Source organism: Bufo gargarizans, chromosome 5 (genome assembly GCF_014858855.1).
Source record: "Bufo gargarizans isolate SCDJY-AF-19 chromosome 5, ASM1485885v1, whole genome shotgun sequence".
Taxonomy (NCBI): Eukaryota; Metazoa; Chordata; class Amphibia; order Anura; family Bufonidae; genus Bufo; species Bufo gargarizans.
In genome coordinates this window covers 472,672,670-472,816,848 of record NC_058084.1, presented here as the reverse complement: position 1 = coordinate 472,816,848, position 144,179 = coordinate 472,672,670, and the positions used below count along the sequence as shown (strand labels likewise).

Genomic DNA, 144,179 nt, shown 5'->3' with positions numbered 1-144,179 from the left:
TAATACTTCTCATGCTGAGGGAACAGAAAATGACAGAGGCAGGTTGAGGACAGTTGGGGGCACAGGGCCTGCTCCCGAGCCATGCCAACTAAGCGTTGTGTCAGAAGAACCCACAAACTCTTGGTTGGGGGTGTCTTATGTCACTTGTGACAAAGTCGAAGACAGAGTCAACCATTTAAGCACTGCTGGGTTGCTGGTCAAGACACGACCGCTAAGGCCACTACCCATTCCCTTTGAAGGGCGTGTCATCTGCCTGTCTGACATACTGTATAATAAAATAATTAAATTAAAATAATACCGCCCCAAAAGTCTGTAGTACAATGTAACTTAACCGCAGAACGGCAATTAAGACATATATTTTTTCTGATTAATAAACTCTTCCCCCCAAAAAAAATAACAATAACAATTCATAGCAGAACGGATAATAGGAAGTAGGTTTATTTCCCTTCAATACACCCCGTAAATGGCTGTAGCACAATGTAACTTCTCAGCAGAATGGCAATTAAGATGTATTCTTTTTCCTATTAATACACTCCAAAAAAAGAAATATAACAATCACAATTCACTGCAGAATGGCTAATGGGACATATGTATATTTCCTTTAAATACACCACATAAATGGCTGTAGTACAATGTAATTTCACAGCTGAACAGCAATTAAGACATATATTTTTCTGATTAATGAACTCCCCTCCCCCCAAAAAAAAAAAACGATCACAATTCACCGCAGAACGGATAATAGGAAGTAGGTTTATTTTCCTTCAATACACCCCATAAATGGCTGTAGTACAAAATAACTTCACCGCAGAACAGCAATTAAGATGTATTCTTTTTCCTATCAATACTCCCCCAAAAAAGAAATATAACAATCCCAATTTACCACAGAACGGCTAATGGGATGTACATATCTTTCCTATTAATACACCCCTTAAATGGCTGTAGTACAATGTAACTTCACAGCTGAACTGCAATTATGACATACTGTTTCCTTTTAGTATCCTATTAATATACCCCAAAAAGAGAAATATAACAATCACAATTCACCGCAGAACGGCTAATGGGACGTACGTATCTTTATTATTATTACACCCCGTAAACAGAGATGTCGCGAACATAAAATTTTCCGTTCGCGAATGGCGAACGTGAATTTTCGCGAACGGGCGAACCGCCATTGACTTCAATGCGCAGGCGAATTTTAAAACCCACAGGGAGTCTTTCTGGCCACAATAGTGATGGAAAAGTTGTTTCAAGGGGACTAACACCTGGACTGTGGCATGCCGGAGGGGGATCCATGGCAAAACTCCCATGGAAAATTGCGTAGTTGACGCAGAGTCGGGTTTTAATCCATAAAGGGCATAAATCACCTAACATTCCTAAATTGTTTGGAATAACGTGCTTTAAAACATCAGGTATGATGTTGTATCGATCAGGTAGTGTAATGGTTACGCCCGCTTCACAGTGACAGACCAAACTCCCTGTTTAACACACCGCAAACAGTCCATTTGCACAACCGCAAACTCCCCATTTGCACAAGTTGGATACCAAGCTAGCCATGTCCCGTTCCTTGTCCTCACTGATGTCATTGAAGGTCTCTTCCTCCCCCAGCCACGTACAACACCAAGGGTCCCCGAAAGGTGACAACAAGCCCCTTGGGATGCCTGCTGTGTTTGGTCTTCCACCTCCTCAAAGCCACCTTCCTCCTCTGACTCCTCTTCTTCAGACTCCTCTCTCTGCGTTGCCTCTCTCTATGTTATTATAAGGTGTGCTAAGTAGTACTATTCCTATCAGTTTAATCCCTGTTACGTCCCCAATCAGGGGACGTGTATATGGCATCGATTGTAGGAACCGGGAGATGGAAAAAGATGCTTGGTCGGTCCTCCTACTTCAAATTTGGGGCACTGTGCATGCAATCGAATGTGTCACCAGATATGAGCGGCATGTTAAGTAGTACTATTCTTATCGGTTTAATCCCTGTTGCGTCCCCTATCAGGGGATGTGTATATGGCATCGATTTTAGGAACCGGGAGATGAAAAAAGATGTCTGGTCGGTCCTCTTAATGCCAATTTGGGACACTGCGCGTGTGCTGTGTAATGTACTGTGCAATCTCAATATGTGTGGAGTGTTAAGTAGTACTATTCCTATTAGTTTAATTCCTGTTACGTCCCCTATCAGGGGACGTGTATGTAATAGATTTTAGACAACCACAAAGAGTTGTCAATAGTTGACACACTCATGACATAAATTGTATTCCTTTATGCGTCAATCTTGGTGTAGTGATGACTGTGCTCGTGCGCACGTTTGGGAGATTGCAGGCGATGGGGGTTTTCAAAGCCTATGGTCGTGCTGAGGTAGTTCAGTGACAGTTAAGTGACCCAGAAAACAATGATTCTGCCGAGTGGGCCCATTGTTGGCCTAGTAGGCTTTAATGATCACCTTAGATGATCACAAAGAAAATTAATGTTTTTTCTATGCAAAATTATCCAGCCGATCGCTTTTGGTCTGTTCACAATGAAGCAACGACGTTATCATCTGGGGTGTGCCAACATTGCCATTGCCAACACACTCATAGAGATGGTCGCTTCATTGTGATACTCAAGCCCCTTCACCCCAACAAGGTAACGATCACGAAGGGGAATTGACACATGTATGTGCCTTTTTTTGTTGTTTGGTTTTTGAAGCCACAGTGCAGCACCAGAGGCCAGAAAAATTAGGCATGTACACATGCCTGAAAAACTAGGTATTGTTGCAGCCGCTGCTGTAGCAGTGGCCAGAAAAATTTATGTTTCCCAGGCAGGGAAACAGGGTTCCCTCACAGGTTTTTTTTTTTTGCCTTCCTCTGGATCACCTTGCAGGATAACAGGCCGAACTGGATGGACAAATGTCTTTTTTCTGCCTTATGTACTATGTTACTATGTTACTAGAAAGTGCCCCAAAACATTGCAGCTTGAACCCTAGTTGGTGGCGGATAAGCCACGCAAGTCATCCGGCATTCAGAGATAAAATACAGCAGCGTGTGGACCATTTTTAGCCCAAGGCAGCTCATCTCAGTCATCAGGCCTTTTTTAGTCGAATGTATCGCCCACTGTCAGTCCCTTTGGGATCCATCCCTCATTCATCTTAATAAAGGTGAGGTAATCTAGACTTTTTGACCTAGGCGACTTCTCTTCTCAGTGACAATACCTCCTGCTGCACTGAAGGTCCTTTCTGACAGGACACTTGAAGCGGGGCAGGCCAGAAGTTCTATCGCAAATTGGGATAGCTCAGGCCACAGGTCAATCCTGCACACCCAGTAGTCAAGGGGTTCATCGCTCCTCAGAGTGTCGATATCTGCAGTTAAGGCGAGGTAGTCTGCTACCTGTCGGTCAAGTCGTTCTCTGAGGGTGGACCCCGAAGGGCTGTGGCGATGCGTAGGACTTAAAAAGCTCTGCATGTCCTCTATCAACAACACGTCTGTAAAGCGTCCTGTCCTTGCCGGCGTGGTCGTCTTCCCCTGTTAGATTCCCGTTGTGCTGTGACATCACCCTTATATGCTGTGTAAAGCATACTTTTTAATTTATTTTGGAACTGCTGCATCCTTTCCGACTTCCGGTAATTCGGTAACATTTCAGGCACTTTCTGCTTATACCGGGGGTCTAGTAGCGCGGACACCCAGTACAGGTCGTTCTCCTTCAGCCTTTTTACACAAGGGTCCCTTAACAGGCATGACAGCATGAAATACCCCATTTGCACAAGGTTGGATGCTGAGCTCCTCATGTCCCGTTCCTCATCCTCACTGATCTCACTGAAGGTCTGTTCTTCCCCCCAGCCACGTACAACACCATGGGTACCAGGTAGGTGACAACGAGCACCCTGGGATGCCTGCTGTGGTTGGTCTTCCTCCTCCTCAAAGCCACATTCCTCCTCTGTCTCCTCTTCCTCAGACTCCTCTTCCAGCGTTGCCGCAGGTCCAGCAAGCGATGCTGATAAGGCTGTTTCTGGTGGTGATGATGGTGACCACAACTCTTCCTGTTCCTCTTCACGCTTATCTACGGTCTGATTCAGCACTCTTCGCAGGGCACGCTCCAGGAAGAAAACAAATGGGATGAGGTCGCTGATGGTGCCTTCGGTGCGACTGACTAGGTTTGTCACCTCCTCAAAAGGACGCATGAGCCTACAGGCATTGCGCATGAGCGTCCAGTAACATGGCAAAAAAATTCCCAGCTCCGCAGAGGCTGTCCTAGCACCGCGGTCATACAAATATTCGTTGACAGCTTTTTCTTGTTGGAGGAGGCGGTTGAACATTAGGAGTGTTGAATTCCAACGCGTCGGACTGTCGCAAATCAAGCACCTCACTGGCATGTTGTTTCGGCGCTGAATGTCTAAAAAGTGCCCCATGGCCATGTAGGAACGTCTGAAATGGCCACACACCTTCCGGGCCTGCTTGAGGACGTCCTGTAAGCTGGGTACTTATGCACAAAGCGTTGTATGATCAAATTACACACATGTGCCATGCACGGCACATGTCAACTTGCCCAAATTCAATGCCGCCAAGAAATTGCTTCTGTTGTTACACACCACTTTGCCGATCTCCAGTTGGTGCGGAGTCAGCCACTGATCCACCTGTGCGTTCAGGGCGGACAGGAGTGCTGGTCTGGTGTGACTTTCTGCTTTCAGGCAAGTCAACCCCAAGACGGCATGACGGCGTATCCGGGATGTGGAATAGCCCCTGGGGAGCTGGGGGGGTGCCGTTGATGTGGAGCAAGACGCAGCAGCAGAAGAGGACTCAGCCGAGGAGGTTATGGAAGAGGATGGAGTAGGAGGAGTAGAGGAGGTGGCAGTAGGCCTGCCTGCAAGTTGTGGCGGTGTCACCAACTCCTCTGCAGAGCCACGCATTCCATGCTTGGCAGCCATGAGCAGGTTTACCCAATGCGCAGTGTAGGTGATATACCTGCCCTGACCGTACTTTGCAGACCAGGTATCAGTGGTCAGATGGATCTTTGCCCCAACACTGTGTGCCAGACATGCAATGACTTCCTTTTGCAAGATCGAGTACAGGTTGGGGATTGCCTTTTGTTCAAAGAAATTTCGGCCGGGTACCTTCCACTGTGGTGTCCCAATAGCTACACATATTTTGAAGGCCTCAGACTCCATCAGCTTGTATGGTAAAAGCTGGCGAGCTAAGAGTTCCGTCAAGCCAGCTGTCAAGGGGGTGACTCTGTGACATTGGCTTCTTACGCTCAAACATTTCCTTTACAGACACCTGACTGTGGGCAGATAAGATGGAACTGCTCAAGGTGAGAAGCGGAGTGGCGGGTGGTTGAGAGGGGGCAAGGAGGACAGCAGTGGTTGACGTGGCTGAAGATGCTGGACCAGGAGGAGGATGGTGGCTTTGAGTTTGTGTGCTGCTTTTACTCTTGTGTTGATCCCATAGGCGTTTGTGATGTGAGATCATGTGCCTTCGCAAAGCAGTTGTACCTAGGTGGGTGTTGGACTTCCCACGACTCAGTTTCTTTTGGCACAGATTGCAAATGGCATCGCTGTTATCAGAGGCAGACACACAAAAAAAATGCCACACTGCTGAGCTTTGCAATGACGGCATTCTGGTGGTTGCAACAGCATGCATTGATTGGCGTGCTGTCTGGCTGACCACGGGTGCCGATACATGATGTCTGACTGTGCCACTAGCTCCTTGCGACGACCTCCCCCTGCTTCCAACTCGTCTCTTCCTCCTCTCTGTCTCCCCATCTGAACTTTCCCCCTGTTCTTCTTATCTTCGAGCGGGCACTCACGTGACATCCAGGGACACATCGTCATCATCAACCGCTTCACTTGTATCTGACAACTCAGCAAAGGAAGCAGCAGCGGGTACAACATGCCTGACAGACATATCCCTGTTATCTACATCCTCTGGCAATAATGGTTTCTCATCACTCATTTCTTCCAACTGATGTGTAAATAACTCCTCTGACAGATCAAGTGAAGCAGTTGTGGTGCTAGTGTTGGTGGTGGCGGCAGGCGGGCGAATGGTAACTTGAGAGGTGCCCGAAGCTGAGCTGAGGGAGGATGGTGCGTCAAGGTTCCGAGCGGAAGCTGTAGAAGATTGGGTGTCCTGTGTTAGCCAGTCAACTATGTCCTCAAAACTTCGAGTTCAGGGTACGTGGCCTCTGAACACTGGGCATTATTCTAGGGCCACGACCACGTCGGCCCCTGCGGGGTGGCCTGCTTCTGCCTGTCATTTTTTTTCGATTAGTTGTATTATGCGTGCAAGCTACTGTGACACCAGATATGAGTGGTGGCACTGGGCACTGGCAGTAGTGGGCACAGTACACACTGTAGGCCTGACACACACGCTTGCAGGCAACTGCAATTACATTACAGTGAAACAAACACAAAATAAAGCAGACTGATGTACTAGCCCTAAAAAGGGCTTTTTGTGGTGCTGTCAGGACGCTGTCAGCAGATCAGATGAGTCTTTCAGGACTGGAGTGGACACTGAATACACTGGCCTAGCTATCGATTTCCCTATTAAATCATCAGCAGCAGCACTCTCCCTGCTCTCACTAACACTGCAGCTTCCGAATGAATCTAAGATGGATGCGCTCCTTGCTTTTTGCTAGGAGGTGGGAGGGTCTGGGAGGGAGGGTATGCTGCTGATTGGCTGGAATGTGTCTGCTGACTGTGAGGTACAGGGTAAAAGTTTACTCAATGATGACAAATAGGGGGAGGACCTAACATCGCATATGTTCGCCCGCCGCGGTGAACGCGAACAAGCGATGTTCGCCGGGAACTGTTCATTACTTCCTCCAAACCTCAAACAATTTATTCCTGCCATTCTTCCAAATTTGACGTCCTCTTGCCATTTTTCAGGACTGGTTGGAATTTCTAGTTTTGATTCATCGATCATTTTGATGCAATTTTATTTAGAATAATGTAGAGATGGAGGGATTATTTCATAATGCATCATGAGAAGAACCTATATCAAGCCAGCAACCCCAGCAGCAGATTCAGTGTGACCAATATTTCCTTTAACGGATCCAATCTTCAGGGGCTTTATTCCATTACGTTTTTTTCACATTGATATTTCCTAAGCTGGCAATTGTACCAGCTGGTAATTGGTAAATGTACCAGTACCATGAGCCTCAATGTATTGCACAGAACAATGGATCTATCTTGCTATAGATGTGCTGCAATAAATATTCCTGCTGATTTTGAGATGGCCTTGTGATGGGTTATACTGAGTGTCCATCTTGGTTTATTGCACTTGCACTTATAAGTCCCCAAACATTGCAGTATTCTTCTTTAGCCTGTGAAAAGTTACAATGTTAAGTGTTAAACAAGATATGCATTATAAAATAGAAATGTGGACAAGAATAATAGCATATATCCTAATGTATCCCCTCCCTTCCCTTCCCCCTCCTCCCTTCTTTCTCCATAGATGTCTTTTTAATATGATCTTCCAGTGAGCAGGCAGCCTTTCTTCACTGAAGATAGATTTGTGCAGTGATTTGAGTCTTAGTAGAGAGGAGGGGAAGCAGGCTAGGACCTGTTAATAGAAGGAAGCATCTTTCTCTGATCTATTACAAAATTTCTTATATTCGCCTGTACTATTCATCAGTGAAAAAATGAAGTGAAAATTACTTAATTTAAAGAGACCCTTTGATGAAACGTAGGCAGGTATCAAGTGGTATAGTTCAATAAAAGTGTGGCATAAAAAGCAACAAGTGATCTTCCTGAAGACTAAGTAGTAAAAAATATTGAGTTAGTCAGCATTTCATACCTTTTTGAAAGGTTTTAGTAGAACAATGCCGCATCCTTCTCCTCTTCCGTATCCATCTGCTCTATTAGAGAAAGGTTTACTGGTTCCATCAGCGGATAGCATCTTTGCCTTACAAAGGGAAACGAAGATGCGAGGTTCGATGATACAGCTGACACCACCACATATCGCCATCTCACAATCACCTTGAACAGAAATAAATACATATATGAATTAAATCCTGTTGAAAAAGAAATGTACCGTACATATGTACTGTACAATACTGTTCCTTATTAGTCACACTGAAGGGTTTCTGATCTTTATATAAACACTGACTTTAGGTGAGGCTAGAATGAATGTTTTATGACATCCTGAATGAGTTGTTAAAGGGTCACGTGAGGTAGTTAAGTACGTCACTAATGCAGCCAAGATGCATTAAAGCATGGTTACTCCAGGTTACTGCAGTAACCATGCTTCAAGAGCTACTGTGGACCCTTGGCGCAATTGCGGACAAGAATAGGACATGTTCTATAGGCTCTACAAAAAACGCAGTGTTCGCCCGATCAGGCCTGATCTTGTGCGCACACTTGTGTTCAGTCCGCCCCACCGCAGTGACAGAATTTATTTATTTTCTGATCACTGCAAAAACACTGTAAAATCGCTGCAGCGCTATAAAAAGATCACTTTTGAGGGGCATGGCGAGTTCATAGAAGATTTTTTTTTTGGGCACAAGTTAGCGGAAATTGATTTTTTGTTGTTTTTTTTCTTACTTCTTACAAAGTCTCATTTTCCACTAACTTGTGACAAAAAATAAAATCTCACATGAACTCACCATACCCCTCAGGGAATCCAAATGCGTAAACATTTTTAGACATTTATATTCCAGACTTCTTCTCACGCTTTAGGGCCCCTAAAATGGGCAGTACAAACACCCCACAAATGACCCCATTTCGGAAAGTAGATACCCCAAGGTATTCGATGAGGGGCATATTGAGTCCATGAAAGATTGAACTTTTTGTCACAAGTTAGCGGAAAGGGAGACTTTGTGAGAAAAAAAAAAATAATCAATTTCCGCTAACTTGTGCAAAAATAAATAAAACTTCTATGAACTCGCCATGCCCCTCACGGAATACCTTGGGGTGTCTTCTTTCCAAAATGGGGTCACATGTGGGGTATTTATACTGCCCTGGAATTTTAGGGGCCCTAAAGCACGAGAAAAAGTCTGGAATACAAATGTCTAAAAATGCCCTCCGAAAAGGAATTTGGGCCCCTTTGCGCACCTAGGCTGCAAAAAAAGTGTCACACATGTGGTATCGCCGTACTCAGGAGAAGTTGGGCAATGTGTTTTAGGGTGTCATTTTACATATACCCATGCTGGGTGAGAAATATCTGTCAAATGACAACTTTGTATAAAAAAAATGGGAAAAGTTGTCTTTTAGAGAGATATTTCTCTCACCCAGCATGGGTATATGTAAAAAAAACACCCCATAACACATTGCCCTACTTCTTCTGAGTATGGCGATTTCACATGTGTGACACTTTTTTGCAGCCTAGGTGGGCAAAGGGGCCCAAATTCTAATGAGCACCTTTAGGATTTCACAGGGCATTTTTTACACATTTGGATTCCAGACTTCTTCTCACGCATTAGGGCCCCTAAAATGCCAGTGCAGTATAACTACCCCACAAGTGACCCCATTTTGGAAAGAAGACACCCCAAGGTATTTTGTGATGGGCATAGTGAGTTCATGGAAGTTTTATTTTTTGTCACAAGTTAGTGGAATATGAGACTTTGTAAGGGTGAAAGAAAAAAAATCATCATTTTCCGCTAACTTGTGACAAAAAATAAAAAGTTCTAGGAACTCACTATACCCATCAGCGAATACCTTAGGTTGTCTACTTTCCGAAATGCTGTCATTTGTGGGGTGTTTGTACTGTCTGGCCGATGTAGAACCTCAGGAAACATGACAGGTGCTCAGAAAGTCAGAGCTGCTTCAAAATGCGGAAATTCACATTTTTGTACCATAGTTTGTAAACGCTATAACTTTTGCGCAAACCAATAAATATACACTTATTGCATTTTTTTTTATCAAAGACATGTAGAACAATACATTTTGAGAAAAATTTATATAGAAATGTAGTTTTTTAAAAAAAAAAATACAACTGAAAGTGAAAAATTTCATTTTTTTGCAAACATTTCGGTAAATTTTGATTAATAACAAAAAAGTTAAAATGTCAGCAGCAATTAAATACCACCAAATGAAAGTTCTATTAGTGAGAAGAAAAGGAGGTAAAAGTCATTTGGGTGGTAAGTTGTATGACCGAGCAATAAACCATGAAAGTAGTGTAGTGCAGAATTGTAAAAAGTGGTCTGGTCATTAAGGGGGTTTAAGCTAGGGGAGCTAAGGTGGTTAAAAGAAGAAAAACTGCTACAAGGGGACATAGTTTTAAATTAGAGGGGCAAAAGTTTAAAAGTAATATCAGGAAGTATTACTTTACTGAGAGAGTAGTGGATGCATGGAATAGCCTTCCTGCAGAAGTGGTAGCTGCAAATACAGTGAAGGAGGTTAAGCATGCATGGAATAGGCATAAGGCTATCCTATATATTCGATAGGGCCAGGGGCTATTCATAGTATTCAGTATATTGGGCAGACTAGATGGGCCAAATGGTTCTCATCTGCTGACACATTCTATGTTTCTATAAATTCCAATAATCAGGGCCTAATATAGTGTCCATAGTCTGTGTGTTTCTGTGACATATACTGTCCTGCATCAGAAAACTGTGTCTTTAGCGGACTGTAAAAAAAAACATTAATATAAAGAAGGCGAGCACTAAGGGACTGGGAAGTAAGCCTGATGCTGATGGTACACGCAGAGGCCATGGCCCTGGGCGCAATGAAACTGTGCCTGCTGCCAGTGCACCAGAATATATATTTTTAAATCCACCTTTCCCAGCTTCATGTCCAACTTATCTGGGCGGCGCAGGACAACACTGTCCAAGTTGGACCAGTGCGAACAGTTGAATTGCTGAAGATAATGCTTCCAGTCGGTTAAGCGCCACACTGTCTTCCACCAAGTCCAGTCTCTATAGCCAAGAGTCCGGTCAACCGAATTCTCTCTCTGATCATCCTTCCTCCCACCATGGAGAGGCTTGCCAAACGAGTGATCCCACACTCGGATATTCCGAGGATCTCTTTCCAGCGCCACTATTACATTTGGCCCTCACGCCCAGCACGCTTGAAAAGGGACCTGAGATATTGTGCCCTTATTCGCAACCTCTTGAGCCTTCACTCACTGTGGAAGAGGGGGTGGTTGACGATGAGGTCACTGACCCAACATGGGAAGGTTAAAAGCCAAGCAAGGACAGCAGTACAGAGGGGGAGGGATCCGCAGCACAGCAACAGGCTGGAAGAGGCAGTGGGGTTGCAAAAGGGAGAAGTTGTCCCACACCAAACAGGCCCGCAACCATTACAACGAGCACCCCCATGTGTAAATCTACCTTGCCAAGGGGTAGGTGTTCCGCAGTATGGCAATTTTTTTAGGACAGTGCAGACAACAAAAGAGTGGTAGTTTGCAACCTGTGCTGTACCAAAATAAGCCAGGGAGTGAACACTAGCAACCTCACCACCACCAGCATGATCCGCCACATGGCATCCAAGCACCCTAACAAGTGGGCTGAACGCCTGGGTCCACAATCTAGGTCTGCGGGTCACACCACTGCCTCCTCTTCCCCGGTGTTACTCACTGCTGGCCAATCCCCTGTCGAAGGTGCAGGCCCAGATGCCCTTTGCTCTGCACCTGGACCTTCGTATGAACCATCAGCAACAACATCCACTTCCCTTTCCTAGCGCAGCATCCAAATGACCATAACACATTTTAAACTCATTTTAAAGAAAGCGCAAATACCCACTCACCCACCCACCCAAAGGCCATAGCACTAAATGCGCAACTTTCAAAATTACTGGCCCTTGAAATGTTGAGGCCTTCCGCAGCCTGATGTCAGCGTCCGTCCCTTGGTACACAGTCCCCAGCTGCCACTATTTTTCACGGTGTGCCCCAGAACATAACCCGTGCCCTGACCAACGCACTTACTAGGAAGGTCCAGTTAACCACAGACACATGGACAAGTGGTGGTGGCCAGGGATGCTACATTTCCCTGATCGCACACTGGGTGAATGTTGTGGAGGCCAGGAGTGAGTCTTACCCTGGGATGACACAGATGCTACTCACGCCCAGGATTGCGAGCCCTACGTCCATCAGGGTCTCCACCAGCAGCAATATTACTGGCTCCAACCCCCATTTCTCCTCCTCCGCCGCCTCCTCCTCCACTTCTACCTCAAGCAGCAGTCAGCCATCAGTCGCTAGCTGAAAGCATTGTAGCACTGCTGTGGGTAAGCGTCAACAGGCTGTGCTGAACTTGATCTTCTTAGGGGACAAACAGCACACCGCCGCAGAGCTGTGGCAGGGTATAAGGGACCAGACCGAGCTGTGGCTCTCGTCACTCAACCTAAAACCAGGCATGGTTGTGTCTGACAATAGCAGTAACTTGGTGGCGGCTTTGGAGCTCGGCAACCTGACACACATCCCATGCATAGCCCGCGTCTTAAACTTAGTGGTTCAGCGGTTTATCAAAACCTACCCCTATTTGCCAGAGCTACTAGTGAAGGTGCGCTGCATGTGTGCCCATTTCCGCAAGTCGTCCACAGCTTCAGCCAGTCTGTCAACGCTGCAGCAGCTCTTGCGGCTTCCAGCTCACCGATTGTTGTGCGATGTGAGCACGCACTGGAAATCTAAGTTCCACATGTTGGCCAGGCTTTGTGAGCAGCAGAGGGCAGTTGTGGAATACCAGCTTCAACATGGTCGTCGCCTTTCGACTTAACTGCCACTATTCACAAGCGAGAAGTGGGCATTGATGTCAGATCTCTGTGAGGTTTTAAAAAACTTTGATGGATCAACACAGATGGTTAGTGGCGATAACGCTATTATCATCGTAACTATCCCACTGCTGTGTCTACGATCACTGCTCAAAATTTTCCATCTGACAACGCTGGTGGCAGAGTCCGTACGTCCTTAGGCAACCAAGGAAGGGAGAAAAGGGGAACACACAGCAGTTCCAACAAAGGCAGGGCAACACTCTCCAAGGCATGGGACACTTTCATGACACCCCGCCAGCAACCTCACCCTGAAGCGCAGCCTAGTGGTACAAGGAGAGAAAAGTTTTGGAAGATGGTGAAGGAATACATAGCAGACTGTGTCAGCGGCCTAAATGATCCCTCAGTGCCTTACAACTACTGGGTGTCCAAGCTGGACACATGGCACAAACTTGCGCTCTACGCCTTGGAGGTGCTTGGCCTGCCCTGCCACCAGCTTTTTGTCTGAGCGTGCATTTAGTGCTGCTGGTGCCATTATAACAGATAAGCGTACCTGCTTGTCCACTGGCAATGCTGACAAAACGAACAAGGCCTGGATTTCCCCTGACTTCTCGACTCCACCAGAGGAGAGCTGAGCTGATGATGAACATAAAAGCTATTTCAATCTATCATTTATAATGTACTCAATCTACTGTAGTGTATTCCCATGCACCTTTTCCACCACAAAAAAAAAAAAAAAAGAGTATATGGTTGAATTTTGTTTTCTCCTCCTCCTCCTCCAGATTGTATATATTCCCTCCACTCTAATTTCTTTTTTTTTTTATAGGGTCAGCTCAGCAGCAGGCCCTCGCATATAATGTTTTAGAGGGTCAGCTCACCAGCAGGCACTTGCATATAATGTTTTAGAGCATCAGCTCACCAGCAGGCCCTCGACCCTAATGTTTTAGAGGGTCAGCTCAACTGCAGGCCCTCGAATATAATGTTTTACAGGGTCATCTCACCAGCAGGCCCGCACCTAATATCTTTTACTGGGTCAGCTCACCTGCAGGCCCTCAACTCAAATCTTTAACAGGGTCAGCTCACCTGCAAGCCCAAACCTAAAATCTTTTACAGGGTCAGCTCACCTGCAAGCCCAAACCTAAAATCTTTTACAGGGTCAGCTCACCTACAGGCCCGCAACTCAATGTGAATAAGGCCCTCCTTTATGTGATATACAGATTGTATCGGAGTGCCTCTTCCTTGTAATTTTTGGCAGCACTTGCACTTTATATACAAGTAAATATACAGGAAAGAATGTTTTCAATAAATTTTTCCTATAAATCGATTTTTTACTTTGGTTTTAAATGTAAAACCTTGTATAACATGGTTATAAGGGAAAATAATAGCATTCTGAATACAGAATGCATAGTATGATAGTGCTGGAGGGGTTAAAAATAAAATAAAAAAGTTAACTCACATCCTCTTGATCGCATAGTTCCCGGTCTCTTCTTTACTAGCTGTGGGCTAAATGACCTGTGGTGACGTCAGATCACATGCTACAATCACATGGTTCATCACCGTGGTGATGGAGCATGTGATCTGACATCACCACAGGTCCTTTAGCCCACAGCTAGTATAGAAGAGACCGGGAACTACGCGATCAAGAGGATAAGGTGAGATAACTTTTTAATTTTTTTTATCCCCTCCAGTACTATTATACTATGCATTCTGTATTCAGAATGCTATTATTTTCCCTTATAACCATGTTATAAGGGAAAATAATACAGTGAATAGACTGTCACCTAGAACCCATGCGTGAAAATCGCACCGCATCCGCACTTGCTTGCGGATGCTTGCGATTTTCACGCAACCCCATTCATTTCTATGGGGCCTGCGTTACGTGATAAACGCAGAATATAGAAAATGCTGCGATTTTCACGCAACGCATAAGTGATGCGTGAAAATCACCGCTCATGTAAACAGACCCATAGAAATGAATGGGTCCGGATTCAGTGCGGGTGTAATGCGTTCAACTCACGCATCGCACCTGTGCGGAATACTGGCCCGTGTGAAAGGGGCCTAAGGCCACAGATTGTTTAGAAAGATGCAGATGGAAACAATCTGTAGAACGGAATCATGGTCACCTGCAGATTAATGCAGACCAGGGCCATAGCTATAGGGGAAGCAGGGGAAGCGTCAGCTTTGGGGCCCTGACTCAGAAGGGGCCCATCCAGGAGGAGAAGAACTAAAGGATTTGGTCAGGGTCCCCTCAACAGTATTACACAATGAAATGATATACAGTGACAGTATAGACAGTGTATAAAACTGATGGAACAGCTGCCGACCCTGGTCTGAAAGAGCAATCTTTACTAGCCACAGGAATGAGGGCGGCATTAAAGGAAGGGGTCTCTAAAAAATTACTGCGGGATGGAGCCCCATCAAAAATTTGCTGTGGGGCCCAGTCAATTCTAGCTACAGCCTACACCACTGATGCAGCCCACAAAAGCAAGTTGGGTTTATCGATTACAAAACCTTAATTAAATTGTGGGCCTTGTGATCAGTTTAAGGCCTTTTAAGCAGCATCAGCTTGGTGATAAAAATGAGTGGCAAGGTGACATGGTGTGGAGATGGCAGCATGAGGAGGCCACATAATGGCACAATGACTGGATAAAAGACTAAGGCCACAGATTGCTTAGGCTACTTTCACACTAGCGTTCGGGTGTCCGCTTGTGAGTTCCGTTTGAAGGGGCTCACAAGCGGACCCGAACGCTTCCGTCCAGCACTAATGCATTCTGAGTGGACGCGGATCTGCTCAGAATGCATCAGTCTGGCAGCGTTCAGCCTCCGCTCCGCTCAGCAGGCGGACACTTGAACGCTGCTTGCAGCATTCGGGTGTCCGCCTAGCCGTGCGGAGGCGTGCGGATCCGTCCAGACTTACAATGTAAGTCAATGGGGACGGATCCGTTTGAAGATGACACACTATGGCTCAATCTTCAAACGGATCCGTCCCCCATTGACTTTACATTGAAAGTCTGGACGGATCCGTCTGAGGCTATTTTCACACTTAGAAATATTTTAACAATATAATGCAGACGGATCCGTACTGAACGGAGCCATCGTCTGCATTATATGAGCGGATCCGTCTGAGACGGATCCGCTCTAAACGCAAGTGTGAAAGTAGCCTTAGAAAGATACAGATGGAAACAATCTGTGGAGCTGTATCACGGTCACCTTCAGATTAATGCAGCCATCAAAATCAAGTTGGGTTTGTCGGTTTCACCTTAGCTCACCAGCAGGCCTGCACCTAAAATATTTTACTGGGTCAGCTCACCTGCTGGCCCGCAACTTGAATCTTTTAATGGGTCAGTTCACATGCAGGCACGCAACATAAAACTTTTACAGGGTTAGCTCACATACAGGCCCTCGCATATAACTTTTTAGAGGGTGCAGTATAGCAGAGGGTTTTTTCGCCCCAGTAAGCACAAAGCCATATTGTGGTCTAAATGTGACACTCACTTATGCATGTCTAATCCCAGATGTGCACTATATGAAACAGATGCATTTTTTCACCCTAGTAAGCACAAAGCCGTATTTCTGGCCTAAATGTGACACTCACTTATGCACGTTTAAACCCAGATGTGCAGTATGTCAGAGGGTTTTCGCCCCAGTAAGCACAAAGCCGTATTGTTGTCTAAATATGACACTTATGCACGTCTATTCCCAGATGTGCACTATATGAAACAGATGTATTTTTTTCACCCCTGTATGCACAAAGCCGTATTTCTGGCCTACATGTGACACTCACTCATGCATGTCTAATCCTAGATGTGCAGTATATCAGAGGGTTTTTCCACCCAAGTAAGCAAAAAGCTGTATTTCTGGCCTAAATGTGACAGTCACTTATGCATGTTTAATCCCAGATGTGCACTTTATGAAACAGATGTATTGACTGAAGGAAAAAAAGTTAGTTTTCAGTAGTAGTTGGCTCAGTGCAGGCTTAAAAAAAATTGTGCACTGCACCCACAAAACACATTTGCTGTAGATCGCTGAGTAAAGAAGCAGTTCTGAATCTTCATAAGATTTCTTCCTGATCTCTCCCTCACAGCAGCTGCAGCCTCTAATTACACTAATCCGAGCAGAGTGACGGGCGGCGCTACGTGACTCCAGCTTAAATAGAGGCTGGGTCACATGCTGCAGTTGGCCAATCACAGCCATGCCAATAGTAGGCATGGCTGTGATTGCCTTTTGGGGCAAGTAGTATGACGCCCGTTGATTGGCTGCTTTGCAGTCTTTCAAAAATCGCCATAAAAATAGCCGAACACCAAAATGTTCGGGTTCGGGTCCGGGTGCCAAAAACCCTAAAGTTCGGTACAAATCCAAACTTTACAGTTCGGGTTCGCTCAACTCTAGTGGTAGTGTCATGGCGTGGGCATGTATGGCTTCCAATGGAACTGGTTCTCTTGTATTTATTCATGATGTGACTGTTGACGAAAGCTGCAGGATGAATTCTGAAGGGTTTTGGGCAATATTAGCTGCTCATATTCAGCCAAATGCTTCAGAACTCACTGGATGGCGCTTTACAGTGCAGATGGACAATGACCCAAAGCATACTGCAAACGCAACCAAAGAGTTTAAGGGAAAGAAGTGGAATGTTATGCAATGGCCAAGTCAATCACCTGACCTGAATCCGATTGAGCATGCATTTCACTTGAAGACAAAACTGAAGGGAAAATGCACCAAGAACAAGCAGGAAGTGAAGACAGTTGCAGTAGAGGCCTGGCACAGCATCACCAGGGATGAAAACCAGCGTCTGGTCAGGTCTATGCGTTCCAGACTTCAGGCTGTAATTGACTGCAAAGGATTTGCAACCACGTATTAAAAAGTGAAAGTTTGATTTATGATTATTATTCTGTCCCATTACTTTTGGTCCCTTAACAAGTGAGAGGCACATATGCAAACTGTTGTAATTCCTGCACCGTTCACCTGATTTGGATGTAAATACCCTCAAATTAAAGCCGACAGTCTGCAGTTAAAGCACATCTTGTTTGTTTCATTCCAAATCTATTGTGGTGGTGTATAGATCCAAAAATGTTAGAATTGTGTCGATGTCCCAGTATTTATGGACCTGACTGTATGGCAATGTACAGTATTACAAAAAATTATATTATACCGCCACTTACAGTACAGATGTGGTGGTATCGATTTACACCCAAAGTATACGGATACATTTTTGTAAACTGGATTCTTTAAAACATAACCTTTACTTGGTCGCTTAAAATATATTTCACACTGGGTGAGAGACAAAAATAACAACAAATAACCTCCACTATATCACATACAACCATTGAATACGTGAAAAAATGGGTGGATCTCACCTCGTCCGAGCAGGATCCGTGATCGCAGAGGGTGGTCCTGGCAGTTGGTGGTGCCTGAAGCCGGTGTGACCTGGGTGCTGCGTATGTGATGGCAGTATTAACCTCCTACTCAACCCTATTCTGGCTTTCCTGCCTACCTAGGGGTGGGGGGCTGTTATTATCACCTGCCTACCACACATGGAGCACCCGCCCCGACAGGGGCGACCCCACACCGAACCTTTCCCTCGGTATGGGTCTAGTTTTCTATGTAACCCTATTACAATGCCCTACATGCCATGTTTCCATCTGTTATTACAGACATCATCAGGGGACTTCACATGTATTCAAGGGTGGTCAGAGATCAGGGTGGTTTTAGCCTCCGATCAACTACAAATAAAATTACAAACATACACTCAGTATGGGTCACTTATACTATTGAGTCATGCAGTCAATTCAATTCAGTGCACTTACTCAGAGATCAGGGTGGTTTTCGCCTCCAATCAGTAGGACAGTTGGTGACTCTTATCCTCACTGGAACATGGGAAGTGTCCCATGTCAGTACATGTCTCACCCAAGCTAACAACAATGGTCTTGGTGAGCAATGGGTGCTGTTACTTGCCTCCTCTTATCCCTCTCCTCCCGGTCAGTATCCGCCCCCTTGATCAGTTATCTCACCTGTCCGAGTCTGTTAGGACGCATGTTGCTCCACGTGGAACGCACGCCGCTCGTGTGCGTTCCACCGGACCGGAAGTTCAAGTCAAGTGGTGCGGGCTGGCCGGAAGTGAAGTAGGGACCTGCGCCTGAGCGTTGCTCGTTGCATAGCAACCCCTAGGCTCAGAGCGCACGGCCCAAATGCAAAGCAATTGATAGCTTGCCTTCTTTTTACTTATACACAATCGCATTATACGGATTTCAAATTAGCAGGACCGCCCAACACACGCCACTATGCTCTGAATATCTGACGTCTTTTAGGTCAAGAACATTAGTATGTTTTTCTTTTAGTGTAAATTTAATCAAACCGGAGCTCTAGTAGATTTAATATAGTTAGCCCCATTGGTTCTTATAGCGAGGTTCAGCATTGGATCCCGTGCGCTCGTTTTTAAGGGCACACAGGATCCAAAGGGATCTGACATAGGACACTTCCCATGTTCCAGTGAGGATAAGAGTCACCAACTGTCCTACTGATTGGAGGCGAAAACCACCCTGATCTCTGAGTAAGTGCACTGAATTGAATTGACTGCATGACTCAATAGTATAAGTGACCCATACTGAGTGTATGTTTGTAATTTTATTTGTAGTTGATCGGAGGCTAAAACCACTCTGATCTCTGACCACCCTTGAATACATGTGAAGTCCCCTGATGATGTCTGTAATAACAGATGGAAACATGGCATGTAGGGCATTGTAATAGGGTTACATAGAAAACTAGACCCATACCGAGGGAAAGGTTCGGTGTGGGGTCGCCCCTGTCGGGGCGGGTGCTCCATGTGTGGTAGGCAGGTGATAATAACAGCCCCCCACCCCTAGGTAGGCAGGAAAGCCAGAATAGGGTTGAGTAGGAGGTTAATACTGCCATCACATACGCAGCACCCAGGTCACACCGGCTTCAGGCACCACCAACTGCCAGGACCACCCTCTGCGATCACGGATCCTGCTCGGACGAGGTGAGATCCACCCATTTTTTCACGTATTCAATGGTTGTATGTGATATAGTGGAGGTTATTTGTTGTTATTTTTGTCTCTCACCCAGTGTGAAATATATTTTAAGCGACCAAGTAAAGGTTATGTTTTAAAGAATCCAGTTTACAAAAATGTATCAATGTACAGTATTAGCAATCCATTATAAGAGTCATAAAATATAGCTTAATATGACTCATAAACAAGTTTTCAGTACCATTGTTTTCACTTCCTTCTTGGAACAGATATTGCATTCCCTAAAGTCAAGTTGATTGTCCTCCACATTTTTGTGATTTTAGCCTTTACCCCTTGAGATATTGAAAGTACACTGTCATTTAGAATAATCTCTCTTCTTCATAGAATCCACCTTATTAAATTATTAAACATAGTTTTGAACAAAATAATAAATCCTTTGTTAATCCTTTTGGCACACATGGGACAGCTTTCTTACTGTATTTTCCATCAATTGCTAGTTATGTGAAAAGACACAAATAACTTTTTGAGTGAAGCTTACAAAAGAAAAATGTACAGCAACAATATAGGTGAACATCAGTGCCGGACTAGGGTGCCTAGGCCCAACAGAGGAACTGATTCTGGGGGCCTAATCTATAGCTACATAATGTCACATGGGACAAAAATGCTGTAGATTTGCTGCACACAAACAATCTACAGTGTTTACAGGCCAGTGGATAGAGATTTTAAAACATGGATTTTGCTGCTGCAGATTTACAAAAGGACATAACCTCACCTTTTTTTCAAGACTGTATTTTGCACTGCCAAACAGGTCCAAATCAGCAGAAAGTACGAGCTCGGGGTGACTGCGTCAGTCAGGATGTGAAGCTGAAGCAATCACTGGTTTATTATTACAAAGAGCAAAAAGAGGCATTTAGCCCATAGCAAAACAAACCCTTCCCCCCTCCCAAGGTTATAGAAACAAACTTGACATTAAAATAAAACATTTGCTAACTACATGCTTATTAGAGATGAGCGAATCAAAGCTGATGAAGTGGAATTTGTTACGAATTTCAGGAAAAATTCGCCTTGCAACGAATGAGAATTTCCTCGTGCTTCGTGGTAATGAATCGCAATTTTTCCTAAAATGGCGGCTACACGTGTGAGGACATAGGTGTCACGGACGGTGTACAGGAAACAAGACAAAGCAACATGCATATATGAGTCACTGGATCCAAAGCTAAGGAACCAAAAGGGAGACCCCTGCACAAGACCTGAGACTTTCCCTGGCTGCTCAGCCTATGCAAAGATACCAGAGGTGGATGGTTGCATATCCACGTACCTCGACTATATAACCCCTGAACACCCTACAATAGTGAGGGGACACGACCACCAGCTCCCTACACCAGACACGGAGGGAGTCAGGGTCACCTGGGATCCAGCAAACAGAAAATAACAGATAAATGTTCAGCACTTAACATTGTAGCAGACTGGAAAACAAGATCAGCATGCACACACACTCCAGGAAGTAGTATAAGCCGCCCAGTAATGCATTATGGGGAGGAATTTAAAGGGAAGCAATCAGTCCAACTACATGACAGCTGAGAGAGGCTAACGAGATGAGGAACTGAACATCACAACAAAGAAACTCAAGGAGGAGGTTCAAAAAGGCTTCTGTCAGAGCTTCTCAGCTGTCTGGTTGTGACAGTACCCCTCCCTCTACGAGTGGATTCCGGACACTCAGAGCCCACCTTCTCAGGGTGGGACCTATGGAAAGCCCTGATGAGACAAGAGGCCTTAATGTCCGTCACTGGGACCCACATCCTCTCCTCAGGACCATAACCCTCCCAATGAACAAGGTACTGAAGAGAACCGCGGACAAGACGAGAATCCACAATCCTAGAGACCTGAAATTCAAGATTCCCAACAACCATAATCGGAGGAGGAGGCAAAGGCAAGGGTACAATGGGTTGAACATAAGGTTTCAATAACTTTCTACAAATTCCTGCAACCCCTTAAACCTAATTACCATTCCTCTGACCCCTGCCCCTTTGGCTCCTCTTGCAGGAGCATTATGGAACGCGCGCTCTGTCCGTAACAAACTGTCGTACATTCACGAACTGTTTATCTCTCAAAACCTTTCCTTTCTGGGTCTCACAGAAACATGGCTGACACCCTCAGACACCTCCTCCCCTGCTGCACTCTCTTATAGTGGATTTCAATTCACTCACACCCCCCGCCCCGGCTGCAAACATGGTGGAGGAGTTGGTCTTCTCCTATCAGACACCTGCTCCTACAGCCCAACTCCACTGCCACCCTCCATTACGCTCACCTCATTTGAAGTACACTCTGTTCGCATCTACTCTCCCTCCAACCTTCAAGTAGCTGTCATTTACCGCCCTCCAGGCCCAGCAACCATCTTTCTTGACCACTTCAACACCTGGCTACTACACTTTCTTTCTGCCGACATCCCCACTATCATCATGGGTGACTTCAACATCCCTATTGACACATGCCACTCGGCCGCCTCTAAACTCCTGTCGCTCTCTTCCTCCTTCGGCCTATCACAGTGGTCCTCAGCTCCCACCCACAGAGATGGTCACACTCTGGATCTGATCTTTACCCGCTTTTGCTCCCTATCTAACCTTTCTAACTCGCCTCTCCCCCTATCCGACCACAACCTACTCACCTTCTCTTCACTGGTCTCTTCTGTAGCCCCCCCGGTCCACACACCAGCACACCCCCGCAGGAACCTTAAACATCTCGACCTTCGCTTGCTTTCTGACTCTCTTCTCCCACTCTCTACCATCTGTTGCCTCCAAGACCCAGAAGCTGCTACCACCCTATACAACACCACAATAAGTACAGCTCTGGACACTGTTGCCCCCCTCACACATAACAAAATCCGGAAAATCAACAGACAACCCTGGCACACCAACCTGACCAAGAAACTCAGACAAGCTTCCAGGGCTGCTGAGCGACGATGGAAAAAATCCCCTTCTATAGATCTTCTCACTGCATACAAGCAATCCCTTCTCATATTCAAATCCTCACTCGCTGATGCAAAACAGGCCTACTTCTCATCTCTCATATCTTCCCTGTCACACAGCCCTAAACAACTTTTTAGCACTTTTAACTCCCTTCTCCGCCCCCCAGCGCCCCCACCCTCTCCTCTCTTCTCAGCTGAGGACTTTGCCAAATATTTCAAACAAAAGATAGTCCACATCAGAGAAAGCTTTACTACACAGTCCCCACAGACCCTCTACACATCTGCTCGGTCCTCTCCCCCTAAAACTCGCTTCTCCACCATTACAGAAGAAAAACTCTCCACTCTACTCTCCAGATCACATCTCACCACCTGTGCACTTGACCCGATCCCATCCCACCTCATCCCTAACCTCACCCCAGTGTTTATCCCAGCCCTAACTCATCTCTTCAATCTATCACTAAACTCTGGTGTCTTCCCCTCTGCTTTTAAACATGCTACCATTACACCCATCCTCAAAAAGCCTTCACTTGACCCATCTTCCTTGTCCAGTTATCGCCCCATATCACTTCTTCCATATGCCTCAAAGCTACTTGAACAACATGTCCATTCTGAACTGTCCTCCCACCTCTCCTCTTGCTCTCTCTTTGACCGCCTACAATCCGGCTTCCGAACCCACCACTCGACCGAGACTGCCCTTACCAAAGTCACCAATGACCTACTGACAGCCAAAACCAAGAAACAATACTCTGTCCTCCTTCTCCTTGACCTGTCCTCTGCCTTCGACACTGTTGACCACACCCTTCTGTTGCAAACTTTCTCATCTCTTGGCATCACTGACCTGGCCCTCTCCTGGATCACATCATACCTCACAGACCGGACGTTTAGCGTCTCCCACTCCCGCACCACCTCCTCGTCTCATGCCCTCTCTGTTGGTGTCCCGCAAGGCTCTGTCCTAGGACCCCTGCTCTTCTCAATCTACACTTTTGGCCTGGGACAGCTCATAGAGTCCCATGGCTTTCAGTATCACTCCTATGCTGATGACACACAAATCTACCTTTCTGGTCCAGACATCACCACCTTACTATCAAGAATCCCACAATGTCTATCTTCTATATCATCCTTCTTCGCCTCTCGCTTTCTTAAACTTAACATGGATAAGACAGAATTCATAATCTTTCCCCCATCCTGCTCAACCCCCCCAACAGACCTATCTATCACTATCAATGGCTGCACACTCTCCCCAGTCAACAAAGCCCGCTGCCTTGGAGTGACCTTAGATTCTGCCCTTTCCTTCCGACCGTACATCCAAGCCCTTTCCACCACCTGCCGCCTCCAACTCAAAAACATCTCCCGCATCCGTGCTTTCCTTAACTTTGAATCTGCGAAAATGCTCGTACATGCCCTCATTATCTCCCGCCTAGACTACTGCAACACTCTCCTCTGTGGCCTTCCATCTAGCACCCTCGCACCCCTCCAATCTATCCTCAACTCCGCTGCCCGACTAATCCACCTCTCACCTTATTACTCCTCTGCCTCTCCCCTCTGCCAATCCCTTCACTGGCTCCCCATTGCCCAACGAATCCACTTCAAAGTACGGACAAACACATACAAGGCCGTCCATAACCTGTCCCCTCCCTACATCTCTGAGCTACTTTCCCGATACATCCCCACACGCACTCTCCGATCCTCACAAGACCTCCTTCTCTCCTCTCCTCTTATCGCCTCTTCCCACAATCGACTCCAAGATTTCTCCCGTGCATCCCCCATACTCTGGAACTCGCTACCCCAACATATCAGACTCTCACCTACAGTGGAATCCTTCAAAAGAAACCTGAAAACCCACCTCTTCAGACAAGCCTACAACCAATGACCCTGCTGCCGCCATGACCAACCCAACCCGCACCTACTGTGTCCTTCTCCCATACCATGTAGATTGTAAGCCCTCACGGGCAGGGCCCTCTCTCCTTCTGTACCAGTTTGTAACTCATCTTGTTTATGATTAGTACAATTGTCTGTTATGTATGTGCACCGCTTATCATATGTACAGCGCTATGGAATGAATGGCGCTTAAATAATAAATAATAATAATAATAACAATAAGGACTTATGAAAAACATTATGGATCTTCCAAGTCTGAGGAAGATCAAGACGGTAGGCAACAGGATTGATGACAGACAGGATTTTGTAAGGCCCAATAAACCTAGGACCCAACTTCCAGGAGGGAACCTTCAATTTGATATTCTTGGTAGACAACCACACCAGATCACCAACATTCAGGTCCGGACCAAGCACACATCTCTTATCTGCCACACGCTTATATCTCTCACTCATGCTCTTTAGATTATCCTGAATCCCTTGCCAAATAGATGACAAAGACGAGGAGAATCTGTCCTCATCAGGTAAACCAGAAGACCCCTCTCCCGAGAAAGTCCCAAACTGCGGATGAAACCCATATGCACCAAAAAATGGTGACTTATCAGAGGACTCCTGATGACGGTTATTTAAAGCAAACTCAGCAAGGGACAAAAAAGAACACCAATCCTCTTGATTCTCCGCCACAAAACAGCGCAGATATGTCTCCAGATTCTGATTGAAGCGCTCTGTCTGGCCATTCGACTGCGGGTGGAAAGCAGAAGAGAATGACAACCGAACCCCCAAGCGAGAACAGAAAGCCTTCCAGAATCTGGAAACAAACTGCGTGCCCCTATCAGAGACTATGTCTCAAGGAATACCGTGCAATTTGACAATGTGATCAATAAATGCCTGCGCCAGCGTCTTAGCATTGGGCAAACCAGGAAACGGGATGAAATGCACCATTTTGCTAAAACGGTCCACCACAACCAGAATCACAGTCTTCCCCGAGGAACGAGGCAGGTCCGTTATAAAGTCCATGGACAGATGTGTCCAAGGACGGGAAGGAATGGGTAAGGCAAGGAGAAGACCTGATGGCCGTGAATGAGGGACTTTGGCACGAGCGCAAGTCTCGCAGGCTGCCACAAAACCCTCAACCGACATACGAAGCGCAGGCCACCAGAATCTCCGAGCGATGAGATCCAGTGTGGCTCTTGCCCCCGGGTGCCCAGCAAGGACCGTATCGTGGTGTTCCTTAAAAATCTTGTGTCTTAAAGTGAGAGGCACAAACAACCTCCCAGGAGGACAAAGATCAGGAGCCTCTGACTGGGCTGCCTGCACCTCTGCCTCCAATTCAGAAAAAAGAGCAGAGACCACCACACCTTCAGCCAAAATGGGACCCAGGTCTTCAAAATTCCCACCTCCCGGAAAACAACGTGACAGGGCATCTGCCTTCACATTCTTGACTCCAGGGCGGGACGTGACAACAAAATTAAACCTAGAAAAGAACAAAGACCATCTGGCCTGTCTCGGGTTCAGACGCTTGGCTGACTCCAAGTAGGCCAGATTTTTATGGTCAGTAAATACGGTAATAGGGTGTCTGGCTCCCTCTAGCCAATGGCGCCATTCCTCAAAAGCCAACTTGATGGCCAACAATTCCCTATCTCCCACATCGTAATTTCTCTCTGCGGAGGAGAGTTTTTTCGAGAAAAAGGCACACGGTCGCCATTTGGCAGGAGAGGAACCCTGAGACAAGACCACCCCCACACCCACCTCAGAAGCATCAACCTCAACTATGAAGGGTAAAGAAATATCAGGTTGCACCAAGATGGGAGCGGAAGCAAAACTCTCCTTGATATTAGAAAAAGCCATACGTGCCTCTACTGACCAAGAAGAAAAATCTACCCCCTTTCTGGTCATATCAGTGAGAGGTTTAACAATAGAGGAATAATTCAAAATAAACTTCCTGTAATAATTGGCAAAGCCCAAAAAACGCATCAGCGCCTTCTGATTCTCAGGAAGCTCCCACTCAAGCACAGCGCGGACCTTCTCGGGGTCCATGCGAAAACCAGAAGCGGAGAGAAGAAACCCCAGAAATTGAATTTCTGGAACCTTAAACACACATTTTTCCAGTTTCGCATATAATTTATTCTCCCACAGGATGAGCAAGACCTGACGTAAATGTTCCTTATGAGTTTTGAAATCAGGAGAAAAAATCAAAATGTCATATAAATACACTAATACAAATTTTCCCATCAAATGATAAAAAATGCTGTTCACGAAATGCTGAAAAACGGCTGGGGTATTCATCAAACCAAAAGGCATAACCAAATTCTCAAAATGGCCCTCAGGGGTATTGAAAGCCGTCTTCCATTCGTCTCCTTCTCTGACCCTGACCAGGTTGTATGCCCCTCTTAGATCTAATTTGGAAAATACTTTAGCCCCAACAACCTGGTTAAACAGGTCCGGGATCAGAGGAAGCGGATAAGGGTCACGAATAGTGATACTGTTCAGCTCCCTGAAATCCAGACAAGGTCTTAAAGAACCATCTTTTTTCTTAACAAAGAAAAAACCAGCGGCAGCAGGTGACTCCGAGGGTCGTATGTGTCCTTTTCTCAGACTCTCAGAGATATAAGCACGCATAGCGATCCTCTCAGGTTGGGAAAGATTGTATAAACGAGATTTAGGCAGTTTGGCACCTGGGATGAGATTAATAGGGCAATCGTACTCCCTGTGCGGGGGCAAATCCTGAACTCCACTCTCAGAGAAGACATCTGAAAATTCAGAGAGAAAAGATGGTACAGTCTTAGTAGCAACCTCAGAAACAGATGTCGTGAGGCAATTCTCTCTGCAAAAGTCACTCCAACCATTTATTTGCCTTGCTTGCCAATCAATGGTGGGGTTATGTTTAGTGAGCCAGGGTAGCCCCAACACTAGGGGAGTAGGCAAACCGCTAAGGACGAAACATGACACATCCTCAACATGAGCATCACTCACAATTAAACGGATATTGTGAACTATGCCCTTTAATGATTTCTGAGAAAGTGGAGCCGAATCAATAGCAAAAACAGGAATATCCTTTCCCAAAGTGCGCGCCTGGAAACCATGAGTTATTGCAAATTGATTATCAATGAGATTGACAGCTGCTCCACTATCCACAAAAATCTCACAAAAAATGTTCTTGCTCTCTAGTGCCACCCTAGCCGGCAGGAAAAAACGGGAACTACAAGCAAACGGAAAACCTTCAATTTCCGCCTCAACCCTGCCAATAGTAACAGACGGTACATTTTTAAAAGATTTTTTCCTGTTTGTTTCTTTATTACTCCCAGAAAACTGCCTGAATCTCCTAGAGGGACAAACGTTTGCCAAATGATTTATACCTCCACAACAAAAACAAACCCTCCCATGCGAGCTGAATTGTCAGAAGCAATCAACCCCAGCTGCATGGGCTCCTGCTCAGAAGGGGCTGACAGCGACTGAGACCCCTGCGCACAGAATGGGACCGCTGCACTGTCCTGGGACTGAGTATGACAGGAAGGGGACATCTCTCCTCTCTCTCTAAGACGCCTGTCAATACGAACGGCCTGAGACATAGCAGAGTCCAAAGAAATAGGCCTCTCATGAACGGCAAATGCATCTTTCAATCCCTCTGAAAGACCATGGCAAAATTGACTTCGGAGTGCAGCATCATTCCAACCAGTATCAGCTGCCACCTCCGAAATTCTGAGCAGTATATTTCTGCGGATTGTTTACCCTGGCATAATAGACGTAGTCTAGACTCAGCCAGAGCAATACGATCCGGATCATCATATATCTGACCCAGGGCTAAAAAGAATTCATCCACTGAACGGAGAGGCCGTGCCCCCTCCAGCAGCGAAAAGGCCCAAGACTGAGCGTTACCCCTGAGCAGCGATATAATGATCCCCACCTTCCGTTCCTCATCACCAGAGGAATTGGGAAGAAGGCGAAAATGGAGTTTGCAAGCCTCTCTAAAACGCACAAAATTCTCACTACCCCCGGAGAACGTATCCGGGAGCGAGATCTTAGGCTCAGAACAAACTCCATGAACGCAAGCTGAACCGGTCACTTGAAGCTGAGAAAAAGTGTTACGGAGATCAGCTACCTCCAATGAAAGACCCTGGAAGCGTTCAGCCAAAAGTGAAACCGGATCCATGCTTGAGACGGTTTTGGCAGCTTATAATGTCACGGACGGTGTACAGGAAACAAGACAAAGCAACATGCATATATGAGTCACTGGATCCAAAGCTAAGGAACCAAAAGGGAGACCCCTGCACAAGACCTGAGACTTTCCCTGGCTGCTCAGCCTATGCAAAGATCCCAGAGGTGGATGGTTGCATATCCACGTACCTCGACTATATAACCCCTGAACACCCTACAATAGTGAGGGGACACGACCACCGGCTCCCTACACCAGACACGGAGGGAGTCAGGGTCACCTGGGATCCAGCAAACAGAAAATAACAGATAAATGTTCAGCACTTAACTTTGTAGCAGACTGGAAAACAAGATCAGCATGCACACACACTCCAGGAAGTAGTATAAGCCGCCCAGTAATGCATTATGGGGAGGAATTTAAAGGGAAGCAATCAGTCCAAATACATGACAGCTGAGAGAGGCTAACGAGATGAGGAACTGAACATCACAAAGAAACTCAAGGAGGAGGTTCTGAAAGGCTTCTGTCATAGCCTCTCAGCTGTCTGGTTGTGACAATAGGGCAAGGAACTCTGGGAAGGCGGGATGGCCCATAATGCCATGCATGCAGCCAATCAGCAGTATGCTAGCCCTGTAATGTCACAGCCCTATAAATACGTCAGCCATCTTGGATTCAGGCATTTTCCAGGGTTCTGAGTGTAGGGACAGACGTGAGAAGGTGCTAGGGACAGCAATAGCGAAAACCTCATTGGGAAAAAAACCCTGAAAAAACGATTTATAAGTGCAGGGAAAGGATAGGGAGGAATCATTTCACAGCATCTTAGTGCAGGGAGAAATGTCAGAAGACACTAGGGACAGTGCTAGAAAAGTGATTTACGAATGCAGGAAAGATTATTTGGGGATCCAAATAACCATTATACAGCTCTGTCATTCCAGCACTTTGTTCTTGTTATTGGGGTGCAAGTGCTATGTTGAAAAGCCTTTAATGGGCTGTTTTAGTACAAAAAGAAAAATATATATGCACTTTACTGTTGCAGTTATTTGTGGTTAAATAGTTTAGTGGCCTATTTCAGTACAGAAAGAAAAATATATACACATTTTACTTCTGCAGTTATATGTGTTGAAAGCGTTTAGTGGCCTATTTCAGTGCAAAAAGAAAAATATATACGCACTTCACTGTTGCAGTTATTTGTGGCAAAAGCGTTTAGTGGTCTATTTAGTTAAAAAGCCTGTTGTGCAGTGGCGTTGCTAGCTCAAAACATTCGGGGCCTGGGCTCCTGATGTTTTCTCCCAGGCACGAATATACTGCCTGCGTTTTAGATATAACTGTATTGTCATCCTCAGGACAGAAATACAATTTAATCTAATGCACAACAAGAGCTGGAGGACCTGTGATGACATCACAGGCCATGTGATCAGTTCTAAATGCAGTAGCTGTAAAGGACCTGGGATGATTTTACCATCATGTGACCAGTGCAGGAGAGGACAGCTCAGCAGTAAAGATAAGTCCTAGGAAGAGGCTGAGGTGAGGTCTGCTACATGAGGAGAGGTAAGTGAAGATTACTCAGTGTGAGAGCAGAGCACTGTTGGGAGTTGTAGTTATTTAACTGGGACTGTATGTTAGGGCTGAAGGGAGGGAAGTTTTTTTACATGGGACAGTGAGGTGGAGTGATGTTAATTACATGGGACTGAAATGTGGAAGTGGCTGGGGTAGGGTGATGTTATTTACATGGGACTGCGTGTTAAAGGCAGCTGTGGGAGGGAGTGATATTATTTACATGGGATTGAATGTTAAGGGGTAATGTTATTTACATGGGACTATATGTTGGAGGTGGCTGTGTAGGGGGTGATTTTATTTACATGGGACTGTATGTTGAAGGTGTCTGGGGGACGGAGTGATGTTATTTATATTGGACAATATATTTAGGAGGTGATGTTATTTACATGGGGCTGTATGTTAAAGGCGGGCTGGGGAGGGGGTGATGTTATTTACATAGGACTCTATATTGGAAGGGGCAGGAGAGATGGTGTGATGTTATTTACATGGGACTGTACATTGGAGGGGGCTGAAGAGATGGTGTGATGGTATTTATATGGGAATCTATGGCGGAGGGAGGGAAATAGTGTTATTTACATGGGACTAAGCGCTGGTTAGACAGGGAGGCGTTGTGTAGAGAGTGTTCACTGGCTACTGTGCGTGACCCTGCACTGTGGATTAACAGTGCTGGCACTAGAAACAATCTGCAGTGGCTGCTAAGGGAAAGCAGCACAGCAGAGTAGGGAAGCAGGGTAGATATTAGAACCTCCAGCCTACCCTATGGCGCTAATATATTAAAATGCAGTTCACGACTTATACTGCAGACATAGCTGAAAATTTTAAGAGTGAGTCCAGTGTAGTGTTTTATATATATTAATAATAAACGTTATGTTTTAGATTAGATTATAATCACACGTGTCAACCTAGAGACAACTATTGGTCTCACTGACCATTTGCAAATAAAAAAGTAATACTGTGTCTCAACACGTTGTGAAGGGTCAGCTCAATATCAATAGTATTACTAATGAGGGCACTCTTGTGGAGCATTATCACTGTTGGGTCCAGTAGGGGGCAGTATTACTAATGGGGGCATTCTAGAAGGGAATTACTATTGGTGGGACTATGAGGAGCACTTTTACTATGGGGAAGATTATCTGTATGGCACTCATTTTTCTTCACTATAGTATTTGGGCTTACAGAAAAGTGAGGAAGCTAAGATGTCCGTGTGTCACACCCCACAGAGACGAGGCGGCTGAGAGAAGTTTTCAGGACTGAAAGGAGAAGACGATGACAGAGAAGATCTACATCAGAGGAGACGTCACCTGGGAGGCCCTGGATGTGAGAGGTATGTGCTGCTGTATAGCAAGTACAGCAAAATGTCTTCAGTGCTAGTGTTTGCTTGGAGGGTGGAGGGGAGGTTGTAATGCAGTTGTTCAACTTAGAGAATTGGGCCATATGCATTGGTGCTTGGGCCCCAGATCTTTTGAGACCCTAGCAACACCCCTGCTGTTGTGTTAAAGTACTGTAAAACAAAATTGCCATTCTGCAGTGCTGTGATATATTCTGAAGCCATGTTTTCAGTGTAATACAAATATATTTGCCGTCCAGCGTTGCATATATCTGTTGAAAAGCTTGTTGTGTAAAAGTAGAACACAATTTGGGCCTAATTGACGTTCTGCAGTGCTATAGATATATTGTGAAGCCCTGTTTTCAGTGTATTACTGGCTAAATAAAAATATAGTCGCCATCCAGCGTTGCATATATCTGTTGAAAAGCCTGTTGTGTTAAAGTAATACAAAACTTGGGGCGAATAGCCGCTCAGCGGTGCAGCGATATATTTGGAAGCCCAGTTTGCCGTGTATTAGTGGAAGAAAAAAAATTATATTTGCCGTTCGTCGTTGCATTTATCTGTTGATAAGCCTAGTGTAGTGTAAAAGTTGAAAAAATGTAGGCCTATTTGCTGTTCAGCGGTGCAGTTCTATGTGGTAAAGGCCTTTTTGCAGTGAAATTTTTTCTGTGCGGCTGGCTTTTTTTGGGGGAGAAATTTCATGGGTGAGTGTACACCTGCTTTTGCTGTATGGACCGTATTACGGAGTGGTGAAATTTGTTATATGAAACTGGGTTTTTTCTGCAAATTTATGGGTGATTTTATACCTCCTTTTGCGGTACGGGCCTAATTACGTAGTGGTGAGATTTGTAATATGAAACAGGCTTTTTTGGGGGGAAAATTCATGGGTGACTGTACAGCTCCCTTTTGCTGTATGGACTGAATTACGTAGTAGTGAAATTTGTTATATGAAACTGGCTTTTCATCAAATTTATGGGTGATTGTACACCTCCTTTTGCAGTATGGGCCGAAATAAGTAGTGGTGAAATTCTTACCGTGACACTGGCCTTTTTCGGAAAATGTATGGGCGATTGTTCTCCTCCTTTTGCGGTACGGACCAAATTACTTAGTGGTGAAATTCTTTATGTGACATGACTTGATGAACTTTGAGACTCTTCTGGTCTCCAAGCAATCTTTAAGCTTTGTCTTCTCATTGTCTGTAGCTACTCCAGGCCTGCTAATGCCAGGCAGGTTCCCTAAGAAGAATCTGGCTCGATGAGCAGCCGATACCAGACTTGCACCAAACTTGACAGGATTCATCTCCAGGTATAGAGAAATAGTTTTTTAGAATGCTTTCGCCATCGCAACCACGTCGTCGAATAAACAGAAGACTGGCCGATTCTCTCCTGTCTTAGGCAACACTTTATTGAGTAATCGTGGAAAGTCCAAAAACTGTTGTCCACTAACCCCATAAAAGGCCTTTCCGGTGCGGGTTAACCACAGAATATAGCGCTATATATTTGTTTTTAGAATATTCAGAGGACTTCAGAGGAATCATGACTTCAGATGGAAAAAAAAATTACATATATTCGAAAGACGAATATATAGCACTGTATTCGAAATTTTCGCAAATTCTTGACATTGCGATATTCAAGATAAAAATTCGCTTTTCAAGTATTTGCGCTCAACACTAGTCATTACAAGGACTGCCGCCAATTATCAGATCGAGTTATCCCCATTCTTCAATCTGTTTCCTGGTTATATTCTGTATGTCGCCCACATATACAATCTCCCCTGGATGGAATACCCATCCTATCGTGTTGGCATCCTCACACACCTCTGATGCCATATATTTTTCAACGTTGATTCTAAGCTTTTTCCATGATGACTGGGAACTCGTGATGTTTTCCCTGACTAAGAGACCAGGGAGTTCTAGGGTTTGAATCTTGACGAACTTCGCGACTCTTCTGGACTCCAAGCAATCTTCAAGCTTTGTCTTATCATTGTCTGTAGCTACTAGAGGCCTGTTCATGCCAGGCAGGTTCCCCCAGAAGTATCTGGCTTGATGAGCAGCTGATACTGCACTTGTATCAATCTTGACAGGATTCGTCTCCAGGTGGAGAGAAATTGTTTTTAGATTGCTTTCTACATCGCAACCACATAGTCGAATAAACAGAAGACTGGCCGATTCTCTCCTGTCTTAGGCCTTGTGGTCTCTTAATGCTGCTGCCACTTTACCACTCTGTGGTCTCCTCATGCTGCTGTCACATCACTACTCTGGTCCCCTCATGCTGCTGCTACCTCAACACTCTGTCATTGGGCCACTCTGTGGACTTCCAATGCTGTTCCCATCCTCTCTACTTCATGACTAGGCCACTATTTAGCCTTTTTAGCCTGGTTGACATCATCATTTATTTGACTGTTCTTCTGATCTGTCAGAAGGAAGGAAAATGAGACGCACAACGGATCCTCTCCATGTAGCAGCTCTGTAATGCCTGTATGACAACACTATGTTACTGGGCCACTCTGTGGTCTCTGCATGCTGCTGCCATTTCACCACTCTGTGGTCTCCTCATGCTGCTTCCGCATCACCACTCTGTTGTCTCCTCATGTTGCTGCTACCTCAACACTATGTCACTGGGCCACTCTGTGGTCTCCTCATGCTGCTGCCACTTCACCACTCTGTGGCCCCTCATGCTGCTAGAACTTCACCACTCTGTAATCTACTCATGCTGCTAGAACTTCACCAATCTGTGGTCTCCTCATGCTGCTGCCACGTCACTACTCTGTATTCTGCTAATGCTGCTGCCACTTCACCACTCTGTGGTCTCCTCATGTTGCTGCTACCTCAACACTATGTCACTGGGCCACTCTGTGGTCTCCTCATGCTGCTGCCACTTCACCACTCTGTGGCCCCTCATGCTGCTAGAACTTCACCACTCTGTAATCTACTCATGCTGCTAGAACTTCACCAATCTGTGATCTCCTCATGCTGCTGCCACGTCACTACTCTGTATTCTGCTAATGCTGCTGCCACTTCACCACTCTGTGGTCTCCTCATGCTGCTGCTACCTCAACACTATGTCACTGGGCCACTCTGTGGTCTCCTCATTCTGCTGCCACTTCACCACTCTGTAATCTACTCATGCTGCAGGAACTTCACCACTCTGTGGTCCTCTCATACTGTTGCTACATCACCACTCTGTGGTATCCTCAAGCTGCTTCCGCTCCACTGCTCTGTGGTCTCCTCATGCTGTTGCCACATCACCATTCTGTGGTTTCACCATGCTGCTGCCACCTCAACTCTATATCACTGGGCCACTCTGTGGTCTCCTCATGCTGCTGCCTCTTTACCACTCTGTGGTCTCCTCATTCTGCTGCCACCTCAACACTATGTCACTGGCCATTCTGGGGTCTCCTCATACTGCTGATACCTCAACACTCCGTCAAGGGGCCACTCTGTGATCTTCTCATGCTGATGTCACAGTGGGGAGTGGGGGAAACCCCCCACCATGCGGTGTCAAAGGGTAAAAGGGGATCAGCCTGGCCAAAAGGAGTAATAAGGGAGTAGGTCACCTCCTACCGCGTCCCTAATCCTCTCCTTGACTCCTCACCGTATGAACGGACCCTGATAGTAGGTCAACTCATACTCAGGATTCCTAGAGAAATACCGGAAATAAGTGATCAAATTTAGTAGATATTAAAACGTAACTTTTATTTATTACTCTTAGAAAATAGCCCCATAGATGAGTATATATATATATATATATATATATATATTGAACCTCAAACTAAATTTATGTAGCTTCAATAATAACACATTTCAAATATCATTAGAATAATTGGTGACTCCAAATGGAGTTGAAAAATACATGTCATAAAAACAGGTAGAAGAAAAAGGGGGTGCACGGCGGCACTCATTAGATGGTAACACGTTTGTCCTACCGCTTAGTTGAGCGACTCCAATTGTGCCGCAGTTACCTCACGGATCAGTGATGAATTAGGTCCTTGGTAATGATCGTGCTGCACACGGGTAGGGGTCCAACCTAGGGTTCCATATACTTACCCTACAATAGCCCTAAGGTCTAGCCACGGTACACCCACTAAGGTAAGGGTGCCCCGTCCGGAACCTAACCCTGGAATAAGAGACCCTAATTAGCCCTCTCCTAGAACATCCCTACATGCATGTTTCACTTACAGATGAGAGTAAGATTCATCAGGGGAAACAACAGGGAGCTGGGCAATTAAGCATAACAGGGTGCACACATGATATGACATGTGCGTCCTGCAACAACAGGTTACAAGCTCTGAGGCCTGATACTACTCAGATGAGGTTAGCAACCCATGAAAGAGGGTGGGGTAAATAGATAATATCCACCCCTGGATTTCCTGATATAGTTTCAGTAGTCTCACTGGGCCTGAAGCAAGGGTTAACAGCCAAACAAAACTCTATATGTATTGCCCTTATTCTGTAGTTTGCAGAAACACCCCATATGTGGCCGTAAACTACTGTACGGGCACACGGTAGGGCATACAGGGAAAGGTGCGCCGTGTGGTTTTTGGAAGACAGATTTTGCTGGACTGGTTTATTTACACCATGTCCCATTTGAAGCCCCCTGATGCACCCCTACAGTAAAAAACTCCAAAAAAGTGACCCCATTTTGCAAACTATGGGATAAGGTGGCAGTTTTGCCCTTATGCCCGACAGTGGGCTGGCTTTGCCGAACAGCCGGCTGTCAGTCACAAGAGAAGGGGCAGGGAAGGGGGCGCGGTTACCTTGACTTGAAGCAAGGAGGCTGCTGCCCCCTTGACTTCAAGCCTGACTAGAAAATAACACAGACAGAGGATAAAAATGTTTTTCATACTTCTGCCTTATCAGAATGCAGTAAGAAAATCATCATTCGAAACTCACTGCCAGCCACTTGAAGGTACTGCTGGCGGTTTGGGATGGCTTTTGCCACTGACAGGTTCCCTTTAAAAGTTGAAACCAAACTATTTTAGTTCATTGACCTGATCCTGTCATCCATTTAATTTGGCTGGTGACCTAAAATCCTGTTTTTGTGAACTTGTTTCTATTTTATTTTCATTTGGAATTACAGAAAGTTTAACCTTCATCTTTGATGCAGTTACCTGTGAAATGTTGATCAATAGTAACCATGTCATCCAGATATAATACACTTCCCTCTTCCTTGTAACCACTTAAAGAAGAATGAGACCATTCATCATCCAATACTGACACTTATGTATGTGAAGTTTGCTTGCTGTTATATGTTTGCTACATGTATTATATTAACAGTGCAAACTTTTTCTCTGTTCTTTGCAGGTAACAAAAGACTGGCAATGGGCAGATGTCACACAGATTGTATACAGAGACCTCTCTCTCTTGGCTTCCGTCAGCTTGGTAAGCTGGTGGGAAGGTACCCCTGGTGGTTCCTAATAATTCCTTTTGTTTTATCTGCTGGTTTGGGAGCTGGCTTTTACTTTTTACATGAGAGGGAAGCGAACGACATAGAGGATCAGTTCACACCAATTGGAGGTCCAGCTAAAACAGAACGAGAATTTGTAATGAAACATTTTCCCACCAATGACTCTGGGCTGTTTTCTGCACAGCGACTGTACACAGAAGGTTCTTTTGTCTCTCTCATAGCAGTCAGCACGTCTGATAATGTCATAAATGTTAACACGTTCAATGAGCTTGTGCAGCTGGATGAGATGGTGCAGAACTTCACAGTGATAGGACTTGCAGCTAATGCAACGCTCGCATTTCAGCAAATATGTGCAGAGGTCCAGGGACAAAAATGTATTACAGCAAATCCGCTCCTATCTGCAGTAGAAGGTAATGTGAGTCTGATAGAGACAATACCTATAAGTTACCCCATGTTTCAAAATAGAACGTTCATAGGAACATATCTGGGTGGAGTGACACTGAATTCAGACAGTACTGTGAGAGAAGCCAAAGCAATCAAATTAGTATATTATTTGAGAGAAGACAGTCAGCGCGACAAAGAAAACAGCCTGCAATGGATCAACCACTTTATCAAATTATTTGCAAAGAATGCCTTACAACTCAATCACATCAAGGTAAGACTGTTTCAGACGTTCAGTAATGTTTTGTGGCAAATAATGAACACACATGTTTTTGTCATAATGAAAATTTCACTGCGTAAACATAAGTATTATTATTATCCGTACCGCTGTATGATGCTTCTGTAATTCATCACATCCTCCCCTAGAAGTAAAGTCTATAAACTGTGTTTTTTTTATGTTAATTACTCACCATTTAATTTACTGTGCTGTATCATCAATTATTTTTCATTTTAGAAAAAAAATTGGGTTAGAAAAACTAAAGACAGTTTTGTATTTGAACTTTGATTGTAGGTTACTGTACATAGTATGGTTTAAAAAGAAGACATAGGTCCATGAAGTTCATCCAGTGGATGGAAAGGGGTGTAAATTAACCCTTTTAACCCCGGGCTAGTTTTCACCTTCCTGCCCAGGTCATTTTTTGCAAATCTGACATGTGTCACTTTATGTGGTAATAACTTTAAAACTCTTTTACTTATCCAAGCCATTCTGAGACTGTTTTCTCATCACATATTGTACTTCAAGACAGTGGTAAAATGGAGTAAAAATATTTCATTTTTTATTTATAGAAAAAAGATACCTAATTTACCCAAAATTTTGAAAATTACAAATTTTCCAAATTTCTATTTCTCTACTTTTATAATAGATAGTAATAACGCCAAAATAGTTATTAATTTACATTCCCCATAGGTCTACTTCATGTTTGGATCATTTTGTGAATGCCATTTTAATTTTTGGGGACGTTAGAAGGCTCAGAAGGAAATCTTGAAATTTTTCAGAAAATTACCAAATCCCACTTTTTAAGGGCCAGTTCAGGTCTGAAGTCACTTTGTGAGGCTGAGGCCTCATGCACACGGCCGTGTACCTCGGCAGAGAGCGGACCGCGGAAACCCGGCTGGGATTCCTCATGACAACATGAGCGCACGGCGTCATTGGTTGCTATGACGCCGTGCGCTCCCTGCTGCCGCCATAGTACAGTAATACACTGGTATAGATCATGCCAGTGTAGTACTGTATTGCGGCGGCACCAGGGAGCGCACGGCATCATAGCAACCAATGACGCCGTGCACTCCTGATCTCAGTAGGAATCCAGCCCGTGGTTCCACGGACCGCTCACGGCCGTGAAACACGGCCGTGTGCATTCGGACTTACATAATAGAAACCACACAAAAATTTACCCCATTTTAGAAACTACACCCCTCAAGGTATTCAAAACTAATTTTGCAAACTTTGTTAGTCCTTTTGGTGTTCCACAAGAGTGAATGGAAAATAGAGAGGAAATTTCAGAATTTCACTTTTTTGGCAGATTTTCCATTTGAATCAATTTTTTTCCACTAACAAAACTCAACATTTTTGTTAGTGATGCACCCCTAGAATAGAAACTCCAAAAAAAGACCCTATTTTGGAAACTACAGTATAAGGTGGCAGTTTTGTTGGTACTATTTTAGGTTACATATGATTTTTTGTTGCTCTATAGTACACTTTTTGTGAGGCAAATAGCTGTTTTGGCACCGTTTTTATTTTTTGCTATTTACAATGTTCATCTGACAGGTTAGAGCATTTGGTGTTTTTATAGAGCAGGTTGTTACAGACGCGACAATACCAGATACGGTATGACTTTTTTTTTGCATATTAAAGAATTTTTGAAAAATAAACTTTTTGTGTCTCCATATTTTGAAAGCCATAGTTCGTTTTATTTTTTGGGCGTCTTATGTAGGGCCAAATTTTTTTCCGCTATGAGATGACGGTTTGATTGGTACTATTATAGGGTACGTATCTATTTTTGATCACTTAGTATTACACTTTTTGTAATATAAGATGAATAAATTAATTTTGACTATTTTTATTTTTTTACGGTGTTCATCTGACGGGGTTAGGTCATGTGATATTTTTATACAGCAGGTTCTTACGGATGCAGCGATACCTATTATGTATACTGATTGTAAATGTATTTAAGTTTTACACAATAATATCATTTTTAAAACAATAAAAGTGTCTCCATAGTTGGAGAGCCAAAGTTTTTTTCAGTTTTTGGGCAATTGTCTTAGGTAGGGTGTCATTTTTGTGGGATGAGATGACGGTTTGATTGGCACTATTTTGGGGTGCATATGACTTTTTGATCGCTTGCTATTACACTTTTTTTGTGTAAGGTGACAAAAAAAAGACTTTTTTTACACCTTTTTTTTTTACAGTGTTCACCTGAGGAGTTAGATCATGTGGTATTTTTAAAAAGCAGGTTGTTATGGATGCAGCAATACCTAACATGTCAAATTTTTTTTTTTTTTTTTTACATTTAACACAATAAAACATATCATGTTTATCATGTCTACATAGAGCCATAGTTTTTTTTAATTTTTGGGGCGATTGTCTTAGGTAGGGGCACATTTTTGTGGGATGAGGTGACGGTTAGATTTGTACTATTTTGGGAGGCATACGCCTTTTTGATCGCTTGGTGTTGCACTTTTAGTCATGTAAGGTGACCAAAAAGGGGTTAGGTCATGTGATACTTTTATAGAGCCGGTCGATACAGACGCGTCGAAACGTAACATGTCTACTGTTCTTTTTTTCCTTTAAAATTTTTTTTTTTACTTTATTTTGGGTAAAAGACGCTTTTTTTAACTTGAAACTCTTAATTTTTAGGGAGAAACTTTACATTTTTAACTTTTTTTCCACTTTATTTTTGGCTCTACTCTGGGACTTCTACTTTTGTGGGTCTGATCCCCTTTACAATGCATTACAATACTTCTGTATTGTGATGCATTGGCTGTAAGTGTATTACCAGTGTAATACACTTACAGCCCGCTTTCTGTGAGATCTAGTAGGCTGGATCTCACAGGGTTACATGGAAGACAGCCATGATGCCTAAGGAAGGCATTGGGCTGCCTTCCCAGCCATCGAGTCCCCATTACAGCAGCGCTCGGACCAGATGGAAGCTCTCTCCCTCCACCCATACATCACACGTGCCGAGGTCAGCGCGGATCGCGACACATCAAAGGTTAATACGAGGGCATCTGTGTTTTTCACTGGCTATCAGTCACTGCTGGACCCCTGACGCTGATCGCGTGGGTGCAGCTCCTGCATCCGCCCGATCAGACCAACGTAATAGTACGGTGCTGAGTGGAAAGTCACATCCCACTGCGCCATACTATTACGCCGCTGGTCAGGAAGGGGTTAAGGGAAGGGGAAGGAGAAAACAGAATTCTACCCATTTTCATAAGCATTCATCTACCTATTTGTCTTTTTTTTTTAAACCATCCACTGTTCCTTCTGTGAACATGTTGTAATGTTCTTATGGAGAAGAATGGGCCATTTGTATGCTTATATAGGTTAAAAGGCTTTTTAGATATTCTTGCACTGATGTCCTATCCTTCGAATCAGTCATCAGCATCTGATTAGTGGGGTGCTGACACCCAGGGCCAGGGCTGGTGCAAGGACTTTTGCTGCCCTAGGCAAGATAAAAATTGCCGCCGCCCCCCCCCCCCTTATCAGATGATCTGCCCATATCATGACATCACATATGTCTGAGGGAACTGCCGGTCTGCGCCCTCTTAATGCTATACATAAGAACGGTATTACAGTAAGTACAGTACAGTAATTGCGGACCCATTCGGATTGAATGTACTTAACAGCTGCAGGGCTATTAGAGTAGAGTCACTGCACCGGGCCCCGCCATGAGTGCCCCTGCCTCCTCCCTCCACACTGATACTTCGCTGGCCGCGCTGTGCAGCATAGCGGCCAGTGAAGTATCCGCAATCTGCTTTATAAGACGCATGGCCATTCCCCCCCACTTTTTGGGGGGAAAAAAGTGTGTCTTATAAGGCAAAAAATACAGTAAATAATAAACATATTGCATTGTCTACTGACTACTTACAACGAGGACAATAAGATGAGCTGGTCTCTGGCTGCAGTCTGGCTCTTGGTCTGGCTCTGGGGATTGGAGACAAACACGGTGCGTACACCATTAACCAATGTTGCCCTGGGGTCCTGGGGAAGAAGAAAGAAGCTGCACCTGCAGGCTGCACTCCAATCCAGGAAGAAGCGTACTTCTGAAGTTCTGTCCCAGAAGGAGAAGGCACTGCCGCACAGTGGGTCGGGGGAGGCAAATTGCTGGTGGTGGCCGTGGCTGGCTGCTCGGGTGCTCAGTGTGCGGCCTTCTCTTCCTCCTTCGCTCCACCCCTCTCTCTGTGTCACATGCTCAAGGGTGGGAGTGGTCAGGGAGGGGTCAGGGGGTTCAGATCAAGATCATTCAGGGCAGCGGGCGCCCTTGAGCTGCCTGCCTTCAGCTACTACCAACCCGGCCAGCCTTCAAGTTCTCCTCCAAAGTCGGCAGAGCTCCGCCTCCGCTCCACCCTCAGCAGCCTGAAGCCAGGTAAGCTAGCAGTATTCATCTCATCTCCGACTCTCCGGCTGTAGGCAGACTGGGCATACTGGGAGTTGTAGTTTTACAACTGCTGGAGAGCTGCAGTTTGCCCATCCCTGGTCTAGGCCATGTGACGTCATGTTAATTGGTCACATGGCCTATGCTACACTCAGCCCCATTGACGTGAATGGGCTGAGCTGCAATACCAAGCACAAATGGATGGCACTGTGCTTGGTGAACAGAGAGAAGGCTGTGGCACTACTGTGAGCACCAGTGTCTTCTCAAACAGCTGATTGGCGTGGGGGCCCGGGTGTCGGACCCTTACCAATTAGATACTGATGACCTACCTGGAGGATAGGTCATTAGTTCAAAAATCCCTTAAAACCACTTTAATCATGTCTGCTCTTAGACATCTCTTCTTAAGACTAAGTAAGTTTAATTCCTCTAATCTTTCCTCATAACTAAGACCTTCCATCAGTTTAGTCGCTCTTCTTAGTACTTTTTTCCAGCTCCAGGGCATCCTTACTGTTAACCGATGCCCAAAACTGAACTGCATATTCCAGATGAGGCAGCACCAAATCTTTGTAAAGTGGTATTTTTACATCCCTTTCTCACGAGTCCATGCCTCTTAATACCTGACAATATTCTGCTAGTCTTAGAGGCAGCTTATTGACATTGCATCATGCTGTTAATTAGTCTACGATGAGCTACAAATACACCCAAATCCTTGTCTACAAAAGACTCTCCCTGTTTTAGTCCCTCTAGCACATATGACATATTTTAGTATCATATGTGCTAGTTTTTGTACCCAGATACATAACTTTACATTTATCCACATTGAATCTCATTTGCCAAATGGATGCCCAAACAATCAGAGTGCCCAAGTCAGTTTGTAGTTTATGGACATCTTCCATAAACTGCACAATACTACATAGCTTGGTGAAAAAAAAAAAAAAGTGGTAATTATTCCATCCTCCACAGTATATCATTAAAAAATAAATAATAGGGGACCTCGACTGAACCACTTATAACCCAGGACCATGTAGATTAAGAGTTCATTCACACGTCCCCAACTGGTTTGAGGTCCGCAAATAGCGGATCCGCAAAACACGGACACCAGCCATGTGCTTTCCGCATTTTGCGGACCGCACAGGGCCAGCACTATAATAGAAATGCCTTTTATTGTCTGTGGACAAGAATACGACATGTATTTTTTTGTGGGGCCACGGAACGGAAGTGCGGGAGCGGACCGCACACTGTCCCATTGAAAATTGGGGATTTATTTTTTCTTGCTCTCTTTAGTCAGCAGTCGTTTATTTTGTATTTTTGCAGAATCTATTTCTTTTGTCCATTTGTAAATTTCAAAGACTACGGCTGACCTCTCCAACTTGTATTTTAAAATGCCTTTTTGTTGTTTATTGCACTTTTTATAGTAACTGAAAGCCTTATGAGGTTTAATTCTAGCCTTATATACGTTTTACCTGTAGAAATACATTTTGCAGTGTAATTACCCTAAGTAGATTTAAAGCTCTCCCATTAATACTCTTTTTTTAATATGTGACAGAAGCTGCTGCCAGTCTATGCCCTGAAATGCTGCCTTCAACCTAGAGCTATGTCACCCCATAAAACCCCTTTTTACTGCTACTTTTTGGGAGAGTAGTTTGGATCCATTGACTCAGGACTCCTCTTCTATATAGGACCTCCTTCATTATCCAGTGTGCACCCCCATATTTATCTTAGATCATACATTTTAGGCTTTATTCACATTTTCATCAAATCCACCAGGGTGCAGTTTTTTTTATTGTCAGAATAATATAGCATACTTGGCTATTCTGCCTGCCCTACAAATAGAAACACAATGGAAGCTAAGTAAATCTCATTAAAGGGGTTTTCCAGTACTTTGATATTGATAACCTGTCCTTAGAATAGGCCATCAATATCAGAATGGTAGGGGTCTAACAGCCAGCAACCCAACATTTAGCTGTTTTGGGGCAGCTGCCAGTGCTGGAAACCATACAGAGGATGGAGCTAGTCTAGTATTCCAGACCTTAGGGGTACTACAATTTGTATATTGTTTATATTATGTATCTCATTGTTTGATTCTGGCTGTAGCTACCAGCAAGAAAGGGATGGCAAATGCTGGCAAAGAACAGGGCTTACCACCCCGTTTCTCTCCTCCTGGTAGAAATGAGCTGGTCCTGTCTAGAGAAAGAGGGGAGAGGAGGAAACTTGTTAAGCTCCTGCTCCTGATACAAATTTTCCAGAGAGAACCAAACCAATTTCCCTCAAGTAAAGCCTTGAGATTCCAAAGAGCAGTGTGGACTGCTACCATCATCATTTAAGACACTGCTTAAATGACCACTAGGCCAGTATCACCTAAGTGCTGAATTGCCACCAACCAACCTGCTCCATATCCTCAATAACCCCAATACAATAATCACAAAAATCCAGCAGGTTTGAATTAGGACTACAACAGTAACCCATTCACTTTCATTATTTACAATGCAGGCAGCGCTACACTGTCACCTTTGGCGACTAAAGTCATCACGTTGCCGAAATCTAAACCAACATGGAAATGTTTCTCTATATTTTTCAGTAAAAATATTATAGTCAGTAGTTAGCATAATGGTTGTTTTTCCTCACAAAAAAATTAACTATAACATAACATGTATCTATTTTTTATACTAGGTATCTTATTTTACGTCAGTATCACGACAGCAGGAATTTGATGGCACAACAAAGACTATAATTCCATTGTTTGCTATTACCTATTTTGTCACCATATTTTTTTCCATCATGTCCTGTGTAAGGTAAGGTAATTTGTGTAATAAAATTCATCATGTGTAGAGATGAGCAAAGTATTGGAAAATTCAATTTGGCTGCTTCGCCGAACTTTAAAAAAAAAAAGTAGCTTCTCGTGGTGGGTGGGCCTCCGCCATCTTGCTTGAAGATTTGAGTTGACGTCATCACGGCCAAGATGACGCCATCATGCTGGCCGGTGGACTTCGATTTGCTTAAGGCCTCTTGCACACTAACGTTTTTTTTCCGGACTGTATACGGAACCATTCATTTCATTGGATCCGCTAATAAAACAAAAGGTACTCCGTATGCCTTCCGTTTACGTAGACCCCTATATCAGACCTCCAGACCAGACCCCTATATCTGACTTCCATAAGACCTCCAGGCCCCCAATCAGGACCCCATTAGACCTCCAGACCACCCAATCAGACCCCTATTCGACCTTTAGACCCCCAGTCAGATCTCCAGACCCCCCATTAGACCACCCCAGACACTCCAGTCAGATATCCAGGCCCCCGCAGTCAGACCTCCAGCCCCCCATTAGACCTCCATATCAGAACTCAGATCAGACTGTAAAATAATAAAATAACTTACCTCTCCTGTCGCCACTCTCCCTGTCCTGGCTGTCTCTTCTCAGGGCCCGCGCTGCAGTCACCTGACCTCCTGCAGTGTCAGGTCAGAGTGAACTCTGTACATCCTGATGCTGCAGGCAGCCAGGACACAGCAGAGCGGGCTCTGAGAAGAGCGAGCAGGAGGAAGGGTAAGTACTGTACAGCGCTCACATCGCTTCTCTCCCCCTTCTCCTGCAGACTAGTGAGCGCTTTATTATGGAAGTTCTCGCTAGTATTCCCTTTATAAGATGCACTGCATCTTATAAAGGGAAAAGCAATGAGAGCTTCCATCTGTATTGATGGTAGCGCTCATTTCTTCTGTTCTGGCACCCCCCTGGGCACGCCACTGATTATCCATTGTATAGTGGATGGAGATGGACACTGCAGTACTGCTGTCAATCATTTCAATTTAGAACTAAGTAGTGAACTGAGGTACAGTGCCTTGCAAAAGTATTCACCCCCCTTGACTTTTTTTTAGTATTTTGGTGCCTCACAACCTGGAATTAAAATGGATTGTTTGAGGATTTGCATAATTTCATTTACAGAACATGCCCACAACTTTGATGATGTTTTTTTTAATTATTATTGTTAAGCAAACAACAAATAGGACAAAATGACAGAAAAAGTCAATGTGCATAACTATTCATCCCCCTAAAGTCAATACTTTGTAGAGCCACCTTTTGCAGCCATCACAGCCCCAAGTTGCTTTGGATAAGTCTCTATAAGCCTGCCACATCTTACCACTGGGATTTTTGCCCATTCTTCCTTGCAAAACTTCTCCAGCTCCTTCAAGTTGGATGGTTTGCGCTCAACTCTGACCAGTTTCCCAGTCCCGCCAGCATGATGCTGCCTCCACCATGTTTCACTGGGGATGGTGTTCTTTGGGTGATGTGTTGGGTTTGCGTTTTGTGTTCTGATCCATCACATAAAATTCAGTTTAAAAAAACATTAAATTTAAGGCTGTAATGTAACAAAATACGAACAAAGTCAAGGGGGCTGAATACTTTTGCAAGGCACTGTATGTAGTTCTGGCACTGGACCTACTGCAGAACAGCTAATCGGCAAGGGAACGAGTGTCAAATCTCCGCCAATAACGTATTAATGGATTATCCTGAGTAAGTCCCATTTAAAGAGTTTGTCCAGGATTTTACTATCCTCAGGATAATCCATCAATACATTATTGGTGGGATCTGACATTCGCTCCCCTGCCAATTAGCTGTTCTGCAGTAGATCCAGCGCCGGAACTACATACCTCAGTTCACTACTTAGTTGTTAACTGAAATGATGTCTGGACTTGTCTGGTTTAGTCCATATTTGTATATCTTATACAGTTACAATGTTGTATCATTTTGATTTAGTCTAAGCTAAATAGGGTGGATTTTCCCCAGATATATTTACATTGTGGATTTTGCAGAAAAATCCACAGATTTCCACTGTGGATTTTTTCTGCAGCATATGGATGAAAATTCGTAAACATTTCATCTACTTTGCTGGTGCTGTAATACACTATAGATATACTGACAAAAATTCTGTGGCACAGAAATTGTAGCATTTTCACCTAGTGTGAACATACCTCTGCATTGTGTTGTTCCTCTGTTATGCTTTCGGGAAAAATATAAATACATTGAGAACTAGGCTTTACATTACCTTACTTAAAGGCTACAGAGTTGTCTTTGTTTCCTACTTCTCTATTTTACAGGCCCTGGCTGCTTTTAGGATGAATGAACTAGTTGGCTTCTTGTCTGTTTCCCTACCAATTCTCTAAGGTGTTGTACCATTCTTTTAAGTAGCAACAACCTCCACTGGTTACTCGCAGGAATAAAGTCAGACTATGTCTCCAGCAGCAGCCACCAGCTCCCACTTTCATGTGCTGTCTAACCCTAGGTGCACTACTGCATTGTGAAATCCAGCAGGCTGTTCCAGCACCTTCTGGAGTGAGCCAAATGTGGCATAGCCAGATAATTCTGTGAACTGTCACATCTTCATAGACTATATAAAGGGTTCTGATAGGGTTCTTGAAGCTTTCGGACATAAATACTGGCTTTTGTCTTTATTTACCAAAAAAAACTAAAAATTATATATATATATATATATATATATATATATGTCTCTACTGCTCTCTATTCCTGAGCTTCTGGAGCTGTGACAGGTGTGACAGGTGACAGTAAGTAAGGGAGATGCCAGTAGCACAAAGGTTAAGAAATTACAAGCTCAGATTCTTGTCTACAAATGCTCGCAGTTTAGGGAATAAGATCAACGAACTTGAGGCTATAATGACATCTGAGAATATAGATGTAGTGGCTGTTACTGAGACCTGGTTCAAGGGGAGTAATGACTGGGATATAACAATACCAGGGTTCTCTCTATACAGGAAAGACAGAGAAAGCAAGAAGGGGGGGAGGGGTGGCCCTGTATGTGAAAGATAGCATAAAATCTAATTTGATACAAGTTAGCAAGAACAATTTAGAGTCAGTTTGGGTTACCTTACAGCTTGATAATCATAAGGTAACTCGTGTAGGTGTGATATATAGACCACCTAGCCAAGTCAAAGAATTAGATGATCTACTAGTTGAGGAAATAGCTAAAATGACATTGAAGGGGGAAGACTTCAATCTTCCTGATGTAAACTGGAAAACTAAAATAGCTAGTTCTGCCAGGAGTACAGATATTCTAAATTCCCTACTGGGATTATATCTACAGCAAGTAGTTGAGGAGCCAACCCGGAAGGAGGCCATTTTAGATTTAGTATTCACAAATGGGAATTTGGTATCTGATATTACTGTAGGTGAAAGCTTGGGATCTAGTGATCACCAGTCAATGTGGTTTACTATACGTACAGTAACTGTCACACCACACAAAAACAAAAGTTTTCGATTTTAGAAAAACTGACTTTTCTAAAATTAGATTAGTGGTATACGAGTCCCTCTCAGATTGGAACAGTTTCATTGGAGTCCAGGAGAAATGGGACTACTTAAAAGTGGTACTATTGAAGGCAACAGAAAATTGCATTAGGCTTGTCAGTAAAAGCAAAAAAAGGAAGAGACCACTGTGGTACTCAGCAGAAGTGGCCAAAATCATTAAAAACAAAAATATAGCATTTAGGATATTATTTTTAAAAAAAACCAATGAGGATGACATGCAAATTTATAAGATTAGGCAGAGAGAGGCCAAACAAGTTATAAGAGCTTCTAAAGCACAGACAGAAGAGAAATTATCTCAGTCAGGGAAAAAAGGCGATAAGGCATTCTTCAGATGCATAAATGAAAAAAGGAAACTAAAAGAAGGAATTACCAAATTAAAAACAAAAGAAGGAAGGTATATGGAAGAAGATAAAGAACTAGCTGACTGCCTCAATGAATACTTCTGTTCAGTTTTTACAAAGGAAAATGAAGGAAAAGGACCTCAGTTAGGAAAGAAGACGAATGAATCTTTTGATGCATGTGTCTTTACAGAGGTTCTAAGTCAGCTGTCTAAAATTAATACAAATAAGTCACAGGGGCCTGATGGGATACACCCAAAGCTATTAAAAGAGCTTAGCGGTGAACTAGCAAAACCATTAACAGAATTATTTAACCAATCACTGACAACAGGAGTTGTCCCAGAAGATTGGAAATTAGCAAATATTGTGCCCATTCACAAGAAAGGTAGTAGGGAGGAATCGGGCAACTATAGGCCAGTAAGGCTGACATAAATAGTGGAGAAATTAATGGAAACCATACTTGAGGAGAGGATTGTGGAACATCTAAAATCCCATGGATTGAAAGATGAAAAACAGCATGGGTTTACTTCAGGGAGACCATGTCAAACTAATCTTATAGATTTTTTTGATTAGGTGACTAAAATAATAGATGGAGTAGGTGCAATCACAGACTTAGGCCTCATGCACACAACCGTATTTTGTTTCCATGTCCAATGCTTTATTTTTTTTCGCGGCTAGGATGCGGACCCATTCATTTCAATGGGTCCGCAAAAAACGCAGACAGCACACCGTGTGCTGTCCGCATCAGTATGTCTGTTCTGTTGCTACGCAAAAAAAAAAAAAATTTTGCCTGTCCTATTTTTTTCTAGTTTGCGGACAAGGATAGGCATTATTGCAATGGATCCGCAAAAAAAAAAAAAAGGATGCCATACGGAACATCATCCTGCGGACCGCAAAACACATACGGTCGTGTGCATGTAGCCTAAACCGATTGAACTTGCATGCAAAACCATCAGTTTTTATCTTGAACAGATCGTGACACAATACATATCGCTCACGTAAAAGAGCCTTGTACAAATAGATGCAAGGGAAGACTGCAATTTATCAGCTTTTGGTCAGGGGATTGGAAGATATTGCCTCATCCCATGTATTATCATTCTGTGGATAATACAATTGCTCAGTAGATGGCAGCAAACCTTAGTGTTGTTCCTCACACATGCTTTTGCTAATGCACATTATAATTTGTGGTCATGGCTACGGCCAAGAGATATCCGAAGAATCCTAGGGAAAGAAACAACGGGAACAACCTAACCCAGCTAGGCATGTCTTAGCTAACCTGACTAAATGGCTTGTTGTGTGCCCTAAGCCATGATCGTGGGTAGGCCTATAAGTGGGCAAATACCGAGCCAAGTAGGGTAGAAAAGGAACTTGAATTGCATGTGCAAACTATTCCCCAAGCCAACTGCAAGGCATCAGGGATCTAGAGTGCAAATTCAGGGTGTTTAAGGCAAGATCAGAAGGAGACCTACAACCCATCTTGTGGATGACAAGGCCAGAGACATGATGCTCAATATTGCGGATACTGCCCCAAAGCAGAATGGAGGACCGGGAATACTGAACCTTGTAAAGTTTTGGTTCTAGTGCGAGTACTGGCAATGCCCTAGCCTCAGGAGATCGTGGGACCTAAACCTAACTGCCTAGACTATGCAGGAATGAGGGCCAAAAATAACTATGTAGATAGGAAGAGAATCCTTGAATAGTTCCCCAGACAACAGCTATCTGCTAACCGTGGTCCGCGCGTTGTTCTACTGTGTGCCCCTGAGAATTATTTTAACGCTTGAGACGTGAAGACCGACCTACTATCTGAATCTTCTACCGTGAGGAAATGCTGGACCTTGTCCAAAACCTGATTTATCATGGTTGTAGGGAGTCTGAGGTTAGTGCGGCAAGAAGCTACGAAGCCATAATATACAAGATTCTGTCTATGCCCTCCCATGAGTGAGGGAATGCAATTGCAATGAATTCATGGTCATGGTAAAAAGGCAAAGACTTTGCGCGGGGACCTGGTTGACAAGATATAATCAACTACGATCAGAGACTGAAATGCTAGAGGGAATTACCCTACTTGTTCCTCCTCTGGTAGGACCTGAAAGAAAGCATGAACAATTAAAGCAAGACAAAATATCTGCGTAAGACATGACAATGATGCTGTAGGGCGGACCGGACCAGTTTGCGGTCAAAACATAAAGTGAGCGATCAACATGGATTATTAGGAAATTAGAGAAGCAAGTGTGTATGTGATACATACGGGCCAAATCAGCCCAGATGCACAGATGGACAACCAACAAGGCAGGCAGCCCAGCAGGACCGAAAACAGTCATCGGGCCCCCAAAGCCATGGGGCCAAAGCTGTCATTGGGCCCCCAAAGCCATTGTGTCAAAGCTGTCATCGGGCCTCCAAAGCCATGGACCCAAAGCTGTCATCAGGCCCCCAAAGCCATGGGGCCAAAGCTGTCATCGGGCCCCCAAAGCCATGGGGCCAAAGCTGTCATCGGGCCCCCAAAGCCATGGGGCCAAAGATGTCATTGGGCCCCCAAAGCCATGGGGCCAAAGCTGTCATCGGGCCCCCAAAGCCATGGGGCCAAAGCTGTCATCGGGCCCCCAAAGCCATGGGGCCAAAGCTGTTTTTTTTAATCAAGAAATTATAACTATAATAAGTGACCTGAAAAAGGTGCAGGTGAAATTAAACCATGAGCCTGACCGATGTGGCAGGTGATACCTAAGATGAACTATGTGGCATGAATGACATGCAAGGCGAAATATCATTAGGAACGAGACCTGACCGACGTGGAAGGTGACCCCCAACATGAATTCAACTGCATGACCTGAAAAGGGAAACATGGCAGAAAATGGAGAGAAGAACGGACATTAACTAAAATGAAACCTAAATAACATAGGCTGACAAGCAGGTAAAGATGTGAGTCATTCAAAAACAAAAGCATGGCTGCACAGGTGGACAGACAACCATGGGCCCAAAGTAACTACCAGGGGCCCGTGGGGCCGGGCAGCCGCCTGGATGTGAACCTTAAGAATTAAGGACGGCTGGGGAAAAGATTGGGGCTTAACCCGACGGGTTTGGTAATCAACCGGGACTCGATAACCTAGAAAGACAAAGACATGGGGTTAAAGCTTCTTAATGAAATGAGACTGAAATGAACCGCAAGTATTAATCTGTAAAAGATAAATGAACAAAGGAAAACTTCTGAAAGGTGTGCCATGGAAAATAGTATTAGATGGCCGTATGACCTACCAATGTCGATGACAATTGTGAAATCCTCTAAGCCAAGAGCCACTCCAGCGAGCCTCTTATGGTGAAAGCCATGCGTGCGAGTCTCTTATGGCGGAAAAAAGTATGAGATGGCCGTGTGAACTACAAGTGTCGGTGCCAATCGTGAGGTCCTATAAGCGAAGAGCCCCTCGTGTGAGCCTCTTATGATTTTTTTAATTTTTTTTTTAAACCACTTATGCAGCACCAGAATGCCTTGGGAACTCGCATAACCATGACTCCCTTCAACAGTAAACCTGGGACACTAACCAGCTTACAACCATGTTGACCCCTAACAAGCAAAACATGAAAAACGGTCATGGGGCCCTGAGCCTGAGGGATGACGTTGCGGTGACGATAAGTAATTAAAACGTAAGCCGGACCTGATGGGATAGGCAGCGACTTGAATGATTGGATTGGCTACAATGTGGCCTAAGGAACATAACTGCCAACAAGCGTTGAAAATATAGACATTAGTAATCCGAAGCACGTGCATACATAAAACACTAACCACCGCGAACCATAAAACGCAAACATGAAATTTAAACAGAGATGGGAGAAAAACAAGAGCCTGAGGCATTGCAAGTTCGCTAAGAGAAGTCTCTTATCGTGACAAACAAATGAACAGTTTGTGAAAACATAGTAGGAAACTTACTCCTATTGGCCCACTGACCTCCGCTGAGGAGCTGTTTGGTGAACTGGGCAGAAGACCAATCTGAGTGAATGCGAACCAGAAGTAAAAGGAGACCCGGAGTGATTATGAACTAGGATTAAACAGAAAAGTAGGCCTATGGAATGTAACAGACCACGAGGAAAGGAACATAAGCCTGACAAGAACGCAGTTATAATTCAAGGAAAGGGATCCGCTCACCTCTATTCTCTCAGGATAGGTGCTTCAAACCAAAAATTTAGTCACCCCTCAAAATTTGGAAAACAATAGTAAAAAAAGGATGGACGGGTCACTCGTATATATGGAAATATAGGACACTTTATTCAACATATAGATTAAAAATTATATATGATAAAAAAAAATCACAATGAACTAAAATACTCTATTAAAACCATTTGACAAAGCACAAATACTTATTCCCTATCAAAGCACACTATGCTTATTCAAAGGTGTATTCTGTGAAAGAACCATTTGGACAGGTACTGGTGACTCCAAAAAAAAAATTCTCTCCAATATTCCCAATTGGGCTTGTCAGGTCCTGGGTAAGATATAAATTACTAATTTAATTGGAGAGAAAAATTGGTGCAAACAGTATCCATCTGTTTGGGTGGCAAATCACCAACTTCGTGTGATAACAAAATACACCAAATACACAAATTTATTTTAAAAAACTTAATAAAATATTATCCTATATTCAGTTGAAAAAGTCACACCATTAGAATGATCAATCTCTGGACGTTTGATATTATCCTATGTCTATGCATAGTCTGTCCAAGGATCAGTATCAAAGGAGCGCTTCAACCGCTACAAACTGGTTATAAATTGTGTCAGTTTCCGGCTGCTGGCCGTTGCAATATGCTAGCGTTCAATTTGTTACAGCAAGGATTCTTTGCTGAATAGCCAAAATAGTTCATTTATTAATCACTTGGTGGAACACCTCCTAGTGTTATACCCACTCGTGTGGGCTTACCTTCACCTGCGCCGCTGGTCAAATAGGGACGTACTGCCAAATCTCTGCTCAGTTGTGTCAGCCGGCGTCCCGGCTATGGAGCTGCTCACTTCCCACATGTCTCTCACTGGTAATATCAGATCACAGTTAGAGTTGAGCGGACACCTGGATGTTCGGGTTCGAGAAGTTCGACCGAACTTCCCGAAAATGTTCGGGTTCGGGATCCGAACCTGATCCGAACTTCGTCCCGAACCCGAACCCCATTAAAGTCAATGGGGACCCCAACTTTTCGGCACTAAAAAGGCTGTAAAACAGCCCAGGAAAGGGCTAGAGGGCTGCAAAAGGCAACAACATGTAGGTAAATCCCCTGCAAACAAATGTGGATAGGGAAATGAATTAAAATAAAAATTAAATAAATAAAAATTAACCAAAATCAATTGGAGAGAGGTCCCATAGCAGAGAATCTGGCTTCACGTCACCCACCACTGGAACAGTCCATTCTCAGATATTTAGGCCCCGGCACCCAGGCAGAGGAGAGAGGTCCCGTAACAGAGAATCTGGCTTCATGTCAGCAGAGAATCAGTCTTCATGTCATAGCAGAGAATCAGGCTTCACGTCAGCCACCAATGCAACAGTCCATTGTCAGATATTTAGGCCCAGCACCCAGGCAGAGGAGAGAGGTCCCGTAACAGAGAATCTGGCTTCATGTCAGCAGAGAATCAGTCTTCATGTCATAGCAGAGAATCAGGCTTCACGTCACCCACCACTGCAACAGTCCATTTTCATAAATTTAGGCCCAGCACCCAGGCAGAGGAGAGAGGTCCCGTAACAGACAATCTGGCTTCATGTTAGCAGAGAATCAGTCTTCATATCATAGCAGAGAATCAGGCTTCACGTCAGCCACCAATGCAACAGTCCATTGTCAGATATTTAGGCCCAGCACCCAGGCAGAGGAGAGAGGTCCCGTAACAGAGGATCTGGCTTCATGTCAGCAGAAAATTAGTCTGCATGTCATAGCAGAGAATCAGGCTTCACGTCAGCCACCAATGCAACAGTACATTGTCAGATATTTAGGCCCAGCACCCAGGCAGAGGAGAGAGGTCCCGTAACAGAGAATATGGCTTCATGTCAGCAGAGAATTAGTCTGCATGTCATAGCAGAGAATCAGGCTTCACGTCAGCCACCACTGCAACAGTCCATTGTCAGATATTTAGGCCCAGCACCCAGGCAGAGGAGAGAGGTCCCGTAACAGAGAATCTGGCTTCATGTCAGCAGAGAATTAGTCTGCATGTCATAGCAGAGAATCAGGCTTCACGTCACCCAACATTGGAACAGTCCATTGGCATATATTTAGGCCCCGGCACCCAGACAGAGGAGAGGTTCATTCAACTTTGGGTAGCCTCGCAATATAATGGTAAAATGAAAATAAAAATAGGATTGAATGAGGAAGTGCCCTGGAGTACAATAATATATGGTTAAGGGGAGGTAGTTAATGTCTAATCTGGACAAGGGACGGACAGGTCCTGTGGGATCCATACCTGGTTCATTTTTATGAACGTCAGCTTGTCCACATTGGCTGTAGACAGGCGGCTGCGTTTGTCTGTAATGACGCCCCCTGCCGTGCTGAATACACGTTCAGACAAAACGCTGGCTGCCGGGCAGGCCAGCACCTCCAAGGCATAAAAGGCTAGCTCTGGCCACGTGGACAATTTAGAGACCCAGAAGTTGAATGGGGCCGAACCATCAGTCAGTACGTGGAGGGGTGTGCACACGTACTGTTCCACCATGTTAGTGAAATGTTGCCTCCTGCTAACACGTTGCGTATCAGGTGGTGGTGCAGTTAGCTGTGGCGTGTTGACAAAACTTTTCCACATCTCTGCCATGCTAACCCTGCCCTCAGAGAAGCTGGCCGTGACACAGCTGCCTTGGCGACCTCTTGCTCCCCCTGTGCCTTGGCCTTGGGCTTCCACTTGTTCCCCTGTGACATTTGGGAATGCTCTAAGTAGCGCGTATACCAACGTGCGCTTGTACTCGCGCATCATCCTATCACGCTCCTGTGCAGGAAGTAAGGTGGGCACATTGTCTTTGTAGCGTGGATCCAGCAGGGTGGCAACCCAGTAGTCCGCACACGTTAAAATGTGGGCAACTCTGCTGTCGTTGCGCAGGCACTGCAGCATGTAGTCGCTCATGTGTGCCAGGCTGCCCAGGGGTAAGGACAAGCTGTCCTCTGTGGGAGGCGTATCGTCATCGTCCTGCCTTTCCCCCCAGCCACGCACCAGTGATGGGCCCGAGCTGCGTTGGGTGCCACCCCGCTGTGACCATGCTTCATCCTCATCCTCCTCCACCTCCTCCTCATCCTCGTCCTCCTCGTCCTCCAGTAGTGGGCCCTGGCTGGCCACATTTGGACCTGGCCTCTGCTGTTGCAAAAAACCTCCCTCTGAGTCACTTCGAAGAGACTGGCCTGAAAGTGCTAAAAATGACCCCTCTTCCTCCTCCTCCTCCTCCTCCTGGGCCACCTCCTCTTCCATCATCGCCCTAAGTGTTTTCTCAAGGAGACATAGAAGTGGTATTGTAACACTGATAACGGCGTCATCGCCACTGGCCATGTTGGTGGAGTACTCGAAACAGCGCAACAGGGCACACAGGTCTCGCATGGAGGCCCAGTCATTGGTGGTGAAGTGGTGCTGTTCCGCAGTGCGACTGACCCGTGCGTGCTGCAGCTGAAACTCCACTATGGCCTGCTGCTGCTCGCACAGTCTGTCCAGCATGTGCAAGGTGGAGTTCCACCTGGTGGGCACGTCGCATATGAGGCGGTGAGCGGGAAGGCCGAAGTTACGCTGTAGCGCAGACAGGCGAGCAGCGGCAGGATGTGAACGCCGGAAGCGCGAACAGACGGCCCGCACTTTATGCAGCAGCTCTGACATGTTGGGGTAGTTGTGAATGAACTTCTGCACCACCAAATTCAGCACATGCGCCAGGCAAGGGATGTGCGTCAAACCGGCTAGTCCCAGAGCTGCAACGAGATTTCGCCCATTATCGCACACCACCAGGCCGGGCTTGAGGCTCACCGGCAGCAACCACTCGTCGGTCTGTTGTTCTATACCCCTCCACAACTCCTGTGTGGTGTGGGGCCTGTCCCCCAAACATATGAGTTTCAGAATGGCCTGCTGACGTTTACCCCGGGCTGTGCTGAAGTTGATGGTGAAGGTGTGTGGCTGACTGGATGAGCAGGTGGAAGAAGAGGAGGAGGAAGCCGAGAAGGAGGAGGTGGCAACAGGAGGCAAAGAATGTTGCCCTGCGATCCTTGGCGGCAGAAGGACGTGCGCCAAAAAGCTCTCCGCCTGGGGCCCAGCTGCCACTACATTTACCTAGTGTGCAGTTAGGGAGATATAGCGTCCCTGGCCGTGCTTACTGGTCCACGTATCTGTGGTTAGGTGGACCTTGCCACAGATGGCATTGCGCAGTGCACACTTAATTTTATCGGATACTTGGTTGTGCAGGGAAGGCACGGCTCTCTTGGAGAAGTAGTGACGGCTGGGAACAACATACTGTGGGACAGCAAGCGACATGAGCTGTTTGAAGCTGTCTGTGTCCACCAGCCTAAATGACAGCATTTCATAGGCCAGTAGTTTAGAAATGCTGGCATTCAGGGCCAGGGATCGAGGGTGGCTAGGTGGGAATTTACGCTTTCTCTCAAATGTTTGTGAGATGGAGAGCTGAACGCTGCCGTGTGACATGGTTGAGACGCTTGGTGATGGAGGTGGTGGTGGTGTTGGTGGTACATCCCCTGTTTGCTGGGCGGCAGGTGCCAACGTTCCTCCAGAGGCGGAGGAAGAGGCCGAGGCGGCAGCAGCAGAAGAGGCCGAGGCGGCAGCAGCAGAAGAGGTAGCAGGGGGAGCCTGAGCGACTTCCTTGTTTTTAAGGTGTTTACTCCACTGCAGTTCATGCTTTGCATGCAGGTGCCTGGTTATGCAGGTTGTGCTAAGGTTCAGAACGTTAATGCCTCGCTTCAGGCTCTGATGGCACAGCGTGCAAACCACTCAGGTCTTGTCGTCAGCACATTGTTTGAAGAAGTGCCATGCCAGGGAACTCCTTGAAGCTGCCTTTGGGGTGCTCGGTCCCAGATGGCGGCGGTCAGTAGCAGGCGGAGTCTCTTGGCGGCGGGTGTTCTGCTTTTGCCCACTGCTCCCTCTTTTGCTACGCTGTTGGCTCTGTCTCACCACTGCCTCTTCCTCCGAACTGTGAAAGTCAGTGGAACGACCTTCATTCCATGTGGGGTCTAGGACCTCATCGTCCCCTGCATCGTCTTCCACCCAGTCTTGATCCCTGACCTCCTGTTCAGTCTGCACACTGCAGAAAGACGCAGCAGTTGGCACCTGTGTTTCGTCATCATCAGAGACATGCTGAGGTGTTATTCCCATATCCTCATCATCAGGAAACATAAGTGGTTGTGCATGCTTGATAAAGGCTAGTCATAGCCGAAACGTCGCTGTAATTTTTATGCCTTGCTGTGAGGCGTTCGTTTGAATAAAGAGGATTTCGTGGATATGCTGCTGTGGCCTCCTATCTTTTTCATAAGTGGTTGTGCGTCAGTGCAGTCTATGTCTTCCACCGCTGGGGAAGGGCTAGGTGGATGCCCTTGGGAAACCCTGCCAGCAGAGTCTTCAAACAGCATAAGAGACTGCTGCATAACTTGAGGCTCAGACAGTTTCCCTGATATGCATGGGGGTGATGTGACAGACTGATGGGGTTGGTTTTCAGGCGCCATCTGTGCGCTTTCTGCAGAAGACTGAGTGGGAGATAATGTGAACGCGCTGGATCCACTGTCGGCCACCCAATTGACTAATGCCTGCACCTGCTCAGGCCTTACCATCCTTAGATCGGCATTGGGCCCCACCATATATCGCTGTAAATTCTGGCGGCTACTGGGACCTGAGGTAGTTGGTACACTAGGACGTGTGGATGTGGCAGAACGGCCACGTCCTCTCCCAGCACCAGAGGGTCCACTAACACCACCACGACCATGTCCACGTCCGTGTCCCTTACTAGATGTTTTCCTCATTGTTATCGTTCACCACAACAAAAATATTATTTGGCCCAATGTATTGTATTCAAATTCAGCTGAATATAAATTTGAGGCCTAGTATTTAGGTGCTGGGTGACAGGTATAGATTTACTGACAGAATTAGACTTGGAAATGCACAGTAGCGTGTGTGTGAAGTTATTCTGAATGATCATTTTCCATCTTGAACTTGGTCCACTTATAATTATTGTAATATTTGATACAAAGGCTTAGTGATTTTTTCTCATGTGTGCTGTTATTACAATTAACTTACACAATGTCATATAATAATAAAATTCCATTTTAAAACAATAAATATATATATATATATATATACTCAAGGCAGTTTTCCCCAAATTTTATATGGAATGATTGTCTCCCCTCCACTAAAGGCCTTTCTCAAAAAGCTCACTTGACTAAAAAAACACACCTGCGGTTTGCGTTTTCTTAAAAATTGGTGCGTTTTGTCTCCCATTATCTCTATAGTATTTATGAGATTCATCAGGGATGTTTTGTATGTCGAATCTTCTATTATACAATAGATATTTTCTGTGGATAATATGCATGTCTATAATTCTCATTTATTCTGGGTATCTGTATAATGTAGATAAAGGGGGGCCCGTGTGGGGTAGAGGGAGGGTTGCAGTGCTGGAAAAACAGCCTGACATGCAACTCTACATCGACACCCACACGGACCACCCAGTTTATATGAACCCAAATATTTCTAGTTCCGCATTTAGGCCCCTCGGTAGGAGGCTACCAAATTCGTAAATTTTCCTAGAGTCTGCCCTTGATAATCTCTCAATCTGATTACCCCCCCCCCCCCCCCCCGCCAATGCTTCTCTACCCTCTCCAGCACCATGAAAGAGAGACCCCTAGGGTCTTGATTGTGTATGTCCTTGAAATGCTTGGACAGCGAATGTTTTTCATACCCTTTGGCGATGTTAATTGCCAAAGGTTAATTTGGGGAAAACTGCCTTGAGTATATATATATATATATATTTAGACCGGCCTTGGAGATATAATTAAGATCCAGTCCGGATTTCTCTAAAGACCAACATCAGGTATAAATTACACTGATCCATGGAATGGGGGTATGCCACTGAGGAAGGGGAACAGTGGCGGATTACAATAGGGACGTTCGGGTCGGCAGCCCCGGGCCCAGCACCGCTGGGGGGCCCAACGCTGACCCGAACGCCCACATACTGCGGCGGGGCACGAGAGCGCATAGCTCCCTGTCCCGTCGCCGATCACCGGCATTCACCGCATAGGCCTGAGGCCTATGCGGTAGTGAAATCCCGGCGCAGGCGTGCGTGATGACGTCATTGCGCGCCTGTGCCGGGACGCAGCACTGTGACGCGCCTGACTCATCCCGCCCGCCTTCCTCTGCGAGCAAGTGCCTGGCCCTGGACATAGGTGAGTATTTATTTTTTCATTTTTTGTTCATTTTTTATTTTTTTATTTCATTTGCCTACTTGGGGGGAGGGGGGGGACACAGGAGGACCTATTAGGGAAGATAAATCGATCGAACATGGGGGGGAATGTGGGGGCTGTATGGGGCCAAATTATTATGGGAGGGAATACTATGTGGGGGCAAATTACTAGATGGGGCAGTGTGGGGGCAAATTATTATGAGGGAATACTATGTGGGGGCAAATTACTAGATGGGGCAGTGTGGGGGCAAATTATTATGAGGGAATACTATGTGGGGGCAAATTACTAGATGGGGCAGTGTGGGGGCAAATTATTATGAGGGAATACTATGTGGGGGCAAATTACTAGATGGGGCAGTGTGGGGGCAAATTATTATGAGGGAATACTATGTGGGGGCAAATTACTAGATGGGGCAGTGTGGGGGCAAATTATTATGAGGGAATACTATGTGGGGGCAAATTACTATGTGGGGGAAAATTATTATGAGAGGGACTACTATGTGGGGGCAAATTACTAGATGGGGCAGTGTGGGGGAAACTATCGTGTGGGGGCAAATTGCTGTGTGGGGGCAAATTATTATGGGAGGGACTACTATGTGGGGGCAAATTTCTATCTGGGGGTAGTGTGGGGGAAACTATTGTGTGGGGGTAATTGCTATGTGGGGGCAAATTACTATGTGGGGGAAACTATTGTGTGGGGACAGTGTGGGGTAATTTCTATGTGGGGACAGTGTGGGGTAATTTCTATGTGGGGACAGTGTGGGGTAATTGCTATGTGGAGGCAAATTACTATGTGGGGGCAAATTACTATGTGGGGGCAGTGTGTGGAAAACTATTGTGTGGGGGCAAATTATTATGAGAGGGAATACTATGTGGGGACAAATTACTATGTGGGGGCAAATTATTATGAGAGGGACTACTATGTGGGGGCAAATTACTAGATGGGGCAGTGTGGGGGCAAATTGCTATGTGGGGGCAGTGTGGGGAAATTGCTATGTGGGGACAAATTACTATATGGGGCAGTGTGGGGGCAAATTACTATGGGGGGATTACTATGTGGGGGCAGTGTGGTGGAAATTACTATATGGGGGTGTTGCTATTGGGGAGGCACTATTGGGGCAATTCTATTATTTCTGGGGACACTATACAGGGATTATTGCCTGGAGCACAATAGAGGGTGGTATTATTACTAGGAGTCTCTAGGGGACATTATAGCTGCTGTGGACACTATAGGGACATTTGGGGTAATTTATCAAACTGGTGTAATGCAGAACTGGTTTAGTTGCCCATAGCAGCCAATCAGATTCCACCTTTCATATTTGACAGCTCTTTTGGAAATCCAGTTCTACTTTACACCAGTTTGATAAATTACCCCAATTATATCTTTCAGGGTCACTATTTTTTCAGCAGTATAGTTCCTGGGGCATTGGGGAGCACAACGGGCACAGTATTGGGGGTGGCAGGATGACACTGTGGGGACACCAGGATGAGGAGGTTGATGGAAAAATTGAGAAATCTAACGTGTCTGTGTTACAAACTGTAGAGACGAGATGCGGCTGAAAGAATTTGCCATGGTGGTTTGGGTCAAATGGAGGAGAAGAGGAAATAGAAGGTCTACATGACAGGAGATGTCACTGGATGTAACAGGTATGTGGTGCTGTATTCTCCTCCATGTCTTTTTTATTACAATTATATGTATTTTAAATTTGACGACCAAATTTTTCAGTTTAGGACCCAATTTGGGGTATTTTTTTTTGTCTGAAGATGTCATATGGCCTAAGAAGAGACTGTGGCGCTCATAAAGCACCGCAGCCTCTTCATACAAAAAACTAAACTAAAATGGGGGGGGGGGGCCCAAGTTGGGTAGACAGCCCCGGGCCTATCATGCACTTAATCCGCCCCTGAAGGGGAAGTGTCTCCCCGAAACGCGTCTGGAGTCAAAAACTTGGATGAATACCCCGTTTTCTTATTCAATTTAGTGCACTACAAAGAAAAGGAATCCATCGACTCTATAATAGAGGATTGCGATACGTCATCTAATAGCGCCGGCGAACAAAGGTCTGTGATCCTCACATTGGACTGTGATCAGATATTACCAGTGAGAGACATGTGGGACGCGAGAAGCTCCAGAGCCGGGATGCCGGCTGACACAACGGAGCAGAGATTCGGCAGTAAGTCCCTATTTGACCAGCGGCGCAGGTGAAGGTAAGCCCACACGAGTGGGTATAACACTAGGAGATGTTCCACCAAGTGATTAATAAATGAACTACCATATATGCCGGCGTATAAGACGACTGGGTGTATAAACGACCCCCAACTTTTACACTGAAAATATAGAGTTTGGGATATACTCGCCGTATAAGACTACCCCTTTTTCCACACACAGCAGTACATTACTGCAACCCACCACCATCCCTGGGTACCTCTACCATCCCTGAATCCCACCACCATCCCTGGGTACCACTGCCATCCCTGCATCCCACCACCATCCCTGCATCCCACCACCATCCCTAGATACCACTGCCATCCCTGCATCCCACCACCATCCCTAGGTACCACCGCCATCCCATGGTATCACCACCATCCCTGCATCCCACCACCTTCCTTGTCCTCCCTCCCTGTCTCCCAGACCCTAAACATGTGCGACCTATACCCTGAACATGTTTTTGTTATGTTATTCTTCATATTCACATTCACATATGCACATCTGCGCCGCACTTAGATACGCCGCACGGAGATCTCGCACATGCGCAGGAGCGAGATGCGAGCGGCTGTGAGGATGGCGGTACAAGGAGCATACAAGGTACAGAGCAGGGGGGAGGCATACAAGGTACAAAGCAGGGGGCGGTATACAAGGTACAGCGCAGGGGGGGCATATGCCGTGGGTTACATCGCAGCTCTCAGCTGCTGGGGATACAAGGCAATAGCCCAGGCTCTCTCTGTTGATAATTCGGGCGTCCCGGCACTGCAGCGCCCGAAATACTCGGCGTATAAGGCGACCCCCGACTTTTGACAAGATTTTCATGTGTTAAAAAGTAGTCTTATACGCAGGAATATACAGTATTTTAGCTATTCAGCGAAGAATCCTTGCTGTAACAAATTGAACGCTAGCATATTGCAACACCCAGCAGCCGGAAACTGACACAATTTATAACCAGTTTGTAGCGGTTGAAGCGCTCCTTTGATACTGATCCTTGGACAGACTGTGCATAGACATAGCATAATATCAAACGTCCAGAGATTGATCATTCTAATGGTGTGACTTTTTCAACTGAATATAGGACAATATTTTATTAAGTTTTTATAAATTTGGTGTATTTTGTTATCACACGAAGTTGGTGAATTGCCACCCAAACAGACGGATACTGTTTGCACCAATTTTTCTCTCCAATCAAATTAGTAATTTATATCATACCCAAGACCTGACAAGCCCAATTGGGAATATTAGAGAGAAATTTTTTTGGGAGTCACCAGTACCTGTCCAAATGGTTCTTTCACAGAATACACCTTTGAATAAGCATAGTGTGCTTTGATAGGGAATACGTATTTGTGCTTTGTCAAATGGTTTTAATAGAGTATTTTAGTTCATTGTGATTTTTTATCGTATATGTTGAATAAAGTGTCCTATATTTCCATATACGAGTGACCATTCCATCCTTTTTTTACTATTGAAAAACGCAGTTATGTTTGTCGGGAGAGACGTACCAGAGCGGTGGGTGCAGACTGCCCCGGTGAGATTAATGAGTAAAACCATGTAGAGTTGAGCGAACACCTGAATGTTCGGGTTCGAGAAGTTCGGCCGAACTTCCCGGAAATGTTCGGGTTCGGGATCCGAACCCAACCCGAACTTCGTCCCGAACCCCATTGAAGTCAATGGGGACCCGAACTATTCGGCACTAAAAAGGCTGTAAAACAGCCCAGGAAAGAGCTAGAGGGCTGCAAAAGGCAGCAACATGTAGGTAAATCCCCTGCAAACAAAAGTGGATAAGGAAATGAAATAAAATAAAAAGAAATAAATAAAAATTAACCAATATCAATTGGAGAGAGGTCCCATAGCAGAGAATCTGGCTTCACGTCACCCACCACTGTAACAGTCCATTGTCAGATATTTAGTCCCAGGCACCCAGGCAGAGGAAAGAGGTCCCTTAACAGAGAATCTGGCTTCATGTCAGCAAAGAATCAGTCTGCATGTCATAGCAGAGAATCAGGCTTCACGTCAGACACAACTGTAACAGTCCATTGTCATATATTTAGGCCCAGGCACCCAGGCAGAGGAGAGAGGTCCCATAACTGAGAATCTGGCTTCATGTCAGCAGAGAATCAGTCTGCATGTCATAGCAGAGAATCAGGCTTCACGTCAGCCACCACTGTAACAGTCCATTGTCATATATTTAGGGCCAGGCACCCAAACAGAGGAGAGAGGTCCCGTAACAGAGAATCTGGCTTCATGTCAGCAGAGAATCAGTCTGCATGTCAAAGCAGAGAATCAGGCTTCACGTTAGCCACCACTGTAACAGTCCATTGTCATATATTTAGGCCCAGGCACCCAGGCAGGGGAGAGAGGTCCCGTAACAGAGAATCTGGCTTCATGTCAGCAGAGAATCAGTCTGCATGTCATAGCAGAGAATCAGGCTTCAAGTCAGCCACCACTGGAACAGTCCATTGTCATATATTTAGGCCCAGGCACCCAGGCAGAGGAGAGAGGTCCCGTAACAGAGAATCTGGCTTCATGTCAGCAGAGAATCAGTCTGCATGTCATAGCAGAGAATCAGGCTTCACGTCAGCCACCACTGTAACAGTCCATTGCCATATATTTAGGCCCAGGCACCCAGGCAGAGGAGAGAGGACCCGTAACAGAGAATCTGGCTTCATGTCAGCAGAGAATCAGTCTGCATGTCATAGCAGAGAATCAGGCTTCACGTCAGCCACCACTGTAACAGTCCATTGTCATATATTTAGGCCCAGGCACCCAGGCAGAGGAGAGAGGTCCCGTAACAGAGAATCTGGCTTCATATCACCAGAGAATCAGTCTGCATGTCATAGCAGAGAATCAGGCTTCACGTCAGCCACCACTGTAACAGTCCATTGTCATATATTTAGGCCCAGGCACCCAGGCAGAGGAGAGAGGTCCCTTAACAGAGAATCTGGCTTCATGTCAGCAGAGAATCAGTCTGCATGTCATAGCAGAGAATCAGGCTTCACGTCAGCCACCACTGTAACAGTCCATTGTCATATATTTAGGCCCAGGCACCCAGGCAGAGGAGAGAGGTCCCGTAACAGAGAATCTGGCTTCATGTCAGCAGAGAAGCAGTCTGCATGTCATAGCAGAGAATCAGGCTTCACGTCATCCACCACTGTAACAGTCCATTGTCATATTTTAGGCCAAGGCACCCAGGCAGAGGAGAGAGGTCCTGTAACAGAGAATCTGGCTTCATGTCAGCAGAGAATCAGTCTGCATGTCATAGCAGAGAATCAGGCTGGCTTCACGTCAGCCACCACTGTAACAGTCCATTGTCATATATTTAGGCCCAAGCACCCAGGCAGAGGAGAGAGGTCACGTAACAGAGAATCTGGCTTCATGTCAGCAGAGAATCAGTCTGCATGTCATAGCAGAGAATCAGGCTTCACGTCAGCCACCACTGTAACAGTCCATTGACATATATTTAGGCCCAGGCACCCAGGCAGAGGAGAGAGGTCCCGTAACAGAGAATCTGGCTTCATGTCAGCAGAGAATCAGTCTGCATGTCATAGCAGAGAATCAGGCTTCACGTCAGCCACCACTGTAACAGTCCATTGTCATATATTTAGGCCCAGGCACCCAGGCAGAGGAGAGAGGTCCCATAACAGAGAATCTGGCTACATGTCAGCAGAGAATCAGTCTGCATGTCATAGCAGAGAATCAGGCTTCACGTCAGCCACCACTGCAACAGTCCATTGTCATATATTTAGGCCCAGGCACCCAGGCAGAGGAGAGAGGTCCCGTAACAGAGAATCTGGCTTCATGTCAGCAGAGAATCAGTCTGCTTGTCATAGCAGAGAATCAGGCTTCACGTCACCCAACATTGGAACAGTCCATTGTCATATATTTAGGCCTCGGCACCCAGACAGAGGAGAGGTTCATTCAACTTTGGGTTGCCTCGCAATATAATGGTAAAATGAAAATAAAAAGAGGATTGAATGAGGAAGTGCCCTGGAGTACAATAATATATGGTTATGGGGAGGTAGTTAATGTCTAATCTGCACAAGGGATGGACAGGTCCTGTGGGATCCATGCCTGGTTCAATTTTATGAACGTCAGCTTGTTCACATTGGCTGTAGACAGGCGGCTGCGTTAGTCTGTAATGACGCCCCCTGCCGTGCTGAATACACGTTCAGACAAAACGCTGGCCGCCGGGCAGGCCAGCACCTCCAAGGCATAAAAGGCTAGCTCTGGCCACGTGGACAATTTAGAGACCCAGAAGTTGAATGGGGCCGAACCATCAGTCAGTACGTGGAGGGGTGTGCACACGTACTGTTCCACCATGTTAGTGAAATGTTGCCTCCTGCTAACACGTTGCGTATCAGGTGGTGGTGCAGTTAGCTGTGGCGTGGTGACAAAAGTTTTCCACATCTCTGCCATAATAACCCTGCCCTCAGAGGAGCTGGCCATGACACAGCTGCCTTGGCGACCTCTTGCTCCTCCTCTGCCTTGGCCTTGGGCTTCCACTTGTTCCTCTGTGACATTTGGGAATGCTCTCAGTAGCGCGTCTACCAATGTGCGCTTGTACTCGCGCATCTTCCTATCACGCTCCAGTGCAGGAAGTAAGGTGGGCACATTGTCTTTGTACCGTGGATCCAGCACGGTGGCAACCCAGTAGTCTGCACACGTTTAAATGTGGGCAACTCTGCTGTCGTTGCGCAGGCACTGCAGCATGTAGTCGCTCATGTGTGCCAGGCTGCCCAGGGGTAAGGACAAGCTGTCCTCTGTGGGAGGCGTATCATCATCGTCCTGCGTTTCCCCCCAGCCACGCACCAGTGATGGGCCCGAGCTGCGTTGGGTGCCACCCCGCTGTGACCATTCTTCAGCCTCATCCTCCTCCACATCCTCCTCATCCTCGTCCTCCTCGTCCTCCAGTAGTGGGCCCTGGCTGGCCACATTTGTACCTGGCCTCTGCTGTTGCAAAAAACCTCCCTCTGAGTCATTTCGAAGAGACTGGCCTGAAAGTGCTAAAAATGACCCCTCTTCCTCTTCCTCCTCCTCCTCCTCCTGGGCTACCTCCTCTTCCATCATCGCCCTAAGTGTTTTCTCAAGGAGACATAGAAGTGGTATTGTAACGCTTATAACGGCATCATCGCCACTGGCCATGTTGGTGGAGTACTCGAAACAGTGCAACAGGGCACACAGGTCTCGCATGGAGGCCCAGTCATTGGTGGTGAAGTGGTGCTGTTCCGCAGTGCGACTGACCCATGCGTGCTGCAGCTGAAACTCCACTATGGCCTGCTGCTGCTCGCACAGTCTGTCCAGCATGTGCAAGGTGGAGTTCCACCTGGTGGGCACGTCGCATATGAGGCGGTGAGCGGGAATGCCGAATTTACGCTGTAGCGCAGACAGGCGAGCAGCGGCAGGATGTGAACGCCGGAAGCGCGAACAGACGGCCAGCACTTTATGCAGCAGCTCTGACATGTCAGGGTAGTTGTGAATGAACTTCTGCACCACCAAATTCGCAACATGCGCCAAGCAAGGGATGTGCGTCAAACCGGCTAGTCCCAGAGCTGCAACGAGATTTCGCCCATTATCGCACACCAGCAGGCCGGGCTTGAGGCTCACCGGCAGCAACCACTCGTCGGTCTGTTGTTCTATACCCCGCCACAACTCCTGTGCGGTGTGGGGCCTGTCCCTCAAACATATGAGTTTCAGAATGGCCTGCTGACGTTTACCCCGGGCTGTGCTGAAGTTGGTGGTGAAGGTGTGTGGCTGACTGGATGAGCAGGTGTAAGAAGAGGAGGAGGAAGCTGAGTAGGAGGAGGTGGCAACAGGAGGCAAAGAATGTTGCCCTGCGATCCTTGGCGGCGGAAGGACGTGCGCCAAACAGCTCTCCGCCTGGGGCCCAGCTGCCACTACATTTACCCAGTGTGCAGTTAGGGAGATATAGTGTCCCTGGCCGTGCTTACTGGTCCACGTATCTGTGGTTAGGTGGACCTTGCCACAGATGGTGTTGCGCAGTGCACACTTGATTTTATCGTATACTTGGTTGTGCAGGGAAGGCACGGCTCTCTTGGAGAAGTAGTGCCGGCTGGGAACAACATACTGTGGGACAGCAAGCGACATGAGCTGTTTGAATCTGTCTGTGTCCACCAGCCTAAATGACAGCATTTCATAGGCCAGTAGTTTAGAAATGCTGGCATTCAGGGCCAGGGATCGAGGATGGCTAGGTGGGAATTTACGCTTTCTCTCAAATGTTTGTGAGAAGGAGAGCTGAACGCTGCCGTGTGACATGGTTGAGATGCTTGGTGACAGAGGTTGTGGTGTTGGTGGTACATCCCCTGTTTGCTGGGCGGCAGGTGCCAACGTTCCTCCAGAGGCAGAAGAAGAGGCCGAGGCGGCAGCAGCAGAAGAGGCCGAGGCGGCAGCAGCAGAAGAGGTAGCAGGGGGAGCCTGAGTGACTTCCTTGTTTTTAAGGTGTTTACTCCACTGCAGTTCATGCTTTGCATGCAGGTGCCTGGTCATGCAGGTTGTGCTAAGGTTCAGAACGTTAATGCCTCGCTTCAGGCTCTGATGGCACAGCGTGCAAACCACTCAGGTCTTGTCGTCAGCACATTGTTTGAAGAAGTGCCATGCCAGGGAACTCCTTGAAGCTGCCTTTGGGGTGCTCGGTCCCAGATGGCGGTGGTCAGTAGCAGGCGGAGTCTCTTGGTGGCGGGTGTTCTGCTTTTGCCCACTGCTCCCTCTTTTGCTACGCTGTTGGCTCGGTCTCACCACTGCCTCTTCCTCCGAACTGTGAAAGTCAGTGGCACGACCTTTATTCCATGTGGGGTCTAGGACCTCATCGTCCCCTGCAACGTCTTCCACCCAGTCTTGATCCCTGACCTCCTGTTCAGTCTGCACACTGCAGAAAGACGCAGCAGTTGGCACCTGTGTTTCGTCATCATCAGAGACATGCTGAGGTGGTATTCCCATGTCCTCATCATCAGGAAACATAAGTGGTTGTGCGTCAGTGCATTCTATGTCTTCCACCGCTGGGGAAGGGCTAGGTGGATGCCCTTGGGAAACCCTGCCAGCGGAGTCTTCAAACAGCATAAGAGACTGCTGCATAACTTGAGGCTCAGACAGTTTCCCTGGTATGCATAGGGGTGATGTGACAGACTGATGGGCTTGGTTTTCAGGCGCCATCTGTGCGCTTTCTGCAGAAGACTGGGTGGGAGATAGTGTGAACGTGCTGGATCCACTGTCGGCCACCCAATTGACTAATGCCTGTACCTGCTCAGGCCTTACCATCCTTAGAACGTCATTGGGCCCCACCAAATATCGCTGTAAATTATGGCGGCTACTGGGACCTGAGGTAGTTGGTACACTAGGACGTGTGGCTGTGGCAGAACGGCCACGTCCTCTCCCAGCACCAGAGGGTCCACTAACACCACCACGACCATGTCCGCGTCCTTTACTAGATGTTTTCCTCATTGTTATCGTTCACCACAACAACAAAAATATTATTTGGTCCAATGTATTGAATTCAAATTCAGGCCTTTTTTTTACAGACACTATCTGGCTATCTATTTAGGTACCGTATTTCACTTATACAGGCACAGCAGTAACCACAGATTTAGCTGACTAAAAATTTGAGGCCTATTATTTAGGCGCTGGGTGACAGGTATACGTTTACAGACAGAATTAGACTGGGATATGCACAGTAGCGTGTGTGTGAAGTTATTGAGAATAACCCTATGTGCACCTTGAATCTTATATACCCTTTTAGGGATAGATTTAAAGTAGGTCTGATACAGCAGAAACCACTAAATTAGGAAATTGCAAAATTGGGCATTTGGCGTAATAGTTTCCATACAGTCCCGCACTCAACGCTTACATACGAGTCCCAGGATATAGGCACCCATATAGAGACGGGCTCTGTCTGGAAACAGACAGGTGCAATATTATAGAACTAAGGTTCTCTGCTCTACTTGAATTAATGTAAACCCAATCAGGAGGTTATTTCCTTTTTATAAGAAGTAGACACAGTGATGTTCTTAGAGAGTCTAGTACCCTTACTGATGTTTAGTCTCTGACTTTCATTATCCCCAAAGGCTTACAGGTCTCTTGCAACTATTACGGATTGTACTTGAAACATCATCACTTGTTTCCTCTTCTGTATTGGTGTCCTACTTCGCTAATAATTCTGCTAATATGTCCTGCGAACTCTTTGTTTGTAATTGTCCCTTCTATTTGAAAATTAATAAAAAGAATTTGAAAAAGAAAAAAAAGGAAATTGCAAAATTGGGAATTGTATTTCAACCCAGAACAAAAACTGTGCTTTGACAGACACTAAATAACTTGACCAGCTACAGCAATAATGACAGATTTGGATGAATATAAATTTGAGGCCTATTATTTAGGCGCTGGGTGACAGGTATACGTTTACGGACAGAATTAGACTTGGAATTGCGCAATAGCGTGTGTGTGAAGTTATTGAGAATAGCCCTATCTGCACCTTGAATCTGATATACCCTTTTAGGGATAGATTTAAAGTAAGTCTGATACAGCAGAAACCACAAATTTAGAGAATTGCTAATTTGGGAATTGTATTTCAACCCAGAAAAAAAACTGTGCCTTGACGGACACTAAATAACTTGCCCAGCTACAGCAATAACCACAGATTTAGCTGACTATAAATTTGAGGCCTATTATTTAGGCGCTGGGTGACAGGTATACGTTTACAGACAGAATTAGACTGGGATATGCACAGTAGCGTGTGTGTGAAGTTATTGAGAATGACCCTATCAGCACCTTGAATCTTATATACCCTTTTAGGGATAGATTTAAAGTAGGTCTGATACAGCAGAAACCACTAATTTATAGAATTGCTAAATTGGGAATTGTATTTCAACCCAGAACAAAAACTGTGCTTTGACGGACACTAAATAACTTGCCCAGCTACAGCAATAACCACAGATTTAGCTGACTATAAATTTGAGGCCTATTATTTAGGCGCTGGGGGACAGGTATACGTTTACAGACAGAATTAGACTGGGATATGCACAGTAGCATGTGTGTGAAGTTATTGAGAATGACCCTATCAGCACCTTGAATCTAATATACCCTTTTAGGGATGAATTTAAAGTAGGCCTGATACAGCAGAAACCACTAATTTAGAGAATTGCTAAATTGGGAATTGCATTTCAACCCAGAACAAAAACTGTGCTTTGACGGACACTAAATAACTTGCCCAGCTACAGCAATAACCACAGATTTAGCTGATTATAAATTTGAGGCCTATTATTTAGGCGCTGGTTGACAGGTATACGTTTACAGACAGAATTAGACTGGGATATGGCCAAAAAATAACCACACTATTGATGGTTAAATGCACTTGGTGTGACAGCTTCACCCTGATGTAGGATATAGCCAAAAAACAACCACCAAGAGTTAAATGCACTTGGTGACAGGCTCAGCTTGCCCCTGATGTAGTATATGGCCAAAAAATAACCACACTAATGATGGTTAAATGCACTTGGTGTGACAGCTTCACCCTGATTTAGGATATAGCCAAAAAACAACCACACTATTGAGGGTTAAATGCTCTTGGTGACAGCTTGCCCCTGATGTAGTATATGGCCAAAAAATAACCACACTATTGTTGGTTAAATGCACTTGGTGTGACAGCTTCACCCTGATGTAGGATTTAGCAAAAAAAATAACCACACTATTGAGGGTTAAATGTACTTGGTGGCAGCTTGTGCTGGCGCACCACAAGACACAAGTTGGCCGCCGATCACCCCAGTAAAAAGTGACTGAAAAACGCTCTGGGCAGCCTAAAAACAGTGAGCAATTGAATAGCAGCAGTTCAATCATCCACAGCTGCAGATCGATCTCTGAATGAAGTCTTTTGGAGGAGTTAATCACTGCCTAATCTCGCCCTAACGTCGCAGCTGCAACCTCTCCCTATACTGATCAGAGCAGAGTGACGTGCGGCGCTACGTGACTCCAGCTTAAATAGAGGCTGGGTCACATGGTGCTCTGGCCAATCACAGCCATGCCAATAGTAGGCATGGCTGTGACGGCCTCTTGGGGCAAGTAGTATGAAGCTTGTTGATTGGCTGCTTTGCAGCCTTTCAAAAAGCGCTAAGAAAGTGACGAACACCGAACCCGAACCCGGACTTTTACGAAAATGTCCGGGTTCGGGTCCGTGTCACGGACACCCCAAAATTCGGTATATACAGTTCGGGTTCGCTCATCCCTAATCAGCATCTTTGAAATAATAAATCAAGGTGAAAATGCATATTCTGTTACAATATTAGGCAAGAATAATGTAAATCTACAGTATATATCAATAGGCCCAACATTGTTTTGCTCTAATATACCGTAAAGCGAATCTGTCACCAATTACCTCCCTATCGGACTGTTTGCATAGACACATACCGTAGGTATATTTCACTCGATTTTTCTTTTGTTGATCTGAGGTTTCAGATATTAAGAAAGAGTATTATAACTCCTGAACAGAGCCTCAGATCAACAAAAGAAAAACAGCTATTTAATCAGGTGAACCACAGCTATGTGTCTATGCAAACAGTTGGAAAGGGATGTCACTACTGACAGGAGATTTACAAGAAGTGCTACAAAGCAGGGGGCTAGATTAAATAAAATAAAAAAGTCACATACATAGCCACTGCAGCCAGTCACTAAAACAGCAGGCACCCACTAGCCATAGAACGTGCTCCGCTCCAGAGCAGGTACCATTTTTAAAGACCAAACATCTGCAGTACACGGTTGGTGGATGTTATGAAGGGGTTAAGGATAGATACTGCTTCTCCTTTTTTTTTTATCCACTCCCAATCTGGTCTTCAGAAACTGCATTAACCCCTTGATGACCAGTGGACATCATCACTTTAAATTTGGTGCCTGCCCCGAGGACAGCATGCACCATAGCAGTCGGGTTACCGCTGTTTCTCAAACAGCAGAGGCCCAGGCTTAATGTCTGTGATTGTCAATAACGTAGTTCATAGACATTTAACCCCTTAGATGCCACGTTGTAAAAAAAGACCAAAGGGGTACATTTATTAAGACTAGAATTTTAGATGGCGATCTTAATAAGCCCTTGCACAGGGGGTGGATCACCAAAGTTATGTAGTGGCGCCAGCCTCTACATAACTTTGGCAAATCCACCGCTGATTCTACATGTAGGACAACTTCTTAAAAAGCTTCATAAAACAAACATAGAAAATTATGAATAAGACAGGCATGCCGGCCCATCCCCTTCCCCGCTCACATCACGCCCCCTTTTTTAGACCTTGGCTTGAACACGGAAGAAGTCACAGATTCTGCTGCAACATGGCATGTGACAGAATCTGCACCCTCATACGGCCATGTGAACAGAAAAATAAAGAAAGTTTTGGCTCTGGGAAGGCAAGGAGAAAAAAGAAATGCAAAAGTGGAAAATCGCCCAAGCCTCTAAGGGGTGTAGCAGCCCCTTCAATGTTAAAAGAGCAACAATCATTTTGAAATCACTTAAAAATCTTTTTCAAACAAAAATTATAACAATTCTATGGTGTACAAATGTTTTTAAAAACTCAGGTCGAAGTTGTATTCTATAGCCTTGATTTGCTCATCTCTAATCACATGGATACAATTATGTATTTTAAGGTGTTTTCCAAGCAGATACGTAATCAGTATCTAATTGGTGGGGATCCAACACCTGGGACTCCCACCAACCAGGTGTTTGAGGCAGCAGCACTCACAGTAGCACTGCGGCCTTCTCCAGCTTTTCCTAGGCCGTGTGATGTCATGTTCATCGTTCACATGGCCTAGACGTCGCTCAGCCCCACTGAGGTGAAAAGGGCTGTGCAGTGATAACAAGCACAGCCGCTATGCAATGTACGGAACTGTGCTTGGTGAGGTCACGGTGCTACTGTGAACACCAATGCCTTCTCAAAGAATTGACCAGCGAGGTGCCGGGTTTTCGGACCCCAAGGGTCAGATAATAATGACCTATACAGAGGTTAGGTCATTAATATAAGACACTTGGAAAAACACTATAATGCTTTATAAACCTCTTTAATACTTAAGGCTGCCCATAGATTTTTTAGAGTTTTTTCAGATGAGAAGTAGAATCTGACCTTTAGGTTTTCTCTCCCTTTGTGATCCACACCTGGTTTTAGCTTCAAAACTGCATCTGAAAACTTGATCAACATCTGACCATGTATGGGCAGCCTTAATAGCACACAGCTTAGTTGCTTGTTTTCACCTTTTAAATTTGTAAATTTCGGATTACATTTACTTGCAGGCTTGATTCTGTGAGGAACAAAACTTGGGTGGCTGGGTTTGGAGTAATTTCATCTGGATTGGCAGTTCTGTCTAGTTTTGGCCTGCTGTTGCTATGTGGAGTGCCCTTTGTCGTTACTGTTGCAAATGCTCCATTTCTCATTCTTGGTAAGTTTTTAGATATCTAATATACTTGTGGCTGACTTATTAAGAATGGTGTTTCGTCCACTCCAAGGTAATGTTTTTGTTTAAAATGTATTGGCCACACACCATTGCTAAAAAAGACAAAGTGGCCAGACTATTTTTTTTAAACCTGGTCTTTATTTATGAGCACTGAGCGTTAAATTATGACTAATTTCCAACTTTGAACATACATCTTGATTTTTGTTGGAGGCACTTAATTGACATTCCACTATTTCGATATCTGACAGTAGATAACTGCTCTTCTTACAGATGTAGCAGCGCTAGCGATCACAGTAGAATCGCGTGAGTGCAGAGCGATATCCTGTTTCATTAACTAACGAAGCTCATAAAAAGAGTAGTATCATATGGTAGTATTTGTCCCTGCTTTCCGTGTCTTTGTAGCATGATGTCACTGGTAGAATCACAGGAATCAAGATAGAGCGGAGGTGCACCCCCTGAGCTGCCACACAGTCCCCTGTCCCTGCCTACTTGCACCACCCACCCTAGGTGACAGAGCGCAACTGGGCGACAGTCCCTAACCCACTAAGTGCAAGCAGAGAGAAAGAGACAGCAGGGAAGAGGACAGCCACTGAGAAGTAACACTAAGCGGACAAGAGGTAGAACAAAAACGGAAGGCGAGGTGTGTCAACTAGCCGAGGTCAGTCCAGGAGGTCACGGCAGAACAAGGGAAGAGGCAAAGACAAATCTGTAAACAAGCCAAGGTCAAAATCTGAGAGGTAGCGTCAAGGTACAGGGAGCAGGCAGAAGAGGTGTCAAGAGGCGGATCGAGGGTCAATTCCAGAGGTAGCTTAATAACAATAAAGTACACAGCCTATAGGACGAAAATCACAGGCAACCTGACAGTAAATGAGTGCTGAACGTCCCGCCTCCTCTGTCACCATGGCGACCGGGACACCGCACACAGGAGAGCGCAGCCAGGAGACGTGAACTCTCTGGCTGCCGCGATATCAGAGGCCGATGGCGGCGCAGGGAACAGGAAACCCGGCGTCTGCCTCTCGTAACAGTACCCCCCCCCCCCTCCATGAGGAGCCTCCGGACCCAAGAATTGTGGAGGGGGTTTCTCAGGGTGTTCCCGGTGAAATTTAGTAATTAACCTGGAAGCATGCATCCTAGATCTAGGTATCCAGGACCTCTCCTCAGGTCCAAAACCTTTCCAGTGGACCAGGTATTGAAAGGAATTTCTAATCTTTCTGACATCTATTATTTTAGAAATAAGGAATTCCTCCTGTCCCTTAACCTCCACAGGTGGAGGAGGTTCTTTAACCAGAACCACTGGTGATACATATTTCTTAAGTAACAACTTATGAAACACATCATGTATACCGAAGGAATAGGGTAGCTTAAGTCTAAAAGATACTGGGTTAATAAGCTCAATAATATTGTATGGTCCAATGAAACGCAGCGAGAGTTTCAAGGCAAGCTTTTTAGTCGACAACCACACCTTATCGCTGAATACAAAATTTACCCCCTTGGAACATCTCTTATTGGCATGTTTACACTGGGTTTCCTGGGCCTTTTCCAGGTTCAATTGAACCTGTGCCCAGACTGTGCACAGTCTAGAGGTAAAAGAATCTGCCTGTGGGTTGAGTGAGGATACAGAGGGATTTGAACTAAAGCGAGGATGTAAACCACTGTTACAAAAAAAGGAGACACCCCCGTGGAAGAATTAACCCGATTGTTGACGGCAAATTCTGCCAATGGGAGGTATCTCACCCATAGGAATTGATTATGCGATACATAGCACCTTAGAAAAAGCTCCACTGCCTGATTTAACTGTTCCATCTGCCCATTGGTCTGTGGATGGAAAGCAGACGAAAAGGATAAAGAGATGTTGCATCTTCTACAAAAAGCCCTCCAAAAGCTAGAAACAAACGGAACGCCACTAACAGAGACTATATTCTCAGGGACACCATGCAGACTTACCACATGTTCAATGAACAAGGATGTGTAAGGTCTTTGCATCAGGGAGCTTACTTAAAGGAACAAAGTGCACCATCTTGCTAAAACGGTCAACCACTACCCACACCACTGACTTCCCCTTAGAGTGGGGCAGATCAGAAATAAAATCCATGGAGATGTGAGACAATGGCTTACAGAGAATGGGTAGTGGTTGTAGTTCACCAGCGGGATGTGTTCTTGGGATCTTAGACCGGGCACAAACATCGTAAGCTAAAACATAAGACCATACATCTTTAGACAAAGTGGGCCACCAGAAAGACCTCAGCAGCAATTCCCTAGTGGCAGCAATACCTGGATGACCACAGAGCACGGAGTCATGACATTCACCCAATAATTGAACATGAAAGCATTCTGGAACAAACAACTTATCTGCCGGTGTTTGTGGAGGAGCAAGTTGCTGAGCCTGTTGAATCTCAGAGGAAAGATCCGCAGAAACTACTGCGACAAAGATGCTTGTCGGCAAGATGGGTTCCGGGGGGTATCAGGAGGTTGGACGGCATTAAAACTTTGGGACAAAGCATCTGCCTTAACATTTTTACTTCCTGTATATAGAAAAGTTCAGACGGCTAACTCCTTGTAATCAGGGTCAGGTGCTCTGGTCTGATTTTAATCACCCTATTCAAAAGCAGATTGTACAAAAAAAATATGATCGGCACTCTACCAATGGTAGTAATGTGGGGCAACTAAAATGAGGTTAACACTATTTAATAACATTTATAACTACAATAATAAAATTGCAATACATAGATAAAAAGATACATATAAAATAAATATAGCGATAAGAATCTACTGGATGGGATTATAAGTCCAAGTATATACTACTGAGGAACCCACTGAGGAAGAAGTAGTGATTACTTTGAAACGCGTCTGGGAAAGTCGAGAAATGTTCGCTCACAAAGTCCTTGGAGCATGGCCATGCGATCTATAGGAAAATTTGAATAAGGACTTCTACATTCAATGTCCTCTGTAGAGATTATCTTCACGATATTTGGAGTATACAGCACAATAGCTGCGGACTGAGACAACGCCCGGATTAACTCCATTGCGAAATTTAAACTATCGAAAAATCTAAAGAAACTTTCGGAACCGACAAACGATTTGGAGCACAGAGCACTTACTTGTGGGACGCCACAGAAACAAGGGCCAGCTCGAAACAGTGAGTAAAACACCCAATACACTGAATCATTGGTCGGAAACACTACAGAGAGACTATTTATACCCTATATGCAGCAATATATTCTCATGCGTTTTACTACTATCTATGTGATATAAATCATGCGCTTTTTTCATTCACTCCATAATTGAATAAAAGCCGTATTATACTGAAAGCTACCTCAGGAGGATGCCAATAGTATAAACTTGGATTTATAATCCCATCCAGTAGATTCTTATTGCTATATTTATTTTATATGTATCTTTTTATCTATGTATTGCAATTTTATTATTGTATGTTATAAATGTTATTAAATAGTGTTAACCTCATTTTAGTTGCCCCACATTACTCCCATTGGTAGAGTGGCGGTCGTATTTTCTTTGTACATTTTTACTTCCTGTTCTGAAAGTAATAGAAAAGTTAAAACGAGTAAAAAACAGGGCCCATCTGGCTTGTCTAGTATTAAGGCATTTGGCCGCCTCAAGAAAAACGAAGTTCTTATGTTCAGTGAAAACAGTAATACGGTGTCTAGCCCCTTCTTGTAGCCAGTAACTCGCGGTTTCCAATATAGTAATTTCTCTCCGAAGGAGAAAACTTGCGAGAGAAGAAGGCGCATGGCCTTAAATTAGTGAGGTTAGAGGAGCCCTGTGAAAGGACGGCCCCCACACCATCCTCTGAGGCATCAACCTCCACCACAAAAGGTTCCTCGGTTTCGGGCTGAACCAAGACTGGAGCCATTTGGAAACAATTTTTTAGGGTATCAAAGGCTCGACAGGCCTCCAACAATCAGTTAACCAGATCCAAACCTTTTTTAGTTAGATCCGTGAGGGGCATGGCAATAGAAAAATTATTTATGAATTTACGGTAAAAATGGGTGAATCCTAAAAAACTGAGCAGTAAGAATATAGCCAAGAGTAAGAATATAGCCAACACATTTCTCTAATTTAACAGACAAATGGTTCTCCCTGAGGATTTTAAGAACCAATCTGATGTGAGACACATGAGAATCCCAGTCGGGTGAAAAGACAAGAATATCATCGAGATAAACAATCAAAACTTTGCCAATAAGTTCTCTAAAAATATCATTCATGAAATACTGAAGCACAGCTGGGGCATTGCAAAAACCGAATGGCATAACCAGATACTCAAAGTGTCCCTCTGGAGTATTAAAAGCAGTTTTCCACCCATCTCCCGCCTTAATACGCACTAGGTTATAAGCTCCTCTCAAATCAAATTTAGAAAGCACCCAAAATCTGGTTAAACAAATCGGGATTCAACGGGATGGAATACTGATTCCTAATAGTAATTTTATTCAAATTTCTGTAGTCAATGCAGGGCCTGAGACCACCGTCTTTCTTTTTAATGAAAAAGAATCCTGCTCCCAGGGGAGAGGTGGAGGGCCTAATATGTCCCTTCTTGAGACTCTCCTGGATGTAGTCTTTCATGGACTTGCGCTCAGGACTCTAAAGATTATAAATCCATCCTTTAGGAAATTTGGACTCAGGTATCAAGTCAATAACACAGTCATAATACCTATGGGGAGGGAGAGTATCTGTCTCAGTGGTGGAAAAAACATCTGAATAATCAGCAATAAAATGAGGAATATCTGATGAGACCCCAGCTTGAACTATGGTTAAGCAAGAATTACAGTTAGGCCCCCAGCTCTCTAACTCGCCCGAACTCCAGTTAATGACCGGATTGTGTTGCTGAAGCCAGGGCATACCAAGGACTACCTGAACTGGAAGATTCTCTAAAACAAAGAAGGAACATTTCTCAGACTGGCAGATCCCTACAGATAGGATAACCTCCGGAGTACGGAATTTTACTGTGCCCCCTAGCAGGGGAGTAGAATCGATGGCGACAACCTGGATCGAGGTGGGTAATTCTAGTATAGGAATTCCCATCTGATCAGCGAATTTGTAATCAATAAAACTAAAAGCTGACCTGAATCCACAAAGGCATTTCCTGACCCCTTTAAGACCCCAAAGGCAATAGAAAACGGCAGCAATAATTTACTTCTTACCACCTCCGGGAGTACCTTATCCTTGAATCCCTCAGACTTGGATGACTTTCCAGAAGACGGAGCTTTAGGACACTGACGGATCCAGTGTTCGGGATCCCCACAATAAAAACAAGAGCCGCGACGATGGCGTAGTTCTCTTCGCGTCATCCCGAGTTGCATGGGCTCGTCCGAGTTGGCTTCCATCCTGGGTTCAAGGAGGGGAGTCTCAGGCTGAAGAAGGGTATAAGGAGAAAACAAATGTTCCCGCTGTCTTTCTCTGATCCATCTATCTAGTCTGATGGCTAGCGTCATGGTCTCCTCTAAAGAGTCAGGACAGGGATAACAAACTAACATATCCTTTAACTTTTCAGTCAAGCCTGCCCTAAATTGACATTTGAGAGCTGGTTCGTTCCAGCCCGAAGGACGCACCACTTGCGAAACTGTTTACAATAATCCTCCAAGGGACGATTGGATTCTGCCACAGAGGCCAGGTTCATCATAAAGAACCCCTAACGCAAGGAAATGATAATACCAACCCTCTGTGGGTCAGGGCCGGAGGAGTGGGGTCGTAGTCGAAAATAAAGTTTACAGCTTTCCTTGAAAGCTAAAAAAACTTTGGCGGTCACCCAAAAAACGATCGGGCAATTTAATGTGAGGTTCCATCTGAACGGTGGCAGGAGCAAGAATAGGGGGAGTTCGGACGCTTTCCTGAACTTGTAGTCTCTCCCCAAGTTCCTGTACTATTTGAGAATGACCCTGCACATGTTCGGTGAGGCCCTGTATAGGGTTCATGCTGAATTTGGGCCTGTGATTCTGTCATGGGTAGAGTCACGGGAATCAAGATAGAGCAGAGGTGCACCCCCTGAGCTGCCACCCGGTCCCCTGTCCCTGCCTACTTGCACCACCCGCCCTAGGTGACAGAGCGCAACTGGGCAACAGTCCCTAACCTACTAAGTGAAAGCAGAGAGAAAGAGACAGCAGGGAAGCGGATAGCCACTGAGAAGTAACACTAAGCGGACAAGAGGTAGAACAAAAACGGAAGGCGAGGTGGGTCAACTAGCCGAGGTCAGTCCAGGAGGTCACGTCAGAACAAGGTAAGAGGCAAATACAAATCCGTAAACAAGCCGAGGTCAAAATCTGAGAGGTAGCATCAAGGTACAGGGAGCAGGCAGAAGAGGTGTCAAGAGGCGGATCGAGGGTCAATTCCAGAGGTAGCTTAATAACAATAAAGTACACAGCCTATAGGACGAAAATCACAAGCAATCTGTGGCCAGCAGATTGCCTGTTTAAATAGTGGAGGGAAGGGGTCATGTAACGTTGCCAGCGTCACATGATCCCTCCTCCCTGACAGTAACCAGCTGGTCCCCATGGCAACGAGGAGCGTCGGCTGTTCCTGCATGAGGATTGCGGCCGAACGTCCCGCCTCCTCCGTCACCATGGCGACCGAGACGCCGCATACAGGAGTGCGCAGCCAGGAGACGTGAACTCCCTGGCTGTCGCGATATCAGAGGCCAGCGGCGGCGCAGGGAACAGGAAGCCTGCCGTCTGCCTCTCGTAACACATGGCTCCTCCGGGTATCTCTGCTTGTACTGTACACTGCACTATGCCCGATCCTCCTCAGCAACCTTTCTCCACACATCCGTCCATATCTTCCCCACTCCTAATCTGCTTGCCCTTTTGGTAAAATATCACAATATATAGTGTATATGTAGATAAATAGATATACTATTACTTATTTGGCTATATACAGGGAGTGCAGAATTATTAGGCAAGTTGTATTTTTGAGGATTAATTTTATTATTGAACAACAACCATGTTCTCAATGAACCCAAAAAACTCATTAATATCAAAGCTGAATATTTTTGGAAGTAGTTTTTAGTTTGTTTTTAGTTTTAGCTATTTTAGGGGGATATCTGTGTGTGCAGGTGACTATTACTGTGCATAATTATTAGGCAACTTAACAAAAAACAAATATATACCCATTTCAATTATTTATTTTTACCAGTGAAACCAATATAACATCTCAACATTCACAAATATACATTTCTGACATTCAAAAACAAAACAAAAACAAATCAGTGACCAATATAGCCACCTTTCTTTGCAAGGACACTCAAAAGCCTGCCATCCATGGATTCTGTCAGTGTTTTAATCTGTTCACCATCAACATTGCGTGCAGCAGCAACCACAGCCTCCCAGACACTGTTCAGAGAGGTGTACTGTTTTCCCTCCTTGTAAATCTCACATTTGATGATGGACCACAGGTTCTCAATGGGGTTCAGATCAGGTGAACAAGGAGGCCATGTCATTAGATTTTGTTCTTTTATACCCTTTCTTGCCAGCCACGCTATGGAGTACTTGGACGCGTGTGATGGAGCATTGTCCTGCATGAAAATCATGTTTTTCTTGAAGGATGCAGACTTCTTCCTGTACCACTGCTTGAAGAAGGTGTCTTCCAGAAACTGGCAGTAGGACTGGGAGTTGAGCTTGACTCCATCCTCAACCCGAAAAGGCCCCACAAGCTCATCTTTGATGATACCAGCCCAAACCAGTACTCCACCTCCACCTTGCTGGCGTCTGAGTCGGACTGGAGCTCTCTGCCCTTTACCAATCCAGCCATGGGCCCATCCATCTGGCCCATCAAGACTCACTCTCATTTCATCAGTCCATAAAACCTTAGAAAAATCAGTCTTGAGATATTTCTTGGCCCAGTCTTGACGTTTCAGCTTGTGTGTCTTGTTCAGTGGTGGTCGTCTTTCAGCCTTTCTTACCTTGGCCATGTCTCTGAGTATTGCACACCTTGTGCTTTTGGGCACACCAGTGATGTTGCAGCTCTGAAATATGGCCAAACTGGTGGCAAGTGGCATCTTGGCAGCTGCATGCTTGACTTTTCTCAGTTCATGGGCAGTTATTTTGCGCCTTGGTTTTTCCACACGCTTCTTGTGACCCTGTTGACTATTTTGAATGAAACGCTTGATTGTTCGATGATCACGCTTCAGAAGCTTTGCAATTTTAAGAGTGCTGCATCCCTCTGCAAGATATCTCACTATTTTTGACTTTTCTGAGCCTGTCAAGTCTTTCTTTTGACCCATTTTGCCAAAGAAAAGGAAGTTGCCTAATAATTATGCACACATGATATAGGGTGTTGATGTCATTAGACCACACCCCTTCTCATTACAGAGATGCACATCACCTAATATGCTTAATTGGTAGTAGGCTTTCGAGCCTATACAGCTTGGAGTAAGACAACATGCATAAAGAGGATGATGTGGTCAAAATACTCATTTGCCTAATAATTCTGCACTCTCTGTATAGATATATAGATATACAGTATATCACCATTTGTATTAATGAAAAGTTGTACTGTCCTACTTTACCATAGTAAGAGTGTACAACTGTACTACAAAGAACATGAATTGTGTTCATTCAAGAGCTACAGTTTATGCGTATTTTAGTACTGTCTACTACAGTATAATTATGAAATATAAATATACTATATAAATTAAATATACCATACCATATTATAGCCTTAACTTTTTTTTTATTTTTTTTTATTTTAATCATTTATTTACCAAATTTATGATAATACCATGAAGTTATTAGAAAGCTTTATGGAAAAAGTTCCAATTACAGTATGTCTCCTGCATCACCGAACACAAAGGAAGGAGGTCACAAATAACCCAACTGTGGAAGAAAGAAGAAAAAATAGAAAATAGAAAAATTTAAAACTGGAGAAGAAATAAAGCTTAAATGAAGGCGAAATCATAAACAAGGGCTGTTATTAGGGCCGCTTAACTATTCATGAACGTGCCTCTCATAATACCCTATACAGTAAAATTACATTTATTTTTTTGTCTTGTATTTTTTTTTTAATAGATATTAACCCTTTCATCCCCTTTCTTCCATCACTGCTCCAACTGCTCAGGGGCTGAAGTGGTGATGGAGAAGGGGGCAATGATTTACATGGAGCGCTAAACAGCAACAGCAAGTGCTGCTCGGCGCACCAGCTCCAGGCTTGCTCTCTGGGGAAAACAAAATTAAAGATAAAAATGTAATTTTACTGTATAGGGTATTATGAGAGGATCTTTCTTGAATAGTTAAGTGGCCATAATAAGAGCCCTTGTTTATGATTTCATCTTCATTTAAGCTTTCTTTCTTCTCCAGCTTTCTTCTATTTTTTCTTCTGTCTTCCAAGAGTAAGAGGCAGGGTCACACACTATGAATACAGTACTCATTCATGGTCACACACCATGAATGAGTACAGTACAGAGATTGTTAAGCTTCATTACGTACTTTAGGTTAACACTGTCATCTACTGGCCTTTTGTATATTGCTGTTATAGTTCTTGCTTCGTTCGGCGTAAAAGAGAAGTCGTGATTCGTTAGTAATGCTATGCAAAAACTAGCTAGATCTGTATGTGTCTGTTCAGGGTGATAAGCAGAGGTACACCGCCAATGAGGTGAGGCGATTGCCTCAGGCAGCACCAGGTAGGGGCAAGAGGTAAGCAGTAGAAATGCCATGGGCAATGAGCACTTACATTGTAGAAACGCTCATCTCTACATATTTAACTGCCTCGCTGTTTTGAGGACAGCAATACAGCTGAATGCTGCGACGGGGCATGGGAACGATGTCTCCCTGGCCCACCATTTCCTCTAATCGGCTTTAGTCCTAGTTTCTGTAGTCTATCAGAGGCCGGTTTCATCATTATCGCGCTGCCTGAGCCAGGCTGCATATAGCTCAGAGCAGACTACAAGAGGTATGTGTTTTGAACTGCATCACTGACAGCAGAATGGAGGTAAGTATTTGAGTTAATTATTTTTATTTGGCAGCATGGTGTTGGGCCATAATAGGGTGGGGGGGTCATTATTTTGTAACTGGAGAAAGCACTATGGGGACACTGCGGCTATAAAAAGGAGCATTTTTTTACTGCCACACATTATAAGGGGGCCACTATGGGGACATTCGTTGTACTGGGGGCACTAAAATTAGGTAGTTTTTTTGTTTTGACACATGTTATAAGGGAATATTTATTATGCTGGCACATATGGGGGCATTTTTTCTGCTTAGCGTAAATTGTAAGAGAACATTTTTGCACTGTCACAGATTATAAGGGAGGATTTTTGTACTGGCGCACATTCTATGGTGGCCACTATGGGGAAATCTGTTGTACATGGGGAACTAAAAGTTTTTTTTGTACTTGAACACATCATAAGGGAGTATTTTTTGTATTGGTACACATAAGACGGTATTTTTGTGCTGCCACACATTATAAGGGAGGCACACATTGCAAGGGGGATTATTGTACTGGCACACATTGCAAGGAGGATTTTATGGGTAAACATTATACACATCATACATTTCTTGTACTGGCACACATTATAAGGGGGTACTATTTGTACAGGCACACGTTATAAGGGGAATTATTACTACTGGGGGCACTATGGGAGCATTATTACTTCTGGTGGCAAAATAAGGGACATTATTATTATTGGGTGCACTGTTACCACATAGTGCACTCTGGCAGAGAATTATTATTATTGATGGGACTTTTGGGAGGACTGTTACATTTGGGGGCATCCTGGCACAGTATCAGCTTTGCACAATTATTGTTGGAGGACACTATGTGTACAGCACTATAAGTTTCAGGGACACTATTTGCTGGGCACAGGGATTGTTTTAGGGCACTGTGTGCCAGTAATTATTGAAGGGGAACTATCTGTGTGGCAAAAGTATTTTCAGGGGGATTATCTGTTTCTGCAATATAGTATTGGGAAGCACAGTGGGAGACGTATTAGAGGTGGCAGGATGGGATATTCAGAAGTTGGGGAGGAATATGGAAATGTAGTTTTCCAACTCTGCATAGACAAGACATGGCTAAAAGAAATCATTATGGTGGTCTGGTCTGAATGGAGAAGATAAAGAGAACATCTACATCAGAGGACACATCAATAAATATAAGAGGTATGTGGCACTGTATTACCTTGTATGCGGCTCTGTATGGAATGTTTTTGAGTTTTTCAAGTATGGGTTTAACAGTATGGTAGTACGGAGGGGGGGAAGCACCACTGTTTCAGTTTTCGCCTCAGGCAGCAGAAAGGCTAGGTGCACAGGAGGGGGTGGGGGGATTCTGTTATGTTAGATTATTGTTTAAAACTTATCTTTCATGAGTTTCAAGACTGTTATAATGGCATATCTGTTACATAAAAAAGAGATAAAAAAAAAAAAAAAAAAGAATGGTGTTTCATATGCCAGTCTAAAAAAATGTTTAGGTGAACTGTGCCAAATTTATAAAAATGCACTAGTCTCTTGATAAATGGAGTAGATGGGAATTAGTGATAGTATACAGGTTTGTGAGCGATGAATAACGGTGAAAAGAATTAGACACTAACAAAACCTAACCCTGATCAGCAATATAAATCCAACAAGACAGCTAGAGACAAACAAAAAAACAAACAAATTTAGCGAACCGATAAAAAGAATGCACAGGAAACAAGCAAACAACAATGTTAAATGCTGGGAGCAATGACAGGTAGAAGGACTATAGGTAGAAGGACTATAGATCCCAAGCTACACTGACACACAAATAGACTAGAACGGAATATTAGGAATGTTAGTATGCTGGATGCAAATGCACAGAGTTCACACTATACCCAGCAACAAAAGAGCAGAAAACATGAACATTTAAAGGAAGGCTAGCCAATCAAAAAGTATTTACTAGTTATTATGATTGTTGATAACATTATTGATGGCAGCATATCCCTTGTTTCCACAGGGGGATTTGAGGATGAAAAGTATTTTTAAGCCATGGCAATACCACATACATTAACAATAGAAAAATCCCAAGCGAATATCGTTAAAAGAAATGTTTCCTTCACCCTTTTTACCCCAGAGGTTTTTTCATTTTTGCGTTTTTGTTTTGTGCTCCCTGTACTCCCAGAGCCATAACTTTTTTATTTTTCCATTCACATCGCCGTAAGAAGGCTTGTTTTTTGCGAAACATGTTGTACTTTTCGCTGCCACCATTTAATTTTGCATATAATGTAGTGGGAAGCAGGAAAAATTGGGGGTGGAATTGGGAAAAAAAGCAATTCCAACATAGTTTTGCGGGTTTCTATTTACATTCTCCAGGTCAGTACAAATCCTTACCTTATATGTGTGCAGTTTTTCTTGCGTTTTGATTCTGATAGAATAATAAAAAAAACCTTGAAAACAAATCAGTTTAGGGGATGACCTATACTTTCCATGGATACCATTCTGGCATGTGTACAACTTTTTGATCACTTTTTATTAAATTTTTTTGTGGGAAATGAAACAATCAAAATAGCAAATCTCCCGTCTTGAAGTTTTTTTTTCCATTTCGACATTTGCCCTATGGGCAAAATATTTTAATTTTTTATAGTAAGTGCCATTTCGCACGTTTCATATAAAAAAAATGTAAACTTTACTTTTACACTTTTTATGGTTCTCATAGGGAACTATAATAAGCAATCATTAGATCGTTGTTCTAATAGACTAATAAATTTGCTAGTTTCCTGTGAAGACCTGTCACAGCTGCCTTCTGGGTTTTCACATGCTGGGATGCCATTCAGGATTCACCACGTCATCCCAAGTGTTAAATGTCTGCAACCAGCATTATCGCCGGTCGAGAACAAGACCCTGTTAGTATGGTGCTGGTCGGGAATGGGTTAAGATGCTTTCTAAGCATGTTTTAGTCATATGCTGTGTATCAAGTACTATTGTTACAGGGCCCCAAAGGCACACTCAGTCTCCCATCAGTCACAGACTTGCTGCTTAGCTTCGGGAGCGAGGATCTGTGTTTAGCCTCGTTCCCAGGGCAGCTTTGCTAGCTGGGAGGCTCCCTGCTCCTAGGTCTGCCTTTAGAGCCGAGCTGATTACTCGTTGCTCGAATTGTCTGTCTGTCGGTCATGTGACAATGACCACGTCACATGACCCTCAGACCCCACTATAAATACAGGCAGCCTGCTGGCCACAGGTTGCCTGTTAATTCTAGGTTCCTGGCTATTTGTTGGAATACTGAATACTCACCTGATCCTGTTCCCTGACGATCCTTTGCCTGCTCCTCCTGTACTGCGCATCCCTCCTGGTATTGTGACCTCGGCTCCCACCTGACTACTCTTTGCGGATTCCTCTGATACTTCTCTTCTCTCCTGGTATTTGACCACGGCTTCTCCTGACCATTCTTTGCTTAACCCTTTGTACTGCGTAGCTCTCTTGGTTCTGACCCGGTCCGTTCATGTTCCGTATTTTGTCTTGTCTGTGTTCCCTGCAAATATCCTAAGTAAGGGACTGTCGTCCAGTTGTCCCCTGTCATCAGGACTCATGAGGAAAGTAGGCAGGGCCAGGGGTGAGGGTGGAGCGCAGTGGTCACTATCCTTCCCCCTGTGTGTGTGTGGACGTGACCGTTACAACTATACTCGCATACATAGTCTGTTCCCATCTCGTATTCTCCCTGGCAGTGGAACAGTCCGCTGCAATTGGACAGCGTCACAGCCAGGGAGAAGGAGACACTCACTGAGGAGATCTGTGATCTTCTCCTCCCTGTACCGATGGTAGTAATTTACATATTGGTCACCAAAAAAACAAAAGAGGGGTCTATAAGAAAAAAATTACTCAGCAGATAGTGAACTACTACATAAGGTATTCTGTTTAAAAAAAAAAAAAAAACATAAAAGGTCCTCTTTAAGGTAGCATATTCAGTAATAAATGTATATACTTCCAGAAAAGGGAACTCAGTATCTGTGAATTTTTTAATTATTGCAAAATCAATTATTGCTTTTTGTTTAAAAAAAAAATCATTTTATCTTTGAAAACTTTAAAAAAATATTTATTAGATTTAAAGAAATGTATTATTGCTATTACTATTGGTGCTTCCAGGTGTCGGCGTGGACGACATGTTCATTATGATTTCAAGTTGGCAACAAACTAAAGTAAAAGATAAAGTTGAAGAAAGAATGGCGGAAACGTACTCTGAAGCTGCTGTTTCCATAACAATCACAACACTCACAGATGTTCTAGCTTTCTACATTGGAATTCTGACCTCTTTCCGGTCAGTGCAGTCATTCTGCATATACACTGGGACGGCCATCTTGTTCTGTTTCCTGTATAACGTCACCTGCTTTGGGGCTTTCTTAGCTCTTAATGGTAGAAGAGAAGAGAATAACAGGCACTGGTTCATATGTAAGAAGTTGACAGAAGAAAAAGATGACAATCGTTCCTCAGCCTATAACATGTGTTGTGTTGGAGGAGGGTACAGCCAAATCACTGGCAAAGAGATTGACCACCCCATGACTAGTTTTTTTCATAAGTATTATGGCCCATTCCTAACAAACATCTGGACCAAGGTCCTTGTTGGATTTCTATATGCGGGATATCTGGCCAGCAGTATTTATGGGTGTTTTCAGGTTCAGGAAGGGATTGATCTAAGGAATTTAGCTACTGATAGTTCTTATGTTCGTTCCTTCTATGACAATGATGATTTATATTTTTCAGAATATGGTCCTAGAGTTATGGTTGTGGTGACTGAGGAGGTTTCATACTGGGATTCCGATGTCCAGAGTAAAATTGACAGGTGCCTGGAGTCATTTCTAAATAACTCCTACGTTAGTGAGTCTTTCTCAGAGTCCTGGTTGAATGCATACAGAGGGATGGCTAACCAGATGAACTTGAACATTAGTGACAAGAGCAACTTTATCGACCATTTGTCAATATTATTTAGGGGATTTCCAGATTTTAAACAAGACGTGGACATTCAGTCAGGAGCTATAAGAGCTTCTTGTTTCTTCATACAGACGGTAAATGTTACTTCAGCAGTGGATGAGAGAGACATGTTAAACCAAGTCAGGGACACAGCAAAGAGCTGTGAGATCCCGCTTCTTGTATATCATCCAGCATTTATATATTTTGACCAATATGCCGTAATCATAGAAAACACCATACAGAATGTTGCTGTTGCTGCTGGTGCCATGCTTGTGATCTCGCTCCTCCTAATTCCAAACCCTCTGTGCTCCTTGTGGGTGACATTCACCATAGCTTCTATCATAGTGGGTGTTACTGGTTTCATGGCTTATTGGGATGTTAACTTAGATTCCATCTCCATGATCAACCTTGTCATCTGCATTGGATTCTCTGTAGACTTTTCTGCTCACATTACATATGCTTATGTGTCCAATCTCAAAACCAAAGTAAATGAAAGGGTAATTGATGCTTTACATTCTCTGGGTTATCCTATAGTACAGGGGGCTGTATCCACCATCTTGGGTGTGATAGCCCTTTCTGCAGCTGAGAGTTACATTTTCCGAACATTTTTTAAGATCATATTTCTTGTTATTGCATTTGGGATGATACATGGACTGGTTTTCCTCCCTGTTTTTTTAACATTGTTTGGCAATTGTATGACACATGACAAGTCTACAAAGATTAAAGCGGATAGAGATAATCAAAGCTCAGACAATAATTTCAGGGAAACACATTTCAGTTGTTATGACAACATAGCAACCACTTTTCAATAAAAATCACCATATCTTGATCCTGATTTCCCTTAACTTTGTACTCCTGAAATGTATTTGAATATAAAATAACCATACATATCATTAAATTGTTCCTTAAGGCAGACTGCAGGTTCCTCAGAGTCTCATAATTTCATTAAATAACCTTTAGGCAGTGAGCTACGTGTAAGGGTATCTTCATATAGCTTAAAATTCATGCTGTTTTTAGAAGGTATACTGTGCCAAAACCTTTCTGTGTGCTGCATCCTCTTGTTTCCAAGGGCAATATATGGACGCTCATATGGGAGTGGATTTTTTTCATGCAGATTGAAATAGAATGCAAATAAGGGGTGCCATGACATAGGATTGGTGCAAAATCCATGCGGAAACAGCAGCTGGGTAGTCAAGTCTAGTGTTGATCACGAATATTCGAATTGCAAATTTTTATCGTGAATATTGGCACTTCAAGAATTCGCGAAAATGTAGAATATAGTGATATATATTTGGAATTTCGAATATTCAAGATTTTTTTTTTTATTAGTACACATTATCCCTCACTGCTTCTAGCCTGTGGGCCAATGAGAAGACTGCAATATCTTTGACTTTAGGAGTAGTGTTGATTGCAAATTTTCGTAATGCAAATTTTTATTGCGAATATTTCAATTGCCGATTTCCACAATAAAGAATATAATGACTGGAGATAACGAATATATGGCGAATATTCACCCAAATATTCTCAAAATATCACGAATTCGAATATTGCCCCTGCCGCTTATCACTGGTCAAGTCACACACAGATAAGCTCCATTGAATCACATTTTGTATTTTAAAGAGGTTGTCCGGGCTTTTACTATTGATGATCTATCCTTGTGATAGGTCATCAATATCAGATTGGCGATGGTCCGACACCGGCGGCCCCGCTGTTCAGCTGTATGAGGAAACGGTATGCACAGTGCGCATGTGCTGTATCTCTTCTCTCTTCCTGTCTGCTGCTGCTGTCTATGGTCTTTGCCAGCAGCAGTGGACAGTAAGAGAGCAGGGAGACAGCATGTGAGCACTGTGCATACCGTCTTCTCATACAGCTGATCAGCAGGAATGCAAAGTGTTAAAATCTCACCAATCTGATATTCATGACCTATCCCGAGGATAGATCATCAATAGTAAAAGCCCAGAAAAACCATTTAGGCTGTGTTGCAGAGGTGGCGTTGCAGCTAGGCTTCAACACCTATGCAAGCTCAGTGTCCACCCAGTCATAAACAAAAGCCGAATTTCAGTTTATTCAACACAAAAACAAGACTGATTGGAAATTTCTGATATTATGTATGTATATGTATACATGTGTTATGCATAAAAAAAATGCCAATGTATACATTCCAATACAGAAATGAGAAATGTAAGCAGTTCTGTGGCTATGGCTGATTATTAATACTTAAATGAATTTATTTTTCTTCTGAATTTTCATTGTGTATACTGTATTTGCAGAGATAACTAAAAGGAATGAAAAAATTCCAAATATGAAGGTAACACTGCCAATTCTTCACTGGACTACATCTATTATTAATTAAAAGTTCTGATTAATAGGATTGTGATTTTTGAAACAAAAAGTTAATTTTAACAGGAGCTATGCCAAAATTCCATGTAATAAATATGATTAAAAACAATAAAAATGTAAGGTTTTCCCTTTGAACAGAGGTCAATTTTTTTTTCATCTAAACATTTTTAATTGGGCTTATAAGGGCTCATGCACACAACCATGATCTACCCAAGAAACGCGATACTCTCTGGCCGACCACTGCTTTACTGAACTGCACTGATTGTGTCTTCCGGAATAGAGGGGAACATTTTTCATGAGGGGAATATTTGAAGGCAGTTTTGCTTGAGTCTGTGTTGTATTTTATGCAATATTTATCAAATGTTGTACATTATTTGACAGATTTGTCTCATCCTTAAATCTAACACTTCTGTCTAGAAAACATTACTCCAGTTTTTCCACATCACTCTGATACTGGAGTGAAAGTGCAACTTTTTTTGCAATGTTTAAAAAAAAAGGTCTAAGTGATAAATCTGGAGTGAAACTCATTATCATAGCTAACCAGGTCCATGCAAAAAGTCACAAAAGCCCTAATATGCGACTTTTTTCAGCCAGAATAATGGAGTGAAGGCATGCTGAATCAAGGCCATAGCAATTTGCTTTATTCTGAAACAAATACACACCTCAAAAATGATATAACAACACCAAGAAGGAAAAGTTGTGGAATTCTAGAAATCAGAGGATTAATACATATGCTAATAAAAATGATGAAGAATGGACAAAATATTCTAAACATCTCAAGTTATTATTGAGTATGAGGGCCAAAGGTAGAAATACACACACTTACACACCTTCAATGAGGTTATTATTGGATGTGTGAGGAATGTTCTGCCATGCTGAATGCACTTGGGCACACACAACATCAAGATCCGCTGCTGGCAGCTCCCTTTGCAATTTCCAACCAGATTTTCTTGATTGGAGACAAGTACAGAGATGCTGCAGACCATGGCAGCACTTTTGGCCACATAGGCTGCTCACAGTAACATGAACAATATGCAGCTTGGCGTCCTATTGAAATCAGCTTCTGGAACACTTTGGAGAAATGGCTGTACCACTGATTCCTATTGTTGCAAAATACAAAACTGGGAATTATTGCTGAAAAGGATAGACCTTTATTCCATCCTTTTTCTTGTGCACCATGACAGCCTTTGAGAGAGGTGGCGTGAGGTCAATATAACACCTGTAGCTGGGCATTTGACTCACAACCCAGTGTTGTGCAAATACTTTATGATGGTGTGTATAGACATAGGTTTGGGATGTAATGTGCATTTTTACTTCCAGGACAGAATGGCTCATTACACTCCATTCTCATATTCAGACGATCCGTCCATGTACCAACTTGTGCCTGATTTCTTGATTCTGACTCTCTGTTGCCTGACTTGACCCATGTCTGATTACTGCATTGACCCTTAGCTGCTTGCTTTGACCTCAGACATGTATTAACGGATTCACATATACTCTGCCTGCCCTTGGCCTGTTCTTGCTTTGCCTGATCCTTTGGTGCTATGCATCAGTGACTTTGCAAGACGTAGCAGCCTGGTAGCTCCCCTGCAGAGCAGTCTTAATCCCTATATAGGGGTTAAAATATGAATACCAGGGACCTGCCTCCTGGTATTCTTCCTGATATATCCATGAATAACACCCTTATGATTAACCCAAAGTCGAACCTGTTGGTTGAAGTAATGGTTCCACACCCACTACCTGTAACAGTAACATAGTAACTTAGTACATAAGGCTGAAAAAATAAATTTGTCCATCCAGTTCGGCCTGTCATCCTGCAAGTTGATCCAGAGGAAGGCAAAAAAACTGTGAGCTAGAAGCCAATTTTCTCCACTTTAGGGGAATAAAAAATTCCTTCCCAACTCCAATCAGGCAATCAGAATAACTCCCTGGATCAACGACCCCTCTCTAGTAGCTATAGCCTGTAATATTATTACACTCCAGAAATACATCCCGGCCCCTCTTGAATTCCTTTATTGTACTCACCATCACCACCTCCTCAAGCAGAGAGTTCCATAGTCTCACTGCTCTTACCGTAAAGAATCCTTTTCTATGTTTGTGTACAAACCTTCTTTCCTCCAGACGCAGAGGATGTCCCCTCGTCACAGTCACAGTCCTGGGGATAGATAGGTGATGGGAGAGATCTTTGTACTGACCCCTGATATATTTATACATAGTAATTAGATCTCCCCTCAGTCAACTTTTTTTTCTAAAGTAAATAACCCTAATTTTGAAAATCTTTCAGGGTTAGGGTTAGGCTACCCTCCTCTTGACAAAAAAACTCACTGAAAAAAGGGTGTAAATGCTCCAAATTTAGACACTGTGGCGTGTCTATAACTGGGTGAGCAATTCCTCCGCATGCGGTCCGCAGACAACGGCAATCCTCAGCAAAAAATGCATACAATGGAGGATGCCGGAGCGGACCGCATGCACCACAAGGACATCTTAGACCAACCTATAAGAAAAAACTCACATATAATGTGTAGATAACACTAGGGTCTAGTATAATATACTGAGCCAACCCAAAAAACAAAACCAATAACCCCAAAGAAAAGTGGAAGACACACATATAAAATATATGTAATTTATTGAGACATGATCACATAACAAACAATATATGAAACATAAGGCACAAGTGTACAGGAGGGGGGAGACCTCATGTAAAGGAGGTCAGATACAACCTCTCTCCCAAACACCCAACTGGCAGGGGGAAAAAAAAAAACTGCCAGTTGTGTGTTTGGGAGAGCCCATGAGGCCCCCCCCCCCCCTTCCTGTACACTTGTGCCTTATGTTTCATATATTGTTTGTTATGTGATCATGTCTCAATAAATTACATATATTTTATATGTGTGTCTCCCACTTTTTTGGGGGGTTATTGGTTTTGTTTTTTGTGTTACCACAAGGACATCTTACACAAAATAATACATTGTGCAGATGAAAAAATATATATACAGGGAGTGCAGAATTATTAGGCAAGTTGAATATTTTTGGAAGTAGTGTTTAGTTTGTTTTTAGTTTTAGCTATTTTAGGGGGATATCTGTGGGTGCAGGTGACTATTACTGTGCATAATTATTAGGCAACTTAACAAAAAACAAATATATACCCATTTCAATTATTTATTTTTACCAGTGAAACCAATATAACATCTCAACATTCACAAATATACATTTCTGACATTCAAAAACAAAACAAAAACAAATCAGTGACCAATATAGCCACCTTTCTTTGCAAGGACACTCAAAAGCCTGCCATCCATGGATTCTGTCAGTGTTTTGATCTGTTCAACATTGCGTGCAGCAGCAACCACAGCCTCCCAGACACTGTTCAGAGAGGTGTACTGTTTTCCCTCCTTGTAAATCTCACATTTGATGATGGACCACAGGTTCTTAATGGGGTTCAGATCAGGTGAACAAGGAGGCCATGTCATTAGATTTTGTTCTTTTATACCCTTTCTTGCCAGCCACGCTATGGAGTACTTGGACGCGTGTGATGGAGCATTGTCCTGCATGAAAATCATGTTTTTCTTGAAGGATGTAGACTTCTTCCTGTACCACTGCTTGAAGAAGGTGTCTTCCAGAAACTGGCAGTAGTACTGGGAGTTGAGCTTGACTCCATCCTCAACCCGAAAAGGCCCCACAAGCTCATCTTTGATGATACCAGCCCAAACCAGTACTCCACCTCCACCTTGCTGGCGTCTGAGTCGGACTGGAGCTCTCTGCCCTTTACCAATCCAGCCACGGGCCCATCCATCTGGCCCATCAAGACTCACTCTCATTTCATCAGTCCATAAAACCTTAGAAAAATCAGTCTTGAGATATTTCTTGGCCCAGTCTTGACGTTTCAGCTTGTGTGTCTTGTTCAGTGGTGGTCGACTTTCAGCCTTTCTTACCTTGGCCATGTCTCTGAATATTGCACACCTTGTGCTTTTGGGCACTCCAGTGATATTGCAGCTCTGAAATATGGCCAAACTGGTGGCAAGTGGCATCTTGGCAGCTGCACGCTTGACTTTTCTCAGTTCATGGGCAGTTATTTTGCGCCTTGGTTTTTCCACACGCTTCTTGCGACCCTGTTGACTATTTTGAATGAAACGCTTGATTGTTCGATGATCACGCTTCAGAAGCTTTGCAATTTTAAGAGTGCTGCATCCCTCTGCAAGATATCTCACTATTTTTGACTTTTCTGAGCCTGTCAAGTCCTTCTTCTGACCCATTTTGCCAAAGGAAAGGAAGTTGCCTAATAATTATGCACACCTGATATAGGGTGTTGATGTCATTAGACCACACCCCTTCTCATTACAGAGATGCACATCACCTAATATGCTTAATTGGTAGTAGGCTTTCGAGCCTATACAGCTTGGAGTAAGACAACATGCATAAAGAGGATGATGTGGTCAAAATACTCATTTGCCTAATAATTCTGCACTCCCTGTACATACAAAAATCACTGCAAAAAATACACCAAAATGATACGCAACTGACAATACTAGCTAATTCCTCAGGCCGATGTTAAAAGCTGAGAAGTTTGCCAATATCTTCCAGTCAGGAACATATCGGAGCCCCTCATGCACCACGTCACAGTGTCTCAGCACGCATGGGGTCCTACCACTCAACTGCCCGTGGTGTGTGAACAGGGTCTGAATGAGTGCTAGAAACCAACTCACAGCCAGACTCTCACATGCCTTTTTTTTTTTTACCCTCCTCTGGACCCTCTCCAGCTCTGCTATGTCTGCCTTGTTTACAGGAGCCCAGAACTGTACAGAGTACTCCATGTGTGGTCTGACTAGCGATTTGTAAAGTGGTAGGACTATTTTCTTATCACGGGCATCTATGCCCCTTTTTAATGCAATACCTTTATTTGTGGGATAAACATCTTCCAATTACAAATAGTCCTACAGTATAAGGCTGGGTTCAGACCTGAGCGTTTTACAGCGCGTTCCTACGCGCTGTAAAACACTCAACAGGCAAGAACCAATGATTCACTATGGGAATGGTTCTCACCTAAGGCGCTTTACAGCGCGTACGATCGCGCTGTAAAACGCCCGACGCCCCAAGAAGTACAGGAGTTTCTTTGGAGCGTCTTGTCGCACGTTCCCGTACATAGACTTCAGCGGGAACGCGCGACAATGGGCGTTCGCTTGTCTCTGTATGCGCGATTGCAAACGCCCGTACAATCGTGCATACAGAGCGCTCCATCCTGAACGCTCAAGTCTGAACCCAGGGTAAAACTAACCCCAAGTTAACATGTCTGGAAATATTGCAGGAGGCCATCACTAAAGAAAAAAGTACCAAAAGCAAAGTAACAGCAGCACTACATGATGAATTAACTCAGTGGTTGATATGCAAAATTCCACTTGGTGGTGGTGGCAAGCAGTGTTGGGCCATAGCTTGCAGGCTCCATAAGTAAATTATTTAAATGAATCATTTTTTTTTATCAATAGCGAAACCCCCAGCTTATGCAGAGATTGTTGCATCCAACCACCACCTAGGGGATGGATTTTTAAGCATGAAAAAGACTGTTTGAAGTCGAAATGTAGCATAGATTGGTGAATAACTTGAATAGTCTTGAAAGAAGATATTGAGTGCTGCAGTAATCTTTATTATAGTACACAAAAAAGTAAGCATTACAGCCAGGGGTGTAACTATGGGCCACTAGGTGAGGGATGGATACAACATTCTATGCATATGGGTTAGATGTTGATTAAAAAAAATAATAAAAAATTTGTAAATTAGATCCAGTGGGAAGATTTTTTTTATGGTTTGGATTGGTGGAGGTAATAAGGATAATTTTGCTAGGGGTGTGTATCCCACCAGGGCCATCACTAGAGGTGTTGGCAAAAATACAGTCTATAGTTAAATACCCACAAAGTCCTGTTTTATTAATAGAAGAATTTAATACAGTGATGCATGTGGAAAGGGATTGAAAGTCAGGTAAGAAAAGTGGATACATGTAAAATTTAAGGTAGAGATGAACAGCTGAGGGAAAGTATGGCTCGGCATTTAACCTCTCAGATACCGTGATCAACACTGATCAAGGCATCTGTGAGGTAAGGGAGAGGGATGTTGCTCCTTCTGCCTTCCGATTGAAGCCCCTGCAGTAAAATTGCGGGGCTCTGATCGGTTACCATGGACGTTTCTGAAGCTTGAGATGGCTGACATGGTAACCTCCCCGCTGCACTGTGCACGAGGCACATCTCAGCAAGGAGTGAGTCAAAATCCTATTCAGCCTAATAGATCTCTATTAGGGTGAATAGAACAAAGGATAAAAAGATCCCACGTTCCAGCCTCCTAAGGGGGTTAAAAGTTATCACTGTAAAAGTAAAAAAAAAAATTAAAATATTAAGTTTCAATCACCTACCTTTCTCAATTTTACATCTAAACAATAAAAAACTATTAAGTATCGCCGCGTCCGAAAAATGTCAGAACTACTTAGTAACATAGTAACATAGTACATAAGGCCGAAAAAAGACATTTGTCCATCCAGTTCGGCCTGTCATCCTGCAAGTTAATCCAGAGGAAGGCAAAAAAAAACTGTGAGGTAGAAGCCAATTTTCCTCACTTTAGGGGAATAAAAATCCCTTCCCGACTCCAATCAGGCAATCAGAATAACTCCCTGAATCAACGACCCCTCTCTAGTAGCTATAGCCTGTAATATTATTACTCTCCAGAAATACATCCAGGCCCCTCTTGAATTCCTTTATTGTACTCACCATCACCACCTCCTCAGGCAGAGAGTTCCATAGTCTCACTGCACTTACCGTAAAGAATCCTCTTCTATGTTTGTGTACAAACCTTCTTTCCTCCAGACGCAGAGGATGTCTCCTTGTCACAGTCACAGTCCTGGGGATAAATAGATGATGGGAGAGATCTCTGTACTGACCCCTGATATATTTATACATATTAATTAGATCTCCTCTCAGTCGTCTTTTTTCTAAAGTGAATAACCCTAATTTTGATAATCTTTCAGGGTACTGTAGTTGCCCCATTCCAGTTATTACTTTAGTTGCCCTCCTCTGTACCCTCTCCAGCTCTGCTATGTCTGCCTTGTTTACAGGAGCCCAGAACTGTACACAGTACTACATGTGTGGTCTGACTAATGATTTGTAAAGTGGTAGGACTATGTTCTCATCACGGGCATCTATGCCCCTTTTGATGCAACCCATTATCTTATTGGCCTTGGCAGCAGCTGCCTGACACTGTTTTTTGCAGCTTAGTTTGCTGTTTATTAAAATTCCTAGATCCTCTACCATGTCAGTGTTACCCAGTGTGGTGGTACAGTGTCAAATGCTTTGGAGAAGTCCAGCTATACGACATCCATTGATTCGCCGCTGTCAAGTCTAGAACTTACCTCCTCATAGAAACTGATTTGGCGTTATTTGCTTATTTCCGTTGAGATGCTCTAAGATAGCATCTCTCAGAAAACCTTCAAACAGTTTACCCACAACAGATGTTAAACTTACCGGCCTATAGTTTCCAGGCTCTGTTTTTGGACCCTTTTTGAATATTGGCACCACATTTGCCATGCGCCAATCCTGTGGGACATTCCCTGTCAATATAAAACTAATAAAATATTTTAAAAAATGTCCTGTACCCTGATCGCTGTAACAGAAAAAAAATTAAAAACCTTTTGATTCGCCTTTTTTTTTCACCTTTTCCCCCTAATCAATTAAATAACAGTGGTTAGAAAGTTGTACATACCCTAAAAATTCAATCTACAGTTTGTCCTACAGAAAACAAGCCCTCATACAGCTCTTTAGACCGAAATCTAAAAAAGTTATGGCTGTCATAATAAGAACGTCCTTTTTAGAGCACAGTGAACGCTGTGATGTCAAAACCCCAAAAACCTTTGCAGAATTGTAGTTTTTTTATTTATTTAACCCCACAAAGAGTTTTCCAATAACAAACATGGCAAATTAAATGGTGTCCTTAAAACGCACAACTTATCCTGGAAAAAATGAGTTTGCACTTAAAGGGTTAAAAGGCTCTATGAACAATGCAAACAGCAGACTGAGAAGAAATATAAAGATGTACACATTGAAATTGCAAATGGTTCTGTCAAAGACCCTTTAAAAAGAAATGATTTCCATATACCAAGTCTAAAATCTAAAACAATAAAAATACATGGAATTATAGGTCATGGATTTTCTAACATCAACCTTAAAATGAAACACATGACAACTTGATAAATGGATAAAATTGGCCACGGCCTTTATTAAATTAACCTTGTACATATTAACTTAAAAATTAATAAACAAAAATACTAAAACCAATAACTCAAGACTTAACCATTTCATACTAATACAGTAAATAATACATACAAATTATATAAAACCTGATCACAGCCATAAACTTGAGCTCAATTTCACAACTTTAAATAATAAGGCAAATACCCCAGGTTAAAATAAAAGGCCGTAACCGAAACATAATAAAGCAAAAACAAATAAACTAAAAGGGGGGGACGGGAGGACATTGAAGACATCCAGATGACCACAGGAGAGGTGAGGCAAATCCAGCACCACTGACTCATTATATGCTAAAAACTTCACTCACTCCCCAAAATACTTAACCAACAACCAATCTGTTACTGAGCCAAGGAAACATTGACCACAAACATCAGCAAAAGATTGGACATTCATCAAACCAATTTGATCAAAGGATGGCAACCAAAAATAAACAATCCCAAAGCAGTAACTAAGGACATCTGCATGCTAAGGACATCTGCCCAGAAATGGCAAAACTCATTCAGGCAGAAAAACCTTCCTCAGAGCAATAAAATAGAGGGATTTACAACAGGAATAACCATAATCCGTCCAGGATCCCTCCATACTAAGAACTAGGGGTGTCACGTGACCAAAATTTTGATTCAATTTCAATACCATAAAAAGTATTGCGATACTCGATACCATTCGATACCATGCGAAAAAATAAAACACCAAAAAAGCCGCGTGGATTCCGCATTTTATGGAACGTCTGGCCCATAATTGAACAGTCCTATCCGATTTTTTGGGGGAGGACAATGTGACAAAAAAATGGCGAATCACGCAGTTTTTATTTTTATTTTCTGTTACGGCATTCACCTCCATAGGAGATATTTTAAATATTTTAATAGTTTGGACTTTTCGGATGTGGCGATATGTAATATGTTTATTTAGTTATTGCTTATATATTTTATATGTAAAATTGGGAAAGGGGGTGATTCATATTTAGTTTTTGTTTTTTATTTTATATTTTTTTTTACTTTTTATTAATAACTATTTCCCCTCTTAGGGGCTAGAACCTGGGCTCTTTTGATCCCTTGCCCTATTCACCCTAATAAAGCTCTATTAGGGTGCATAGGACTTCACAGGAGCAGGGAGATTACCATGGCAGCCAAGGGTTCAGTAGAGTCTTGGCTGCCATGGTAACCAATCGGAGCCCCGCGATAACACTGCTGGGGCTCCAATCAGAACTGCCACTGCACCATCAATGAAGAGGGGGGGGGACCCAGTGGCCTCTGCCACCAATGATTTAACACTGGGGGGCTTGGGGGGGCGCAACGCGCAACCAATGACTTTAATACAGGGGGGTGCACTGCTCCACCAATGTTTTTAATACTGGGGGGGAGTGCCACACCTGAGGGGTTAACTGCCGCTGATCGCAGCTCCCTGTCATAGAGGTTGGGTGCCGGCTATGTGATTCTGCCGCCGGCACCCGCCTTCTGTATTTGAATTAAACGTTAGTTTTCGTTAAGGGCATTACAGAACAGTTATTGCTGAATGCCACTTAGCCCTCTAGGAAGTTGGATGCGATAGTTTTTAACTTAATGCCATTATTGGGGAATGGTTACAGATGCAAGGAAGAGCTTTTTAACTGCAGCAACTTAAATGAGACGTTATTGAACATCTGACCATTTACATTACAAGACTGAGGAAGCATAACCCACACCTGTCGGTGAAGGGTAGACACACCGTGATCAATACAGTGCAGTGCATGTGCAGCCATGGACATGTAAGGGCATCACAGAACAGTTAGTGCTGAACGCCAGTTGTCTCTCCATGAAGTTGGACGCGGAACGCCTGGGGTCAAATATCTCCTCGTATTTGGGTTAAAACCAGATAGGCCGAGCTTGGTGGATGGATCAAAACACCCAAATTCATCGTAGGTAATACATTCTTTTATTTAGTGTTTGGTCAGTGTTTTGCATCAGTATTTGACCAGTAATTGATAGCCAAAGGCAGGAGAGGATCCAAAAGACAGATGAGATGCAAATGATTCCATTACATTTTATCTCTGTTTTGGACTCACTCCTGTTTTTGGCTAACAATTACTGATCAAATACTGATGCAAAACACTGACAAAATACTGTAATGTTTATTTTTTTCTTCTGATGGATCAGAAGAGCGGAAGCATAAACAGTGATGTTAACACAGCCTTACTGCCACTGTTGCTGCCCTCCTCACCACACTTTTATGGGGCCACTTTTGTCACGGTCGCTGCCATTGCTGCTGCTGCCACCATCCCCACTCTGTCATGTGGCCACTACTGACACTGCTGCTGTTGCTACCACTGTCCCCACTCTGTCATGGGGCCACTACTTGAATCTTGGAGCACTGCACGGTTAAATACACGGAGATAAATTAGACCTTACGCTTTTATTGACTTATAATACTAAAGCACAGTAATTCCACAGCTAACAGAAGAGTTTAGCTATTTATCTTGGTGCCCTTCACAGATGGTAGATGGTGATAAATTACACCTGCCTGTAATACTGACAGCACAGTACCTACAGAATGGATTAACTATGAATATAGGTGCACTAGAATGTAATGCACATAGCGATATCCTCTCCATGCACTCTCTCTGCTCTGTCCCTACAGCTTAAGTTCCAAGCCACACTGAGATTGGGTTGCCTGAGTATACCATATTTATGGTGACAAATTTGTAACAAATTAATTCGGAACAAATCAAATTGATTGAAAAACTTTGGCGAATCGTCCAATTACAATTTTTCCAAACTTTTCTCAACTCTAACTGGGAGCGTCAGGTCCTGCAGAGCTATACTTGCTTCTGTGCTTCTCAAAGGTCCTTTGACCTGTGGTTGTGGACGTAGCCCTCCCTGTCATAGGTACAATAGTCAGGACTTGCTGCCCCTCAATAGAGCAGTGCATCCTGATCTGGTTTTACTGGAACACAGCTCCAGGGGTGAATTAAGATGACCATGGGCCTTGGGCTGTACTATGAATGTGGGCCCCCCACTAGTTTAAAGTTTTAAAATCACTGCATATATACACTGTATATAAACACAGCATGTATACAGTAATTGAAGGTTCCAAACATGGTGAGTCTGCTACAGATTTTCTGCAGAGGAAAATATACAGTGGATATAAGAAGTCTACACACCCCTGTTAAAATGTCAGGTTTCTGTGATGTAAAAAAATGAGACAAAGATAAATCATTTCAGAACTTTTTCCACCTTTAATGTGACCTATAAACTGTACAACTCAATTGAAAAACAAACTGAAATCTTTTAGGTGGAGGGAAGAAAACAAAAAAAAACTAAAATAATGTGGTTGCATACGTGTGCACACCCTCTTAACTGGGGATGTAGCTGTGTTCAGAATTAAGCAATCACATTCAAAATCATGTTAAATAGGAGTCAGCATACACCAGCCATCATTTAAAGTGCCTCCGATTAACCCCAAATAAAGTTTAGCTGCTCTAGTTGGTCTTTGCTCAAATTTTCTTAGTCACATCCCACAGCAAAAGCTATGGTCTACAGAGATATTCCAAATCATCAGAGGGATCTCATTGTTAAAAGGTATCAGTCAGGAGAAGGGTACACAACAATTTCCAAGGCATTAGATATACCATGGAACACAGTGAAGACAGTCATCAAGTGGAGAAAATATGGCACAACAGTGACTTTACCAAGAACTGGACATTACCTCCAAAATTGATGAAAAGACGAGAAGAAAACTGGTCTGGGAGGCTACCAAGAGGCCTACAGCAACATTAAAGGAGCTGCAGGAATATCTGGCATATACTGGCTGTGTGGTACATGTGACAACAATCTCCCGTATTCTTCATATGTCTGGGCTATGGGGTAGAGTGGCAAGACGAAAGCTTTTTCTTACGAAGAAAAACATCCAAGCTACATTTTTCAAAAACACATCTGAAGTCTCCCAAAAGCACGTGGGAAAAGGTGTTATGGTCTAATGAAACCAAGGTTGAACTTTTTGGCCATAATTCCAAAAGATATGTTTGGCGCAAAAACAACACTGCACATCACCAAAAGAACACCATACCCACAGTGAAGCATGGTGGTGGCAGCATCATGCCAAGGGGTTGTTTTTCTTCAGCTGGAACTGGGGCCTTAGTTAAGCTACAGGGAATTATGAACAGCTCCAAATACCAGTAAATATTGGCACAAAAGTTTCAGGCTCCTGCTAGAAAGCTGAACATGAAGAGGAACTTCATCTTTTATCATGACAATGACCCAAAGCATTCATCCAAATCAACAAAGGAACGGCTTCACCAGAAGAAGATTAAAATTTTGGAATGGCCCAGCCAGAGCCCAGACCTGAATCAAACTGAAAATCTGTGGGGTGATCTGAAGAGGGCTGTGCACAGGAGATGCCCTCGCAATCTGACAGATTTGGAGTGTTTTTGCAAAGAAGAGTGGGCAAATCTTGCCAAGTCAAAATGTGCCATGCTGATAGACTCATACCCAAAAGACTGAGTGCTGCAATAAAATCAAACGTTGCTTCAACAAAGTATTAGTGGACCCGGGTCCGGTCATAGCCCCGCTCCAACATGAGCAGCAGGATAAAGACACAAGCATATAATCCTAATTTGTTTTAATACAAGTATTGAAAATAATGTCCTTAACAAAACATCAAAATGTATTTAGGTCTTTGAAGGGGAAATATTAGACTTAGGGCTCATTCAGATGGCCGTATGGTGTCCGCAAAAATGTGGATCCTTTTTTTTGCGGACAGTTCAGCATGTCCGCAAAAAACGGATTGCAATCCGTTTTTTGCTGTTCCATAGACTTCAATAGGGCCATGTCCTGATTTTCACTGACAAGTATAGGACATGTTTCATTTTTTTGCTCAACCGTGCAAAGAAAGAAAAGGGGCCCCGAAGAAGTGAATGGGTCAGCGGTTTGCGGACAGCATACGGCCGTCTGAATGAGCCCTTAATGTTACTGTTAGAATATTGTATTGTATTGCAATTGCGATTATGTGTGTGGTCTGAGCAATCGGATATTGGCCAGCTGAGCAAAGATGTACCTGTCTAGTGAAGTGACGGTACGGTATGGGGTGTAAAACTGGTTCGCCTCCCCATGGTGCACCCTGGGTAACTCTAAATGAACCAGCAAACACTGGTGGTGTGTGTGTATGTGGGGTATATAGTGTGTGGCAGGAAAATGGATGCTCAATGTGCATGTGAGAGATATTTCTATGCTGTCCATACATTCATGCTACAGACATAGTGCTGTCATGTTACAACAATACTTAGTGCACGAATCAGTAATATCTACTTAGACCTGATAAAATGTGAGGTTGTATGTATTGCGAAAAAAATATTTGCATCATAAGTGGCGATTTTCACAATCGCAAATATTTTATAATACTCTATCTGCATATAAAGCGATTGTTCTGACATGCATGTGACATGTAATCAAATACAGTGCTGTAATGTTAAATTACTTACAGTGATCAGGAGTTCTTCCTCACTGTCACGAAAATTGCTGCCAACCATGTTTTCCAATCTTCTCAAACTTTGGGTAGTTTAAAAACTGGGACACTCCCCTTTTTCATGCAGTAAGCGAATTTTACATTGCGATTTTCTCATTGAAATAAAATAAAGAGCGAAGATAGCTAATTTGCAAATATATGTCGAATATTCGCCAAAATATTTGTGAAATATTTCAAATTCGAAAATAGCCCCTGCCGCTCATCACTACTCCCCAGAAGTCCATAGGCTTAGGGAACAGGGTAGGTGCAAGAGAAAGAGAACAGCCCAGGTACAACTGAGCCTGGTTGTTCAGGCGGTGCATACCTATTTTCTTATGTGCGTCAGGTTCTCTTTACATGTTATGGGGTCAGGAAAACCCCTGAACAAATCACAAGTGTAGACAGAACAGACAACTAGATCCAGAGAAAGCCAAAATGAATGTTTTATTAAACAAAAGTACCAATTACAAAAAATCTGAATAAACCAGGAAGGAACCACAACTAAGATGGACAGCGGGTTTCATAGCTGAGAAAACTGTACAGATCAGGCGGATCAGTGACAGAAGTGTAACCACTGTGCCAAGTGACCAGTTTGACTTAGGTCTAAACCCTGAGGTGCGCCCCTGGAGTCAGAGATCTAGTTGTCGCTGCAGGGGGGTGACCCAGCCACTACCTCCTGGGATGGTCCCTGTACACTTGGCAGCTGACCTGCAAGGAAACAGAGATGCTGTTCAGATACAAGACACAAGACCAGGACACAAATTCAGACATAGGCCTCATGCACACGACCGTTTTTTTTCACGGTCCGCAAAAACAGGGTCCGTAGGTCCGTGATCCGTGACCGTTTTTTCATCCGTGGGTCTTCCTTGATTTTTCGAGGATCCACGGACATGAAAAAAAAGTCGTTTTGGTGTCCGCCTGGCCGTGCGGAGCCAAACGGATCCGTCCTGAATGGGGACAGATCCGTTTGACGTTGACACAATATGGTGAAATTGCAAACGGATCCGTCCCCATTGACTTTCAATGTAAAGTCTGGAGTCTCTCTTATACCATCGGATCAGAGTTTTCTCCAATCCGATGGTATATTTTAACTTGAAGCATCCCCATCACCATGGGAACGCCTCTATGTTAGAATATACTGTCGGATATGAGTTACATCGTGAAAACTCATATCCGACAGTATATTCTAACACAGAGGCGTTCCCATGGTGATGGGGACGCTTCTAGTTAGAATATACTACAAACTGTGTACATGACTGCCCCCTGCTGCCTGGCAGCACCCGATCTCTTACAGGGAGCTGTGATCAGCACAATTAACCCCTCAGGTGCCGCACCTGAAGGGGTTAATTGTGCGTATCATAGCCCCCTGTAAGAGATCAGGTGCTGCCAGGCAGCAGGGGGCAGACCGCCACCTCCCCAGTTTGAATATCATTGGTGGCCAGTGGGCGGCCTCCCCCGGCCCCCCCTCCCTCCCTCTATTGCATTAATAACATTGGTGGCAGTGTGTGGCCTCCCCTCTCCCCCCCCCCCCGATCATTGGTGGCAGCAGAGTTCCGATCGGAGCCCCAGCGATTAAACTGGGACTCCGATCAGAAGTCTATGCCAGCCTCAGTGCCTCATCACATCTCCTGCCACAGTGCGCCGTGATTTGCCAGCCACACTGCCTCAACATGTTAGAAGCCATAATGAAAACGGCACAACGGCCACGGATGCACACAACGGTCGTGTGCATGAGGCCATAGCCACATAGCCGGGAACCCATGCAAATCAGGATACACGGAGCATGGTAAAAAAAAATAGACAGATCAGAACATAATCAGAGAAATAGAAGCATGCCTGGAACCCATGCATACAGTGGTGAGCATCGCGTTCTCAGACAGACATACAAACAAACCTAAAACCCATGGGGAACTGAAAGCATGGTATTCACAGATAGGACATGAAGACATTGCAACATAGAAACATGGGTTCATAGTCTGGAACTCATGTGGATTAGGGTACAGGAAGCCTAGAACCCATGTGGATTAGGGACCAGGGAGCACACAATTCACAGGACACAGTTCACACGTCAACCGCAGCCAGTATACAAGAGCGCATGAAGCTAGCCTACACGGCAACACAGTGTTACAATGAACAGTACTGCAATACAGACACAAGTAACAATATATTTACAGGACACAGTTCACACACTGAGAAAGCCACAGCTGCCACGCACCACTCAAGCTACGCATACACGGGAACATCAACCGCAGCCAATACACAAGAGCACATGCAGTCAGCCTACATTGTACAGTGAATGGTACTGTGACATCCATGATGTTCAGCACACTGAATTGGCTGCTAGTGGTGCTGTTGCGGCTTCTGCTAATTATTGTTGCAGTAGCACCGGCAGAGATGACAGGAGATCAGCGACTCAGCAGAGGTCAAACACGGGCATCCTATACAAACATGAGGGCGCTCTGTAAAACTGCGGCAAGCTGGGAACAGAGCATATCCTGGTAATACAACTATTTTGCCCTGAATTTCCCCATTTTGCTTTGATAGCAAGTGTCTAAATGCATGGCTGTCCAGTAATCAACAAACTGCTTGATGTAAATAATACGCCTGTCACTGTAGTAAGCAAGAGACTATAAAGTTCGCCATTCTTGCCAAAGTGCCCGAGGAGCCAGTTCTTTCTAACTCCATCCCCCGCTGAGACGATTGGGTGTTGTGGCCAGTGTCACTGTCATCATCATCATCCTCTATCTCCTCCAACTCCGACTCCACCTCCTCCTGCTCCAAAGGCAGCACCTCATCATCATCCTCCTCCATGTGAGTTTCTTCTTGTGGGTCCCCAACAGCTACAGGGTGGACAGCAAGATGTGTTAGCTGTTCTTCTTCGTCCATTGCCCCCATCTTCATGAGCATCAACTGTAGATAGTAGGTGAGCAACAACTGCAGCAGGAAAGGCATGAACTGCCACTGCCCAACCTAGAAACAATACATGCTCCCTGCTGAGGCGGTCTAAAGCATGACAAAATTGTTCATGGCTTTCCACTGCTCATACAGACGCTGTAGCATGAGCAATGTTGAATTCCAGCAAGTTGGAACATCACAGATAAGGAGGTGTAGTGGCAGACCATTCTGTTGCTGCAAGCCCATGTGTGCATTCCTTGTCACGTGAGAATTGCTTAAAAAAGGGACAGTCTCCAGGACATTGCCAGCACCTTCCGCAAGCCAGTGTACTTTTTAAAAAAGACATGGAGCATGTGTTATTTTCTTCAGGTTCCGGGTGGCCATGATGTTGCGGCCACTGTCGCCGACCATGTTGCCTAGTTGGAGTCTATGGGGTGACAGCGATCAGGATGTTTGCTGCTTGATGTACTTTAGCAACTGCTCGCCTATGTGGCTACTGTCTCCCAGAGTGATCATCTCCAGCACGACATGGCAATGCTTCACTCGACACATGTGATAAGAAGTATGATGAGTGGGAGTGACGATGTGCCCTACTACTGTTAAAAAAAGGCAGGTATCCATTGAGGAGGAGGAGGTGGATATTTGCCTGCTGTGGGAGACATTCCAATGTAATCATGGGTGTGGGTGTCAAAAAGACCTGTCTATGTTGCTAGTAGAGATAAGCGAATTTTATAAAAATTTGATTCGGTCGGTTCGACAAATTTTCTGAAAAGATTTGTTTTGATCCGAATTTATACGTGGCGAAACACGTTAAAAAACTGCTATTTCCTGGCTGCTGAGAGACTGTATAGTGGTGTAGAACACTGTTCCTTGCAGTAACAAGCATAGTGAGTCTGCTGTGGTAGTGAAACAATACTGTGAGTCTGTTGAGGAAGGGTTGAGTGACACGCAGATGACAGGCGTCTCTCTTAGAATCACTGCACACTTCACTTATTTGGGCAGTTATGGGGCCAAAACTGACCAAATAACTGTCACGGAAGGTGTACAGGAAACTAGAAGACACAAAATGAATATCCGACTGACTGGATCCAAAACTAAGGAACAAAAGGGAGAGCCCTGCATCAGACCTGGCACTCTCCCTGACTGCTCAGCCTATGCGAAAATCCCAATGGTAGATGATCGCATATCCTCGTACCTCGACTGTATAACACCTGAACACCCTATAATAGTGAGGGGACACGGCCACCGGCTCCCTACACTTGATACGGAGGGAGTCAGGGTCACCTGGGATCCAGCAAACAGAAAAACACAAATTAATGAACAAAACTTATCTGTAGAAGACTCAGAAGTAGAATCAGCATGCACACACTCCAGGAAGGAATATAAACCGCAAAGTGAAGCAGTCTGGGAAGGGATTTAAAGGGATGCAATCAGTGCAACTACATGACAGCTGAGAGAGGCTAACGAGATGAGAAAATGAAAGCAGAACAAAAGGAAGCTCAAGGAGGAGGTTCTGAAAGGCATCTGTCAGAGCTTCTCAGATGTCTGGTGGTGACAGTACCCCTCCTTCTACGAGTGGACTCCAGACACTCAGAGCCCACCTTCTCAGGATGGGACCTATGGAAAGCCCTGATGAGACGAGTGGCCTTAATGTCCGTCACTGGGACCCACATCCTCTCCTCAGGACCATAACCCTCCCAATGAACGAGGTACTGGAGAGAACCGCGGACAACACGAAAATCCACAATCCTAGAGACCTGAAATTCAAGATTACCATCAACCACAATCGGAGGAGGAGGCAAAGACGAGGGTACAATGGGTTGGACATAAGGTTTTAATAAGGACTTATGAAAAACATTATGGATCTTCCAAGTCTGAGGAAGATCGAGACGGTAGGCAACAGGAGTGATGACGGACAAGATTTTGTAAGGCCCAATAAACTTAGGACCCAACTTCCAGGAGGGAACCTTCAGTTTGATATTCTTTGTAGACAACCACACCAGATCACCAACATTCAGGTCCGGACCAGGCACACGTCTCTTATCCGCCACACACTTATATCTCTCACTCATGCTCTTTAGATTATCCTGAATCTTTTGCCAAATAGATGACAAAGACGAGGAGAATCTGTCCTCATCAGGTAAACCAGAAGACCCCTCTCCAGAGAATGTCCCAAACTGCGGATGAAACCCATATGCACCCAAAAATGGTGACTTATCAGAGTACTCCTGACGACGGTTATTTAAAGCAAACTCAGCAAGGGACAAAAAAGAACACCAATCCTCCTGATTCTCCGCCACAAAACAGCGCAGATATGTCTCCAGATTCTGATTGACGCGCTCTGTCTGGCCATTCGACTGCGGGTGGAAAGCAGAAGAGAATGACAAGCGAACCCCCAAGCGAGAACAGAAAGCCTTCCAGAATCTGGAAACAAACTGCGTGCCCCTATCAGAGACTATGTCTGAAGGAATACCATGCAATTTGACAATGTGATCAATAAATGCCTTAGCATTGGGCAAGCCAGGAAAAGGGATGAAATGCACCATTTTGCTAAAACGGTCCACCACCACCAGAATCACAGTCTTCCCCGAGGAACGAGGCAGGTCCGTAATGAAGTCCATGGACAGATGTGTCCAAGGACGGGAAGGAATGGGTAAGAGAAGGAGAGGACCTGATGGCCGTGAATGAGGGACTTTGGCACGAGCGCAGATCTCGCAGGCTGCCACAAAACCCTCAACCGACTTACGAAGTGCCGGCCACCAGAATATCCGAGCGATGAGATCCACTGTGGCTCTTGCCCCCGGGTGCCCAGCAAGGACAGTATCGTGGTGTTCCTTAAAAATCTTAAAGCGAGAGGCACAAACAACCTTCCAGGAGGACAAAGATCAGGAGCCTCTGACTGGGCAACCTGAACCAACCTCTGCCTCCAATATAGGATAAAGAGCAGAGACCACCACACCTTCAGCCAAAATGGGACCCGGGTCTTCAAAATTCCCACCTCCCGGAAAACAACGTGACAGGGCATCCGCCTTCACATTCTTAACCCCAGGGCGGAACGTGACAACAAAATTAAACCTGGAAAAGAACAAAGACCATCTGGCCTGTCTCGGGTTCAGACGCTTGGCTGACTCCAAGTAGGCCAGATTCTTATGGTCAGTAAACACGGTAATAGGGTGTCTGGCTCCCCCTAGCCAATGGCGCCATTTTTCAAAAGCCAACTTGATGGCCAACAACTCCCTATCTCCCACATCGTAATTTCTCTCTGCGGAGGAGAGTTTCTTCGAGAAAAAGGCACACGGTCGCCATTTGGCAGGAGAGGGACCCTGAGACAAGACCGCACCCACACCCACCTCAGAAGCATCAACCTCAACTATGAAGGGTAGAGAAATATCAGGTTGTACCAAGATAGGAGCGGAAGCAAAACTCTCCTTGATATTAGAAAAGGCCTTACGCGCCTCTACCGACCAGGAGGAAAAATCTACCCCCTTTCTAGTCATATCAGTGAGTGGTTTAACAACAGAGGAATAATTCAAAATAAACTTCCTGTAATAATTGGCAAAGCCCAAAAAACGCATCAGCGCCTTCTGATTCTCAGGAAGCTCCCACTCAAGCACAGCGCGGACCTTCTCGGGGTCCATGCGAAAACCAGAAGCGGAAAGAAGAAACCCCAGAAATTGAATTTCTGGAACCGCAAACACACATTTTTCCAGTTTAGCGTACAATTTATTCTCCCGCAGGATGAGCAAGACCTGACGTAAGTGTTCCTTATGAGTTTTGAAATCAGGAGAAAAAATCTAAATGTCATCTAGATACACTAATATAAATTTCCCCATTAAATGATAAAAAATGCTGTTCACAAAATGCTGAAAGACGGCTGGAGCATTCATCAAACCAAAAGGCATAACCAAATTCTCAAAATGGCCCTCAGGGGTATTGAAGGCCGTCTTCCATTCGTCTCCTTCTCTGACCCTGACCAGTTTGTATGCCCCTCTTAGATCCAACTTGGAAAAAACTTTAGCCCCAACAATCTGGTTAAACAGGTCTGGGATCAGAGGAAGCAGATAAGGGTCACGAATTGTGATACTGTTCAGCTCCCTGAAATCCAGACATGGTCTTAAAGAACCATCTTTTTTCTTAACAAAGAAAAAAACAGCGGCAACAGGTGACTTCGAGGGTCATATGTGTCCTTTTCTCAGACTCTCAGAGATATAAGCATTTCTCAGACTCTCAGAGATATAAGCACGCATAGCGACCCTTTCAGGTTGGGAGAGATTGTATAAATGAGATTTAGGCAGCTTGGCGCCTGGGGTGAGATTAATATTTTTTTCTCCAATGTATTCACTGAGGAAAATAAACTGTCAGATGACATGCCGAATGTTGAAATAAATTCCCCATTAAAAGTGTCCTGTCTGACCCAGGAAGAAGTGCAACAGCGACTTAAAAAGATTAAAATAGACAAATCGCCAGGACCGGATGACATACACCCTCGTATCCTAAGGGAATTAAGTAATGTCATAGCCAGACCCTTATTTCTGATATTTGTAGATTCTATATTGACAGGGAATGTCCCACAGGACTGGCGCATGGCAAATGTGGTGCCAATATTAAAAAAGGGTCCAAAAACAGAGCCTGGAAACTATAGGCCGGTAAGTTTAACATCTGTTGTGGGTAAACTGTTTGAAGGTTTTCTGAGAGATGCTATGTTAGAGCATCTTAACGGAAATAAGCAAATAACGCCATATCAGCATGACTTCGTGAGGGATCGATCATGTCAAACAAATTTAATCAGTTTCTATGAGGAGGTAAGTTCTAGACTTGCCAGCGGCGAATCAATGGATGTCGTGTATCTGGACTTCTCCAAAGCATTTGACACTGTACCACATAAAAGGTTAGTATATAAAATGAGAATGCTCGGACTGGGAGAAAACGTCTGTAAGTGGGTAAGTAACTGGCTCAATGATAGAAAACAGAGGGTGGTTATTAATGGTAAATACTCAGATTGGGTCACTGTCACTAGTGGAGTACCTCAGGGGTCAGTATTGGGCCCTATTCTCTTCAATATATGTATTAATGATCTTGTAGAAGGCTTGCATAGTAAAATATCAATTTTTGCAGATGACACTAAACTGTGTAAAGTAATTAACACTGAAGAGGACAGTATACTACTACAGAGGGATCTGGATAGATTGGAGGCTTGGGGCAGATAAGTGGCAGATGAGGTTTAACACTGACAAATGTAAAGTTATGCACATGGGAAGGAATAATGCAAGTCACCCGTACTTATTAAATGGTAAAACACTCGGTAACACTGACATGGAAAAGGATCTAGGAATTTTAATAAACAGCAAACTAAGCTGCAAAAAACAGTGTCAGGCAGCTGCTGCCAAGGCAAATAAAATAATGGGTTGCATCAAAAGGGGCATAGATGCCCGTGATAAGAACATAGTCCTACCACTTTACAAATCATTAGTCAGACCACACATGGAGTACTGTGTACAGTTCTGGGCTCCAGTAAACAAAGCAGACATAGCAGAGCTGGAGAGGGTCCAGAGGAGGGCAACTAAAGTAATAACTGGAATGGGGCAACTACAGTACCCTGAAAGATTATCAAAATTAGGGTTATTCACTTTAGAAAAAAGACGACTGAGAGGAGATCTAATTAATATGTATAAATATATCAGGGGTCAGTACAGAGATCTATCCCATCATCTATTTATCCCCAGGACTGTGACTGTGACGAGGGGACATCCTCTGCGTCTGGAGGAAAGAAGGTTTGTACACAAACATAGAAGAGGATTCTTTACGGTAAGAGCAGTGAGACTATGGAACTCTCTGCCTGAGGAGGTTGTAATGGTGAGTACAATAAAGGAATTCAAGAGGGGCCTGGATGTATTTCTGGAGCGTAATAATATTACAGACTATAGCTACTAGAGAGATATCGTTGATCCAGGGAGTTATTCTGATTGCCTGATTGGAGTCGGGAAGGAATTTTTATTCCCCTAAAGTGAGGAAAATTGGCTTCTACCTCACAGGGGTTTTTTGCCTTCCTCTGGATCAACTTGCAGGATGACAGGCCGAACTGGATGGACAAATGTCTTTTTTCGGCCTTATGTACTATGTTATGTACTATGTAATCGTACTCCCTGTTCTGGGGCAAGTCCTGAACACCACTCTCAGAGAAGACATCCGAAAATTCAGAGAGAAAAGATGGTACAGTCTTAGTAGAAACCTCAGAAACAGATGTTGTGAGGCAATTCTCTCTGCAAAAGTCACTCTAACCATTTATTTGCCTCGCTTGCCAATCAATGGTGGGGTTATGTTTGGTGAGCCAGGGTAACCCCAACACTAGAGGAGTAGGCAACCCGCTAAGGACGAAACATGACACATCCTAAACATGAGCATCACTCACAATCAAACGGATATTGTGAACTATGCCCTTTAATGATTTCTGAGAAAGTGGAACGGAATCAATAGCAAAAACAGGTATATCCTTTCCAAAAGTGCATACCTGGAAACCATGAGTTATAGCAAATTGACTATCAATGAGATTGACAGCTGCTCCACTATCTACAAAAATCTCACAAAAAATGTTCTTGCTCTCTAGCGCCACCCTGGCAGGTAGGACAAAACGGGAACTACAAGCAAACGGAAAACCTTCAATTTCCGCATCAACCTTGCCAATAGTAACAGATGGAACGTTTTTAGAGGATTTTTTTCTTTTTGTTACTTTACTACTCTCCAAAAACTGCCTGAATCTCCTAGTGGGACAAACATTTGCCAAATGATTTATACCCCCACAACAGAAACAAACCTTCCCATGAGGGCTGAATCTTCTATTGTCAGAGGTAATCAAACCCAGCTGCATGGGCTCTTGCTCAGAAGGGATTGAGAGCAACTGAGACCCCTGTGCACTGAATGAGACCGCCGCACTGTCCTGGGACTGAGTATGACAGGGAGGAGTGATCTCTCCTCTCTCTCTAAGACGCCTGTCAATACAAACGGCCCGAGACATGGCAGAGTCCAAGGAGGTAGGTCTCTCATGAAAGGCAAATGCATCTTTCAATCCCTCTGAAAGAACATGGCAAAATTGACTTCGGAGTGCAGCATCATTCCAACCAGTATCAGCTGCCCATCTCAGAAATTCTGAACAGTATATCTCTGCGGACTGTTTACCCTGGCATAAAAGACGTAGTCTAGACTCAGCCAAAGCAATAAGATCCGGATCATCATATATCTGACCCAGGGCTAAAAAGAATTCATCCACTGAACGGAGGAGCCGTGCCCCCACCGGTAGCGAAAAGGCCCAGGACTGAGCGTTATCCCTGAGCAGCGATATGATGATCCCCACCCTCCACTCCTCATCACCAGAGGAATGGGGAAGTAGGCGAAAATGGAGTTTGCAAGCCTCTCTAAAACGAACAAAATTCTCACTACCCCCGGAGAACGTATCCGGAAGCGAGATTTTAGGCTCAGAACAAACGCCATGAACGTAAGCAGAAATGGTCACCTCAAACTGAGAGACAGTTTTCCGGAGATCTTCTACCTCCAGTGAAAGACCCTGCATGCGGTCAATCAAAGTTGAAACCGGATTCATGCTTAAGATGGTTTTGGCGGTTTATAACGTCACGGAAGGTGTACAGGAAACTAGAAGACACAAAATGAATATCCAACTGACTGGATCCAAAACTAAGGAACAAAAGGGAGAGCCCTGCATCAGACCTGGCACTCTCCCTGACTGCTCAGCCTATGCGAAAATCCCAATGGTAGATGATCGCATATCCTCGTACCTCGACTGTATAACACCTGAACACCCTATAATAGTGAGGGGACACGGCCACCGGCTCCCTACACTTGATACGGAGGGAGTCAGGGTCACCTGGGATCCAGCAAACAGAAAAACACAAATGAATGAACAAAACTTATCTGTAAAAGACTCAGAAGTAGGATCAGCATGCACACACTCCAGGAAGGAATATAAACCGCAAAGTGAAGCAGTCTGGGAAGGGATTTAAAGGGATGCAATCAGTGCAACTACATGACAGCTGAGAGAGGCTAACGAGATGAGAAAATGAAAGCAAAACAAAAGGAAGCTCAAGGAGAAGGTTCTGAAAGGCATCTGTCAGAGCTTCTCAGATGTCTGGTGGTGACATCAACCAATTAAAAGGCTTCAACAAGACGTGCAGACTCGTTGGAACAGCACGTTTTACATGCTGCAGTCATTAAATGAGCAGAAACGGGCACTAGGAGTATATATGTCTGAGCATGAGCTTCCAGCCACTTTCACTGCAAACCACTGGAATCTAATGGAGAAAGTGTTACACGTCTTGGCTCCCTTTGAAGAGCTGACACGTCCAGTGAGTTCTGCGGATGCTTCTGCGTCAGAGGTTATTCCTGCTGTGACTGTGCTGCAGAGACTGCTATCAAAAGAGGATGATGACCATGGCATTAAAACAATGAAGAGCACTTTGCTTGCTGCTTTGCAGAAACACTTTTCGGATACAGAGCGCAATCCACTATACTACATAGCAACAATAATTGATCCAAGGTAATGCAGTAACTTTTAAATAAAACTTTAATTTGCTCATAAATCTTGGGGGGGAATGATGTGTTTCATCATGAAACACATCATTCCTCCCAACATTTATGAGCAAATTGTATATATATATTTTTTCTAGGTATAAAGATCGATTATTTTCCAATGCTGACAGTGCCAGGCAGGTCAAAGAAATGTTTGTTGCTGAACTTCAAAAGCTTTCGGAAGACACAGCCACGCTTGAGGAAGAACCAGCTGTCAAAAAACCACACCATGACAAGCTGAGTACCAGCCTGGACTGTGTTTTTCAGGAAATAGCAGATGAATATCCCTCTACATCTGTGAGCATCACTCCAAAAGCTGCTACTTTGCAACTGTTAAGGTACCTAGAGGAGAACACTGTGTCACGCTCAGATAGTCTACTTAAATACTGGGCATTAAATAAAATACGTTTTCCAACTTTGGCTGTAATGGCGCAAAAGTATCTTTCAGCCCCATGCAGTAGTGTGGAAAGTGAAAGACTGTTCAGCTCAGTGTCTCACGTTCTGACCGAAGGCAAAAAAAAGACTTCTAGCTGACCATGCAGAAATGCTTCTGTTCCTTAAAAAAAAACTTCCACTTATATTACATAAATAGTTGATACACTGCCTCTTGTACTTAAACAATGTATGTTATAGTTCTGTTTTGGGCCTTTTGGTTGGTCAGTGGTCACAAAATAAATGTGTGTGTATTTTATTGTTAAAATTGGAATCGATAGTTGGTATCGGTGAGTACTTAAATAAAAGTACTCGTACTCAGTCTTAAAAAAATGGTATCGGGACATCCCTACCGGGTACTTAGCGGTTATTTAATTCCCTTATTCTGAATAGTTATGAATCAGAACTTTGGAGTCTACATTTTACTACAGTGTTAACTGTTAAACATGAAGTTTATTAATCCTGTGTAGGCAACCAGCATGGATCACTTTTTCTACTTTGCACTATAACAAGTCTAGAGTGTAGAATTCTAAAAACATGGTTTGGATTGTTCCTATTCCTGCATGTGCTGTGTTAATTTTACCACATGACAGGAGGCTTCGTATTTTGCATTAAACTCTCTTTACTTACTCCACATAGCAGTAAAGAAACAGTTAAAACAGTAACCAATCAAAATGCAATAGGAGGTAATATATTCTGAGCCGTGAGACTCCTCCTCCTCTTTCTTTACTGCTCCATCAGACAGACAGGTCAGAGTTTCTGCTCTCCCAGTTATAAGGCTTTTGGGGTTACGTATTTCCATTTGAATGTTTTTCTATCTATCCTTGTGGTAATATTTAATGTCTACTACTACATTTTGGGGGGTTTGTGGCTCAAGCAAAAAATTTTCTCCTCAGTTTGGTCTCCCGTCCCTGTCTGGCCTTCTCACTCGGACGTGGAGGATAAGCTTTACTAGCCAATTTATTTATTTATTTACTAGCACCCCCCCCCCCCCCAAAAAATTTCGCCGCGCATTTTCGCTCGCGGCAACGGCGGGAATTATACTTGCGAGAACTGTGGCCGCCATTTTGGATAGAGACTCCATGTCCTCAGTGCTCGGTTTTTGCGGTAAGTCCATTACAACCATTTCCTCTTACTATTTGATATTGTGCTCCGTGTCAGAGCCCTCACTGTGTCTCTCCTCCTTCTCAGCTCGGATTGCATAAGCCTGTCAGACGACCAGGCAGGGCTCTCAAATCTGTGGCCGTTTGTCCAGGCCTCACCACTGCAGGGTTCATTCCCTGGGCTTTGGGGTGTCGCCCCGAAATTGCTGCTGCTACAGAGGTGTCAGACATACATCCTCTATTCCTGGGTGCTGCCCAGTGTAAAAATCCCAATTTACCCTGCTGGGGTTATAGGTACTGCTGGTACCATCTCTATATACTTTATACTACCCTGTGCCAGGGGGTTGTTGGACAATGGACCAGAACGCTGCTCAGCTTCAGGCCATGATTAATGAGGCAGTTGCTGCCTCGATGGAGAAGGCTTTCTCCAGAATTATGACGGCGGCTGATGGGCCAGATAACCTCGCTGAGGTACCGCAACAGGACTACGATTCCGAGGCTTCGGAGTCACAGGTTCGTGCCGACTCTCGGCCACAAAAACGCCATTGGAAAGGAGAGAAGGGCTCTGCTAATCCGGACAGGGGCAAGGCCCCCGCCAAGCGCGATAAACCGTCTCCTCTCGCTCCCTCGCCTGAACATCAATACTCCTCGGATGAGGAGGATAAGCTTTCTCCCTCCATGAATATTCTCGACTCGTGGCAGGCCGCGGACTCCGACATTCCGGAGGACGCCTGGGGCTCGGATGAGGGCGCGTTTTCCGGTGACCAAAAGGGCACCTTTCTCGACACCGCCCAGCTACCCGACGACTCGGCGCCACCGCTGGAGGATGAGGAAACCATCCTGGACCCCTCCGGCCAACGTCTCTTCGATCCGAGAAACATCCTTCATCCACGTTCTGGAGACTGGACGCCTCCGGATCACCTTGCAAAGTTTATGCACCTATGGCTACGCAAACCTATGGACAAAACGGTTCGCAACCGTTTACGATCCGAATGCCCTCGCCCTCTGTTACCCGACTTCGTGGCGCAAACTCCGGAGTTCGACCAGATCATGACCACCTTTATGTCTAGGGGTGGTCGGGACCCTCGCAAAGGGGTTGAGAAGGCATTCCACGGCGTGCAGGATAAGCTGTTGGACTCCATTGGTCCACTTTCACGCATTTTGTATTTGGCGGATGATGCCCTAGCGCGATCAGAGGAGTTTGACGCTAATATGGTTCGTGAATGGGCTCACGACATTAGAGAATGGGCTCAACGGTGCTTCTGCTTTGTAGGCAACGCCAACGTAGCCCTCTCTTCTGAGAGGAGGAAAGCAGCATTACTCCGTCTTGACGGAAAATTGGTGGAATTGGGCACCAAAGAACTAGGACCTCTGGCACAGGGCAAGCTATTTGGTGAGACTTTTCTGAAGGAGCTCAATAGACATGTGAATGTCTTTACCTCGCTTAACAAAGCACAGACCTCCATGAAGCGGGTCTTCCGAGCCAACTCCCAAAGGGGTGTTTTTGGAAGGGCTGGCCGCCACAGAGGCCGAGCAGCCAGCCGATTCTGGACTTCGGGCCCCAGTTCTCAAAGGCCTCAACCGTTCTACCCAGAAACAGGCTATAGACAGCCTTTCTCCTTCACCAGAGGAGCCGACAGAGGTCGTGGATCACATGCCCGGGGCAGGGCTCGCTTCAACTCCACCGGTAAGTCGTCACCTGTTGCAGGTACCTCTTCTCACTCATACAGCAGGTCATATTTCCCTTTGTTTTCAGAACTGGGCGGCTATATCGTCGGACGCATGGATACTCCAGACGGTGCAGGGTTACGTCATAGACTTCGTGGGACGTCCAGACCAGTCGATCATGCCACATCCTTTTCTCTGCTCCGCAGAGGACTACAGGTTGATAGCAAACGAGCTACTAGACCTCCACTCCAAGGGTGCGGTGGAGCCCGCACACGACCAGGGAGGCTTTTTCAGCAATCTTTTCTTGGTGAAGAAAAAGACCGGGGATTTCAGACCAGTCTTAAACTTAAAAAAGCTCAACTCCTACGTGCGAGACAGGCACTTCAAGATGGAGGGCATACACCTTCTGAGGGACCTCCTTCGAGACGGAGATTGGTTCACGAGACTGGACCTCAAAGACGCGTACTTGTCAGCACCGGTCCACTTGACCTGCCGACGTTTCCTCAGATTCCTGTGGCAAGGTCGGCCGTGGCAGTTCACGTGCCTCCCTTTCGGCCTCAGTTCAGCCCCGTGGTGTTTCACCAAGTTGCTGAAGCCTGTGGTCGCACATCTTCGTGCTCAAGGGATTCGGTGCATTATATACCTGGACGACCTGCTTCTGTTTTGCGACGACAGGTTCGGACTGACTCGGCACACACGTTTTACCGTCGACTTCCTGACCTCCCTAGGGTTCGTGGTGAACTTCTTGAAGTCGGAGTTGTCCCCGACTCAGACTGTCCAGTTTCTGGGATTCGAGATAGACTCCAGGTCCAGCACACTACGCTTACCAGCGACGAAGTTCGCGGCTATCAAGAAGGAATTGCGCAGAGTCATCCGCTGCTTCTCCATTCCACTCCGTACTCTGGCTCGGATCGTAGGTCTACTATCCGCTTCCATTCAGGCCATTTTCCCGGGACCGCTCCACTACAGGGCGATGCAACGTCTGAAGACCTATTTTCTCCATCGGAATCCTTCCTACGATCAATCGATCCCGATAACGGAAGAGGTCAGGGAGGAATTCAGATGGTGGCTAGACAGCATGGAGGCTTGGAACGGCCGAGCCATCTTCGGGAGCTCTCCCGACGTCGTTTTAGAGTCGGACGCCAGCCTTTGGGGCTGGGGCGCGACGGGCGGAGGCAGATCAACAGGAGGCGCCTGGACCGCTCAAGAGAGTCTTCTCCACATCAACTGCCTGGAACTGTTGGCGGGGTCGTTCGCTATCCGCAGTCTGGCGAAGGACAAGTCACATTGCTGTATTCACTTGCGGATGGACAACATCTCGGCGGTCCGCTATATCAACCGCCTGGGCGGAGCCCGTTCCCGTCTACTGTCGGAGATGACGAAGGAGATCTTCGACTTCTGCTTTCCCCGCAACATTTCACTCAAGGCGGAATACCTTCCGGGGGAGACGAATCTGACGGCAGACTGGTTCTCACGTCACTGGAGGGACAGCAGCGACTGGAGATTGGATCCTCAGGTCTTTCAACGACTCTCGGTCAGGAGGGGCCCCTTCCGACTGGACCTATTCGCTTCCCGCAACAACAGGCAGACTTCGGCCTACTTCAGCTGGCTACCGGATCCGGAGAGTTTAGCGGTGGACGCGTTTCTCCAACAGTGGCCAGCCAAGGGAGCGTACGCCTTTCCCCCTTTCAGCATGATCGCACGGACAATTCAATTCCTGAGGAATCAACGCATTTCTCTCCTGCTCGTCGCTCCGCTTTGGCGGAGTCAACCGTGGTTCCCGGACCTTCTGGAGCTCTCCTACATCGATCCGTTGCTTCTACCGTCTTTCCCGATGCTCCTCACGGACCCGAAAGGGAATCCGCATTCCCTGGTACTCGAGGGCCGTCTCCTTCTGGTGGCTTGGGCTCTTTCCGGGGAGCCTGGCAGACCAGCGATTTATCGCAGGCAGCTAGAGACCTCATATGGGACTCCTGGGCTCCTGGAACTAGAAGATGTTACTTATCAGCTTGGGATTCCTGGTCCTCTTGGTGCTGTGAATGGGACTTCGATCCATTTACGGCACCTGTGACCGCCATATTGAATTTTCTGTCACATTTGTTCTCTTTGGGCCGCTCCTATCGTTCTCTCAACGTGGTGCGCTCCGCTATTTTGGCGGCGCACGTTCCCTCTCTTGGTATCCCAATCGGTAGGGATCCACTTGTTTGCCGTTTACTTAGGGGTATAAGGTTGCAGAGACCTCCGGGCCCCAGATATTCTCGTCTCTGGGATGTGGCCTTGGTTCTTCAGTTTCTGAGAGATTGGCCGACTAATACCTCCCTCTCTCTAAGACAGCTGTCGGCCAAGTTGACCTTGTTACTTTGCCTCGTTTCCTTTCGTCGAGTTTCGGACGTACGGGCTTTCGACGTCGACGCCTTTTCCGTCTCTCCGGAGGGAGTTACCTTTTGGGTGTCTAGACGTACCAAGTCCAACTCTACGTCAGTCTTTTATCCCTTCTTTGCCTCAGAACCGCAACTTTGTGTCGTTTCTACCCTTACTCGGTATGTTGAGGTCACTTCCGCGCTTCGAACTTCTGCCTCGGGACAGCTTTTGGTGTCCTACGTTCGGCCTCACGTTCCCGTCTCAACTACTACACTCGCCAGGTGGATACGGTGGCTTCTGTCTCTGGCGGGCGTGGACCCCTGTTTTGGGGCACATTCAGTTCGTGGGGCGGCTGCTTCCTCGGCCTTCTCGGCAGGCGCTTCTCTGACAGACATCCTACATTCGGCGGACTGGTCGAGGGAGTCTACCTTCAGGACATTCTACTTTCGTCCAAGCACCGGGGCGGCTATGTGTCTTGTGAATCAGCGTTAAAAAATGCAAAATACGAAGCCTCCTGTCATGTGGTAAAATTGAAGATTATGCTAGCGCTAGTGTACTTATAATCTTAATTTTAGTAATGACAGGAGGCGAGTATTTTCCCACCCTTGGTAAGTGTTCGTGGGTAAGTATATGGTTTCATTCCCTTTTGCGTTTTAGCAGCCAAGATCCTTTTAAGTGATGTCATTTACTGTCATTTTATGTGGGTCATGCCTGCATGCAGGTTCAGTTTCGGTTCCTAACCCATTTCATATTGTTTTTCAGTATAAATGCTTGAAGTTTCCGGTCCAACTTCAGGGAGTTTCTTCGTGTCGATCGGACTTCGTCTCACGGAAATCTGAATGCGGACAGAAGGTCTTTTGATTCCGGTTACAGTTCATTCCGGATTTTCTTCATGCCTTACAGTTACAGGACAAGGAGTTTGTTCGGTGGTTCGTGGTTTAAGAGACATTGACTTTAGTTTATCCAGTTTTTTCTGATGTCGCATGCGAAAGAGGAGGAGGAGTCTCACGGCTCAGAATATATTACCTCCTATTGCATTTTGATTGGTTACTGTTTTAACTGTTTCTTTACTGCTATGTGGAGTAAGTAAAGAGAGTTTAATGCAAAATACTCGCCTCCTGCCATTACTAAAATTAAGATTATAAGTACACTAGCGCTAGCATAATCTTCAATTATGTATTGTCAATATTTATACAAAGAAATATGTATCTAAATAAAAATATTTTAAAAAAGAATCATGTGTTGTTAGGTTTCATTTACAAAATTAATTTATTTTACTTTATTTTATTATGTTTCATTTTAAAAAAAAATTGGTTTGGGGCGCCAGTGTTGTGGTTCACGATGTAGCAAGTTGTGGACCGCATGTGGCCTTCCCTTGTCAAAAGGTCTTGTGCACTAAAAATTGTACTGGACTTGATGAACCTAATGAAAAAAATGTATTTTATTATTTTTATGTTTGGTTTTTTTTTTGCTACAGATTAAGGTTCGAACATGGTGTTGTCTGTTGTCCTGGGAGGGATGGCTTGACTTCCGTGTTGACCTATCTACATGGTTGGGTCTGACTGGCGTTATACTCATCCGTGTGACAATCCGGTTTTGTTAATGAAGCCTGAATGACACATGTATATAGGGATAGTTACTTTTATATATTTTTCGAAAATATTGACAATTATGTAATGATAATTTGCACATGCAAAATATATATAGTCACAGCTTTAAAAAAAATTAATTAAAAAAATAACTACTATATAATGTTCCTCATCAGTTTCAGAATTCTTATACTCTGAGTCATGTAATCATATTTTTCGGTCTGTTTGGCGGAAGCAATGCCAGGACATTTACATTTTTGTTATAAGTGCGCTATAAAGGATCTGTGCTGTTTAGTTTTTACAACATGCCCTTACCATTTTGCTTATTATTTCCGATTTTTTATTTTTTTATATTTTTTTTGTGGGGTATCCACAATTATTTCTAAATAAATTTGATATTAGTTCTCAGTCTTATTAATTGAGCTCTTTTAATAATCATAAAATTTTTGTTACTAATGATTTAATTGGAAAAATTATTATTTATTTATTTATTTTAAATATTATCAATCCGTCAAGTTTATGTCAAATTTAAGAATAATGTATTTATGTTGAAAGTAGTTATTTCTTGTATTTATAGGTGAAACTTGATGTCTTCAATTGTTTTTATTTTCTCCCAAAAAATGGGATTAACGAATAATAGAGAAAAAAAAATTGAATTTTCTTTTACACTTAACCCTAAAAACAAATAACATTTTGCTGTCTGTTCCTGCAGAGTGAGTCAGGGCTATGTGTAGACCTTAAACTACAACGTTAATTAACCATATGCCTGCTGCTGGTTTGTCAAGATGATTCTGAGATTAATGGTGGATTATAAGGCCTACACCAACCATAAATGCTGATATTATCCAATTGCTTAATAATTATGTGTAGGCCATCAACGATTATCAAGGACTACTGCTATTATCAATATGCATTGAAGTTCTGTGTAGGACAAATAATGCCCCTTTTATATGTACCTGCAGGTGATGTTTGTCAGTCTACTGATGAGTTTGTGATGGAGTATATGGGCCTTACTGTACCCTAATTTTTTGAAATTAATAAGAAAACTATAATTAATCAAATAAAAACAAACACACAATATTTTTTAACCAGGAAAATAGTATATTAATAACATTAACAAAATAAAATAAATTAACAATGTGCCGGGCGTGGCCTGAGCATGGACGCGTGAGCAGCTAACTTACAGAGCTCCCGATCCCTGGGCCCTTCTTTTACCTAGTTCTAGGCTCCCTGTGGCCCCTTTCTTTTCCAAGGGGTATGGTGAGACGCTCTGGATGCCGGGGGACCCGCTTCATGCCGGCTGAACCGCAGATTGCTAGATATTTTACTCAGCAGCCGCCGACAGAGACTCTGAGCAGCGCTCCCAAGATGGCGCCTGTTGAATCGGCAGGGCCGGACGTGCCTGTACAGCAAAGACAGCACCTGTCCCCAGCCCCAGCTACCTTGCCCACCGGATCCATAATCGTTGCAGACCGGAGCACAGAGGGGACGCAGCTGACTCCTGCAAAGCCTGCATTTGCCCTCAACTCCAGCTCCTGGCCCTCACTGCAAGCAGCCTCCATGTCTCCTGAGAAGATGCCTGCACTTACTAGATCGGAGGTGAGACTGTCGCCCGACCCCCCCTGTCAGGAGCTCTGCCGGCCTCAAGCTTCTGCTCTGCTATCACAGGGCTCTGAGACTCTGGGGCATAATCCTTTTGGGACACGGGCACCTGAGGGAACGGCACCGCAACTGCAGACATGGCAGTCTATCGTTATGGGGTCTCCCCCTACGGCCACTGCGCAGACCATGCCGCCTGTCGCCCCGGATGGGTTCCGTACCGTGGTGGGGGATCCGGTGGATCCGGTGGTATCACAGCAGGACCTAACAGATACCCCTGTTATTTTCCGACCGCACTCAATGTCTGAGGCCTCTGACTCGGCGTCCTCAACTTCCTCCTCGCCCGACAAACGCGCTAAAAGACCCAAGCTGCATGATATTTGGTCGCTACTCAGCACTCTGCCCACCAAAATGGACTTGGAGACGATGTTGTCGAAACTTGAATCTAAACAAGATAAGGCAATTGCATCAGTCAAAGCTGACATCTGCGTCATTTCTACTAAGCTGACCTCCCAGGAGAGTCTTTCTACCTCTCTGGAATCACGTTTAACTCAGGTGGAGGCAAGTGTGGCCGCTCAAAAAGCTATGAACAGACATGTGCTGCTCCAGCTTGATGATCAGGAGAACAGGGGGCGCCGCAACAATATTAAGCTGCGGGGATCCCTGAAGACATCCAGTCCTCAGAACTGCGCAAAGCGGTGACTTATATCTTCAATACTCTTCTTAACAGACCGGAGGAGTCCGAGATAGAATTGGACAGGGTCCACAGAGTCACAGGACCCGACGTGTCAGTGCATCCAATCCACGAGATGTGTTGTGTCGTGTACACTTCTTCAGGGAAAAGGAAGAGTTGATTCAGAGAGCGTGAAGGCGAGGCACCGTGCCTTTTGTAGATTCTCAAGTACAGATTCTTCCTGATGTCTCTAGAAGAACTTTGATGATGAGACGTGTTCTGAAGCCGATCCTCCGAACCATCACAGAAGCTGGAGCCACATATCGTTGGGGACATCCCTTCCATCTGATTGTCCGCAGGAATGGGACTACCTTTGCTCTTCTCTCACCGGATCAAGCTGAGGACTTGTCCCGCTTCCTGGATGTCCCGATAGTCTCATTGCCAAACTGGTGGGACAGTTCCGATTCCTGCCTCTTTTGTCCTGGACTCACCTGATCTCCAGGGTGGGAATGGGAATCGGTTTTCCCCTCAGGATGTACCAAGGGGGAGACGAGATCTTACAACCCGTGCTGTTCCAGATTGACGGGCCTTCGTTGTGGCTGTGTAGGCCTCTTCTAGCTTAGTCAGTACTTGGCTCTATCGGGGTCCTAGTGGGATATACCCAAGTACCGATGTCTCACTCTGGTTGAGTGGGCTTACTGTTAATGTTTCATCTACTAACCAGTTGATTTATTGTGGGCCATCTAGAATCATTGGATCTCGGCTCAGGGATTGGGAGACATTTGGTTATTCTTTTGCTGAGTGCTCTTCCTCTCTCCAACTAGGTCCGGCGAATCTTGGTCGACTCATATCGAGCCCTCCAAGAATCGCATAGTGGGAGTTTGTCCCACAATTTTCTGCGGAGTTTTTTTTTCTCTGCAGGTTTTGTGTTCCCTCACTGGATTAGCCAGTTAGGGACTTTTTGTATTGCTTTCATTGTCTTGGCTTGTCTCCCCCCCCCTTCCCTCCCTCTTGTTTCCTTTGTTCTGAGTTTTTTATTTACACTCTCCTTTTTATCAGCAGATTACAACCATGTCCAAGGTCCAGTTTGCGTCTATCAATGCCAACGGACTGAATACTCCGGAGAAGCGTTCCTCCATTCTCCGGCTCCTGTGGAGTAAGAAAGTTCAGGTAGCTTTTATTCAGGAGTACCCATTTTCGCGGGGATGCTATGCCAACGCTTAAATCCCCTAGGTATCCTGATACTTACCATAGTTGCTTCTCAGGGTCAAAATCTAGGGGAGTGAGCATACTCATTGCCAGATCTGTTCCTTGGGAATTTTTAGATGCTCGTACTGATGATAACGGGCGTTTTCTTTTCCTCAAGGGACGTTTGGGGGGGCAGCTTTTTACTCTGGCTAACTTGTACCTACCTAACACTAAACAACTTAAGGCCCTAGCTGGGATACTGACTCGCCTGGAGGATTTTGCAGAGGGTACCTTGTTGGTCGGGGGGATCTAAATGTGGCACTAGATCCGGTTGTGGATGTCTCTAGGGGATCTTCCCACCTTTCGCATTCATATCTCCGGGATTTTAAAAAGCTACTACATTCGCATCAATTAGTAGATGCATGGCGGGTCCTTAACCCTGAGGTCAAGGACTTCACGTTCTACTCTGCAGTGAGGGACACTTACTCCAGATTAGACTACTTCTTGTTGAGACATTCGGCGGTTTCCCTCCTGGCCTCGTCGGCCATAGATCCGCTGACCTTCTCAGACCACGCGATGCTCCATGTTTCATTGAATTCCCCCCTCCCTGCTCCGAAATCTTGGCAGTGGAGATTGAATGAATCCCTATTGCAGGATGTGGTGGTAGCTCAAGAGGTGCATACGGAGATCTCCCATTATTTTGAAACTAACCAAACGGATGACGTGTCACCCATCTCTATTTGGGCGGCTCACAAATGTGTAATCCGAGGTGAATTCATCAAGCATGGAGCTAGATGTAAGAAAGAGAGGGCGGCGGAAATCTCACAAATTTTGGCGGAAATAGTTACCCTGGAACAGGCCCATAAAAAGTCTCATGCGATAGCTGCATACACTTCCCTTCTATTGGCTAGAAGTAAGCTCAAGGAAAAGTTAGATGTACGTACAAAAACCATTCTAGCTAAAGGTCGCCGTTATTTCTTTGAGTTTGGGAATAAAAGTGGCAAACTCCTAGCCAGATTACTTAGGGAGCATAGAGCCAGGAATTATGTTCCCCGTATTGCCGCTCCCAGAGGGCCCCTGCTTAATGACCCCGTCGCGATTGCAGAAACTTTTGCTCAGTATTATCAATCCTTATACAATCTCCCTCAACCTAATGACTCGAGTGAGATTTTACATTCAAAGATGAACCAGTATTTGATAGATTCGGGCATGCCGAGACTACCTGCAGACTCCCTTAGGGACTTAGATAGACCGATCTCAGCAGATGAAATAGCAGAGGCTTTGAAAAATATGCAACCCAATAAGGCCCCGGGTCCGGATGGTCTCCTGGCATCCTATTATAAGAGATTCTTACCACTACTCCAGACCCCACTAGCTAAGGCTCTAAACACACTTAGCACAGGATGTTCTCTCCCTGCTGACATGTCACATGCTCATATCACAGTGATACATAAGGAAGGGAAGGATCCCACACTTTGTGGCAACTATCGTCCCATTTCATTATTAAATGTGGACCTTAAGTTGTTCGCAAAAATTTTGGCCACACGGATGGTTCCTCTGCTTTCGGATCTTATACACAATGATCAGGTGGGTTTCATTCCGTCACGTGAAGCGAGAGATAATACCACTAAGGTTCTTGACCTGATTCATCATGCCGGGATCCGTGATACCCCACTCTGTCTCCTATCCACAGATGTGGAAAAGGCTTTTGACAGAGTGGGCTGGCCTTGGTTGTTCACAGTGCTGCGATATCTTGGTATCACCGGTCCTCTGGCATCATGGATAAGAGCTTTATATGAGTCTCCCTCGGCATCCTCAAAGGTGAATGGTGTTTTTTCCCCGTCCTTTGCGATACGGAATGGGACCCGCCAGGGTTGTCCCCTTTCCCCGCTGATCTTTGTTCTTACCCTTGAGCCGCTCCTAAGGACAATCCGACAGAACCCGAATATATCGGGACTCTCGGTGGAGGGTAAAGAATTGAAGATAGCGGCATATGCGGACGACCTGTTGTTTACTTTAACTAATCCCAAGACTTCCTTCCCGAATTTGATGGCGGAATTCCATACGTTTCATGGTCTCTCGAATCTGAAGATTAACTTTCAGAAATCGGAGGCCTTGAATGTCTCCCTTCCTGCTATGCTCGTGGCCGACCTAGTGGCCTCATTCCCTTTCAAGTGGGCTTCTGGGGCAGTGAAATACTTATATATCCCCACAGATCTGAAAGAGGTATATCACAGAAACTTTATCCCTCTCCGGGAACGGATTAGGGAAGATCTTAAGAAGTGGTCGAAAGGGCTGCACACATGGTTCGGAAGATGCGCCATTTTCAAAATGAATATTCTCCCACGAGTGTTGTACCTCTTTCAGACCCTTCCTATCAAACTACCCGCTAGCTTCTTTAACAAAATGCATGGAGACATATTTAGGTTTATTTGGGCAAAGGGTAGCCCGAGACTTGCCAGATCTCTCTTACATATACCGAGGGACAAAGGAGGGCTAGGAGTACCTGACTTACGTAAATAGCACTCAGCTTCCCTGCTCCAGAGGATAGTGGATTGGTGTAGGCATTCACAGCTCAAGCAGTGGGTATCAATTGAACAACTATGCTCAAACTACCCATTAGGGTCCCTACCCTGGGTGACTTTTAAACTACCTTCAGCCCTAGCTAACCATCACACAATTGGGCCCACTATCTCACAGTTCCATAGAATTAGAGATAATCCTCTGATCTCCCCCTCGCCTTTATTTCCCATCTTGGGGAATCCCACTTTCCCAGCGGGATGTAAGGGCGGTCCGTTCCTGCAGTGGAGAACTAATGGTAGGTCCCGAGCTCCCTTCTTCAGAACCTCAGGCAGATGGTGCACTTATGACGAGATCCTAAGTATAACAGATCCCTGCTCTTTGGGCTTCTGGAGAGCTAGGCAGTTGACGCACTTTCTCTCTTCTATTCCGAACTCCACGGGATATGACAGGGCTCTCACATTGTTTGAAAAAATTTGTGTTGGGGTAGGCGCCTATAGACATTCCCTTTCTGAATGTTATCAGTCTTTGATAGCCCCTCGTCAGGACTACCTTCCACCGTTTGTGGCTAAATGGTCACAAGACCTAGGAGTTAACATCCCCCCCGACCACTGGTTAAAACTCTTCGTTCTGCTGTACAGCTCATCCATAGCGAGTAGGTTCCAAGAGGCGGGCTACAAGATAATGTCCAGGTGGTACTATGTTCCAACCAGATTGCAGAAAATGTTCCCATCTGCGTCTCCTAATTGCTGGCGCTGTGACTCCGGTATAGGCTCCATGTTACACATTTTCTGGGAGTGCCCAAAAATTTTTCCTTTTTGGCAGTTGGTCCATAAGACCCTGTCTTCAATTTTCCGATTTACGATCCCATTCACCCGTGGTTTCTTTTTGTTATTTCTCTCGGATCTGCCAATGAGTGTGCTCCGGAAGTCCTGTCTGTGCTCCCTGGTGATAGCGGCTAGGTCTTGTATCCCCGTGAGATGGAAGCTCTCGGTGCCTCCGACTATCAGTTTTTGGATCCAAAAGGTGGAGGAGATCCGGAGAATGGAGGAACTTACCTCTCAGCTGAGAGCCAAACATAAAGCCTTTCTTGATTCATGGGCCCCCTGGTTTTCTTTTCAGGAGTCTCAGGAGTTCCAGGACCTTCTGGTCTAAGCGGTGGATTCCACTTGATACTTTTTATTTACCCCATATGTGGTACCCATCCCCCCCTTAATGTCTATTGTTTGTGTGTATTGTCATCCTTCTACTGTTGTTATTGCCTAAGGTGGCTCTTCCTAGTCTGTGTCCATTTATGCATTTTGCTCATACTGGTAATTTTGTTTTAAGGCTAGGATTATGTCCTTATCTGTTTTTTTTTTTTTTTTAAGTCTGAGTTGGTTATGGGCCAGTTAAAAAGGGTCCTTGCTCGGGCGAGGTGCCTTCCATTATACCACAAGTGCCATAAGATATTATTATGGGAATTGATGTATGATGTAATAATATTGTTGTGCTATATTTCTGTTACGAGGATTGTATGTCCTTACGAATGCATATTTGGACTTTGATATTTGCTTAAATAAAGAATAAAAAAAAAAAAATTAACAATGTGCCTTAAGGCAAGGCCTTTAGTTGATCATGGAGGTCCATGAGCTCCCCCATGTTCTTATTATGCTGCTCCTCCAGAACTGCCATTGTGTGGGAGTACTGCAGCCTGATCTCCCTTATTTTCCGGCAGTGCTGCTCCCGGAACTGCCTGATCAGGGTCCTATAGTCCCGTTGTATGGCACCCATTTTTTTTTCAATGCCTTAAGTACTGTTAAAAAATAAAATAAAAAAAATTTGAAATATAGAGTCTTTACTCTTGAGTAAAAGAGCCATGTATGGCGACTGTGGCAAAGTACGACGGGGTTGGCAGGTCATTGTCACAATAGTGTTCTTGTTATAACTTTATATTTGCCATAATTATTAAAAAAAATATTTAAACAATATTATATTATGAAACTAAGGATTGAAGTTGCTATATGCACTGTTGTAAACCAAAGGGGAGAATCAGGGATGCTCGGTATGTCTCAATGGGAATGTATGCCTCAGGGAGATAATTTACGTTAATCAGTACATCTGGAATCAGCACACCTGTTTTGTTTCTGGGGTTTTGTCTTTAATATTGATTTTTGAACGGGTTTTAATTAAATAGTTAACATAGACATTGGGTGGGACAGGTCTCACACATACTCCATCCTATGTTCTCATAACGGTGCTGTTAAAAAGGATGTTAAGATAAAGTGTGGACAGGCCATCCCAACGCAGAACAATCTGAGAAGGGAACCAGAACGGTGACAGACTGTAAAGAGTGTTGCGATAGTACAGTCTTGTTACCCTGCTTGTAATGAACTGTAAGTTTGGGACTTTCTGTTATCCAATATAACTAAACTAATACGTGTGTGTGTGTGTGTGTGTGTGAATGAGTTTAAACAACAAAAGCACATATTTACTTGTGTGGGGTGGTGACTACTCTGTCATCATCCTCTTCATCCTCCTCCAAAATTGGGGGGGGGGGGACTCTTGGATGGCTGACGGTCCAGCCTCTTCCTCCTCCTGTGGTGGTGCAGGGGCACTTGTGGGCCCTGAGGGTCCTGGCTGCTCCTCCTCCTCCCCCTCAGACGCAGACACCTCCCACAAATCCCTACTGGCCGGCCTGCGCCTGACAGAGGGAAGGTGAGCATCTATAATAACAAATTAGACTTATGTAAAAATAATAATCACAAATAATAAATGTAACGCAGCATTACATTACTTTTGTTTATTTCATCCAACACTCAGTAATCATTGTACCTGGACAGTGGGTATCCCGGATCTGGCGGATTCTATGCAGATGCCGCCGCTTGATATCCGACCACTTTTTGAGTACTGCCAGAGGGGTGTGTTTCCCACCATGCACCCATCGGAGCTCATCCACAAGGTCTTGAATGATGACCTTCTTATCCGAGTGGGAACGGAGGTCATCATATCCCCTCTCTAACAGGCGCTGCGTGATTAAAAAAGGAATCATTTAATCAAAAACATTTAATAAAACTAATATTACGCAACTTTAACATTAGCAGAAGTGGAGTACGTCAGGCTATTCCACAAAGTTGAACAAGCGGTCGGATCCGTCCTGCCGCTAGTTCACTTATATGCCCCACGCAGTGGCGTAGCTAGAAATGACTTTGCCACACAGAATTTTTTTTAATGGGGACAACCTACCTACCACAGAAATATTTTCACAAGCCCTTCCTTTCATGCCACCCACATAACTGTGGATAGTAAAGATCGCTCTCTCAGACCAGGCCCGACAGCTGTTTCAGCCGCTTCATACACTGTCTATACTGTCACTGTGTATAATTTCATTGTGTAATACTGTTGAGGGGGCCCTGAAAAAATCTTTTAGTCCTCCTCCTCCAGGATGGGCCCCTTCTGGGTCAGGGCCCCCAAGCAGCCCCTCTAAATACGCCACAGCGACAAGAATGACGATCCGTTAACATTTACTATAATGGTATAATGGTGGCAGCCAGGGGTGTAACTATCGGGGAAGCAGGAGAAGCGTTTGCTTTGCTGCCCTGACCCAGAAGAGGCCCATCCCACAGAAGGAGGAGGACTAAAAGATTTGGTCAGGCCCCCTTGGCAGTATTACACAATGAAATTATGTAACACAGAGACAGTGAAGAAAACGGATGGAACAGCTGCCGGGCCTGCAGCTACACCGCTGGTGGCGAGGGAAAAGTTCCAGCAGCAGCAAGGCAGCACTCGGCGAGAGGCAGTCTAACTAAAAGCTCTGCATATTGTAGTTTAATTACAGGGAACCGCGCGCCGTGCGCTGCCTTGATGCCGCAGTAACTGACCACCACCATGTCATCATCATCTCAACCACCAAACCAACAATTATTATTGTTTGAGAGTGAAATAATACAATTTAAGTTAACGTAAACATATACAATCTAAATTGTATTGAAAAATTGTATGTGTGTGGGGTATAAGCTATTAGATATTGTCCATCTGAGGAGAGATGTACCTGTCTAGTGACGTGACAGCATAGTATGGGGTGTAAAGCTGGTCCGCCTCCACGTGGTGCACCCTGGGTAACGCTAAATGAACCAGCGAATATAGAATGTCAAAAATTCCGTCTCCTGACCAACAGGACACTTATTAGAATCTTTAGACTAGCCATCCACACACTGCGGCCCTCCAGCAAACTGCGTCCCTCTAGCTGTGGTAAAAAATACAAAATGCACAGCCCAGTTTTGGGCTCCTGTGACCAAGGCAGACATAGCAGAGCTGTAGAGGGTACAGAGGAGGGCAACTAATGTAATAACTGGAATGGGTGGACTACAGTACCCAGAAAGATTATCAAAATTAGGGTTATTTACTTTAGAAAAAAAGACGACTGATGGGAAATCTGATAACTATGTATAAATATATCAGGGTTCAGTACAGAGATCTCTCCCATCATCTATTTATCTGCAGGACTATGATTGTCATGACGGGACATCCTCTGCGTCTGGAGGAAAAAAGGTTTGTACACAAACATAGAAGAGTATTCTTTACGGTAAGAGCAGTGAGACTATGGAACTCTCTGCCTGAGGAGGTGGCGATGGTAAGTTCACTAAAAGAGTTCAAGACGGGCGTAGATGTATTTCTGGAGTATAATAATATTAAAAACTATAGCTAGGGTATATTTGTGCAGTAGTCTCCACTAATTAATAATCATCAATTCTGATCAGAAATATTGCTGCTAGCTATTTCCCTTCTCTGTAGGCCCATTCCTATGGCATCGTTTATCAAATATACCCTAACAAACCATTATATATTCCTAAAAGATAAACTCTATCAACACAGCCCACGCTAAAACATGTGTGAAACTGTAAAGGTTCGAATGAAAATTTTTATGAGGGGGGCAAGAATATTCCGCCGCCCCTCGCGGCGGCCACACCAAGCCAGGTGGAAATGGGGGGGGGGGGGGCCAGGGGGGGGGGGCTTTGGATTCTATGCCTGTGAATAGAGTTGAGCGAACACCTGGATGTTCGGGTTCGAGAAGTTCGGCCGAACATCCCGGAAATGTTCGGGTTCGGGATCCGAACCCGATCCGAACTTCGTCCCGAACCCGAACCCCATTGAAGTCAATGGGGACCCGAACTTTTCGGCACTAAAACGGCTGTAAAACAGCCCAGGAAAGGGCTAGAGGGCTGCAAAAGGCAGCAACATGTAGGTAAATCCCCTGCAAACAAATGTGGATAGGGAAATTAATTAAAATAAAAATTAAATAAATAAAAATTAACCAAAATCAATTGGAGAGAGGTTCCATAGCAGAGAATCTGGCTTCCCGTCACCCACCACTGGAACAGTCCATTCTCAGATATTTAGGCCCCGGCACCCAGGCAGAGGAGAGAGGTCCCGTAACAGAGAATCTGTCTTCATGTCAGCAGAGAATTAGTCTGCATGTCATAGCAGAGAATGAGGCTTCACGTCAGCCACCACTGCAACAGTCCATTGGCATATATTTAGGCCTAGCACACAGGCAGAGGAGAGAGGTCCCGTAACAGAGAATCTGGCTTCATGTCAGCAGAGAATCAGTCTGCATGTCATAGCAGAGAATGAGGCTTCACGTCAGCCACCACTGCAACAGTCCATTGGCATATATTTAGGCCCAGCACACACACAGGCAGAGGAGAGAGGTCCCGTAACAGAGAATCTGGCTTCATGTCAGCAGAGAATCAGTCTGCATGTCATAGCAGAGAATGAGGCTTCACGTCAGCCACCACTGCAACAGTCCATTGGCATATATTTAGGCCCAGCACACACACAGGCAGAGGAGAGAGGTCCCGTAACAGAGAATCTGGCTTCATGTCAGCAGAGAATCAGTCTGCATGTCATAGCAGAGAATGAGGCTTCACGTCAGCCACCACTGCAACAGTCCATTGGCATATATTTAGGCCCAGCACACACACAGGCAGAGGAGAGAGGTCCCGTAACAGAGAATCTGGCTTCATGTCAGCAGAGAATCAGTCTGCATGTCATAGCAGAGAATGAGGCTTCACGTCAGCCACCACTGCAACAGTCCATTGGCATATATTTAGGCCCAGCACACACACAGGCAGAGGAGAGAGGTCCCGTAACAGAGAATCTGTCTTCATGTCAGCAGAGAATTAGTCTGCATGTCATAGCAGAGAATGAGGCTTCACGTCACCCACCACTGCAACAGTCCATTGGCATATATTTAGGCCTAGCACACAGGCAGAGCAGAGAGGTCCCGTAACAGACAATCTGGCTTCATGTCAGCAGAGAATCAGTCTGCATGTCATAGCAGAGAATGAGGCTTCACGTCACCCACCACTGCAACAGTCCATTGGCATATATTTAGGCCTAGCACACAGGCAGAGCAGAGAGGTCCCGTAACAGACAATCTGGCTTCATGACAGCAGAGAATCAGTCTGCATGTCATAGCAGAGAATGAGGCTTCACGTCACCCACCACTGCAACAGTCCATTGGCATATATTTAGGCCTAGCACACAGGCAGAGCAGAGAGGTCCCGTAACAGACAATCTGGCTTCATGTCAGCAGAGAATCAGTCTGCATGTCATAGCAGAGAATGAGGCTTCACGTCACCCACCACTGCAACAGTCCATTGGCATATATTTAGGCCTAGCACACAGGCAGAGCAGAGAGGTCCCGTAACAGACGATCTGGCTTCATGTCAGCAGAGAATCAGTCTGCATGTCATAGCAGAGAATCAGGCTTCACGTCAGCCACCACTGCAACAGTCCATTGTCATAAATTTAGGCCCAGCACCCAGGCAGAGGAGAGAGGTCCCGTAACAGACAATCTGTCTTCATGTCAGCAGAGAATTAGTCTGCATGTCATAGCAGAGAATGAGGCTTCACGTCAGCCACCACTGCAACAGTCCATTGGCATATATTTAGGCCTAGCACACAGGCAGAGGAGAGAGGTCCCGTAACAGAGAATCTGTCTTCATGTCAGCAGAGAATCAGTCTGCATGTCATAGCAGAGAATGAGGCTTCACGTCAGCCACCACTGCAACAGTCCATTGGCATATATTTAGGCCCAGCACACACACAGGCAGAGGAGAGAGGTCCCGTAACAGAGAATCTGGCTTCATGTCAGCAGAGAATCAGTCTGCATGTCATAGCAGAGAATGAGGCTTCACGTCAGCCACCACTGCAACAGTCCATTGGCATATATTTAGGCCCAGCACACACACAGGCAGAGGAGAGAGGTCCCGTAACAGAGAATCTGGCTTCATGTCAGCAGAGAATCAGTCTGCATGTCATAGCAGAGAATGAGGCTTCACGTCAGCCACCACTGCAACAGTCCATTGGCATATATTTAGGCCCAGCACACACACAGGCAGAGGAGAGAGGTCCCGTAACAGAGAATCTGGCTTCATGTCAGCAGAGAATCAGTCTGCATGTCATAGCAGAGAATGAGGCTTCACGTCAGCCACCACTGCAACAGTCCATTGGCATATATTTAGGCCCAGCACACACACAGGCAGAGGAGAGAGGTCCCGTAACAGAGAATCTGTCTTCATGTCAGCAGAGAATTAGTCTGCATGTCATAGCAGAGAATGAGGCTTCACGTCACCCACCACTGCAACAGTCCATTGGCATATATTTAGGCCTAGCACACAGGCAGAGCAGAGAGGTCCCGTAACAGACAATCTGGCTTCATGACAGCAGAGAATCAGTCTGCATGTCATAGCAGAGAATGAGGCTTCACGTCACCCACCACTGCAACAGTCCATTGGCATATATTTAGGCCTAGCACACAGGCAGAGCAGAGAGGTCCCGTAACAGACAATCTGGCTTCATGTCAGCAGAGAATCAGTCTGCATGTCATAGCAGAGAATGAGGCTTCACGTCACCCACCACTGCAACAGTCCATTGGCATATATTTAGGCCTAGCACACAGGCAGAGCAGAGAGGTCCCGTAACAGACAATCTGGCTTCATGACAGCAGAGAATCAGTCTGCATGTCATAGCAGAGAATGAGGCTTCACGTCACCCACCACTGCAACAGTCCATTGGCATATATTTAGGCCTAGCACACAGGCAGAGCAGAGAGGTCCCGTAACAGACAATCTGGCTTCATGTCAGCAGAGAATCAGTCTGCATGTCATAGCAGAGAATGAGGCTTCACGTCACCCACCACTGCAACAGTCCATTGGCATATATTTAGGCCTAGCACACAGGCAGAGCAGAGAGGTCCCGTAACAGACGATCTGGCTTCATGTCAGCAGAGAATCAGTCTGCATGTCATAGCAGAGAATCAGGCTTCACGTCAGCCACCACTGCAACAGTCCATTGTCATAAATTTAGGCCCAGCACCCAGGCAGAGGAGAGAGGTCCCGTAACAGACAATCTGGCTTCATGTCAGCAGAGAATTAGTCTGCATGTCATAGCAGAGAATCAGGCTTCATGTCAGCCACCACTGCAACAGTCCATTGGCATATATTTAGGCCTAGCACACAGGCAGAGGAGAGGTTCATTCAACTTTGGGTAGCATCGCAATATAATGGTAAAATGAAAATAAAAATAGGATTGAATGAGGAAGTGCCCTGGAGTCCAATAATATATGGTTATGGGGAGGTAGTTAATGTCTAATCTGGACAAGGGACGGACAGGTCCTGTGGGATCCATGCCTGGTTCATTTTTATGAACGTCAGCTTGTCCACATTGGCTGTAGACAGGCGGCTGCGTTTGTCTGTAATGACGCCCCCTGCCGTGCTGAATACACGTTCAGACAAAACGCTGGCTGCCGGGCAGGCCAGCACCTCCAAGGCATAAAAGGCTAGCTCTGGCCACGTGGACAATTTAGAGACCCAGAAGTTGAATGGGGCCGAACCATCAGTCAGTACGTGGAGGGGTGTGCACACGTACTGTTCCACCATGTTAGTGAAATGTTGCCTCCTGCTAACACGTTGCGTATCAGGTGGTGGTGCAGTTAGCTGTGGCGTGTTGACAAAAGTTTTCCACATCTCTGCCATGCTAACCCTGCCCTCAGAGGAGCTGGCCGTGACACAGCTGCCTTGGCGACCTCTTGCTCCTCCTCTGCCTTGGCCTTGGGCTTCCACTTGTTCCCCTGTGACATTTGGGAATGCTCTCAGTAGCGCGTCTACCAACGTGCGCTTGTACTCGCGCATCTTCCTATCACGCTCCAGTGCAGGAAGTAAGGTGGGCACATTGTCTTTGTAGCGTGGATCCAGCAGGGTGGCAACCCAGTAGTCCGCACAGGTTAAAATGTGGGCAACTCTGCTGTCGTTGCGCAGGCACTGCAGCATGTAGTCGCTCATGTGTGCCAGGCTGCCCAGGGGTAAGGACAAGCTGTCCTCTGTGGGAGGCGTATCGTCATCGTCCTGCCTTTCCCCCCAGCCACGCACCAGTGATGGACCCGAGCTGCGTTGGGTGCCACCCCGCTGTGACCATGCTTCATCCTCATCCTCCTCCACCTCCTCCTCATCCTCGTCCTCCTCGTCCTCCAGTAGTGGGCCCTGGCTGGCCACATTTGTACCTGGCCTCTGCTGTTGCAAAAAACCTCCCTCTGAGTCACTTCGAAGAGACTGGCCTGAAAGTGCTAAAAATGACCCCTCTTCCTCATCCTCCTCCTCCTCCTCCTGGGCCACCTCCTGTTCCATCATCGCCCTAAGTGTTTTCTCAAGGAGACATAGAAGTGGTATTGTAACGCTGATAACGGTGTCATCGCCACTGGCCATGTTGGTGGAGTACTCGAAACAGCGCAACAGGGCACACAGGTCTCGCATGGAGGCCCAGTCATTGGTGGTGAAGTGGTGCTGTTCTGTAGTGCGACTGACCCGTGCGTGCTGCAGCTGAAACTCCACTATGGCCTGCTGCTGCTCGCACAGTCTGTCCAGCATGTGCAAGGTGGAGTTCCACCTGGTGGGCACGTCGCATATGAGGCGGTGAGCGGGAAGGCCGAAGTTACGCTGTAGCGCAGACAGGCGAGCAGCGGCAGGATGTGAACGCCGGAAGCGCGAACAGACGGCCCGCACTTTATGCAGCAGCTCTGACATGTCGGGGTAGTTGTGAATGAACTTCTGCACCACCAAATTCAGCACATGCGCCAAGCAAGGGATGTGCGTCAAATTGGCTAGTCCCAGAGCTGCAACGAGATTTCGCCCATTATCACACACCACCAGGCCGGGCTTGAGGCTCACCGGCAGCAACCACTCGTCGGTCTGTTGTTCAATACCCCGCCACAACTCCTGTGCGGTGTGGGGCCTGTCCCCCAAACATATGAGTTTCAGAATGGCCTGCTGACGTTTACCCCGGGCTGTGCTGAAGTTGGTGGTGAAGGTGTGTGGCTGACTGGATGAGCAGGTGGAAGAAGAGGAGGAGGAAGCCGAGAAGGAGGAGGTGGCAACAGGAGGCAAAGAATGTTGCCCTGCGATCCTTGGCGGCGGCAGGACGTGCGCCAAACAGCTCTCCGCCTGGGGCCCAGCTGCCACTACATTTACCCAGTGTGCAGTTAGGGAGATATAGCGTCCCTGGCCGTGCTTACTGGTCCACGTATCTGTGGTTAGGTGGACCTTGCTACAGATGGCGTTGCGCAGTGCACACTTGATTTTATCGGATACTTGGTTGTGCAGGGAAGGCACGGCTCTCTTGGAGAAGTAGTGCCGGCTGGGAACAACATACTGTGGGACAGCAAGCGACATGAGCTGTTTGAAGCTGTCTGTGTCCACCAGCCTAAATGACAGCATTTCATAGGCCAGTAGTTTAGAAATGCTGGCATTCAGGGCCAGGGATCGAGGGTGGCTAGGTGGGAATTTACGCTTTCTATCAAATGTTTGTGAGATGGAGAGCTGAACGCTGGCGTGTGACATGGTTGAGACGCTTGGTGACGGAGGTGGTGGTGGTGGTGTTGGTGGTACATCCCCTGTTTGCTGGGCGGCAGGTGCCAACGTTCCTCCAGAGGCGGAGGAAGAGGCCGAGGCGGCAGCAGCAGAATAGGCCGAGGCGGCAGCAGCAGAAGAGGTAGCAGGGGGAGCCTGAGTGACTTCCTTGGTTTTAAGGTGTTTACTCCACTGCAGTTCATGCTTTGCATGCAGGTGCCTGGTCATGCAGGTTGTGCTCAGGTTCAGAACGTTAATGCCTCGCTTCAGGCTCTGATGGCACAGCGTGCAAACCACTCGGGTCTTGTCGTCAGCACATTGTTTGAAGAAGTGCCATGCCAGGGAACTCCTTGAAGCTGCCTTTGGGGTGCTCGGTCCCAGATGGCGGCGGTCAGTAGCAGGCGGAGTCTCTTGGCGGCGGGTGTTCTGCTTTTGCCCACTGCTCCCTCTTTTGCTACGCTGTTGGCTCGGTCTCACCACTGCCTCTTCCTCCGAACTGTGAAAGTCAGTGGCACGACCTTCATTCCATGTGGGGTCTAGGACCTCATCGTCCCCTGCATCGTCTTCCACCCAGTCTTGATCCCTGACCTCCTGTTCAGTCTGCACACTGCAGAAAGACGCAGCAGTTGGCACCTGTGTTTCGTCATCATCAGAGACATGCTGAGGTGGTATTCCCATGTCCTCATCATCAGGAAACATAAGTGGTTGTGCGTCAGTGCATTCTATGTCTTTCACCGCTGGGGAAGGGCTAGGTGGATGCCCTTGGGAAACCCTGCCAGCGGAGTCTTCAAACAGCATAAGAGACTGCTGCATAACTTGAGGCTGAGACAGTTTCCCTGGTATGCATGGGGGTGATGTGACAGACTGATGGGGTTGGTTTTCAGGCGCCATCTGTGCGCTTTCTGCAGAAGACTGGGTGGGAGATAATGTGAACGTGCTGGATCCACTGTCGGCCACCCAATTGACTAATGCCTGTACCTGCTCAGGCCTTACCATCCTTAGAACGGCATTGGGCCCCACCATATATCGCTGTAAATTCTGGCGGCTACTGGGACCTGAGGTAGTTGGTACACTAGGACGTGTGGATGTGGCAGAACGGCCACGTCCTCTCCCAGCACCAGAGGGTCCACTAACACCACCACGACCATGTCCACGTCCGCGTCCCTTACTAGATGTTTTTCTCATTGTTATGGTTCACCACAACAACAAATATATTATTTGGCCCAATGTATTGTATTCAAATTCAGCGGGATATAAATTTGAGGCCTAGTATTTAGGCGCTGGGTGACCGGTATGGATTTAGTGACAGAATTAGACTTGGAAATGCACAGAAGCGTGTGTGTGAAGTTATTCTGAATGACCCTATGTGCACCTTGAATATTATATACCCTTTTAGGGATAGATTTCAAATAGCTCTGATATAGCAGGAAACCACTAAATTATGAAATTGCTAAATTGGGAATTGTACTTCAACCCAGAACAAAAAATGTGCTTTGACGGACACTAAATATCTTGCCCAGCAACAACAGTACAGCGGTGGGTAACGAGAGATTTAGAGGGATTTAAATTTGAGGCCTAGTATTTAGGCGCTGGGTGACAGGTATGGGTTTAGTGACAGAATTAGACTTGGAAATACACAGTAGCGGGTGTGTGTGAAGTTATTCTGAATGACCCTATGTGCACCTTCAATATTATATACCCTTTTAGGGATAGATTTCAAATAGCTCTGATATAGCAGAAACCACTAAATTATGAAATTGCTAAATTGGGAATTGTACTTCAACCCAGAACAAAAAATGTGCTTTGACGGACACTAAATATCTTGCCCAGCAACAACAGTACAGCGGTGGGTAACGAGAGATTTAGAGGGATTTAAATTTGAGGCCTAGTATTTAGGCGCTGGGTCACCGGTATGGATTTAGTGACAGAATTAGACTTGGAAATGCACAGAAGCGTGTGTGTGAAGTTATTCTGAATGACCCTATGTGCACCTTCAATATTATATACCCTTTTAGGGATAGATTTCAAATAGCTCTGATATAGCAGAAACCACTAAATTATGAAATTGCTAAATTGGGAATTGTACTTCAACCCAGAACAAAAAATGTGCTTTGACGGACACTAAATATCTTGCCCAGCAACAACAGTACAGCGGTGGGTAACGAGAGATTTAGAGGGATTTAAATTTGAGGCCTAGTATTTAGGCGCTGGGTCACCGGTATGGATTTAGTGACAGAATTAGACTTGGAAATGCACAGAAGCGTGTGTGTGAAGTTATTCTGAATGACCCTATGTGCACCTTCAATATTATATACCCTTTTAGGGATAGATTTCAAATAGCTCTGATATAGCAGAAACCACTAAATTATGAAATTGCTAAATTGGGAATTGTACTTCAACCCAGAACAAAAAATGTGCTTTGACGGACACTAAATATCTTGCCCAGCAACAACAGTACAGCGGTGGGTAACGAGAGATTTAGAGGGATTTAAATTTGAGGCCTAGTATTTAGGCGCTGGGTCACCGGTATGGATTTAGTGACAGAATTAGACTTGGAAATGCACAGAAGCGTGTGTGTGAAGTTATTCTGAATGACCCTATGTGCACCTTCAATATTATATACCCTTTTAGGGATAGATTTCAAATAGCTCTGATATAGCAGAAACCACTAAATTATGAAATTGCTAAATTGGGAATTGTACTTCAACCCAGAACAAAAAATGTGCTTTGACGGACACTAAATATCTTGCCCAGCAACAACAGTACAGCGGTGGGTAACGAGAGATTTAGAGGGATTTAAATTTGAGGCCTAGTATTTAGGCGCTGGGTGACAGGTATGGGATTTAGTGACAGAATTAGACTTGGAAATACACAGTAGCGGTGTGTGTGAAGTTATTCTGAATGACCCAATGTGCACCTTCAATATTATATACCCTTTTAGGGATAGATTTCAAATAGCTCTGATATAGCAGAAACCACTAAATTATGAAATTGCTAAATTGGGAATTGTACTTCAACCCAGAACAAAAAATGTGCTTTGACGGACACTAAATATCTTGCCCAGCAACAACAGTACAGCGGTGGGTAACGAGAGATTTAGAGGGATTTAAATTTGAGGCCTAGTATTTAGGCGCTGGGTCACCGGTATGGATTTAGTGACAGAATTAGACTTGGAAATG

The 144,179-nt window shown here is 44.9% G+C and overlaps 1 protein-coding gene across 4 annotated transcripts; it reads left to right on the top strand.

Moving 5' to 3' along the window:
• Positions 1-36,666: 36,666 nt before the first annotated feature.
• Positions 36,667-90,729, top strand: LOC122938850 (patched domain-containing protein 3-like). 4 transcript variants are annotated; one of them, XM_044294693.1, is made up of 6 exons: positions 36,667-36,683; positions 36,764-37,521; positions 44,573-44,694; positions 74,403-74,548; positions 88,594-88,765; positions 89,209-89,358. In XM_044294693.1, the coding sequence occupies exons 2-6, from the start codon at positions 36,781-36,783 to the stop codon at positions 89,219-89,221; spliced, it is 1,194 nt and encodes a 397-aa protein (XP_044150628.1). In that variant the 5' UTR covers positions 36,667-36,683; positions 36,764-36,780; the 3' UTR covers positions 89,222-89,358. The 4 variants fall into 4 exon arrangements, with proteins under 4 accessions (XP_044150628.1, XP_044150625.1, XP_044150626.1 ...); XM_044294690.1 differs by having other exon boundaries at positions 88,594-90,729; XM_044294691.1 differs by lacking the exons at positions 36,667-36,683; positions 36,764-37,521 and adding an exon at positions 40,447-40,519 and having other exon boundaries at positions 88,594-90,729.
• Positions 90,730-144,179: the final 53,450 nt, after the last annotated feature.

Bases quoted from the DNA above. Each gene is read 5' to 3' on its own strand.
- LOC122938850 (XM_044294690.1), top strand. From the start codon at position 36,781: ATGGGCAGATGTCACACAGATTGTATACAGAGACCTCTCTCTCTTGGC. The intron at 37,522-44,572 runs GTAAGACTGTTT...TTTTTATACTAG, and splicing joins TACAACTCAATCACATCAAG to GTATCTTATTTTACGTCAGT. The intron at 74,549-88,593 runs GTAAGTTTTTAG...TGGTGCTTCCAG, and splicing joins TGCTCCATTTCTCATTCTTG to GTGTCGGCGTGGACGACATG.